Source organism: Staurois parvus, unplaced genomic scaffold (genome assembly GCF_062004578.1).
Source record: "Staurois parvus isolate SC_StPar_1 unplaced genomic scaffold, SC_StPar_1.0 ptg000254l, whole genome shotgun sequence".
Lineage (NCBI taxonomy): Eukaryota > Metazoa > Chordata > Amphibia > Anura > Ranidae > Staurois > Staurois parvus.
Genome location: NW_028318050.1, coordinates 1,879,793 through 2,023,971, shown reverse-complemented (window position 1 = coordinate 2,023,971; position 144,179 = coordinate 1,879,793). Strand labels below are relative to the sequence as shown.

The following is a 144,179-nucleotide window of genomic DNA, read 5'->3' as shown; positions in this document are numbered from 1 at the left end:
AATGTGCTCTGTATGTTTGCAACTTAGGCCACACAAGTAAAGTCAGACTTCTGCCTCATCACTACTACGCTTCTCGGCCTTTTGGCTAAGATCAAGTGTAGTATCGACCTTGCCTTTAGGGGTGTCCCTGCTTCCAGCTAGGACGTTGAGAACCACTTGCATCTATCCCAGCCATTTGGTCTGTGTGGGGTACCCTCTTCTCGGCCTTGTAGGATCGTCGATTAAATTCGGCTTCACCTGCTTGCTGCTATTGGGTTTGAGGCTTAGCCCCCACACAGAACGAGTTTGTGATCTTCCCCCCCCCTTGTTCACTCTGCGTTACTACCTCCGGGCAGTAGACGCTCAATAGCCTTTTCAAAGGCTAAGCGAGAGTGAAGCCGCCGAGGAAGAAGAAGGAGAAGGAATCCGATCAAGATCTCTGGGAAGCCCTCCTGAGAACTCCTCTGTGACAAGATGGGGAAGAAGCAAACTACGAAGAAGCCACAGAACGCCGCCCCCGCCAAGACCCCGGGAGAAGCCCCCTCCGCCTCCACCTCCACCTCAGATCGCTCCGGCCCTGCAGACGGTCTCCCTCCCCTGGAGCCCTGGATGAAGCAGACAGTCGTGCTGCAGCTGAAAGAAGTGGAAGGCAGGATCCCGGACATGACCCTGGAAGTCTTTGGGAAGAAAATGATCCTTGAACAAGGATTTAGCAAGGCAGAGACCCTGTCGGTGCAGTCCTTCATGAAAGGTATTTTCTTCGTCACTTTTGTTTCCCTACAGGTATGCAGAAGGTACTGGGAGGCAGTGAAGACCTCTGGACCCGACTCCCTCTTCCGAAAGTTCATTGCGAACTCTCCCATCCAAAGGGACGAAAGGCGGATCACGGTGTCCATGAGAAACCCTCACGTCCCTGGTAGAGACATCGCCACCTACCTCCAAAGGTTTTGCGTCGTGTTGAAGGACCCAGTCCGGATACTAGACGCCAACGGCTTCTGGACAGGTAAGTGGGCTGTGTTTTGCAGGCTACTAAGAGAAAGTCCCGCTGGAGATCTCCAACACCTGCAACAGTGCTTCTCCCTGGGATCGTCAACAGGAGTCCTACACTACCCGGACCAACCCCAGTCATGCCGCAGGTGCGGCCAGCCGGGGCACGAGGGTAAGGAATGCAATGTGCTTTCTTGTAGGTTCTGTAGGTCTGCAGGTCACGAGACCAAGGATTGCCCGAGGTCCAGAACCTGCAACCTCTGTGGACGGTCAGAGCACGTCTACAGAGACTGCCCAGAAAGAAGCAGGACGTACGCTGGGGCCCTGAGCAAGGGCCCTGCCACCAAACCAGTGCCACAGAAACCTCCAAAGGACCTGGGTAAGAGGAACCCCCCCCAGGCCCCAGGTCCCCCTGCCCCTGGTCCCCCTGCCCCTGGTCCCCCTGCCCCTGGTCCCCCTGGCCCCCCCTGCCCCTGGTCCCCCTGGCCCCCCTGGTCCCCCTGCCCCTGGCCCCCCCGCCCCTGTTCCCCCTGGGCCCCCTGCCCCTGGTCCCCCTGCCCCGGGCCCGGTTCCACCCCCCCCTGACCTGTCCTCACAGGAGGACTTCCCGCCCCTTCCCCCTGTCACCCCTGTCAGCAACTCTGCGGCGGGGTACAGGAAGCGGAAGAAGGAGCAGGCCAGCCCGGGGTACAGGAAGAAGAGGCGGAAGAAGAGATGGCTCTGACCCAGTCGGAACCAGATCTCTCCACCGACTTCGATGAGGTCCTCAACGAGGTCCTCAATCAGATTGGTCTGGGCCAGGACATTTGTCAGGCTGCAGAGGTCACAGAGGTCGCCCCCCCTCTCCAGGGGAGGTAAGCACAGCCCCTGCCGACTAACCCCTTCATCTCTTTCCCATGATGGCTGAGATATCTATCTTTTCCATTAATGTGAGGAGCATCAAGGACGCGTCTAGGAGGCAGACTGTGCTGACCTTTCTTTCCACACAGCAGAGTGATGTGTACATGCTTCAGGAGTGCGCCCTTCCCCCTCTGAGGAGGTACACTCATTTGTCCTCCCAGTGGACCCACGGTCCCTCCTACTGGTCTGGGGGTGGCGATTGCAAGTCCGCAGGGGTAGCGGTTCTTATCAGGGGTGGACGTTTCACTGTTGACTCTGTCCACGAGCTCGTCTGTGGCCGCCTTTTGGTCATAGACGGCTCGTTGGCGGGGGAGCCCGTTAGGCTCATCAACGTGTACGCCTCCCCGGAGAAGAACGCGCGGCTGGAGCTTTTCCAAACCCTGTGGACGCAACTCGTCACAACGAGAACAGTAGTAATCGGCGGTGATTTTAACTGTCCAATAGAGGAGGATGGGCGCAGCTCCAGCATGTACGCAAAACTCGACTCCACCTCGAAGCTGCTCCGAGAGGTGATTGCGGAGGCTTCCCTGCAGGACGCCGTGGGATCTGTGGGGCGCGGTTCCGTGAACTACTCATGGAGCCGCCCCGACGGATCTGTGCGTTCCAGGATTGACTTTGTGCTCACCTCCAGGGCAGTCAGGCACCGCGGGTTCTCCATGGTTCCCTGCTTTTTCTCTGACCACAGGGCCATTCACTTTCGAGGTGACCTGGGAGAGGGCTTTGCCCCGGGCCCAGGCTCCTGGAAGCTGAATTGCACCCTGCTGGGCGATGAGGAACTGCTAGCGGAGCTCAGGGAAATCTACGGTGCCTGCGAGAGGAGAAGTCTTTCTTTCCTAAGGTAAGCGACTGGTGGGAGTTCGTGAAAGTCAAGCTGCGCAGCTTCTTTCAGGCCAGGGGACGCCAGCAAGTGTGTGCCAGGAGGAAGGAACTCAGGAGGCTGCAGCGTCAGCTGCAGTCCCTGCAGGACCTTCATCACTGTGGCTGGGACGTGAGGCAAGACCTGGAGGACTCCAAGAAGTGCTTGAAAAAGCACTTTGAGGAAGAATCCAGGCACATTGTCTTCCGTGCCAAGGTGGAGCATCTCGAGAAAGGTGAGAAGTGTAACTCTTTCTTTTTCAGGAAACTCCACTCAGGACACACACCCCTGTCGGAGCTGCGCGACAAGACTGGAACACTCCAGAAGGGGAAGGAGGCCGTGATGGAAGTGGTCAGCGACTACTACTCCGACCTCTACTCCCCCAAAGAAACAAACTCGGAAGCGGCCGACAGGTTCTTGTCAGGTATCTCTAACGCTATTGATCCTGCAGGTTTGTCGGCCACCAACGCCCCCTTGACGTTGGAGGAACTGCACTCTGCCGCTAAATCCTTTAGGCAAGGCAGGACCCCGGGCTGCGACGGTCTCCCAGCGGAGCTCTATGTAGCGCTGTGGGATCTCGTGGGCCCGGACCTGCTCGAGCTGTACGAGGAGATGGTGGTGGAGGGCAAGATGCCTCCTTCGTTGAGGGAGGGGATGATCACGATCCTGTACAAGCGTAAGGGGGAGAGATGTGACTTGAAAAATTGGCGTCCCATCTCTCTCCTGAACGTGGACTACAAGATCCTCGCCAAAGTCATGGCGAACAGGCTGAAGGCTGTCATCGGACAGATCATCAACCCGGATCAGACTTGTGGCATTCCTGGCCGCAGGATTGCGGACAGCCTAGCGCTTGTCCGGGACACGGTCCAATACATCAAGGACCGCCGTGTGCACGCGGCCCTGGTCAGTCTTGATCAGGAAAAGGCCTTTGACCGTGTCTCCCATGGGTTTATGTGCAGAGCCCTGCGCCGGTTTGGTCTCGGGGAAATGTTTTGTTCATATGTTGACATCATGTATAATGACATTTGTAGTTCCGTGCAGGTGAACGGCTGGAAGACTGACCCCTTCCCGGTCCTCTCCGGGATCAGACAAGGCTGTCCTCTCTCACCTCTGCTTTTTGTTTGCTGTAGAGCTCTTCGCCGAATGCATCAGACGGAATCCAGAGATCGGGGGAATCACCGCACCGGGACCAGACAGACGGGAAGTGAAGTGCTCGCTCTACATGGACGACGTGACGGTGTTCTGTGCCAACCAGCGCTCCATCGACCTGCTCGTCCAGACCTGCGAGGACTTCGGCCAAGCTTCGGGGGCAAAGGTCAACTGTGGGAAGTCAGAAGTCATGCTCTTCGGAAAGTGGTTCCTGCCTTCTTCTGCATCCATGCCCTTTGGCATCAAGACAGACTTCATGAAAATTTTGGGAGTTTGGTTTGGTGCCGAGGGCGCAGCCCTGAAGTCTTGGGAGGAGAGACTGGCCAAGATGCGTCAAAAGTTTGGACTCTGGAGCCTCAGAGACCTCTCCATCGAAGGGAAGACACTGGTACTCCGCAGCGAGATTCTCCCTGTGTTGCAGTACCTCGCCCAGGCCTGGCCCCCACGGGTCAACACCTGTAAGGCCATCACCAGGGCGGTGTTTCACTTCATCTGGGGCTCCAAGATGGACAGAGTGAAGCGGGCAGTCATGTTCAAGGAACCCCTCAAGGGCGGTAAGGGCGTGCCCGACATCGCCACCCAGCTGAGGGTGTTCTTTGCTTGCAACTGCATCCGCAGAACTTTGCCCAAACGGATTATGGACTCTGGCGGGAACGCAATGTCTCGCTTCTTCCTGTTGCCTCTCTGGAGGTCCCTGGGGTGGGACACCTGGGATAGTTCCATCCCCTACAACTGGGACACTCCTTGGTTCTACTTGGATACCTTCAAGTTCATCAGGGAGCAGGGGCTGCAGGGAGTCAAGCCTGACTTGTGGAAGCCAAAGACCATTTACAAGTTGATCAGAGCAAGCGACATTTTGGAGTCGGATCCAGGCCTGCCTTCAGACACCTGCAAGGTGGTCTGGAGGAATGTTTCTTCCAACATTCTCACCAACAGGCATAAAGACCTGGCATGGATGGCTATCCAGGGGGGATTGCCTCTCAGGACATTTATGCATGCCAGGAACCTGAGCAGATACAGACACTGCCCCTTCTGCATCATCCACGAGGAAACGTCTTACCACGTTTTCTGGGAGTGCTCATTTGCTCAGGCCCTGTTGGGGGCCCTGGAACCTGAACTCAAAGACTTTGTACCACAGACAGCCATCACTCACTTTGGGGTGTTGAATGGACTGTTCTGTGGAACTTTCTCTCTGGAGGACATTGACAGCGCCTGGAGGGTGCTGTGTTGCTTTAAGGACGCTTTATGGTGCGCCAGGAAGCGCCTCATCCACCAGCGGGAGAGGATGTCCATTGAGGACTGCCGCAGACTGATCCTCAGTCTGCTCAGAGACTATTCCTTGATGGACTTTAAGGAGGAAGAGGACGTCTGAAGATTTCCCCTTCCCCCTACTCCCCCTTGTGTGTCTTTGTCCCTTCAATAAAGCTTCGGGCCTGTGTTTCCCCCTTTCTTCCCCTCCCCCCCCACACACCTGTTGCTTATTGTAGATTGTGAATTTCCGTTTTTCGTTTTTCTGCATGACACAGTGACTAGGAAATGTATATTGTATTAGGATGCTACAGTTTTTGGGGTAAGCGGCGTCATGCAGGACGTGGTGGTCCGGGGGATTCATCCTCCGCGCACATCACGTCAGGCATCATACCGCTGAGCGAATGTATTTATTTCTGAATGTATTTATCGTATGCTTGGAACTGTATTGCAATGTGGTGCGCTGCGTCGCAGTACAGGGTGAGATGTACCCCGATTACAAGTAACATGTTGTTTTTGATGCTTCTGCAATAAAAGTATCTTTTCAATCAAAAAATCTGTTCTTATCAGTGTCCAGTGGGGGTGCTCCCGACCATTCTAGCTTTGCGGGGATGGTTGTTGTATAATACCCTCACTGGTATGATGGGGGTTCGGAAATCTGGACCGGAGGGACAGAAACCAGGGAGCGCCACGATTCGCTCTGGGGCCTTGGGAGTAATTCCTCTGGGAAAGCTGGAAAGACCCAGTACCTCCTGATTCGGACGGATCTACCTTGGTCTGGCCAGGGGCTGGGGACGCAAAAAGTCCGCAAACTCAGTGCCCCCTGGGGAAGACGCTCTCAGGGGTGTCACTAGTAACACTTGGGTGTGGGACCCCACGGTGTGAAGATGACACATGGCCACTGTTTTTCACCTCTTTTTGCACAGCGCCCTAAGGACCAGGTCTTTTGGCTAAGTCCAGGGCAATTTTTGCTACGGGCCTCAGGGCCTGGTCTGTGCACAATTCGGCACGGTACCACTTTTTTATTTTCTTTACTATTCTATTTATTTATTATGCACTCCCACGTTTTGTCACTTTTTACTTTACTTATGTGTGTGTTTTTCACGGATGGAGGGTGTGGGTCCTCGGGCCTACCCTGAAGTCTAGGGGGAGGATGTGTGGCCTTTTGGTTCCTTCCTCCCCTGATCCCTAGGGGGCTTTCTCTTCGGGAGAGCCCCCTTGCCTAGTACTGGATGTCCGGCTTCGGCTGGGCATAAGGAACGGTGGTCCACCAGGCCTTTTGGCCAGGAGGACCAAATGGGAACCTTGTCCCTGTCAGGAGCTTCGTGCCCCGGGGGATCAGGGTAACGGTTCAACCCCTCCGGGGGTAGGACAAACACACCCCTAAGTGCACTTTTTCGTGTGGTGTTCGCACTTGCACATTTTTTGTGATCACTTACGGGTTTTTCGTTGTAGTTTGCACGTTTGCGGACTTAAAAAAAAAAAAAAAAAAAAAATCACTACCAGTGTCTTCTCTAACACATAACCAACAAATTATACCTATAGAACTTTTCACATCAGGCAGACAGTCTGTCTGCTGTCCTAGGCTCCAAACCTGTTTTCCCAGAAAGTGATAACCTGATTGCCACACAAAAGATGTCACATCCAGGAACCTGGCTTTAGACTAATTAATGCTAATTAATGATTGAGTCTGTAAGGCCTATTGAGTAGTTGTATATACATACACATCTGTATCCCAGATCAATTGATGACCATTGTTTGTACCATCTATTCATTTCCCTACTGCCCAGGGGCTCAATATACATCCTTAATTACCAGACTGTTCCTTGTTCAAACAATTTTATTAACAATAAACCAGAATGACACAAACAAGGAGACATTGTTAATGTATACTAGGCGTTAAAGTGGCAGTAGGACATAATAAAATGAATGAGGGTCAAGGTATTAATGCCTATACATATCTAACGGAAACAGGTAGATAAAAGTTAACAACAGATCACAATATGGTATCAGCCAATCATAGCAATGTCTCCCAAGTGCATTAAAGAAATAGGGGGAAGTTTGGAGGGGGTCACACAGGGGTGAAAGGGGGGGAAGAGGAACAACAACCATGACTCCATGAACATTCATCAGGTTTACAACAGCCCCTACGTGCTACGTACGAAGGGCTATTGACAATATCCTTGGCGCACAGTACAGAACTCAAGGGAGAAGGAGTGATTTGTCAAAATTAGGGGGGAGGAAGCGCTCTACCCATGGGCTCCATATGCGCAGGAATTTAGGGATCATGTCAAGAATTGTGGCTTCCACCTTTGCATGTATCATGGCTTGTGTTATTCTGGTTTTGACGGCCGCGACACTTAGGGTGGGGGATTTCCAAGATTTCGCTATAACCTGCTTAGCCGCTGTCGTAACTTACATAAGGAGCTTGAACTGCGAATTGGAGATGCCAGGAGGGCATTGATTGAGTAGGGCTGTTGTTGGGTCGGGCCGTATAGTGATAGTGCTAAATGTAGATATCATAGTGAAAATTTAATCCCAAAAGACTCGTGCCACTGGGCATTCCCACCACATATGAAAGTGTGTTCCTGAATCTGTACAGCCTCTAAAACAGTTGGGCGAGTAATTAGGGGTAAATTTTGCGATTCTCGCTGGGACCAAGTACTAGCGGGGTAAAACTTTATAATTTGTTTCCAAAGCTACAATGTTCTGCGAAGATGATTTTGTGTTGGCCCAAATGTGATCCCAATCAGACGGGTCAAGTTTCTTACCTAAATCCACTTCCCACTTATGAGTATACCAAGGGGGGGACGTGGTAATCGAAGTAGTGAAGAGTGAATATAAGCAGGAGATAAGCCCACGTCTATGAGGGTCTTTGCAGCACGCTCGTTCAAAGAGAGACATGGCGTCTGGCCGATTGGTTGTTGTAGCGTATGGGGCGTAAAAGTGTTGTAGCTGCAAGTATCGGAATATCTCGGAGGCCGGGAGGCTATGTGTTTCCCGCAGCGAGGCAAAGGATTTAAACTTATTCCTCTGTAGGAAGTGATGCGTGCGGAGCAAATTAGCAGATGACCAGGCTTTGAACAAAAGGGGTGTCTGCCAGGCCGGGGGAAAAGCCGGGTTTCGTAGAAACGAGAGCATAGGATTATGCAGTGATTGGAGGAGGTAACGGGTTTTCAGTTTATCCCATAAGGATAAAAAGTGAGAAGTGATGGGGTTGGTTATAGAGCGGCGGTCTATGGGCCTCAACCAGAGTAGGTTAGCTGTGGATAAGGGATCACATTCTATCGATTCAAGTGCAACCCATTGAGGGATTTCAAAGGTTGCATGATATTTAGGTAATTGGGCTAAATGCGCTGCTTGATAGTATTTGCTGATGTCAGGTAGGCCTAGACCACCATTGAGCTTAGGGCGGTATAGGGTGGAGCGAGGTATACGAGGACAAGTATCGCCCCATACATAGGAAGAAATGCAACGCTGCAGTGTGCGGAGGTAGTGAGGGGGGACTGGGACTGGGAGGACTCTAAATAGATATAGAATTTTTGGGAGGATTGACATCTTGATAACTGCTATTCTGCCTAGCCATGCGAGGGGGAGGGAAGACCATTTGGTCAAAAGGGCAGAAAGATGGTTTAGCATCGGAAGATAGTTAGCTGCGTAAAGGTCTGGTAACTTAGGGGTCAGTTTGATTCCCAAAAGAGGGATATGACACTGTGACCAAGGGAATGGTAGAATCTGCTTTAGATGCGTCAACTCTAAAGGGGGGAGAGAGATGTTGAGTGCTGTCGATTTATTAGGGTTTATTTTTAAACCAGAGAGCGAGCCAAACGCCTCGAGAAGCCGGAGTAGGGAAGGAGAGGATGTCAATGGAGATGTGAGAAAGAGTAAGACGTCATCCGCAAAGAGACATAACTTATGATGCGTGCCCCCTATCTCGAGTCCCCTGATATTTGGGTTAGCTCTGATTAAGAGGGCCAGAGGCTCTATAGCAGGGCAAAGAACAGTGTTCATATTCTTCATGGTGGTTTCTATGTATTATTATGGACCGAATTTTCATGATGGTTGTTTTAGAATCCATTGCAAAAAACTTTTCAACTTTTTTGTTTTTCTTTACATATTTTGGGTGATGTTAAAAATTCCTCCCTTTTTCTGCTAGTTCTTTAATGGTCCATATTTGGGATGTGGCGAGTGGTGTGTTTAGGATTTGTGCTGTACTAGGTAATACAAAAATCTACTAGTAAAAAACAAACTACATAGAGTGTATTACTTTATTTTATCATGCTGTAAAAGGTCAAAGAAGCTTCATATAGATAGTGTCTCCCTATACAACACAAGTGTCAAACACAAGGCCGGGGGCCAAATCTAGCCCGCCAGGCCATTTCATACGGCTCACACCCCTCCTGCAGTTGCAGGACTCTTCCTGGTCTCCACCCCCAACTTTTTTCAGCAATCGGTGGCAGCAGAGAGGAGGGCAGACCTCCCACACCAGGACCTGTGCTTCTCTGTGCAGATGTGGAATGGCTGTGTAATGTAAAGGGGTCCAAAGGTGCAGGGGCTGTGTAATGTAAAGAGGTCCAAAGGTGCAGGGGCTGTGTAATGTAAAGGGGTTCAGAGATGCAGGGGGTGTGTAATGTAAAGGGGTCCAAAGGTGCAGGGGGCTGTGTAATGTAAAGGGGTCCAAAGGTGCAGGGGCTGTGTAATGTAAAGGGGTCCAAAGGTGCAGGGGGCTGTGTAATGTAAAGGGGTCCAAAGGTGCAGGGTGCTGTGTAATGTAAAGGGGTCCAAAGGTGCAGGGGGCTGTGTAATGTAAAGGGGTCCAAAGGTGCAGGGGCTGTGTAATGTAAAGGGGTCCAGAGGTGCAGCGGCTGTGTAATGTGTAGGGGCTGTGTAATGTAACAGGGTCCAGAGGAGCAGAGGCTGTAGAATGTAAAGGGGTCCAGAGGAGCAGGGGCTGTGTAATTTTATAGGGGTCCAGAGGAGCAGGGGCTGTGTAGTGTAACAGGGTCCAGAGGAGCAGGGGCTGTAGAATGTAAAGGGGTCCAGAGGAGCAGGGGCTGTGTAATGTAAAGGGGTTCAGAGGAGCAGGGGCTGTAGAATGTAAAGGGGTCCAGAGGAGCAGGGGTTGTAGAATGTAAAGGGGTCCAGAGGAGCAAGGGGCTGTGTAATGTAAAGGGGTCCAGAGGAGCAGGGGCTGTAGAATGTAAAGGGGTCCAGAGGAGCAGGGGTTGTAGAATGTAAAGGGGTCCAGGGGAGCAGGGGCTGTAGAATGTAAAGGGGTCCAGAGGAGCAGGGGCTGTAGAATGTAAAGGGGTCCAGAGGAGCAGGGGCTGTGTAATGTAATGGGTTTTCTTGCATTTTACCCACAGGTATAGCTGCTTTTGATTTTTATTAGGCTGTGCATTTTTTTTCCTGATTATTGTGAAAGCGCACCAAAAGTCCCGTGTTCTGCATCTTTGTCGCACTTTCAGAAAGTGGGAATAAATATTTTGGTGTTGAGGGTGACACCAACCCTAGTGACACCACTGTGTCCAGGCAGTGTCAATGCGGAGGAGGTGTGGGACTCACATACTGTATATTTAATGTTATTCAGACCAACCTGGAAAGTAAATAAATGATCTTATCTGTGTGCCAATATTTTAAATTCAGGAAATCTCTACTCTAACCCAAAAATCAAATCTGGAACAGAAAACCTGTAACATTGCCAGGAAAAGTGACTTTTAGGTGAATATGACAACAACAAGTGAGCTTGTAGTAACGTGTTGCAGTTCCTCTTCAGTATACATTGTGGCGGAGGACCAGAAACGATGGAAGAAATAACAGATGTTGTCCTTTCTCTTGTTAGAGGCGAACTCCAACCACCGGGACAGCGCTTGCTTTGCCTACATCCTCCTGAGCCACGGTGAGGAGGGTCAGATCTACGGCAAAGATGGGCTGATACCTATAAAAACTCTGACAACACTTTTCCGAGGAGATAAATGTGAAAGTCTGGTCGGGAAACCAAAACTCTTCTTTATCCAGGTAAGATGGGCACTGAGCTGATATATATATCTTAGTGATTTCCTGCTAGAATGTTACCTTCTTTCCACCACTGTAGATGAATGGCTAGGTGGGACAAGCATCATTCTGGGAGGATGTGAGGGTGCATCCTCCTGCTTGCTTGTCTTGTGCGCAGCCCTGTACCATATGATTACTGTGACCAATCACATTACCAGTAGTGAGGGCTGTCATTCATATAGATGTTGTGTGCAGTGTCACAATTGCAGTGTCACAATTTTTTTTTTCATATTGTCATTAGAGCAAGTGCAGTGTCATGGATAGAGTAGGACAGAGTTAAGATCCTTGTTTTTTCACTTCCTGTCCCAGAGACATAACAGGAAGTGGGAGTAAATCTTTTCAAAGTGGAGAGAACCGTTGGCACCGGAACAGGAGTCCTTCTTGGAAGATTTCCCCTCTATTCCTCCCTCCATCCAAAAACAATTTGGGCTTTCGATATATGTAGCACTATCCCCATAGGAGTCGCTGAGATTTGGGTCCCCCTAAGCTATGCATGGCCAGGCAACACACATTTTCTTCACATTTCCACTTGCACAGTCAACTGAAAAACTAAAACCAGCTCAAGGACTATTTTACTAAGGAGTTAACAACTTGGATGGGATCCAAAGGTATATGGGATGCCCAAGGAACTGTAGGGGGTGTAGAAGTACTCACTGTCCAGTCCTGTTTGCCTGCCGGGTAAAACTGCTTTCAGGCCTTTTTCGCTGGGCTGGCTTCTTCCCGACATACAGGTCATCCACCCTAGGAGACAGAGGGACAGTGGAGACCCTTCTGTCCCAGCAACCAGCCTGTAGCTTGGCTCCCCTCCCAGGGGCTCCCTCCCAGGTTCCACATGCCAGCCTTTCTCTCAGTCTGTCTTTCACCCAACACTGCCTTGCTGCACAGACTCTGCCACATTTATGTGTCGCCCTTGGTCACCATGCCCGACCTGTTCCCAGGGGTTTGACCAAAGTCCCCTAAACATGCAGATCTGGGCCTCCACCCGTTTTAGACAGTTTTCTAAGCTTTTGGAAAGGTGGGAGGGCACCAGAAGCCCTGACCTGTTAGAGCCTCCCAGCCTGTCCTGAGGTGACCTCACTACCTCACTCTCAGTTCGACTCATCCTAAGCTGCTACCCAGCCTCTAACTAAAAAAACAACAAAGCCTATCTACCTAGAGGGCACTACATATTCCCTAAGACATTGCATGCTGTGCCAGTGTTGGTGGAGGAAGGGAAAAGGAAGTAATTTTGGATTTGGTGTTACTTTGATTTGCATTGCCAGCCCATGAATTCCCAATCTCCTGCCAGAATTCGCTGCCTTCCGTATCCAATACAATTAAAAGAGAAGTGTGGTTTTTGGCTTTTTATTTTACTCACCTAGGTGGATGCAGCATCTGTCCCCTGCCATCTCCAAGACTGGGAACTGATCGATCAAAGATCGTTGATCGCTCAGTTCTCAGTGTTCTGTGAACAGTCTGTCAGTGACTGTTGTTTTGTTTTGCCCTAACCAGTGCTGACTGGAGTTGCAGGCTGTGGAGAGGCAGGAGCATCTGGCTCAGCATCTTGCTGAGAGGTTGAGTGAGCCATCTACTGGTCCAGGCAACTGGGTGGATCACGACTTGAAAGTCAGGATCTTTCCCCAGCTTGGACTAGTCAATCGACACTAGCCAACAGTACGAGAAAGCAGTCCTGTAATCCACAGGAGAAGCTGCAAATTAATGTCATGAATTGAATGTCTATTTCAGGCTTGCCAAGGTCCAAAGCATGACAAGGGGGTGCAGACAGACGATGGACCAGCCAACAGCTCCCTGGAGGTGGATGCCCATTCTGGAGACAGGATCCCAGTGGAGGCGGACTTCCTTTGTTTCTACTCCACCGTACCAGGTAGAGTCCTCTAATACGACAGAGATACTTATAGTAGAATTCCAGGTTTACTCTGAATTTAAATAGTCATACTGGCCCAAGCGAACAATTTCCATTACAGAATGATGAGGCCGCTGTGTGTGCTGTACTAGAGAGTAGTGGCAACAGCTACAAACCTTAAGCAGCAGTACAGGTAACTGGCCATCTGCTACCACAACTAAATTCAGTCAGCCTCAGTGTTTCTCCACCATTCAGGAGATGTCTTCTACTTTTATCATTCAATAAAAGACTGTCTTGAACCATCCGGCAGTATCTCTAGCAACCCACAGAATGGGATTCCCCAGGGCGCGGGGTCTAAGCCCCAGTCTGCTTATTCACCAGGGCCCCTGATGGTGGGGATGGACTTGGAGCAGACTGAGACCAGGTCGCGACCCCTGAGTGCACCCGACTGTGGTAGAGGGAACCGCCGGAGGTATGTATCGGAAGAGAGCCTGATGTGAAGAGGCTGGCAGACCTGGGCAGTGGTGACTGGATCCGTGCAGGATGGATGGATGACAGAGTACGTGTAGCGTAGTCAAGCAGGCCGGGTCGGTAACAGCAGAGGCAGAACGGTACAGAGCAGCAGACAGAGAGTAGTCGGGTCACAAGCCAGGTTTCAGCAACAGGAGGTCAGGTAATCAGGAGTAAGCAAAGGAATAGTCAGACGAGCCAGGGATCAGAGCAGGAGATGGTCAGCAGAGGTCAGGATCAAGCAGGGTCGGCAACAAGGTATCTCACGCAGGAACAGATGAGCAGGGAATGAAGACCATACGGCAATGTGAGCATTGCACGAGCTGGTTTAAATAGCCCGGCGCCAACAGGCGCGCCTGGGTCCTAGTGCCTGCCCGACCATCATTGGTGACAGGCGCGCCTGGGTCCTAGTGCCCGCCTGCCTGTATGTCTTGTTGGGATCCTATGACTGTGCAGATTCGTGCGCCATGGTGATCTCTGGGATTCCTGACAAAGACTTTCTGTAATAGGCAGAGTTCGAAATGGTGACCCCATCCACCTTCCTCTCCACCTAAGCAAATCAGTTTTGTATGGTGGAGAGTCCTGGATGGTTGAGGAACCTTCAGACCATCTGTCTAATTCCAGCAGCAGACAGGAAGTCACCCAAGTTACTGCTGGAGCACAGCGCCACTCGCTGTATGTAGCTGATCCTACAACAGTATAGTACAGAGCGGCTGCATCTGTTAGTGATGGAAATTGTTTTGGCCAACTTGACCCAATCTAACTAAAGTCAAAGTAAACCTGGAATTCTGCTTTAAAATTGGTCTTTCTTAGATCTTTTTTGAAAAGCGGGGCTTACGTAACCCTTTCACTGCTGAAGCTAATATTTTTCATTTTGCGCACACATACTAAAATGTACATTAACAAGTTCCAGACTTTTGGTGCCCAAAATAAAACTCCTCATTGTACACCGGACGTGTGTAGCATGTCCAGTCTCTCTGCCCTGCTTCTGGGACCCCATTCCCAGCATTCGGTAATTGTCAGCTTTGATTATGCAAAGCTGGGACGGTTGTATAAGAAGGTGTCGGCAGCTTCAGCTGTCAGCCTCATTTCTACTTCTGAGAACCCCTTTTTTCTTGCAATTGCCAGTGCAACTTTCTTGCCACTTTCATACAATATTAGTCCAAGGGACTCTTAAGTTGCATTCAAGTGGCATCAAGTTGGTGCAGGAATCTTTTAAAAAGTTGATTGGAACAGCTGCCATTGAAATGAATGTGTTTTCACTTGTCGTGCGACTCTGCATGTCATAAGTAACATGCCAAGTAGCACCAGTGTGAAGCGGGGTTTAAAAAAGCATTTGTGAATCTGTGTTTATAAATAACGCTTACACAGATACAAAATCTAAAAAGATGCAATGTAACATTGTTACTTTTTTAGATCTTTCTGTTCATACATCAGCAGGTCAAAGGGATGAACTTCGATCTGCAGATGATGTCATTTAAAGCAAAGTAAAAAAAAAGTTAAAATGCTCCTCTGCTTCACCCTTTATTAACCCTTAGCTTACTTTAATCAGCCTAATTAACTCTTTATTCTTCTCTCTTCAACTATTATTTTCCTGCTAATTTTTTTACTATTCTAACTATTAATATTTAAACTTTTTTTTGTTATTTTTACACATTTCCCTTTTTTTTTTTTTAAATAAAAAAATAAAAAAAAAATAAAACATTTTAGGTGTACATACCTTTTGCATTGCTTTATACAATAATCATAATTTAAACAGGACAAATTCCGGAATAAAATGTGCAGCAACACTATTTATATTAAAATGAAAACTTCTCTAAAAGATGTAAAAATTGCTCTGGTCATACATTGGAGGTGAACAGGTGTGGGAGGTGAAGTGGTTTAACCCCAAAATATTAAATCTTTTCTGAAAACAGAGACTCTGGAGCATAAAATGGTTGTAGCTGCAGTTTTTATGCAACATGCCATTTGCCTTACTGCTAGTCAAATCTAGATTCTAAGCAAAAAACTTTTTGCTCCAATTCCTTTTAAACAATATCATTCGAGCCGGCTTCATTAGTAGAATACATCACTCGCCGTGATTGGCCCAGTGCAGGGGCGGACTGGCAACTCATGAGGCCCCCGGGCAATAGGGGATCATGGGGCCCCTGTGTCCTTGCCCAAACTCAAAAAAGCCTATGAAAAAGGTACCAGGGGCATCTCATGGGGCCCCCTACTGACCCTGGGCCCTCGGGCAGTGCCCGAATTTCCAAATGGTCAGTCCGCCCCTGGCCCAGTGTATACTGTATGTAGCCGCAGCTACTGTACATACATGCATCCAGTGGGCTGATTACAGTCGGGACGTACCGGTATGTTTTGAAACCGCTTGGCTCAGCGCAGTATACTGTATATACCGCACATCCAGCGGGCTGACAGATTAATCTCTCATAGGGACATTTGTTTTGAGCCAGCTTGGCTCAGCGCGGTACACTGTATGTACATTACTGCACATCCAGCCAGCTTGACCCAAACAAACTCAAGGTTCACATTTTATATCCGGCGTATAAGACGACCCCCAATTTTTGGGGTATATTTTTAAGTATAAAAAGTAGTCCTATACGCCAGAAAATACTGTGTGTGCGTGTGTGTGTGTGTATATATGTGTGTGTGTGCGTGTATATATGTGTGTGTGTGTGCGTGTATATATGTGTGTGTGTGTGCGTGTATATATGTGTGTGTGTCTGTATGTATGTATGTATATATATATATTCCACAATTTTACAGTTGTCACAAGAATGGGAATGGATGGGAAATTGTTCCATGGAACAAAAGGACTGTTCCAGTGTCACCTGTCCAAAAGGAGAATCCCCCCCCCCCCCCACATACACTTTGAAAGGTGTTGAGTAGCAACCTCTACACTCACTGTAAGAGAATGTGAAGGGAAATTTCTCCAATTGGATACACTGACCGGGTTTTAATCACTCCATCTAAAGCCAAAACTTTTTTTTTGTTTTGGGTACACTATAGGTCTGCTTAGATGTACATTTTGGTGAAAGTGAAGTGGTGGCGTGAATTATGAACCGCTGCTAGGTACCACTCTTTAGAGGAATAGGAAGGTTCACTTTAAAGGCTTGTCCACCTTTGAAATGGCAAGCATTGTAATACGCTCCTGTGTCTTTCTGCATAGGCTACGTTTGCTGGAGGAATACAGACGAGGGCAGCTGGTTCATACAGGCCCTCTGTGATGTTCTTAACCAATATGGGAAGCAGCTGGAGATGAATCATATCCTGCTTCGGGTCAACAACCTGGTGGCCACCAAATACGAGGGGAAGTTCGGCCAGAAGCAGATTCCCTGTATGGTCTCTATGTTAACCAAGGAACTTTATTTCTAGACCTCTTACATTGTGGCTTCTCAGTGCTCCTCCGTGGTCTTACGCCTGAGGGCCCGGGGTCAGTAGGGGGCCCCATGAGATGCCCCTGATACCTTTTTCATAGGCTTTTATGAGTTTGGGCAAGGACACAGGGGCCCCATGATCCCCTATTGCCCGGTGGCCCCATGAGTTGTCAGACCGCCCCTGATTTGAGGGTATAGTCACCCTAAAGATGTGTAGTTACCTGTACAGAGGTATAGAAGCCCATACAAAGGTAGAGTTCCCCTAGAAAGCTGTAGTCACACTTAGAGGTGCAGGAGTCCATACAGTGGTGTTGGAGCCCACCCAAGGGTGCAGTCATACAAGAGGTACAATCCCTGATACAAAAATTTGGTAGCCCATAACTGAGACGTAATAGTCCATAGAGAGGCATAGTTGCCCAAACAACTACATAGTAGCCTATTCATAGGTGTAACCACCAATATAAATTAAATAACTCAAGCGCTTACTATGGTGAATAAAAAACAAAAATATAAATATCAGTAACATATGAATACTGTAGCCGTGCACACAACCCATGTCTCAGTGGGGCAAATAATAATAAGAATAAAAGGTGAAGAAAAAAATGCTGTGCCACATCAACATTGCACAATGCCTATAAATCAAGAAATGTGAACATTTAGAATATAATACGAAAACCAAAAATCACAAAAACAAGAAATAATTATTGAATCAACCAAAAAGTCATTATAAACTCAAGTCCAATCAAAGTAGTGTTCTTCTGTGAACCCTCCTGTGGATAACGAAAAATATGTGCAGCTGTCACAGATTCCAGGGAGAATACATCCTCCACCATGAATCTGCACCTCACACAGTGTGACTTCACATTGTACAATGTTACGGTCTAACTGCACTTTTGGTCCCAATTGGACTCAGAAGATCAGCTTGTTGAATGAAGACTGCAAAGTGAGCTCCCTCCTGATAAACGTCTTGGTGTCATCCGTATTCCTCATTAAAAAGATCTCAACACAGCGCTTTATCCTTTTAAACGTTTATTAAGCAATAAAACATACGAAATGCTCTCACGTTCTGGAGGTGCATGTCAAAAAAAACGTCACCATACGGACCCTGCATTCACTATATCCGCTCTCCCCGGACCCTGCATTCACTATATCCGCTGTCCCTGGACCCTGCATTCACTATATCCGCTCTCCCCGGACCCTGCATTCACTATATCCGCTCTCCCCGGACCCTGCATTTACTATATCCACTCACCCCGGACTCTGCATTTACTATATCCACTCACCCCGGACCCTGCATTCACTATATCCGCTGTCCCTGGACCCTGCATTCACTATATCCGCTCTCCCCGGACCCTGCGTTCACTATATCCGCTCTCCCCGGACCCTGCATTCACTATATCCGCTCTCCCCGGACCCTGCATTCACTATATCCGCTGTCCCTGGACCCTGCATTCACTATATCCGCTCTCCCCGGACCCTGCATTTACTATATCCACTCACCCCGGACTCTGCATTCACTATATCCTGTCTCCCCGAACCCCGCATTCACTGTATCCACTCTCCCTGAACCCTGCATTCACTATATCCGCTCTCCCCGGACCCTGCATTCACTATGTCTGCTCTCCCCGGACCCTGCATTCACTATATCCGCTCTCCCCGGACCCTGCATTCACTATATCTGCTCTCCCCTGACCCTGCATTCACTATATCCGCTCTCCCCGGACCCTGCATTCACTATATCTGGTCTCCCCTGACCCTGCATTCACTATATCCGCTCTCCCCGGACCCTGCATTCACTATATCCACTCTCCCCAGACCCCGCATTCACTATATCTGGTCTCCCCTGACCCTGCATTCACTATATCCGCTCTCCCCGGACCCTGCATTCACTATATCCACTCTCCCCAGACCCCGCATTCACTATATCTGGTCTCCCCTGACCCTGCATTCACTATATCCGCTCTCCCCGGACCCTGCATTCACTATATCCGCTCTCCCCAGACCCTGTATTCACTATGTTTGGTCTCCCAGGACCCTTCACTCACTATATCCGCTCTCCCCGGACCCTTCATTCACTATATCCGCTCTCCCCGGACCCTGCATTCACTATATCCGCTCTCCCCGGACCCTTCACTCACTATATCCGCTCTCCCCGGACCCTGCATTCACTATATCCGCTGTCCCTGGACCCTGCATTCACTATATCCGCTCTCCCCGGACCCCGCATTCACTGTATCCACTCTCCCTGAACCCTGCATTCACTATGTCTGCTCTCCCCGGACCCTGCATTCACTATATCTGCTCTCCCCGAACCCTGCATTCACTATATCTGGTCTCCCCTGACCCTGCATTCACTATATCCGCTCTCCCCGGACCCTGCATTCACTATATCTGGTCTCCCCTGACCCTGCATTCACTATATCCGCTCTCCCCGGACCCTGCATTCACTATATCCACTCTCCCCAGACCCTGTATTCACTATGTTTGGTCTCCCAGGACCCTTCACTCACTATATCCGCTCTCCCCGGACCCTTCACTCACTATATCCGCTCTCCCTGGACCCTGCATTCACTATATCCGCTCTCCCCGGACCCTTCACTCACTATATCCGCTCTCCCCGGACCCTGCATTCACTATATCTGATCTCCCCAGACCCTGCATTCACTATATCAGCTCTCCCCGGACCCTGCATTCACTATATCCGCTCTTTCCGGACCCCGCATTCACTATATCCGCTCTCCCCAGACCCCGCATTCACTAGATCTGGTCTCCCCGAACTCTGCATTCACTATATCTGCTCTCCCTGGACCCCGCATTCACTATATCCGCTCTCCCCGGACCCTGCATTCACTATATCCGTTCTCCCCGGACCCCGCATTCACTATATCCGCTCTCCCCAGACCCTGCATTCACTAGATCTGGTCTCCCCGAACCCCGCATTCACTATATCCGCTCTCCCCGGACCCCGCATTCACTATATCCGCTCTCCCCGGACCCCGCATTCACTATATCCGCTCTCCCCGGACCCCGCATTCACTAGATCTGGTCTCCCCGGACCCCGCATTCACTATATCCGCTCTCCCCGGACCCCGCATTCACTATATTCGCTCTCCCCAGACCCCGCATTCACTAGATCTGGTCTCCCCGGACCCCGCATTCACTATATCCGCCCTCCCCGGACCCCGCATTCACTATATCCGCTCTCCCCGGACCCCGCATTCACTAGATCTGGTCTCCCCGGACCCCGCATTCACTATATCCGCTCTCCCCGGACCCCGCATTCACTATATCCGCTCTCCCCAGACCCCGCATTCACTATATCTGGTCTCCCACAGTACACACAACATGGAAATGCAATTATGCGCAGCTTGCCACCAAGGCTCTATTCTATCGGGAGATGAACTGTGGAAAAGGGAAGGATCAGAAGTCACTATCAACCAGCTTTTTACCCAATGCAGAGGATTAACCCCTTAGGTCCCACAGTGAGTATAACAAGGACGCTTTACTGCATCTACAGACTGATTGTACTGTTGGGGGTTTAGTAACACTGTAAAGGTCTTACCATGGATGACTCCTAAAAAATACATTACCTGTAAGGTTGATTTGATGCATCAAAGTGTGTACCATCCTCACAGCTCACGTTTCCATGGTGCTCTCCTTTTCACAATTCTGTCCTCCCTTCTCTTGTCTTTGGTCAAATTGTAAAATTCTATAATAATTTGCACATTGTATTCCAATGATTTCTACTCTGCTCCTATTATTCTGAACCATCTTGACGTTTGCGTTTATTTGGTGAAGATCCCACACATTTACTTGAATTCTGTGACACGTAGTCTCTATGCCCCGTGAGTAGGCTGTGTCACACAATTCACAGAGCCTGCCTTCTGAACTACAGAGGTAATAAGTTCAGGAGGCGGAGTCCATAGAGGAATCATTTCTTACAGGCAGCAATGTACCATGGGATATGTAGTCTTTAGAAATGGAAGAGAAACGCAAAGCATGCTGGGAATCCAAAAAGATTTTGCAAAAGACGACCAGCGCACAGGCCGCACTCACAACGTGAAAGGAGGTTTTTATTGGATTGTCAGATATAACTATTATTTGTATTACTATCACAATGCCGATGGTATAAAATGGAAGTTGTCACCAGGGAGCGCCTTCCAGTGCTGCTTTCCTATAATAAAACCTCGATGATAAATATTGTGCATTGTCCTCAATCATTTGTCTTCTCTATCTTTTTGTTACCTTTTCTATCGCACCCATGGAAATGTATGTACAGGTGTTCCTCGGTTTATGAACGCCTCAGTTAACGTACTTTTCGGTTTATGAATGAAAATCCATTGAAAATAACGCCTCGGTTTATGAATTTGTTTTCGCAGTATGAAGTGTATGTCGGTGCCGATTTTTAAATGCAATTGCCGGCTTTTTTTTTCTTCACTATAGCTCACAGAATTAGCTGTCACTGTCCCTGGAGGTAAAAGAAATATTGTTTCTTTTAACTCAGGGAAATAAACTAAAAACACTTTCTTTTAGCTGGGGGGAAAGTGACAGCTGAATCTCTGAGCTATAGTGAAGAAAAAAAAAAGCGGTAATTACATTTAAAAACCGGCACCATAATAAATAAAACAACAACGTGGGGTCCCCCCTCCATTCATACCAAGAACTTCGGGTCTAATATGGGTTTTGAGAGGAACCCCCACGCCAAAATTTAAAAAAAATGGTGTGCCCCCCCAAGATGCATATCAGACCCTTATCTGAGCATGCAGCCCGGCAGGTCAGCAAAGGGGAGAGGAAGAGCGAGCGCCCCCTTCCCTCCTGAACCATACCAGGCCACATGCCCTCAACATGGGGGGGTGCTTTGGGGCAGGGGGCCCCATGGGGAAAGGGCATCTTCACCACAACCCTGGCCTGTGGTTGTACGGATCTGCAGGCAGGGGGCTTATCAGAATCTGGAAGCCCTCTTTAGCAAGGGGGCCCCCAGATCCCAGCCCCCCATGTGAATGAGTATGGGGTACATGGTACCGTTACCCATTCACAAAAAAATGTGTATTGTGAAATAAGACAGGAGACAGTCTAATAAGTCCTTTATTAAATGAAGAAAAATAAAAGAATGTCCCCCGAAGTAGATCCAATCACTATGCCAGCCGCTGCCGCCAATACCCAGAAGAAATAAAAAGGCTCCGGTCCCGACGCTGGCTCCCAGCCGTCTGCCTGCTCCGCTGGCTTGACAGTTCTTAAATATGTAAGGGACGGGGCCACCCAGTGACATCACACGTGTGGCCCCACCTCCTTGTGGCATCAACCGGGGCATGCTGGGTCAATGATATCACAAGGAGGTGTGGCCACACGCGTGATGTCACTGGGTGGCCCCACCCCTTACATATTTAAGAACTGTTAAGCCAGTTCAGAGGCAGACAGCTGGGAGCCATCGTTGAGAACGGAACCTTTCTGTAAAATTATGATTTCCGGTCAGCGGCAGACATCATGACTGACGTTGGGTCTACTGCAGGGACATTCTTTTAGTTTTTTCTTTCAATAAAGGACTTCTCAAAGACCCTGTCCTGTCTTTTTTCACACTATACGTTTTGTGTTTTGTGAATGAGTAGGGGGACCATACTCATTCACATGGGGGGGCATGATCTTAGGTCCCCCTTGTTAAAGGGGGCTTCCAGATTCTGATAAGCCCCCCGCCCGCAGACCCCCACAATCACAGGCCAGGGTTGTGGGGAAGAGGCCCTTGTGCCCATCAACATGGGGACAGGGTGCTTTGGTAGGGGGAGTCCCCCTGCCCAATAACACCCCCCATGTTGAGGGTGAGGGCATGTGGCCTGGTATGGTTTAGAGGGGGGGGGGCGCTCGCTTGTCCTGCCGGACTGCATAAGGGTCCAGGATGAATTTTGGGGGGGACCCCCACGCCCTTTTTATTTTTTACATTTTGACGTGGGAGTTCCCCTGAAAATCCATACCAGACCCAAAGTGCTTGGTATGGATGGGAGCAGCCAGAGAATTAGAACCACTTGCAGAATTGAGTGATAATGATTTGTGGGGGAAATTCCTCATCAGACACTGAAAACGATTCTGCGACTTTGCTCAGCGATGTGCGAACTTGGCGCTATATTTCACATTTCAGTGTTTTTGGTTTGATTATATCATTGAATTACATTTATTATTATTATATTGGGCAGCACAATGGATTAGTGGTTAGCACATCTGCCGTGCAGTAAATGGGTCATGGGTTTGATTCCTGACCATGGCGCCTCCTGCATGGAGTTTGCGTGTTCTCCCTGTGCTTGCCTGGGTTTCCTCTGGGTACTCTGGTTTCCTCCCACACTCCAAAGACATGCTGGAAGGTTAATTGGCTCCTGTCTAAATTGTCCTAGTTTCCTCCCTGGCCATGTGGGATCTCCTGCATGGTGGGGGTTGGGGAAAGACCTGGCAACCTACCCTGTAAAATAATTGCTAAGAGAATTCATGGAAAAAGTTGCTTACGAGTGACGGTCCGTGCAATCGCCAAGGGTTGGATACCACTGAATGGATAGATAGATTATTATTATTTATTATATTATAAGTTATGATTTTGTGTTTTAAACTTTATCCTCCCCGGGATGTTTACTAGACTCTTGTTCGACAGATTTCAGTGAGTTATTCCTAAGAATTACAGGCCTACAATATGGAAAAAATAAAATTTCCATGTAAAAAAATGTACGGCTTTGACATTCAAAAATATTGATCAGTTAGACCGCCAGGCAGGTTAATGAAAAAAAAATCAACTTTCATTAAAGCCAGGAGACGGATGGTGGGAAGCAGAAGCTGCATGTCTCCACAGTGTGATCCTAGCGGTCATCTCCCAGGCAGCAGCAGCAGCGGGGTGCAGGCGGCACAGAGGTAATGCAGAGGAAACCATCATGGGCATCCTCACTGAAGCAGCAGAGGATCGGCCTGTCAATCAGCTCCAGCTGCCATTTCCAGATACTACCTTCTACACTGACAACAGGCGATGCATTTCCAGGGTCCCATCCTCTTTCCCAAGCCTGACATGCACCTTCACTGTACTGGGCTCACAAGGAGCTGTCTAGATCCACAGAAAGGGGAGAATCTGGATGGATGCATCTGCCACGAATGTGGATATCAAAAACATAACCAAGGGGCAAATACATGGCAACAATCAAATAGCTCATTAACAAACGTAAAAGTAAAACAAAACCAACTGGGTACAATAAATAAATCACCCGGGTAATATTGTAAAATCTTTCTTTTCCTGATATTACCTTGCAACAATAAATCTTTTCACAATCCTTGGACCAAAAAAAAAAACCAAAAACCTTTATTTTTTAATTAAAAAACTAAATTAATTTAAAACTAAATATTGTTACTTCAGATAAAAAGTATATTTTATTCTGTAATTTGTCCTGTTTAACCCCTCACCTACCGGGCACTTTCACCCCCTTCCTGCCCAGGCCAGCTTTCAGCGCTCTCACACTTTGAATGACAATTGTGCGGTCATGCAGCATTGTACCCAAATTACATTTTTAGCATTTTTTTACACAAATAGAGCTTTCTTTTGGTGGTATTTAATTGCCAATGGAATTTTTATTTTTTTGCACTACAAACAAAAAAATAACAAAAAGTTTGAAAAAAAAAAAAAGTTTTTCTTTGTTTCTTTGTGTACTTCCTCCAGATCTGTGCCGTCATCCAGGGGGAGACTTCCCGGAATAAAGACCGCTCACTGCTACTCCCTCTCCTTGTGCAGGGGGACTGGTCTTGTCTCCGCCCCCTCTTGTACATCTCTTCAGGCAGCCTGTTTGGCCCCTCCCACAACTCTGCTTGCTGCACAAGCTATATACACAAAGTGGACATATCAAGATATATTTTTTGTTGCTACTAAGAAATATATATATATTGAAACTTGTTCCTGGAGCTCAGCTGGAAGACATTAGTACAGTATTGAGGTAATATTCCATCTTTCCTAATGAATGGACAAATACATTTACAACAACAGTGTATGTGCGCGCTGTGTGTTATGTCCTCTGTGTTACTTTACAATGGGCATTGTTCTGTTTTGTTTTTCAACTTCTTTGAATAGAAAGAGATCCTTGGCCAACATTCTAATACTGGGCTGTGCCTCCAGGATCCGGGCCTTCTCCTTACTACTGGTGTCCTCCAGATCATCAACAACCACAATCACCTTCTTCTTCCCTGTGTATAAAGACATCACGTTACATCCAATACATACATCCATGGAAGAATATTTACAGTTAGTAGTAGGTGTAGGAATAGTAGTAATTGAGGTAGTAGGAGGTGTAGTAGGAATAATAGTAGTTGGGGTAGTAGGAGGTGTAGTAGGAGATATAGTAGGAATAGTAGTAGTTGGGGAAGTAGGAGGTGTAATAGGAATAGTAGTAGTTGGAGTAGTAGGAGGTGTAGTAGTTGGGGTAGTAGGAGGTGTAGTAGGAATAGTAGTAGTTGGGTTAGTAAGAGGTGTAGTAGGAATAGTAGTAGTTGGGGTAGTAGGATGTGTAGTAGTTGGGGTAGTAGGAGGTGTAGTAGTTGGGGTAGTAGGAGGTTTAGTAGGAATAGTAGTAGTTGGGGTAGTAGGAGGTGTAGTAGGAATAGTAGTAGTTGGGTTAGTAAGAGGTGTAGTAGGAATAGTAGTAGCTGGAGTAGTAGGAGGTGTAGTAGGAGGTGTAGTAGGAATAATAGTAGTTGGGGTAGTAGGAGGTGTAGTAGGAGGAAATGAACACCAGAATGCCGGAACATTTGTCATTGCAGCAATTTTCTGGGTGAAGTGGGGCATTATCTGACAAATGCCGGGGGGACAAGATGTTTGGCCATGATTGTGTGTGGGGGATGGGCAGTGATGAACCCTACTACCCGAATCATACATGATGGAACATCAGCCCATGTAGCCGTCTGTGTTATGAATCAGCCACATATATGATGACTAGAGATGAGCGAAGTATTCAAAAATTCGATTCGACTGATTCGGCGAATTCGTAGAAAAAATTCGATTCGAGTCGAATATATTCGCTGTGAATTTAACTTAAAAAAGGGTGTTTCTAGGCTTCAGAGAGACTTAATATTAGTGCTGAACACTGTACCTTTAATTTAAATGCCCTTGGAGTCTGCTGGGGAAGAGAAATAATACTGTCAGGCAGTATGACATGCAGATGAGTGCCGTCGATCTTAGAATCACCGCAAACTTCACTCATTTGGCCAGTCACGGGGCCAAAACCAGAGTGTGGAGCCACAGTGTGGCGGTGGAGGCAGCAGCAATGGGAGGCCATGCAGCACCCTATGACAAAAATGGAAACCACCAGCAGTGTGAGGAGACCTGAAAGTGGCACATGGCAGAGTGTGGCGATAGAGACAGCAGCAATGGGAGGCCGTACAGGGACCCATGACACACTCTGGACCTGGCAGCAGCATGAGGAGGCGGTACAGGGGCCCATGGCAGATTACGGGCCTGGCAGCAGCATGAGGAGTCGGTAGGGGGGCCCATGGCAGATTACAGGCCTGGCAGCAGCAATGGGAGGCCGTACAGGGACCCATGACACAATCTGGACCTGGCAGCAGCATGGGGAGGTGGTACAGGGGCCCATGACAGATTACGGGCCTGGCAGCAGCATTTGGAGTCGGTACGGGGGCCCATGACACACTCTGGACCTGGCAGCAGCATGAGGAGGCGGTACAGGGGCGCATGACAGATTACAAGCCTGGCAGCAGCAACTTGGACAGGAGGACGTTCAGTTTCTGCACCGTCTGGTGCGTGCTCGCAAACTGTTGTCTCTTGGAAACGGATTCCAAGAAAGACTGCTGACGGAATCCGTGAAGAGGAGTAGCAGGAGAAGGAGCATCTGAACGAGCGGAATATGCCAACAAGCGACAACAGGGGCCCATGACAGATTACGGGCCTGGCAGCAGCATGAGGAGTCGGTACGGGGGCCCATGGCAGATTAGGGGCCTGGCAGCAGCTATGGGAGGCCCGTAATCTGCCAGCACCCTATGACAAAAAATGGAACCCACCAGCAGTGTGAGGAGACCTGAAAGTGGCACATGGCAGAGTGTGGCGATGGAGACAGCAGCAATGGGAGGCCGTACAGGGACCCATGACACACTCTGGACCTGGCAGCAGCATGAGGAGGCGGTATAGGGGCCCATGGCAGATTAGGGGCCTGGCAGCAGCTATGGGAGGCCCGTAATCTGCCAGCACCCTATGACAAAAAATGGAATACACCAGCAGTGTGAGGAGACCTGAAAGTGGCACATGGCAGGGTGTGGCGATGGAGACAGCAGCAATGGGAGGCCGTACAGGGACCCATGAGAGACTCTGGACTTGGCAGCAGCATGAGGAGGCGGTATAGGGGCCCATGGCAGATTAGGGGCCTGGCAGCAGCTATGGGAGGCCCGTAATCTGCCAGCACCCTATGACAAAAAATGGAACACACCAGCAGTGTGAGGAGACCTGAAAGTGGCACATGTTTGGGGCATGATTCATGGCGGATTTAGTCAGTTGTGTCAGGAACTGGTGGTTTGAAATCCAGACTAATCCACGCCTGATTCATTTTCACAAACGTCAGTCTCTCCACACTTTGGGTGGACAGTCGTGTCCTCCGCGGAGTTGCAATACCTCCTGCCGCACTAAACACGCGCTCCGATGCCACGCTACTGGCCGGGCATGACAGCCTTTCAAGGGCAAATTCAGCTAGTTGGGGCCAAAGGTCAAGTTTCGTTGCCCAGTAGTCAAGGGGATTGTCTACCTCGGTTGGCAGGGTGCTGTCCAAGTAGGCCTAAGCCTGTTGTTTGAGGTCCTGCTCCAGGTCCACCTGATGCTGCTGCTGCTGCTGCTGCTGCGGCTGGTTAGTAGTTTCCTTACTGCGCTGGTGAAGAAAGCTACTCATCATCGACTGCAGACTGAGGCAGCCGCTGCTGGTGGAGCTGCCACTGCTCCTACCACCCCACCCCTCCCCTGCTGCCATGGCAGCGGAACGCGAGCGCACAGGGCCCACAGTGTCTGAGGATGGACGTTGGCGCAGACAGGCAGAGACCAGCTGACTACATAGGTGGTTTTTATAGTACGTTATTTTGGCCTCCCTCTCAGCAGGTGTGAAAAAGGCCACCATTTTGGAACGGTAGCGAGGGTCCAACAAGGTGGACAGCCAAAAGTCATCCCTCTGTCTGATGGTTATTATTCGGCTGTCGCTACGCAAGCAACCGAGCATGCTATGGGCCATTTGTGCCAAGGAATGCGAGGGACTCCCTGCCTCCATCTCCACAGCATACTGCCACGGTGCGTCTGGGTCCTCTGTCTCCTCCTCCTCCTCCTCCTCTACCAGATGCTCCTGCTCCTCCACTCCTGTCCGCTGAGTGGAAAAACCACCCATTTCACTCAATAATTCCTGAGCACCAATGTCCTCCTCTACCTCCTCCTCTTCTTCCTGTCCTGCCCCCACAGGGGTCATGTGGCGTTGAGATCTGTGCGCCACGTCTACCGCACCCTGACCAGCCATTGTTAACAGCATTTGTTCCAGGACGTGCAACAGAGGAATGACGTCGTTCATCCCATAGTCCTGCCGACTCACGAATAGCGTGGCCTCCTCAAAGGGCCTGAGCAAGCGCAGGTGTCACGCATAAGCTGCCAATGGCTGACATCTAAGTTACACAGGGAATACCTTTATCCGCTTTTAACATCAGGAAATCTGTGATGGCCTTTTGCTGTTCGTAAAGGCGGTCTAACATATGTAGGGTTGAATTCCACCTTGTTGCAACGTCACAGCATGAGGAGTCGGTATAGGGGCCCATGGCAGATTAGGGGCCTGGCAGCAGCTATGGGAGGCCCGTAATCTGCCAGCACCCTATGTCAAAAAATTATACACACCAGCAGTGTGTGAGGAGACCTGAAAGTGGCACATGGCAGAGTGTGGCGATGGAGACAGCAGCAATGGGAGGCCGTACAGGGACCCATGACAGACTCTGGACCTGGCAGCAGCATGAGGAGGCGGTATATAGGGGCCTATGGCAGATTAGGGGCCTGGCAGCAGCTATAGGAGGCCCATAATCTGCCAGCACCCTATGTCAAAAAATTCAACACACCAGCAGTGTGTGAGGAGACCTGAAAGTGGCACATGGCAGAGTGTGGCGATGGAGACAGCAGCAATGGGAGGCCGTACAGGGACCCATGACAGACTCTGGACCTGGCAGCAGCATGAGGAGGCGGTATATAGGGGCCTATGGCAGATTAGGGGCCTGGCAGCAGCTATGGGAGGCCCTTAATCTGCCAGCACCCTATGTCAAAAAATTCTACACACCAGCAGTGTGAGGAGACCTGAAAGTGGCACATGGCATGAGAGACTCTGGACCTGGCAGCAGCATGAGGAAGCGGTATATAGGGGCCTATGGCAGATTAGGGGCCTGGCAGCAGCAATGGGAGGCCCATAATCTGCCAGCACCCTATGTCAAAAAATTCTACACACCAGCAGTGTGTGAGGAGACCTGAAAGTGGCACATGGCAGAGTGTGGCGATGGAGACAGCAGCAATGGGAGGCCGTACAGGGACCCATGACAGACTCTGGACCTGGCAGCAGCATGAGGAGGCGGTATATAGGGGCCCATGGCAGATTAGGGGCCTGGCAGCAGCTATAGGAGGCCCATAATCTGCCAGCACCCTATGTCAAAAAATTCAACACACCAGCAGTGTGTGAGGAGACCTGAAAGTGGCACATGGCAGAGTGTGGCGATGGAGACAGCAGCAATGGGAGGCCGTACAGGGACCCATGACAGACTCTGGACCTGGCAGCAGCATGAGGAGGCGGTATATAGGGGCCTATGGCAGATTAGGGGCCTGGCAGCAGCTATGGGAGGCCCTTAATCTGCCAGCACCCTATGTCAAAAAATTCTACACACCAGCAGTGTGAGGAGACCTGAAAGTGGCACATGGCATGAGAGACTCTGGACCTGGCAGCAGCATGAGGAAGCGGTATATAGGGGCCTATGGCAGATTAGGGGCCTGGCAGCAGCAATGGGAGGCCCTTAATCTGCCAGCACCCTATGTCAAAAAAATTCTACACACCAGCAGTGTGAGGAGACCTGAAAGTGGCACATGGCATGAGAGACTCTGGACCTGGCAGCAGCATGAGGAAGCGGTATATAGGGGCCTATGGCAGATTAGGGGCCTGGCAGCAGCTATAGGAGGCCCATAATCTGCCAGCACCCTATGTCAAAAAATTCAACACACCAGCAGTGTGAGGAGACCTGAAAGTGGCACATGGCATGAGAGACTCTGGACCTGGCAGCAGCATGAGGAAGCGGTATATAGGGGCCTATGGCAGATTAGGGGCCTGGCAGCAGCTATAGGAGGCCCATAATCTGCCAGCACCCTATGTCAAAAAATTCAACACACCAGCAGTGTGTGAGGAGACCTGAAAGTGGCACATGGCAGAGTGTGGCGATGGAGACAGCAGCAATGGGAGGCCGTACAGGGACCCATGACAGACTCTGGACCTGGCAGCAGCATGAGGAGGCGGTATATAGGGGCCTATGGCAGATTAGGGGCCTGGCAGCAGCTATGGGAGGCCCTTAATCTGCCAGCACCCTATGTCAAAAAATTCTACACACCAGCAGTGTGTGAGGAGACCTGAAAGTGGCACATGGCAGAGTGTGGCGATGGAGACAGCAGCAATGGGAGGCCGTACAGGGACCCATGACAGACTCTGGACCTGGCAGCAGCATGAGGAGGCGGTATATAGGGGCCCATGGCAGATTAGGGGCCTGGCAGCAGCTATAGGAGGCCCATAATCTGCCAGCACCCTATGTCAAAAAATTCAACACACCAGCAGTGTGTGAGGAGACCTGAAAGTGGCACATGGCAGAGTGTGGCGATGGAGACAGCAGCAATGGGAGGCCGTACAGGGACCCATGACAGACTCTGGACCTGGCAGCAGCATGAGGAGGCGGTATATAGGGGCCTATGGCAGATTAGGGGCCTGGCAGCAGCTATGGGAGGCCCTTAATCTGCCAGCACCCTATGTCAAAAAATTATACACACCAGCAGTGTGAGGAGACCTGAAAGTGGCACATGGCATGAGAGACTCTGGACCTGGCAGCAGCATGAGGAAGCGGTATATAGGGGCCTATGGCAGATTAGGGGCCTGGCAGCAGCAATGGGAGGCCCTTAATCTGCCAGCACCCTATGTCAAAAAAATTCTACACACCAGCAGTGTGAGGAGACCTGAAAGTGGCACATGGCATGAGAGACTCTGGACCTGGCAGCAGCATGAGGAAGCGGTATATAGGGGCCTATGGCAGATTAGGGGCCTGGCAGCAGCTATAGGAGGCCCATAATCTGCCAGCACCCTATGTCAAAAAATTCAACACACCAGCAGTGTGAGGAGACCTGAAAGTGGCACATGGCAGAGTGTGGCGATGGAGACAGCAGCAATGGGAGGCCGTACAGGGACCCATGACAGACTCTGGACCTGGCAGCAGCATGAGGAGGCGGTATATAGGGGCCCATGGCAGATTAGAGGCCTGGCAGCAGCTATGGGAGGCCCTTAATCTGCCAGCACCCTATGTCAAAAAAATTCTACACACCAGCAGTGTGAGGAGACCTGAAAGTGGCACATGGCATGAGAGACTCTGGACCTGGCAGCAGCATGAGGAAGCGGTATATAGGGGCCTATGGCAGATTAGGGGCCTGGCAGCAGCTATAGGAGGCCCATAATCTGCCAGCACCCTATGTCAAAAAATTCAACACACCAGCAGTGTGAGGAGACCTGAAAGTGGCACATGGCAGAGTGTGGCGATGGAGACAGCAGCAATGGGAGGCCGTACAGGGACCCATGACAGACTCTGGACCTGGCAGCAGCATGAGGAGGCGGTATATAGGGGCCCATGGCAGATTAGGGGCCTGGCAGCAGCTATGGGAGGCCCTTAATCTGCCAGCACCCTATGTCAAAAAATTCTACACACCAGCAGTGTGAGGAGACCTGAAAGTGGCACATGGCATGAGAGACTCTGGACCTGGCAGCAGCATGAGGAAGCGGTATATAGGGGCCTATGGCAGATTAGGGGCCTGGCAGCAGCAATGGGAGGCCCATAATCTGCCAGCACCCTATGTCAAAAAATTCTACACACCAGCAGTGTGTGAGGAGACCTGAAAGTGGCACATGGCAGAGTGTGGCGATGGAGACAGCAGCAATGGGAGGCCGTACAGGGACCCATGACAGACTCTGGACCTGGCAGCAGCATGAGGAGGCGGTATATAGGGGCCCATGGCAGATTAGGGGCCTGGCAGCAGCTATGGGAGGCCCTTAATCTGCCAGCACCCTATGTCAAAAAAATTCTACACACCAGCAGTGTGAGGAGACCTGAAAGTGGCACATGGCATGAGAGACTCTGGACCTGGCAGCAGCATGAGGAAGCGGTATATAGGGGCCTATGGCAGATTAGGGGCCTGGCAGCAGCTATAGGAGGCCCATAATCTGCCAGCACCCTATGTCAAAAAATTCAACACACCAGCAGTGTGAGGAGACCTGAAAGTGGCACATGGCAGAGTGTGGCGATGGAGACAGCAGCAATGGGAGGCCGTACAGGGACCCATGACAGACTCTGGACCTGGCAGCAGCATGAGGAGGCGGTATATAGGGGCCCATGGCAGATTAGGGGCCTGGCAGCAGCTATGGGAGGCCCTTAATCTGCCAGCACCCTATGTCAAAAAATTCTACACACCAGCAGTGTGAGGAGACCTGAAAGTGGCACATGGCATGAGAGACTCTGGACCTGGCAGCAGCATGAGGAAGCGGTATATAGGGGCCTATGGCAGATTAGGGGCCTGGCAGCAGCAATGGGAGGCCCATAATCTGCCAGCACCCTATGTCAAAAAATTCTACACACCAGCAGTGTGTGAGGAGACCTGAAAGTGGCACATGGCAGAGTGTGGCGATGGAGACAGCAGCAATGGGAGGCCGTACAGGGACCCATGACAGACTCTGGACCTGGCAGCAGCATGAGGAGGCGGTATATAGGGGCCCATGGCAGATTAGGGGCCTGGCAGCAGCTATGGGAGGCCCTTAATCTGCCAGCACCCTATGTCAAAAAAATTCTACACACCAGCAGTGTGAGGAGACCTGAAAGTGGCACATGGCATGAGAGACTCTGGACCTGGCAGCAGCATGAGGAAGCGGTATATAGGGGCCTATGGCAGATTAGGGGCCTGGCAGCAGCTATAGGAGGCCCATAATCTGCCAGCACCCTATGTCAAAAAATTCAACACACCAGCAGTGTGAGGAGACCTGAAAGTGGCACATGGCAGAGTGTGGCGATGGAGACAGCAGCAATGGGAGGCCGTACAGGGACCCATGACAGACTCTGGACCTGGCAGCAGCATGAGGAGGCGGTATATAGGGGCCCATGGCAGATTAGGGGCCTGGCAGCAGCTATGGGAGGCCCTTAATCTGCCAGCACCCTATGTCAAAAAATTCTACACACCAGCAGTGTGAGGAGACCTGAAAGTGGCACATGGCATGAGAGACTCTGGACCTGGCAGCAGCATGAGGAAGCGGTATATAGGGGCCTATGGCAGATTAGGGGCCTGGCAGCAGCAATGGGAGGCCCATAATCTGCCAGCACCCTATGTCAAAAAATTCTACACACCAGCAGTGTGTGAGGAGACCTGAAAGTGGCACATGGCAGAGTGTGGCGATGGAGACAGCAGCAATGGGAGGCCGTACAGGGACCCATGACAGACTCTGGACCTGGCAGCAGCATGAGGAGGCGGTATATAGGGGCCCATGGCAGATTAGGGGCCTGGCAGCAGCTATGGGAGGCCCTTAATCTGCCAGCACCCTATGTCAAAAAAATTCTACACACCAGCAGTGTGAGGAGACCTGAAAGTGGCACATGGCATGAGAGACTCTGGACCTGGCAGCAGCATGAGGAAGCGGTATATAGGGGCCTATGGCAGATTAGGGGCCTGGCAGCAGCTATAGGAGGCCCATAATCTGCCAGCACCCTATGTCAAAAAATTCAACACACCAGCAGTGTGAGGAGACCTGAAAGTGGCACATGGCAGAGTGTGGCGATGGAGACAGCAGCAATGGGAGGCCGTACAGGGACCCATGACAGACTCTGGACCTGGCAGCAGCATGAGGAGGCGGTATATAGGGGCCCATGGCAGATTAGGGGCCTGGCAGCAGCTATGGGAGGCCCTTAATCTGCCAGCACCCTATGTCAAAAAATTCTACACACCAGCAGTGTGTGAGGAGACCTGAAAGTGGCACATGGCAGAGTGTGGCGATGGAGACAGCAGCAATGGGAGGCCGTACAGGGACCCATGACAGACTCTGGACCTGGCAGCAGCATGAGGAGGCGGTATATAGGGGCCTATGGCAGATTAGGGGCCTGGCAGCAGCAATGGGAGGCCCATAATCTGCCAGCACCCTATGTCAAAAAATTCTACACACCAGCAGTGTGTGAGGAGACCTGAAAGTGGCACATGGCAGAGTGTGGCGATGGAGACAGCAGCAATGGGAGGCCGTACAGGGACCCATGACAGACTCTGGACCTGGCAGCAGCATGAGGAGGCGGTATATAGGGGCCTATGGCAGATTAGGGGCCTGGCAGCAGCTATGGGAGGCCCTTAATCTGCCAGCACCCTATGTCAAAAAAATTCTACACACCAGCAGTGTGAGGAGACCTGAAAGTGGCACATGGCATGAGAGACTCTGGACCTGGCAGCAGCATGAGGAAGCGGTATATAGGGGCCTATGGCAGATTAGGGGCCTGGCAGCAGCTATAGGAGGCCCATAATCTGCCAGCACCCTATGTCAAAAAATTCTACACACCAGCAGTGTGTGAGGAGACCTCAAAGTGGCACATGTTTGAGGCATGATTCATGGCGGATTTAGTCAGTTGTGTCAGGAACTGGTGGTTTGAAATCCAGACTAATCCACGCCTGATTCATTTTCACAAACGTGAGTCTCTCCACACTTTGGGTGGACAGTCGTGTCCTCCGCGGAGTTACAATACCTCCTGCCGCACTAAACACGCGCTCCGATGCCACGCTACTGGCTGGGCATGACAGCCTTTCAAGGGCAAATTCAGCTAGTTGGGGCCAAAGGTCAAGTTTCGTTGCCCAGTAGTCAAGGGGATTGTCTACCTCGGTTGGCAGGGTGCTGTCCAAGTAGGCCCAAGCCTGTTGTTTGAGGTCCTGCTCCAGGTCCACCTGATGCTGCTGCTGCTGCTGCGGCTGGTTAGTAGTTTCCTCACTGCGCTGGTGAAGAAAGCTACTCATCATCGACTGCAGACTGAGGCAGCTGCTGCTGGTGGAGCTGCCACTGCTCCTACCACCCCACCCCTCCCCTGCTGCCATGGCAGCGGAACGCGAGCGCACAGGGCCCACAGTGTCTGAGGATGGACGTTGGCGCACAAAGGCAGAGACCAACTGACTACATAGGTGGTTTTTATAGTACGTTATTTTGGCCTCCCTCTCAGCAGGTGTGAAAAAGGCCACCATTTTGGAACGGTAGCGAGGGTCCAACAAGGTGGACAGCCAAAAGTCATCCCTCTGTCTGATGGTTATTATTCGGCTGTCGCTACGCAAGCAACCGAGCATGCTATGGGCCATTTGTGCCAAGGAATGCGAGGGACTCCCTGCCTCCATCTCCACAGCATACTGCCACGGTGCGTCTGGGTCCTCTGTCTCCTCCTCCTCCTCCTCTACCAGATGCTCCTGCTCCTCCACTCCTGTCCGCTGAGTGGAAAAACCACCCATTTCACTCAATAATTCCTGAGCACAAATGTCCTCCTCTACCTCCTCCTCTTCTTCCTGTCCTGCCCCCACAGGGGTCATGTGGCGTTGAGATCTGTGCGCCACGTCTACCGCACCCTGACCAGCCATTGTTAACAGCATTTGTTCAAGGACGTGCAACAGAGGAATGACGTCGTTCATCCCATAGTCCTGCCGACTCACGAATAGCGTGGCCTCCTCAAAGGGCCTGAGCAAGTGGCAGGTGTCACGCATGAGCTGCCAATGGCTGACATCTAAGTTACACAGGGGAGTACCTTTATCCGCTTGTAACATCAGGAAATCGGTGATGGCCTTTCGCTGTTCGTAAAGGCGGTCTAACATGTGTAGGGTTGAATTCCACCTTGTTGCAACGTCGCAGATCAGGCGATGCTGTGGAATTCCGTTCTGCCGCTGCAGCTCAAGGAGGGTGTGCTTTGCGGTGTAGGAATGGCTGAAATGCATGCAAAGTTTACGTGACATTTTAAGGATGTCTTGCAGTGGGATGGTGGATTTTAAGAACCGCTTGACAACCAGATTGAACACGTGAGCCATGCATGGCGCATGGCACAACCTTCCTTGACGCAGAGCAGACACCATGTTCTTTCCGTTGTCGGTCAACATGGTTCCGATTTTCAGTTTGCGCGGAGACAGCCATCTGTCGATTTCTCTGTTCATTACACTCAGAAGTTCCTCCCCTGTGTGACTACGTTCGCCAAGGCATACCAGGTGCAGAACAGCGTGACACCGTTGCGCCCTGCACATGTGATATGCCGGTCGGGTAATGGGACTTGGCACGGGGGTGGCGGCTGAGGACACGGCGGAAGAAGAGGTGGTAGAGGCGGACATCTTTGCCGGACCAAGGACGTGCAAACGTGGAGGCAAAAGCGGCGTGACCTGTCCAAGTTGCTGGTGCGGCTGTGACGGCACCACGTTCACCCAGTGGGCCGTAAATGACATGTACTGTCCCTGACCGTAGTTACAGCTCCACACGTCGGCGCTGCCGTGCACTTTGGCAGAGACCGACATGCTCAAAGACTGGCCCACCATGTCTTCTACATGTGAATGCAGGGCTGGCACTGCCTTTTTGGCGAAGAAATGACGGCTTGGCACTCTCCACCGCGGCGCGGCACAAGCCATCATTTCTCTGAAAGGTGCTGAGTCCACCACTTGGAAAGGGAGGGACTGCAGCACCAGCAACTTGGACAGGAGGACGTTCAGCTTTTGCACCGTCGGGTGCGTGCTCGCAAACTGTTGTCTCTTGGAAACGGATTCCAAGAAAGACTGCTGACGGAATCCGTGAAGAGGAGTAGCAGGAGAAGGAGCATCTGAACGAGCGGAAGATGCCAACGAGCGACAACTCCCCTCAGCAGAGGTGTTGGAGCCTTGACTGGCTGATGGAGGGCGATTGACGTCGGGTGACGGAGCAAGTAACGGAGCGGGTGATGGAGCGGGGGCTGGGGCGGGCAGAACCGCCGTATCTTTATCACGGTTTTCCCAGGCCACCAAATGGCGACGCTGCATATGCTGCCGCAACGCTGTAGTCCCAACATGGGCCCCCTGGCCACGCTTGACTTTCTGGCCACATAGTCGACATACGGCTACGTTTACTTCCTCGGGCGGCTTGACGAAAAATTGCCACACCGCCGAGTAGGAAACTTTGCCCCCGATACTCCTCACTGGCTGACTGCTGCTTCCTCCGTGCACACCGGCACCACTACTGGCCGTGGTGGTAGGCTGCAGTGGAGCTGGTGCTCTACTCCGTGGCTGTTTGGCTCCACTGACACTGCTGCGACCCTGCTGCTGTCTCCTGGGCAACCCACCGACTGTTTTGCTCGCTGCCAAGCTGCCACCCTCTTCTCCTGATGATGCGGAAGAAATTGCCTGATGACGACGAGGCTGCCAAGTGCGATCAACCTCCTCATCATCAAGTAGGGTCTCCGCCTCACTACTAGCCCCCTCGGCTGCGTCTGGGTCAGGAGACAGACCTGTCTCTAGACCGGCTACCGAGCCACTCTCCTCGCCACTACTTCTTCGCCTGGCTGCTGAAAAGGCGGATGTCTCCCCCCGTTCCTGACCGCCCTCTGTTAGCTCTTCCTCACTGTACAGTGGGGCTGAGCCCACAGCATGCGATACTTCGCTTGGTGAGGGAACACCAAAGGACAGGGGCAGGTAGAGGACACGTGATTTCAGTGGGCTTGGTCCCGGGCCATGCCAACTAACGGTTGTGTCTGACGTACCCACCGACCGTTGGCTGTAGGTGTCAGAGGTGACCTGGGAAGAGGAAGACGACCGAGCCAACCAATCGACGACGGCAGGGTTGTCGGTGGAGACACGACCGCTGGATGACACCGGGAGCACTGGCCTCTGGCTGCGAATAGTGCTGCCTCGACCCCTTCCTCTGCTGCCACGTCTGCTCGCTCCTAAAACATTGCCTCCTCTGCCACTCCTCTGCATGTTGTCTGACATACTCTTTAATTAAACGATTATGTGTCCCTGAGTAACAATTCTGTGTCCCTGAGTAACAATTCTGTGTCTGTGCGAGTAACAATTCTGTGGCCCTAAGTAACAGTTCTGTGGCCCTCAGTAACAATTCTGTGTCCCTGATTAACGTTTCTGTGGCCCCAAGTAACAGTTCTGTGGCCCTCAGTAACAATTCTGTGTCTGTGCGAGTAACAATTCTGTGTCTGTGCGAGAAACAATTCTGTGGCCCTAAGTAAAGTTTCTGTGGCCCTAAGTAACAATTCTCTGGCACTCAGTAACAATTCTGTCTGTCCCTGAGTAACAATTCTCTGGCACTCAGTAACAATTCTGTCTGTCCCTGAGTAAAAATTCTGTGGCCCTAAGTAAAGTTTCTGGGGCCCTGAGTAACAATTATCTGGCACTCCGTAACAATTCTGTCTGTCCCTGAGTAACAATTCTCTGGCACTCAGTAACAATTCTGTCTGTCCCTGAGTAAAAATTCTCTGGCCCTAAGTAAAGTTTCTGTGGCCCTGAGTAACAATTCTCTGGCACTCCGTAACAATTCTGTCTGTCCCTGAGTAACAATTCTCTGGCACTCAGTAACAATTCTGTCTGTCCCTGAGTAAAAATTCTGTGGCCCTAATTAAAGTTTCTGTGGCCCTAAGTAACAATTCTCTGGCACTCAGTAACAATTCTGTCTGTCCCTGAGTAACAATTCTCTGGCACTCGGTAACAATTCTGTCTGTCCCTGAGTAACAATTCTCTGGCACTCAGTAACAATTCTGTCTGTCCCTGAGTAAAAATTCTGTGGCCCTAATTAAAGTTTCTGTGGCCCTAAGTAACAATTCTCTGGCACTCAGTAACAATTCTGTCTGTCCCTGAGTAACAATTCTCTGGCACTCCGTAACAATTCTGTCTGTCCCTGAGTAACAATTCTCTGGCACTCAGTAACAATTCTGTCTGTCCCTGAGTAAAAATTCTGTGGCCCTAAGTAAAGTTTCTGTGGCCCTGAGTAACAATTCTCTGGCACTCCGTAACAATTCTGTCTGTCCCTGAGTAACAATTCTCTGGCACTCCGTAACAATTCTGTCTGTCCCTGAGTAAAAATTCTGTGGCCCTAATTAAAGTTTCTGTGGCCCTAAGTAACAATTCTCTGGCACTCAGTAACAATTCTGTCTGTCCCTGAGTAACAATTCTCTGGCACTCGGTAACAATTCTGTCTGTCCCTGAGTAACAATTCTCTGGCACTCAGTAACAATTCTGTCTGTCCCTGAGTAAAAATTCTGTGGCCCTAATTAAAGTTTCTGTGGCCCTAAGTAACAATTCTCTGGCACTCAGTAACAATTCTGTCTGTCCCTGAGTAACAATTCTCTGGCACTCCGTAACAATTCTGTCTGTCCCTGAGTAACAATTCTCTGGCACTCAGTAACAATTCTGTCTGTCCCTGAGTAAAAATTCTGTGGCCCTAAGTAAAGTTTCTGGGGCCCTGAGTAACAATTATCTGGCACTCCGTAACAATTCTGTCTGTCCCTGAGTAACAATTCTCTGGCACTCAGTAACAATTCTGTCTGTCCCTGAGTAAAAATTCTCTGGCCCTAAGTAAAGTTTCTGTGGCCCTGAGTAACAATTCTCTGGCACTCCGTAACAATTCTGTCTGTCCCTGAGTAACAATTCTCTGGCACTCAGTAACAATTCTGTCTGTCCCTGAGTAAAAATTCTGTGGCCCTAATTAAAGTTTCTGTGGCCCTAAGTAACAATTCTCTGGCACTCAGTAACAATTCTGTCTGTCCCTGAGTAACAATTCTCTGGCACTCGGTAACAATTCTGTCTGTCCCTGAGTAACAATTCTCTGGCACTCAGTAACAATTCTGTCTGTCCCTGAGTAAAAATTCTGTGGCCCTAATTAAAGTTTCTGTGGCCCTAAGTAACAATTCTCTGGCACTCAGTAACAATTCTGTCTGTCCCTGAGTAACAATTCTCTGGCACTCCGTAACAATTCTGTCTGTCCCTGAGTAACAATTCTCTGGCACTCAGTAACAATTCTGTCTGTCCCTGAGTAAAAATTCTGTGGCCCTAAGTAAAGTTTCTGTGGCCCTGAGTAACAATTCTCTGGCACTCCGTAACAATTCTGTCTGTCCCTGAGTAACAATTCTCTGGCACTCGGTAACAATTCTGTCTGTCCCTGAGTAACAATTCTCTGGCACTCAGTAACAATTCTGTCTGTCCCTGAGTAAAAATTCTGTGGCCCTAATTAAAGTTTCTGTGGCCCTAAGTAACAATTCTCTGGCACTCAGTAACAATTCTGTCTGTCCCTGAGTAAAAATTCTGTGGCCCTAAGTAAAGTTTCTGTGGCCCTGAGTAACAATTCTCTGGCACTCCGTAACAATTCTGTCTGTCCCTGAGTATGAATTCTGTGGCCCTAACTAGCGTTTCTTTGTCCCTAAGTAACAGTTCTGTGGCCCTCAGTAACAGTTCTGTGTCTGTGCGAGTAACAATTCTGTGTCTGTGCGAGTAACAATTCTGTGGCCCTAAGTAACAGTTCTGTGGCCTTCAGTAACAATTCTGTGTCTGTGCGAGTAACAATTCTGTGTCTGTGCGAGTAACAATTCTGTGGCCCTAAGTAAAGTTTCTGTGGCCCTAAGTAACAATTCTCTGGCACTCAGTAACAATTCTGTCTGTCCCTGAGTAACAATTCTCTGGCACTCAGTAACAATTCTGTCTGTCCCTGAGTAAAAATTCTGTGGCCCTAAGTAAAGTTTCTGTGGCCCTGAGTAACAATTCTCTGGCACTCAGTAACAATTCTGTCTGTCCCTGAGTAACAATTCTCTGGCACTGAGTAACAATTCTGTCTGTCCCTGAGTAAAAATTCTGTGGCCCTAATTAAAGTTTCTGTGGCCCTAAGTAACAATTCTCTGGCACTCAGTAACAATTCTGTCTGTCCCTGAGTAACAATTCTCTGGCACTCAGTAACAATTCTGTCTGTCCCTGAGTAACAATTCTGTGGCCCTAATAACGTTTCTGTGGCCCTAAGTAACAATTCTCTGGCACTGAGTAACAATTCTGTCTGTCCCTGATTATGAATTCTGTGGCCCTAACTAGCGTTTCTTTGTCCCTAAATAACGATTCTGTGGCCCTCATTAACAAGTCTGTGTCCCTGAGTAATGGTTCTCTGTCCCTAAGTAACTTTTCTCTGTCCCCAATTATCGTTTCTGTGGCCCTAACTCTGTCCCTGTCCCTAGTACAGAGCGGTCTGCCTCTGTTCAATAACTGCAGGCAAATGAAGAATTCCAAAATGGCCGCTATTTATAGCTCGACCATTACACAGTGCTGGCTGGCTGGCTGCTGATAGGCTGATGCGATCACATGTAGTTGAGGCATGCATTATGGGTCAGCGCGCCTTGTCTGCGCGCCTTCCCAGACATCCCCGCTCCGTCGCCGCACATGTCAGCCGCCATTTTCTGAAAAATTTCGATTCGCGCGTCCGAATTAGGCTATTTTTCGGATTCGGCACGAATCGAAATTTTTCAGATATTCGACTCGAATTCCACTTCGGATACTTCGATTCGCTCATCTCTAATGATGACCTCTTACCTAGGTGATCACACAGATATCTCAGCTCCTCATCATATACAGAGCCATTGATGTCCACAATGTTGATTCGTCCTCTTTTCTTGGTGTGATACAAAATACCGAACGTGCACCGAGAGACGGCCTCCCTGAACTGCTGCCATCCATTGTTGGAGATGTAGTGAGGAAGGACGGTGGAAACTGTGTTATGGAAGGGCTGTGATTTTAGTCGGTTGATAAGCCATTCATAGTCACTCTCTGATGACCTTGAAAAGATCCCAACTGTGTGATATACTGAGAGAGGCCACTATATAATGAAAGATACAAAACAATAATCATTAGATAACAGCAACAAGAGAAATGATTGTACATTACACTAAATCCATGACTACAAATCTCACAATGCGGCGGGTTCCAGCAATCCTGGGATCACTATTAGGGGTCGGTCTATATTGACAAAAAGAAAACTGCTTTGCAGATGTTTCATCATTCACACAAAAGTAACGAATAACACCCGGAATGTTTATACCGCTTGAGGACCAAACATGTTTCGGGACGTTTTGTTTAAATTGGTATTTCTTGCTAGAAAATTACTTATAATCCCCAAACATTAGATATTTCTTAGCAAAGACCCCAGAGAACGAAATGACGATCGTTGCATTTTTTTATGTCACATGGTATTTGCGCAGCGCTGTTTAACCTCTTCCCAACCACGCTATAGCTGCAAGATGGCTACAGCGCGGTTGTCTGCTTCTGGGAGGGTGTCCATGTACGCCCTCCCAGAACACGCTCCCTGTGCGCCCTCAGCGGCATGCACCTGGTGCCGTTGATGATCGCTGTGTCCTACGGACACAGCTGATCAGATGATACAGTAAAAGGCCAATCACAGCGGTCTTTTACCACATGAACAACTGTGTCCAATGACAATGAAGATCACAATGTAAATACTGTTGCCGGTTATCGGCTGCACTTTTGTCACAGCATGAGGAAAGTGTCGTCCAGCAGTGTCACCCATAAGTGCCCAGCAGTCCCACCCATCAGTGCCCAGCAGTGTCACCCATCAGTGCCCAGCAGTGTCACCCTTCAGTGCTGCCCAGCAGTGTCACCCAGAAGTGTCACTTGTCAATGCCAAACAGTGTTGCCCATCAGTGCTGGCCAGCAGTGTTGCTCATCAGTGCTACCCAGCAGTGCTGCCCATCAGTGCAAAGCAGGGCTGCCCATCAATGCTCAGCAGCGTCACCCATCAGTGCTCAGCAGTCCCACCCATCAGTGCCCAGTAGTGTCACCCATCAGTGCCCAGAAGTCCTACCCATCAGTGCCCAGCAGTCCCACCCATCAGTGCACAGCAGTGTCGCCCAGCAGTGTCGCCCATCAATGCCAAGCAGTGTCGCCCATCAGTGCTACCCAGCAGTGCTGCCCGTCAGTGCCCAGCAGCACCGCCCAGCAGTGCTGCCAGTTAGTGCTGTCTGTCAGTGCCTCCAGTCTGTGCTATCAGTCAGTGCCCCCCCTCAGTGCCCATCAGTGCTGCAGATCAGTACATCATCAGTGCCTACTCATCAATGCTCACCAGTGCCGCCTCATCAGCCCCGCCTCATCACTGCTACCTATCAGTGCCGCCTCTATCAGTGCCCATCAGTGCTGTCTATCAGTGCAGACTCATCAACGCACATCAGTGAAGGAGAAAAATTACTTGTTTCTAAAATGTTATGATAGAAACAAAGAAAAACTTTTTTTTAAAATTTTTTGCTCGTTTTTCATTTATAGTGCAAAAAATACCCCCCCCCCCGTAGCAATTAAATACCATCAAAAGAAATTTGTGTAAAAAAATGTTAATAATTTCCTATGGGTGCAGTGTTTCATGACCGCGCAATTGTCAATCAAACTGTGACAGCGCTGAAAGCTGAAAATTGGCCTGGGCAGGAAGGAGCTAGAACTGCCCAGTAGGAAAGTGGTTAAAACACTATTTTTGGGGAAAGATACGCTTTAATGAATTAAAGAAACCAAAATACAATATTTACCCCAATTTTTTTGTAAAATATAAAAGAGGATGTTACGGTGAGAAAATAAACAGCTAACATGTGACGCTTTACAATTGCGCACAATTGTGGAATGGCAACAAACTACGGTACAATCTCCATAGGTACAGGGTACCAGTTCAGAGTTACAGAGAAGGTCTAGCGCTGGATTTATTGCTCTCACTCTATCGATTGTGGCGATTCCTCACATGTGCGCTGCAAACACCATTTACAAATACAATTGACGTATGGGTTCACTTCTGCACGTCAGCACAGTGGGATGGGTGGGATGGGGGCACTTTAAGTTTTTATTTTTTTTTACTGTCCCTTTAATTTTTTTTATCATTTTTATTCCTAATACAAGAAATGTAAACATCCCTTGTAATAGAAATATACATGACAGGTGGTGGGGGGCTTTAGATACTCATTATTGGAGAACAGACCAAACACACAACCCATGAAAGGAACAGAGGCTGTAAAAGTGAGATCTAATCAGTCTCATCATATATTTCTATAAATCTATCAGGTCTTTGATCATCTCAATAACTGCTAAATGTGTTCTGTTAACATTAACCGGTTCCCCGCCGCCCTATATCAGAACTACAGCTACAAGGCAGCAGGGCTGCGTAAAATCCAGTATATATACCACCATTTGTAGACGCAATAACTTTTATGTAAACCAATTAAATTACACGTATTGGGAAGTTCTTTTAGCAAAGACATGGAGCAGAATACATTTTGGCCTAAATTTATAATGAAATTTGATTTTTACATTTTTTTTTACAGAACATGTTTTATAGCAAAAAGTAAAAAATATATAAAATTTATTTTCAAAATTGTCGATCTTTTTTGTTTATAGCGCAAAAAATAAAAACCAGAGAAACGATCAAATACCACCGAAAGAAAGTTCTATTTGTGGGAAAAAAGGACATCAATTCATTTGGGTGCAGCATTGTAGGACCGCGCAATTGTCAGTTAACATAACACAGTGTCGTATCACAAAAAATGGCCTGGTCGGGGGGGGGGGTTGGGAATCCTCTGGAGGGAGAGGGGTTAATATAACCATAATTTTAATGTCTTCCAGTTGATTTGAGTGGAGAATCTCCTATTACATATGGAGAAGGCTGGTATTTTATACTCAACTGGTTATTGTAAATATTCTTACCATATATCTGTTGCGGGGACCTAAGTGAAGTAAAAGAATAAAGTCACAATAAGGTCCAAAGCAATGTAAAGAGCCGATCACAACTGAAAACACAGACTACTTACTGCGTATGATTTTTCTGATCTTCTTTATTTTTTTTTCAAAAGAAGCTAAAACAAATGGAAATAGAACAAACAACACCATTACTACAGACAGAGGTTTTTTTTATAGGGAACATCTTCTAGTTTGAGAATCTGTGTAATATGAGTGTGATCAGAGGAACAATAACATGGCAATGGAGGGCAATAGGGATCAACTTCCACACGGGCCAAATGTTTGTACAGTATTTTGTTCCATGATGGATTTTGATCCATGTGTAGCCATTCCTGTTTGGCAGTGTATTCCGATCAGTCTCCTGAATGTAGATATGTAATGTATTAAAGTCCTGGTTATGCCTGATAACAGCCCATTTGATGACTTATGCCGGGTCCAGGGCCCTGATACTTGTTAAGGGAATTTAGTTTTTAGACTGCTTGATATATAAATTAACATAAACTATATGGCTTTATTATGATTTATTGAGTCATATAGATGTTCCGGTTTGAAGAGCTATTTAAATGTTTTTCTCTGTTCTCATTATGGCCTTGAGGTTCAATCCTTGGCTGATATATGAATATAGTAATGCATTAGTCTTTGCATGTGAACACCTTTGAGGGTATTTGGATATAAAATGATAGCATTTTCAGCTGTCAAGGGTTCTAATCCCTCTCCACTTTATCCAAAATAAAAATGTTTTACTTTCAGTTTAAATTGAGGAACATAAATGTGCAAATAAGTGTCATGGCACTCCTGCAGTATGGGAGGACTCCATGTAATAAACCATCACAGAGCACCATGTTTGAGTCTCTTGTCTCCTTCCCCGGGTGTTAGCATTTGAAGGGCACACTAGGTCTGAGATGTCCCGCTCACCACTTGTTCCCTGACCAGCTCACAGAACATTTCATACATCCCATGGTTATTGTAAAGTAAAAGCTCAGGAACACAGAGGACTCCCTATAGCATGCCAGATCCACAAGTGCCGCTATCACTTTCCATACTGTAAGAGTGGCAGTTGCTGTCAACAGCACATGTCCACAGGTGAGGGGATCCATCCTACACTGCCTGTATAGTCCCAGCAGGGATCCACGTCACTTATCCCTGGTACTGGAAGCAGTGGCTGAGAGAAAGTGGATGGAATGAAGGAAGAATGTAAGTTGTAGGTGCAAAAATGGCCAAGATTTTATAGAACTTTTATTATTAAAACACATTTATCTCTATTCCTTGCAGTGTACAAGGCAGCTAATGTTTTGTCTGTTTCCTGACACCCTTGAAAAGTAGGTGTTTGTGCTCTCCTCCAATACATCACATTTTGCTTTTTATTATCTGCAATACCCGAATTTAGTCAAGAAGAAAGAAAGAAAGAAAGAAAGAAAGAAAGAAAGAAAGAAAGAAAGAAAGAAAGAGAGGAGAGAAATGAGAGATGGAGAGATAGAGGAAATGAGGGATGGGGCACTGGAGGAGAAGAGGGAGGGGACTGCTGCAGATGAGGCGGGGGGGGCGCTGGAGGAGATGAGGGAGGAGGAGCATACAGGAGCCGACTGCATGCAGGAGATGGATAGGAGAGGCAGCTGGGTGGCACATAGAGAAACCAAGAAATGCACGGTGTGATGCCTGGCTGCCTCTCCTATCCAGGCAGACCCCGGCCCACCGGGAAAATGCCCCGTGTGCCCTATGGCCATTCCGGGCCTGTACTGGTCACACATCAGGTGTCAGCACCAAGAATCGCAGCCTTACTATGTGTGGGAGGTACCACCTGCAGCCAGCGCAGAATCGCCGGACGTGGTGGCGGCACTGCCAGGTGTGTTGGAGGCTTGGTAGTGTTTGTCTTCGAATGTAAAGCGCCCTTGAATGTAATGCGCACACCGAGTTTAGAGCCTCTTTTTGGCCAGAAAAGGTGTGCTTTACATTCGAGTAAATACGGTAATATCTGTTATTTTCTGAAGACATGAACTTCTGCACTCTATGCCACTACATTACCATACTTTTCTGCACTCACTCTTTTGATAGTCAGCATGTAGGGCCTCCTTCATGTGGACATTCCGATCAGGCCTGCCTGGCCGTTTGTCTGGCGGACCCGTTACGGACCTCTATTCTTCTCTATGGAGCAGTGGGTGTAAATGGACATGAATCTGTTTACACCCAAAAACATCCAGTCTGATTCACCAAAAACAGACGGATGGGGATCTGTTCCCCTTCCATGAATTGGATTGGATGGCAGTGGGAAGGAAATGGCCAGGCGGTCCATTTCCATCCAACTGTCCATACATTACATAGAGTACAGTGAGCTGTGTCTGTGTCCACTCTGCAGCAGCGGAGCGGACACGGACCTGTCATCCGCTTGTTACCTTCTGCAGCCGCTTGTTGTAGACGTTTATTGATCTCCATAAGAGATAAGAACAATGTCTGATAATTTGACTGTTTTTCCTGATGACTAAATAAAAATAGATTGCGGTACATTTCTCCTATGCTGGGATGACGTTCCAATATCCGGATCTTCTCCTGATCACTGCTGTCCTCCACATCATCCATTACTATGATCACATGATCCTTCCCTGTAAACACACAAAGTATTCATAATAAGAATTACATTCTCCCTCCTGTATGTACAGATCATCATCATCATCATCATCACCACCATCATCATCATCATTTATTAGTCACATTTTTCTTGAAGATACAATTGTCATTTGTTTCCTCCCATTTCTGGTGATGTTAATGGGGCCTCTATGGTAGCAGAGCACTTTCCCCACAGGAGCCGCTTAGTAGATTGCATGGAGTTCTCTCCCCAGTAGTTGCCTCGCAGCCAGGCACACGGTCACAGTCACTCTTTGGCTCAATGAACAGTCCAGGGGTGTTCTTTTTGGTGTTTTTACTTTAGGGTAACTTGGATAGAGTTAGGGAATTGAGTGGGATACTCCAAAAACTATGAGCCTGTAGAAACTTGAGGAGATTGATCTTCCTCTGGTGAACAGTCCAAGCAAAGTCCTTTCGTTAGGAATCAAATAGACTGAGCTCTTCAGGACAATGGACACTATGTTCCCTTTACACACACAGCTGACTCTAACACACGAGGGATGGCAGCAGCCCACGGTCTCCAGGTTCTCTCTTTCCAGTCCTTGGAAAACGGGTTGCCTTTTTCCAATATCCTCCAGACACATCCACCCTGTGATACCAGAATAGATCCTCAGGTGATAGTCCCTCAGTCAGCTCTCTGCAGCTTCCAGCAAAACAAGCCTCCAATTAGCCCTGCAAAGGCCTTAGCACCCTGCAGGCACATGGAAGGATGGCCTAAGGGGGCAAGAATTACCCCTTAAGCTGTGATTTCCTTGTAGAGAAAAATACCTCACTGCTCTCTGTCTCATTGTATTTATACAGACTCTCAGCTACCATCTGGGTGACCGTCCCCAGGGATTGGCCAAGGCTGTATGAATATTTAGCTGCTGATTAGACTCTTCCTGCCCACTAGCTTCCAGAGCTTTTTGGACTATTCAGGGGGAAGCAATCAATCCTGCAACTACTGGAACACAGAACAGAACAAACAATCTACACACTCACACCGGTTACAATGAGCCAAACTAAATTTTCCCAACAACAAACCGCAGCTCCACTGGATACAGTGAGCCAGAACCAGATTTACCTAATCCTAACACCTACCTAGGAGGGTGTACAGTAACATTCCAAGTGTCTGTAGTCACAATAAAGTCATTGGACGGCACAGTGGCTTAGTGGTTAGCACGTTTGCCTTGCAGTAAATGGGTCATGGGTTCAATTCCTGACCATGGTGCCTCCTGCATGGAGTTTGCATGTTCTCACTGTGCTTGTGTGGGTTTCCTCCAGGTGCTCCAGTTTCCTCCCACACTCCAAAGACATGCTGGGAGGTTAATTGGCTCCTGTCTACACTGGCCCTAGTATGTGTATGTATGAATGTGAGTTAGGGACCTTAGATTGTACACCCCTTGAGGGTTAGGGACTGATGTGAATGTACAATATATGTGTAAAGTGCTGCGTAAATTGACAGCGCTATATAAGTACCTGAAATAAATAAAATTGGGAGGCACAAGTAGGTTTGGAATTAATTTGCATATTGTACTTCTTTCCTAATCTTCCAGTGATGGGGATCTAGTATTTTTCCAAATTCTCTTTTTTTTACTGTCATGTGATCTGTAGGGAGCAGTGGACTGCAGTCATCCTTTATATTTTTGTAAGGTTTCTCCAAACACAGATTGTTATTCTTCCTTCTGCCAGAGACTGTTGTCTGTGTATAGAGGGTTATCAGTCGGTGTAATGAATTGACAACCCAATCAATCGCCAGGATTCAGGGTCTGGTAAGGTGTGCTGGGTAGGTGATAAATATTTGACAGACTTCTTGCTGTAACCAGAATCACTGTTACTGGATTATGCAGAGTCTGAAACGTATTATTGTTAAATTGCCTGATTGCTGTTCATTTTTGCTGTCACAGGATGGAGCGTCTATAGACCCTAAGCTACTTATTCTCAAACATTTCCCCCCAATTGTGCTCCTGTGACGTCACCCTGTTACAGGAAGTGCCTAAACAAGCACCTCCATGGCAGGATCATCAGGGATTATTGGAATGAAAGCTGCAGATTTAGAAATAATGAAAACGACTTTTGAAATGACATTACCATGTTAAACCTATATGAGATTTTACCGATTGGGTTGCATCAATGTAAAGTGGCAGTAAACTCTTCTTTAGTACTTTCACCTGCAGGTGAGATTATAATAAAGCTTCCCTGTAGGTAAAATGAGTATTTACTAAACGTGAACCGTTTAGGAGATATTCCCTCTTTTTAAGAGCCAGCGCATGTGCTCTGAAGGAACGACATACCCGTACCAGTCCTTCAGAGCACTGTGCCGTGGCCCTGGACTCCCACGTGCATGCGTGGAAGTGACGTCATCGTGGCTCGACCTGTCAGATGGCCGGAGCTCATGAACCCAAAAGGAAGACCGGTGAAGATGCAAGTCCTGTCAGCGGTGACAGCGTGCCATTGGAGGGCTTCCTTTCAAGATAAGTCCTTCATAATGTGCTAGAGGATTTTGTTCCCTGGATGCGGTTTCCTATGGCTTTAATAAATACGGGTATTATAATGTCTCTTACCAAGACGCCTTGTGTGCTTCTGTATCAGCTGAACATCTTCAGAATCTGTCTCATTGATTTGTCCTCTCTTGGTGAAGTAGAAGATACCAAAGGTGCACCTCTCAGTGTTGATTGGGTCAACGGTGATTTCAAAATGATTGACATCTGATACATGATCCTTGAAATGATCTGAATGAAGCAGATCTGTTATCCAGGAATAATCATCATTCCTTGATCTGGAGAAGATTGCATGTCTGCCCTTAAATAAAATGAAAAAAATGAACATACAAATATTTCCATGCATGCAAAGTTGGTACCACTGTATGAAAGATAATTAAATCAGGGGGAATGAGCTTTGCCGATTGGAGAGCTCTAGTTCCGAATCAGCAGGGGGCGTGTCAGACCTCCGCAGAGAGACCACGGCTTTCAAACAGAAATCAAAGGTCCCTCTCTATTGCATGCTGCAGGGGACAGGCTTTTCTACTAAGGCTGGGGTTGCCACCTGTCCAGGATTCACCCACACAGTCCAGGATTTGAATCATGTGTCTAGGTTTCAGTCCACCAGATTATACCAATGGTGGGCGTGCAATGTACAGTGCAGAGTACGGAATGAGTCGGTGTAGAATAAGGAATGTACAGCGGAGGGTACAGAATGAGTCGGTGTAGAATAGGGAATGTACAGCGCAGAGTACGGAATGAGTCGGTGTAGAATAGGGAATGTACAGTGCAGAGTACGGAATGAGTCGGTGTAGAATAGGGAATGTACAGTGCAGAATACGGAATGAGTCGGTGTAGAATAGGGAATGTACAGTGCACAGTACAGAATGAGTCGGTGTAGAATAGGGAATGTACAGTGCAGAGTACGGAATGAGTCGGTGTAGAATAGGGAATGTACAGTGCAGAGTATGGAATGAGTTGGTGCAGAATAGGGAATGTACAGTGCAGAATACGGAATGAGTCGGTGTAGAATAGGGAATGTACAGTGCAGAGTATGGAATGAGTTGGTGCAGAATAGGGAATGTACAGTGCAGAGTACGGAATGAGTCGGTGTAGAATAGGGAATGTACAGTGCAGAGTACGGAATGAGTTGGTGCAGAATAGGGAATGTACAGCGCAGAGTACGGAATGAGTCGGTGTAGAATAGGGAATGTACAGCGCAGAGTACGGAATGAGTCGGTGTAGAATAGGGAATGTACAGTGCAGAGTATGGAATGAGTCAGTGTAGAATAGGGAATGTACAGTGCCGAGTATGGAATGAGTTGGTGTAGAATAGGGAATGTACAGCGCAGAGTATGGAATGAGTTGGTGCAGAATAGGGAATGTACAGTGCAGAGTACACAATGAGTCGGTGTAGAATAGGGAATGTACAGTGCAGAGTATGGAATGAGTTGGTGCAGAATAGGGAATGTACAGTGCAGAGTACGGAATGAGTCGGTGTAGAATAGGGAATGTACAGTGCAGAGTATGGAATGAGTCGGTGCAGAATAGGGAATGTACAGTGCAGAGTACGGAATGAGTCGGTGTAGAATAGGGAATGTACAGTGCAGAGTATGGAATGAGTCTGTGCAGAATAGGGAATGTACAGTGCAGAGTACGGAATGAGTCGGTGTAGAATAGGGAATGTACAGTGCAGAGTACGGAATGAGTCGGTGTAGAATAGGGAATGTACTGTGCAGAGTACGGAATGAGTCGGTGCAGAATAGGGAATGTACAGCGCAGAGTACAGAATGAGTCGGTGTAGAATAGGGAATGTACAGTGCAGAGTACGGAATGAGTCAGTGTAGAATAGGGAATGTACAGTGCAGAGTACGGAATGAGTTGGTGCAGAATAGGGAATGTACTGTGCAGAGTACGGAATGAGTTGGTGCAGAATAGGGAATGTACAGCGCAGAGTACGGAATGAGTCGGTGTAGAATAGGGAATGTACAGTGCAGAGTACGGAATGAGTCGGTGTAGAATAGAGAATGTACAGCGCAGAGTACGGAATGAGTCGATGCAGAATAGGGAATGTACAGTGCAGAGTACGGAATGGGTCGGTGTAGAATAGGGAATGTACAGTGCAGAGTACGGAATGAGTCGGTGTAGAATAGGGAATGTACAGTGCAGAGTATGGAATGAGTTGGTGCAGAATAGGGAATGTACAGCGCAGAGTACGGAATGAGTCGGTGTAGAATAGGGAATGTACAGTGCAGAGTACGGAATGAGTCGGTGTAGAATAGGGAATGTACAGTGCAGAGTACGGAATGAGTCGGTGTAGAATAGGGAATGTACAGTGCAGAGTACGGAATGAGTTGGTGCAGAATAGGGAATGTACAGCGCAGAGTACGGAATGAGTTGGTGCAGAATAGGGAATGTACAGCGCAGAGTACGGAATGAGTCGGTGTAGAATAGGGAATGTACAGCGCAGAGTACGGAATGAGTCGGTGTAGAATAGGGAATGTACAGTGCAGAGTATGGAATGAGTCAGTGTAGAATAGGGAATGTACAGTGCCGAGTATGGAATGAGTTGGTGTAGAATAGGGAATGTACAGCGCAGAGTATGGAATGAGTTGGTGCAGAATAGGGAATGTACAGTGCAGAGTACACAATGAGTCGGTGTAGAATAGGGAATGTACAGTGCAGAGTATGGAATGAGTTGGTGCAGAATAGGGAATGTACAGTGCAGAGTACGGAATGAGTCGGTGTAGAATAGGGAATGTACAGTGCAGAGTATGGAATGAGTCGGTGCAGAATAGGGAATGTACAGTGCAGAGTACGGAATGAGTCGGTGTAGAATAGGGAATGTACAGTGCAGAGTATGGAATGAGTCTGTGCAGAATAGGGAATGTACAGTGCAGAGTACGGAATGAGTCGGTGTAGAATAGGGAATGTACAGTGCAGAGTACGGAATGAGTCGGTGTAGAATAGGGAATGTACTGTGCAGAGTACGGAATGAGTCGGTGCAGAATAGGGAATGTACAGCGCAGAGTACAGAATGAGTCGGTGTAGAATAGGGAATGTACAGTGCAGAGTACGGAATGAGTCAGTGTAGAATAGGGAATGTACAGTGCAGAGTACGGAATGAGTTGGTGCAGAATAGGGAATGTACTGTGCAGAGTACGGAATGAGTTGGTGCAGAATAGGGAATGTACAGCGCAGAGTACGGAATGAGTCGGTGTAGAATAGGGAATGTACAGTGCAGAGTACGGAATGAGTCGGTGTAGAATAGAGAATGTACAGCGCAGAGTACGGAATGAGTCGATGCAGAATAGGGAATGTACAGTGCAGAGTACGGAATGGGTCGGTGTAGAATAGGGAATGTACAGTGCAGAGTACGGAATGAGTCGGTGTAGAATAGGGAATGTACAGTGCAGAGTATGGAATGAGTTGGTGCAGAATAGGGAATGTACAGCGCAGAGTACGGAATGAGTCGGTGTAGAATAGGGAATGTACAGTGCAGAGTACGGAATGAGTCGGTGTAGAATAGGGAATGTACAGCGCAGAGTACGGAATGAGTCGATGCAGAATAGGGAATGTACAGTGCAGAGTACGGAATGGGTCGGTGTAGAATAGGGAATGTACAGTGCAGAGTACGGAATGAGTCGGTGTAGAATAGGGAATGTACAGTGCAGAGTATGGAATGAGTTGGTGCAGAATAAGGAATGTACAGTGCAGAGTACGGAATGAGTCGGTGTAGAATAGGGAATGTACAGTGCAGAGTACGGAATGAGTCGGTGTAGAATAGGGAATGTACAGTGCAGAGTACGGAATGAGTCGGTGTAGAATAGGGAATGTACAGTGCAGAGTACAGAATGAGTCGGTGTAGAATAGGGAATGTACAGTGCAGAGTACGGAATGATTTGGTGCAGAATAGGGAATGTACAGTGCAGAGTACTGTGCTCTTTTCCAACCTTAGCTTCCCAGTTCCCCAAATGAATTTGTGAACAGCAAGAAAGAGAACTCTCATAGACTGATACCATCCACACAATTTTTTTGAACAAGATAAAAATAGACTCACATATGATTAAAAAACATTAGCGGACATGTAACCAACAACTGCAACATTTCTAATGAGCTCTGAGGTCGCACCAAGATGAAACGATCTTCCGGCCACTGCACCCTCCACTGCTCCCTCATCTCCAGCATAAATATGGAAGCCATCCAGAACTCCTTTCGGTGGTATTTTGTGCCATCCATGAAAGGGCCACATGGTCTGATGTGATGGGTCGGCCCAACAAGTAGTAGCAGATTGTCTATAGTGCCCATTTTATTGCCAGACACGCTCTTTTCACAATGGAAATTGTTTTCAGCCAGTCTGATCTTCCGTCTCAGGTACATGCCAGTGTACTCTCCCCCCCCACAATCACCTGAGACAAGACTGCACCCAGACCCAGCTTTGAAGCATCTGTCTTGATGTGGGTTTTGTATTATCTGGAAGTCATGATGTTCATTTGCAAGGCTTTCCTCTCAAATGAGAGACTTTTTTTGCTTTTTTTTTCTGACTTTTTTTTGTTAAGCCTTCATTTTCTACCATGCAGACTGACACATACAGTAACTCTTGTAATGGATACATACATCTGACTTTTCTGTTGAGATAAGCTTTCCTCTGTGCCTACTGTATGTAATGCCATTAACTTATCTTGTGACAGTTCAAATGTCCTACTTTGCATAGCAAGAAGTCTCCGGAAAGGGGAAGAGTCCATCATGGATTCTCTGAACCAAGAACACTTTCCGAAAGTCTGAGGTTGAAGACCTGTTCCTGGCACCCGGCCTGTTTCAGATGGAAGAAAGTTGCTTCTCCCTCAGGACTCCAATGAATAACAGTGAAGGTTCTCCCCTTCATGAGGTCTGTCAGAGGTGCTGCCAGGCTGGCAAAGTTGGGAATAAACCTTTAATGTGAGTGGATGGGGCTACTTTTTGGATGTCCTTCACCTTGTTCAGCTGTGGTTTGGTTATGCCTCTGCCTATAACATACCCCAAATGGTGGGCCTCCTCTAACCCAATTTTGCTTTTTTCTAGGTTCACAATGAACCCTGCCTTTTGGAAGGCAACTAGCACTAACTGAACCTTTTTTAAACAACATCCCAGTCGTGGCTAAAGATGACAGCTCCCGTGTAATGACCTTGGATGAGATATTTTTTAAAAGGTATTGCCTCCGGGTACCTGGTGGCACAGACGTGGACCAATAATATTTACTGTTGTCACCTAGATGGTTTAACTAAGGTGCCAATCAGGTCCATGGCAATACAATCATGCAAAAATGTTTATTGGACAGATCAGGACCCACAAAGTCCTTAATTTCCTGGTATACTTGGGGCCAATAAAACCATTCCAAAACCAGTTCCTGCATTTAGCCACCTGAAAGGATCCCCAAGCACATGACCATTAGCCAAACGTAAAACACTTTGAGCCTGAAAGCCTGGGTCATCACAAGTTGTTCAATCATTTCATTGCTCTCTTTGATTAATATGTACAGGAAATCAGATTCACAGCAAAATGAGGGAACTGCATAGCTGCTCCAGGTTTCTGTGGTTCACCATTTAAATCTGTGACCTGTTCCCTGGCATATATCAAAGTGGAGTCTTTCAAACGAGCACTAAGAAAGTCCTCTTCAGAACCCTCGACAGGTCTGGCTGAGAAGAAGGAGCCTCAGCTTCTAATGCCACACATACCTGCAGAAAACCTGGGTCAGTTTCTGCAGATTCACACATCTCTTGACATCTATCATCCTTATTTTTTAATTTTCTAATTCCCTCCTCGGAGGCTTCCTCCTTTTTAGTGCAGGCCTCAAGACCATTCAATTTCTTCTCATAGAAGTCCTAAAACAGGAGGCAGTCTCACCCAATCAGCAAGTCATTTGGCAATCCTAAGATCACCCAAACTCGATGCAGTTTCTGCTAGAGTGGATAAGGTTATAGTGGCCACTGGATAGTCATTGAGGTCCACTCAGATGACACCCACCTGTTCTCAAGGGATCAGTTTTCCCTGCAAACTATTTGATTGGAGCATTTGCGAAGACCAAGATACAGGAACCTCTTATTCATTGACTCATTTCACACACTCAATGTGCATTCAGACTTTTCACAGCACATATTACATAAGTATACATGAAGCGTTGATGGCTCATGCCGCATTCCATCAACTCATCCTGCTTTGGCACTGGGCTGCCATATGACTCAGTTGGTGGCAGGACCAGCACCGAACATTGTGGGGTTCTCTTTCCCCTGACAGTTCTTTGAAAGGATTAGATGCTTGACTTCTGGTGGGAGTGTTATGCATCAAGGCACACACAATGTGGTCAACATGCAGCATCGTGACACTGGGACACATCTTCTTGATCCAGATCAGCTCTCAGGTTGCAGAATGCCCCCAGCTGTGATGTTCAACTTGGCCACCCAACAGTGAAGCTCCTTAGAAACCCCTGGTAGAAGCAGGTCCAGGGCAACTTGCTCCACAATCTTGGTGGGGGTCATCTCCTCAGGCTTCATCCAGTCTTGGAGTAGGTGCACGGACCCAGCTCTCCAAGCCAGCCAAGATAAGAGTCACTTCCAGCCTGGCTAGTATTTGTACCTTTAGCAAATTATAATCTCTTGCATATTCTGGGGAAACTCCTCCTACAAGCTCTAACCAGTGCTCTGCTGGACACTGATAGAAGTCACAAGACTGCTATATATTACTGATGAGAAAAGGTATTTAGCAGTTTATATAAAAGTTTACTAAAATAATTGCATTTCCATGTTCTGTCTACTGTGGGAGAGCGGATATAGGGAAAGAAGGATCCGGGGAGAGCGGATATAGTGAGTGAAGGATCCGGGGAGAGCGGATATAGTGAATGCAGGGTCTGGGGTTTAGTAACACTTCAAGTCCTGCTAGATCCCTGCAGGCCAGCCCCTTTTGCAGGTATAGCTATGTAAAACATTCAAAATAAGTGTCTATACTGTTTAAAACCCAGAAATACACTGTCTCACCCTGATCTGCACATGCTCAGTTGCTCTCTATTTTTTGACACTGTGCTGAAAAATCAGAGCCACTAGAGACTATCTGCTGACAGCGTAAAGATTTATTGCTGTTCAGGGGCTCTGAGCTTCAGCAAAATGGCCATCTCCAGCAAGAAGAAACAGGAGAAATGGTGGAGGCAATTTACAACGCACACTGATTTTGTTGGCATAATTATTAATGTGGATGTATGTTCCTTACTAAAGAACATTATTTTTGATCACGTTGTTATGGGTAAAGTTCCACTTTTAGCCCAACTCCCGTAAACTTTAAAATGGTCCCTTGCAGTTGCACTAGAAAAGTTAATTGCTTGATTAGGTCTTGGGACACTAAAAGAGTTACTTACCTGCTCCTCCATGCCACTAGACCAGTCCCCACAGCGTCTTCTCCTCAATGTTCCACCCGTCTAAGGTCCTTACAGTATGTCATCAAGACCAGTGCAAGGTCCATAGCCCAACACCGGACAAGACGATGCTGAGGAACAGTCCACTGCCAGATCATGGGGGGGAACTCTATCCACCAGGGAGTGAAGGATCAACTAAGTAAAAAAAGTGCTTTTTCTTTCCCTTAGTTTAAGCGAGCAATTAACACTTGTACTGCAGGTGCATCCCCACATTTTAAAATTTCCTGGATGTGTGCTGTAAACTATGTTTTTGGAGAATCACACCCTTGGTCACAAATTATCATCGCATATCTATTCCTTACCTTCATTAAGTACTTTTTGCGGTTTTTCTCTGAAAGAATAAAAGACAAATATGAGACATTGTGGGAAGACATCTTCAGAAGCAGAGTTCAGCCAAGGCAGTCTCTCTACATCTCTGACAGGGGCCTTTAGGTGTTTGGTGGAAATGTGAGGATAACCCCCTCCATTGGTACATACTCCCTATACAAAGACCACACCTGGTTCTTTCCCAAAAGGTACCAAGGCCGCCAGCAACCCAAGCAACAGTCCAATCACTCCGGCTCCAATAAACAGTCAAGGGGCTGTCTTTTTGTGATTTAGCGCTTGTAGAACTTGTAATAGGGAGAGGGGTTGGGGACAGGGGATACTTCATAACTTTCAGCACATAGCAAATGGAAAAAAATCTCTTCCCTAAGTCTTTCTGAACAGGTTAAAGTGGTTGTAAAGTCTCAAGGCTTTTTACCTTCATGTATTCTATGTATGAAGGTAAAAAACCTGTGTGCATTAGTGCCCCCACCCCCCTCCCAATACTTACCTGAACCCCATTGCTATCCATCGATGTGCATGACAGCCTTGGCTGTCCCGGGTCTCTGCTTCCTCATTGGCTGAGACAGCAATGAATGGACACACGGAGCAGTGGCTTGAAAACACACCTGCTCTGGTGCCCCCCATAGTAAGTTGCTTGCTATGAGAGCACCCGACAGAAAAGAGGAGCCAGGAGCTCCGGCAGGGGACCCAAGAAGAGGAGGATTGGGGTTCATCTGTACAAAACCACTGCACAGAGTAGGTAAGTATAGACATGGTTTTTATATTTTAAAAATAAAAATTATACCTTTACAATCACTTTAAGGCCTCACAGCTGGGGACCATGAGGTAAGTCTCTTTGGCATTCAGTCTTCTCCTTTGTAATTGTGAATATTGAACAGTCTAAGGCCTCACATCTGGGGACCACAAAACAAGTTTTGGCCATCTGGTTACCTTTCACCCGTGCACAGTTACTGGTACCCAGTGCATCATCCAGTACATAGTCTCAAAGATGAATTTAGGGTCACTACTCGCAAGACATATGCCACCTCCCAGCTTCCTCCAGGCACAACCCAGTGAAAGAGATAGCACCTCTCAGGACCAGATCCCTTAATAGTGTGGTTCTGGAGGTAGTTCTAAGCAAAGCCAATTTAATCATTTAATCCTGGCACCACCAAGGCCTCCTAGAGCAGCTGTATAGTCCACAGATTATCTGGCAGCAGAAGTTCCTGCACCTCTGGAACCCTCCTGGGGAGAAGGAACCTTGCTCTCCAATGTCTCAGACTATTTATCTTAATTCCAGCCCTTAATGGGCACTCCTCCCCAGGGATTGGCTAAAACACAATAGTTATTCAGACTAGTCAATTTGAATCTCCCAACCTAAGCTCTGTAAACTCCTTTCAGAGGCAGGAGGAAGCAATCATACTCCCAGCCTGTGAGACCCTGAATAGGACAGAACAAACGATTACTGGTTCCTTGATTGCAGAAGGAGCCAAAAACTAAATTTACCCAGCATCCTGCGCTAGGAGGGTGCTACATAATATTCATAAAAACCCCAATGTATTTATAGGAGTATAATAGAGGAATAAATGACTGAAATGTCTCCATTACCTGAAGCCTCCTTTAGGATGTGGTGGATGTGTCGGAGTTTATTGGCCATTCTTCTCTCCACTGATAGAGGGTTTATTTTATGTTTAGTCAGATATTCCATTTCTTCTTTGCTCAGGGTCAGGAGTTCACAGTCCGGGTATCCCTCCTCCATCCATCCAGCTATAATCTGTTTCTCCGAATTTATATCTTTCACATCTCTTATCACAACGTTTATGTTTCCTGGACCTACAGAGCAGACAAGACTATAAACTAGACAATACATGTAAGAACCTTCCAAGCATACTGTAGCTCTAAGGAGATGGTCAACAAAACACAATTCCTACATTCAACTGTTATAGTAAAAACATAGTAGATTGTACAATCAGACTGAAGTGTGTGTGTCTGGCTGTACTCTCCATTCACAAATGTGTTTTTTTATTATTCCTCAGCACAATGCCGTGAATACATTATTAAATATTCTCCCCTTTGACATCCTGAAGGTGACACTTTGCATGGCTGGTGGCTCTCAATCCCAGCAGTCAGGGTCTCCACTGATGATCAGGAGCCAATTAGAGTGGCTCCTGATCATGTGACCACTATATCAGCTGTGACTTAGTCATTACATGCAGGTTGGAGACCCCAATGATAAATATAAAGCTTTCAAGCAGCAGATGCCACCTTTAGGCTGAACTATTTGTATGCAGTGGCATATATTCAATAGTGTAACTGTCAGGTACAATTGCATTATTAAAATGAATAATAAACTCATTTAAAGATAGGGAAAGATTTAAGCCTTTTTTTTTACAACCAAGCACGTTTTTTTATTATGTGTACCAAATACCAAGTCATATACAAAATATCTTATATACAGTGAACAGCTCTCAATAGTAGGCAGTTGCACCCAGGGATGTCCCCCAATGAGGAGTTAAACAGTAAAACAAAAAAGAGGGGAGCCCCTCTAAGAGTAGCAACTAAAACCAGCTATAGGATCAAGGATGAAATCTTCTCACGGGTTCAGGTGGCTGTTACCACACAGTAAGTTGTTGCCAAGTCGGGTTGTAAGACCGACTGCAGTATGGCTGTTCTCTGTGTACAGTCTGCCTGTGGAAGAGTTTTATGTGCAGCAGCTGCAGCGCTTGATTAGCCGAGTTCCCTCTAATGTTCTCCTAGTTATAAGTAAAAGGGGACGACTTAGGACCAAGAAGTACAGTTCTAGAAAAACTGGAAGTTTACTATATTCCAAGGGAGAGCGATTCATTTTTCCAAGGGGCCACATGAGAAACTGAGACTGTTGTGGAGGGCCGAACCAAAGTTTAATGTATAGTAGAAAAATATTTTGAATAAACTGGCAGCTTTAAGTGAACAACATTGGACTGGGAAGGTCCATAAGTATGTAACCATTATAGAAAACAAAGACCTGGTATGAGGAATAATAGGCACAACTGCTCATGGAAAGGTGTGCACACTCACCATTATTAGAAGCAGCTGTGAGATGGGGAAACAGCTTTCATTGTTTTAACACTGATTGAAGTAAATTAAAAACGTTCTGACTGACATTCTGCAGTTTAGCCACAAGATGTCACTGTTTTTTCTAACACAGCCTCAGACTGCATAGAGATTTCTATATTCATGAAGGGGTGGGGTTTTATACTTGGAGAGTGAACAGGAAAAGGAGAGGAGAGCAGCCATGCTTGAGAGAGAGAAGGGGGGGGCTGTGTGATCTGAGAATCTGATGCCATCCAGATGTGAGGACAGCCCTCCGTGATCAGAAATTCAGTTGAGTGAAGCTGATGGTGTTCAAGACGCTAACCATGTTCAAAGAAAGGAAGATTGCTTCCAGGAAGCTGATGGGAAGCTGTTCAGAGTCACCAGCGGATGCAAAGCAGACCCGGGTCAGTAAGATCGTGCATGCACCTCATTTCAGTGTTGGCGCTTATAGACTGAGACCAGGCCTATAGTTAGTTAGTTAGGGTCTCTGTTTGTGTCAGGCCACAAGTGTTGTTACTGATCATTGGAAGGACTCCACAACTTAAAGTGACATTTCACATTGGAGAGCTGATAAAATCCTACAAACTCAAGCCAGACTGGCATTTTTCTCAGAAGGAATACTCAGGCACGTGCTACAGGACCAGTTATGGGAGGGGGAATACTGTAGATTTGTGTAAGATTGTAAGCTGTTGTGCTGCACCGCAGGCTAGCCCATACCATACACCCATACACTGATTCCTGCTCTGTAGGGTAATAACAGGTAAGGTGTGGCAGCTTAGTTGTGCCCCCCAGTAGGTAAATTACTACACTTTCTACCTTCATCCATCAGAAGGCGCCGTGCTGTGCAGCACAAGGGTCTCAGCCTTTGGGCTGGGTGTATGTAAATTTATTGTATGTTCCCAGCATTTGTGGTTGTGTTTATTTGCCACATCTAAGTAAAATTCTGTTGTGACAAAAGCTGGTGTTGGGGTTGCTTTCCTCGTTTGTGACTTCACTGTATCCTGGGGAGCCCACCCCAGTACACGGCTTACACAGCAGAGGAGAAATGTCCTCTGCTGGTCACAATATTGGTGTAAGGCAGGCTGGTAAAAGCAGGGAGCTGACAGGCACAGGGGTTCATTAACTGACCTTCCCTTCTGTGTGACTGACAAGCTCAGGGAGATATCTGGCAGAGATGAGAGGACTGGAAGGAGAGAAGATGAGATCAGTACAGGGGGGGGGGGGATTTCTGGAGAAAAATGACACAGGAAATAGACGGAGGGCATGGCAGGGGTTAAAGCGGCTTGGGCTAGGTGGTTGATTGAAGAATTTAAAAGTAAAGTGGGTGGCAAAAAAAATCTGATTGGGTCAAAGTCAAGGATGGGTGGAGCTGCAGGGGCTTGTCTGGCAGTTGGTCTGGGGTGGTCTTTAGTTGTGGAGGTCTGCTGTGTTGGGGAAAACTCTCCACCCTCCCACCCTACATTGGATCTTTGGGTGCTGGGTTATGCTGGTGGTTGTGGTTTGCTTTGGCATGTGGCATGCGGGGTACAAGGTAATTTTGGGTTAGGATGGGTAAAAAAGGTAAATTGTAGGGACCCGTCTGAGGTACGGCTCCCAGTTGTTGGGATGTGTATCTGTGTGTTGTCTCCAAGTCAGTGGTCTTGTGGCTGGAGGCCTGGTTAAGTGACCACAGCTTGATACCTAATAGGACCTTGGGGCTCCATAATTTTCTGTTACACTGTGTGATTATGTTATTTATCGGTAATTCTTCTGTTCTTTATATTTTGGTTAATAAAAGGCTGCTATGGCCATTCAACTCCAAATTGTTGTGTTGTCTTTATTTGCAAGCAGTAAGATGGGTTTGTGGTCAGAGCAGTATAGACAAGGCATATTTACCGTATTTTTCGCTCCATAAGACGCACTTTTTTCCCCCCAAAAAGGGGGGGAAAATGTCAGTGAGTCTTATGGAGCGAATATGGATCGGCCGGTCCGGTATTTCCACTGCCACCGTGTCAGAATACCGGGCCGGCCGCTCAGCTCTGCAGTGGGACCTTACCTGTTCCTCTATCTAGCGGCGCGCTGTCTTCCCGGCTTCTGTAGTGTGGGCGCTCGGTGGACAGCCGGGTGCCAAGTGCGCATGCGCAAGAAGCGGTGCTCTTTGTGAATGGTAAGGCGGTACCTGGGACACATGACAGATCCCAGAAGCTGCCGGACCAATCACAAAGCGCAGCGCTTCTTGCTCATGCGCACTGGGCATCCGGCTGTCCGCCGAGCGCCCACACTACAGAAGCCGGGAAGACAGCGTGCGGCTGGATAGAGGAACAGGTAAGATCAAAGAAAAACTCTGTGGAAGTAAGAGCGGGTACCTGTCAAATTCAGGTAGCCACTCCCCCCCCCTTCCCAAAGGTCAGCAGTCATCTCCTGTACTGTCCGCAGTCTCTGGTCATCTCCTGTACTATGTCCGCAGTCTCTGGTCATCTCCTGTACTATGTCCGCAGTCTCTGGTCATCTCCTGTACTGTCCGCAGTCTCTGGTCATCTCCTGTACTGTCCTCAGTCTCTGGTCATCTCCTGTACTATGTCCGCAGTCTCTGGTCATCTCCTCTACGATGTCCACAGTCTCTGGTCATCTCCTGTACTGTGTCCGCAGTCTCTGGTCATCTCCTGTACTGTGTCTGCAGTCTCTGGTCATCCCCTGTACTGTGTCTGCAGTCTCTGGTCATCTCCTGTACTATGTCTGCAGTCTCTGGTCATCCCCTGTACTATGTCCGCAGTCTCTGGTCATCTCCTGTACTATGTCTGCAGTCCATTAGTTCAGAATTTTTTTTTCCTGTTTTCTGCCTCTAAAACCTAGGTGCATCTTATGGTCAGGTGCGTCTTATGGAGCGAAAAATATGGTAATACCCTAGTCATGACCTGGAGAGAAGAACGAAGGCATGGCTACTGGGGTTTACTGTATGCAGGCACTAACACAGGAGGAACTTAGCCGGGTAGCAGAGTGGTGGGAGAGCAAAATAACAATGTGGTAAGCTGTTAAGTCCAATTCACAAACACAACAGAAACTAAACAAGGTGCGATATTTATCACCAGGGTCTGTGCCCACTCCTCTTATGCAAAGCAGACCTACTCTCCTTTATAACCGGTCAGATGTAAATGGACCGCCTGTGTGTTCACATCTGACTGTCATCTAATCTGACCCACTGGATGGATGAGGAAGGGATCCCCATCTGTCTGGTTTTAGTGGATCTGATGAGATACAGGCAGGTGTAAGTGGACACAAGTATGTTTATATCCGCAGCTACATAGAGAGCAATGGATGGTCTGGTCAGGTCTGCCTAAAAAACAGACATGCGGGCCCCTTGGCCTGCCTATGTGAAAGGGGCCTTGCTTGTTGCAGAGGCCAATCAGAGGCACCAAATGTATAAACAAGAAATATTGGATCTCCCCTACTCCACGCTCAGGATATGGAGACAATGTAATCCACAAGGTAACATGTCTAACCGCAAAATAAAAGCCCAATTCCATCACTACTACAAATAATAAAACCTAAAACACTACGGGGTTACCACATGCGATAACATGGTCACGTGATTCATTTGCAAAAATTTCCCAATTCACAAAAAAAAAACAATTCTGCGGTATTTAACGCAAAATTTAAAATGTGTCGATAGATACCGCAAATAAACGGTGCTGTAAGTCTAATTCACAAGCACAACAGAAACTAAAAAAGGTGCGATATTTATCACCAGGGTTTTGCTGGCGGTATCACATGCAGTATATTTTCAGATGCAGTGAGGCGTCCCCCCAACCCCTAGGGGTCTGGTATGGATATTAAGGGTAACCGTTTATTTTTGGCGTGGGGTCTCCCCCAGATCCACACCAGACCCAAAATCCCTTAGGATTGTGAGGGGACCCATACGCCTTTTTTTTCTACTTTTTTTTTGGTGTGGGGTTCCCCCAAAATCCATACCAGACCTAAGGGCCTTTTTTTTTTAATTTTGGTGTGTGGTTTTCCTTAAAATCCATAGCAGACCCAAAGCACTACTGACCCCTCGGGCAATAGGGGATCGTGGAGCCCCTGTATCCTTGCCCAAACTCAAAAAAGCCTATGAAAAAGGTACCAGAGGCATCTCATGGGGCCCCCTACTGACCTCGGGCCCTCGGGCAGTGCCCGAGTTTCCAAATGGTCAGTCCACCCCTGGTCGCTATTTAACTCTTAATTGGCCCTAATAACACAAACAAATTAGAATTGTTTGCAGCACTGAGCCAGAAATAATTAGCACTCCAAAACATCAAAACCCATAATCCATAAACCCCACAATCATAAAGTGCCCACTTAATAATTTACATGAAAGGAAAAAAAAAGTTTATGTCAACATAATAAATAACCTCCAATCTCTCACATGTTCTCATGCACTATAATTGTGCAATCATTTAAATTAAATCAATAATCCAAAATTCATAGACTCCATTTATATTCCCGAAGTGTTCCAATGTGAAATCTTCAAGTGCAGTCTTCACATAATAATGTTCCCCAAGTGCACTGTGACCCACAGCCTTTAGGCAGCCTTTACCAGATCTACTGTATACTGTATTGTACAGCGCTGAGCAAACTGTTGGCGCCATAAATCCTGTATAATAATAATAATAATAAATCACAATGAAGTTTCCTCACACATACATGTCATACAATCCGGGATCTCTGATGTGAAAGGAGACTCTGCATATCACAATATTTATACATCAGCTATCATATGATCCTACAATGGGCTCTGATCTGTGGAGCCGTTCAGAGTGGATCCAGAATCCAGGAGATCCTTTCTCATCTGGGACTCTGTATGACTCACTTACCATGTTTACTTCTGTAGTAATCCAGGAAACCCTTCATTTCAGACAGATGCGGCAGAGGGGTCCCTGCAGAGTATGGGTGATAGAGAACAATGACTCTATCAAGGAAACATTCCCAGATTTCTTCTTTGAGATAAGATCCGTAGCACACAGCCCCACACTGAAAGGATGAAGTTTCTGATAGAAGCGATACTATCTGTGACACATCGGTGTTGGGGTTCTGTGTGAAGACAGTCAGCCACTTTCTGCTCTCCTCCCCACTCGTCATATCACTGAAACAACACAGAGGAGAAGAAGAAGTGAGAAGATCGATGTGATTTGTTATATACAGTATACATATAAAAGTGATATAAAGAAATGCTGTATACAGATCCTGGGTGACATTCAGGACGGACCTCTTTCTGTAACCGTCATGATGTCTATTTATGGGACTGAGGACCGCCAGTCCTGAATGTGCTATAGGGGCACTCATGGGCCACTGTCTAGGGCAGCAGGTTAGAGAACATGAAAAAGTGTATATGCAAATATATATGAGCACATTGCCGTTAGCCTTGTATCCCAACTATTCCTATCCATTGTGCTCTAATGGTCTGTCTGTGTCTCCTTGGGCAAATGTGATGTCATTCTGACCACACACTAACCCCACAATAATTACACAGACTTAAATTTTCATAACCTAACTGTACACTAGAGGGTGCTACAATCCGTCACAAGTTGTACATGTTTATCTGCAGTCTTCTAGTCTCTACAGCCATTCAAAGTGCTGAAATTTAAAGATTCTTCTGAAGCTCAGAATAAAGGGGGCAGAGAGTTGAAATTCCACTCTGCAGAGCTCAGTGAGGAGAGCTTTGAGAGCTCATTGGAGGAAAGGGACACACCCCCCTCAACACAGCACACAGGAAACGAGCTGTGGCTGTGCTCTTAATTGAGACAACTACACACTATAGAGGGATATGCTTTGTTCATGTGTCATGTCCGAGATTTACAACCACTTTAAGAAAGGATTCTTCGCAGTAGCAGTTACCCTTCTCCAGAGAGGTCTCTAGAGCAGAAAATGTAGACATACATCTTCAGGGAGATCCACTATTGGAAACAGCCCGGAGCCAGCAATCTGGAACAGTCCCTCGAAGAAGAGGAAAAGCAGCGTTAGTCTCTCCAGGTTCTCTCACTCTCAGGCCTCTTCTGACTGTGCCCCTGTGTACATAGACACACCTTCCAGTATCAGACAGAACCTGCCCCATGAGTCTACAGGCCAGATCCTCAACAGACTTTCTCTTGACTGTTCTCCACACTTTAGCAGTAGGCCCCCCAGTTCTCCCTGAGCTGGGACCTCGATGAACCTTCTGCAGGCCTCAGCAGCTAGTCCAGGAGGGCAGACAGCCCCTCCAGGCTTTGTCTCTACACCAGGGCAAAGGAACCTGCTGTTCTAAAAGGAACCTGCTGTTCTAGGCTCCAGACTATTTATGCACATATCAGCCTCCTGCTGGTTACTCTCACGACTAGATATTGGCTGAAGGAATATTCAGCCCAGGGTGTGCCTCTGTTTTTCGGACCATTGTCTGTAAACCCTAGAGATGTTGTACGTGAAAATCCCAGGAGATCGGCAGTTTTTAAATCCTCAGACCAGCCCGTCTGGCACCAACAACCATGCCACGTTCAAAGTCGCTTAAATCCCCTTTCGTCCCCATTCTGATGCAGAACTTCAGCAAGTCGTCTTCATCACATCTAGATGCCTAAATGCATTGAGTTGCTGCCATGTGATTGGCTGATTAGCAATTTGTGTTTACCAAACAATTGAACCAGTGAGTGTATATCTAAACTCCAAAACAGAAATGTCATATATTGCAGATTACCTGCCCTTGGATCAGGGGCGGACTGACCATTTGGAAACTCGGGCACTGCCCGAGGGCCCGGTGTCAGTAGGGGGCCCCATGAGATGCCCCTGGTACCTTTTTCATAGGCTTTTTTGAGTTTGGGCAAGGACACAGGGGCCCCATGATCCCCTATTGCCCGGGGGCCCCATGAGTTGTCAGTCTGCCCCTGCCTTGGATGAGGTGTCTGCATTAGTTTTCTTTCTCCTTTATTATCACCTGGTGATCCTGCCAGTAACACACTTCCTGCCCTAGGGTGACAACACTCACTGTACTGTAATAGAAACTGGACACGACTACAAATCACCTTCATCTCTCTTTGTTTTCAAAATGTAGAAGTAGGTGTTCTGTAGTCCTCAGAAACAGCTGGAAACAATGTAACTGATAACAGACAACACAGGATTTCTGGCAGAACACTTTTAATTGTAAATTTAAAGTCCAACTTGAGGCAAAACATGAACCCTTCCCATCCCCCTCTAACTAATTGGTATGAAAGAAAAAAAGTTAAATGGCCTAAAGGCATGGTCATGTGACCACCCAGTGCTGAGTCTTCACTCCTCTCCTATTTACAGGAGGCAGGGTCCTTATTCTGGTGTCCAGGTCAATGTCTGTGTACATGGACAGCGGGGTTCTCTCAGGATCCAGAAGAGGAGTGATGTCAGTGGGGACTGTCAGGGACCGGTCAGTATGGGCATATATACAGCACTGGATTAGCGTTCCACATATGAAGAAATGGTTTTGGCGAGGGACCCCAATAGGGGACTTTGGTGAGTATACATTCCTTCACAAGGTGAGAAAACCTACATACAGGTTAGAGGGGGGTGGGGGAGTGGTTCGTTCTTTGCCCGGAGTTGGGCTGAAACAAAAAAGAAAAATTCACTTTAAAATGAGAGAGAAAAAAAGAAAGAAGAAGGAAGGAAGGAAGGAAGGAAGGGAGGGAGGGAGGGAGGAAGGGAGGAAGGATCGATGGATCATGCTGTCTCAAAGGGAGAACACAAAACAAACTAAGAGCCCTTCCTTTACATGAAACAAATGCACTCTTGATGAATCCCACAGCTACACATACCTCCATCCTACACATACCTCCATCCTACACATACCTCCGCTTAGAAATTAACCAATCAGGAAGCCAGCCAGTCATAGAGGTTCTGAAAGACAAGGCATGCAGAGCCTTCTAAACCATCTGGAGACAGCTGGACCACTTAACACCTTCTCCCCATCTACAAAACAGCAGTCCTACCTCATACCACCATAAGGCCCTACTAACCAATAAGGACCAGTCAAAGCCATGTGGCCTGCAACAACTCATCAGCGCCTTGTGTATCCCAAACGCCCAACAATCTGGCAAGACAAAATCTCAAATAAAAAACATAATGAATGATTCCCAAGAAAAATATGTTGAGAAATAGAGAACTGAAACAGCAAACTCAAAGAAACTAACCAATTACTGCAGAGAGACTACAAACTGGCCCTGTACCCGGAGGTGCTACAAGACCCCAAAGACAGACAGACAGACCCTGAGATGGTACAGACTGAGTGCCCACAGCCTGGATATCGAATCAGGATTGCACAGACAGACCTATACACCCAGGGAGAGTAGACTGTGCCAGCAATGTGACCAGGGGGTCCTGGAGGATGAGGACCACTTCCTGATACTGTGCCACAAGTACTCATCAGTGAGGGACACTCACTTCCAGAGATTCTCCGCTCTCATCCCAGACTTCATATCTATAGAAGAGAGGAGGAAACTCTAAATTCTACTTAGAGAAGAGGAGCCAATGGTGAAAATAGAGGGACATGAAACACTGAGGACATAAAAATCCTTTACATGGACTCTTCCCCTATATCCCCCATTATATTACCCCTTATCCCCTCCCCTTTTCCCATACAAACTGCTTTGGCAATGCTAAAATGTTATTTGGTCTTGCCAATAAAGCTGATTTAAATCTGAATTTGAGAGAGAGGGGGAGAGAGAGAGAAGAGGAGGAGAGATGGAGAGAAAGAGAGAAGGAGAGGGAGAGGGGGGAGAGAGAGAGAAAGAGAGAGTGAGCAAGAGAGAGAGAGAGAGGGAGAGATAGGGGGTTAGAAAGGGGGTGGAGAGAGGGGGGTAGAAAGAGAGGCAGGGGAGAGGGAGAGAGAGAGAGATGGGGGGAGGGAGAGAGAGGGAGGAGATAGAGACGAAGAGAGGGAGAGGAAGAGAGGAGAGGGGGGTAGAGAGAGAGAAAGACGGAGGGGGGGGGGAACAGAGAAGGAGAGGGAAAGAGAGAAGGAGGTGAGAAGAGAGAGAGAGGGGGGAGAAGTAGATGGTAGAGAGAGAGAAGGATGGGGAGAGAGAGGGAGAGAAAGAGAGGAGAGAGAGAGAAAGAGAGGGGAGAGGGAGGGAGAGATTGGGAGAGAGAGAGAGAGGGGGGTAGGGTGGTCTTAAAGTGGTTAATGTCCAGGAGGCAGAACCCTTCTCTATTATGTAATTGGCTCTTGATCGTGAGACCATCCTGCAGACTCCTGATCGAAAGTTGTGGCTGAGAGCCATTGGTAACTGATTGACCAGTGTGCTGGAATTGTGCTGTCAGCACACAAAGATGGCGGACACATGAAGGGTGAGCTCCGCCGACCCTCAGCCTTCACAGACCTCCTGCTGCAGCCACAGATTTGGGAGAGCCCTCCCCTAAGTCAGGATACCCACAGGCACCTTCATGGGTAAAAATCAAGCTTTGGAAGCTGCCCACGCCGCCTCCTCTCCTCCTCCTCTTCCATGCTGGATCACTTCTTTACTAGGCCTGCATCCCCGGCCTTGAATAATTGCGGCGGTCCGAGTGCGTGCTCCGCAGGATCCGCTGAAATTTAAGGGACAGACACAGATGCCCCTGCTGCTTTGCATCCCATCCCAGTTGTCCCCTCTCTGATGGTGGATATCCTGGAGGACAAACTGCAAGTATTCATACACAATATCTCTGCTGAAATTGGGAAACTGGCTCAGGAGCTTAGGGGGGAGATTACCCAGTTGATAGACTGCACAGACCGCCTTGAGTAAAAGTTTGATGAAATGGTGCAATATGTCCATGTCCGGGAAGAGGATAATGTGAACCTGAAACACTCCGTGTCTCAATTACAGCTCCAGCAGGAAGACCTGGAAAACAGGGAATGCCGCCAGAATATTCGTGTTCGTGGCATCTCTGAAATGGTCCCTGACTCCCAACTTCAGCTGTCTCTGTTTACCACACAGGCCCCCAAAGGTTCCAGATGTTGATTGGCGCATGAACCGGGCCCATACGTCATTAGACCCAAAACCTCCTGAGGGCACTAGGCTCAGAGATGTTATCATTCGTTTTCACTACTTTGACAGCAAAGAAGCCCTGGTCTCCTCTACTCGCAACAAGTCCTCCCTGGAATTCAAAGGACACAAGATTCAAATTTTCAGTGATTTATCCTCAATCACCTTGGCAAAAAGCCAGTCACCACTCATCTCTAGCAGCATTGTATAGCTTATACTCCTTGACCTGCATGAAGCGGACTCCTTCTTTAAACAGCTAGGACTCCCTCCCCTATCGGAAGAGACCTTTCTACAACCGCCTACACCCTCCAGGCTTTCTGCTACTCCACACAAGACCTGGACAGCCGCTAAACCTGGGAAGAAGAGATTTCCTCGAACTCCTCAACGTCCCCGCCTTCCTGGTTCGGTGGGCCCCACCACCTGACTCTTTAATGTATCAGGTTCCCCACTCTTTTAATTGAGATTCTATATCCCCATGTGTGCATTAGCAATTTTCCTTGTTGATGTGTCCTGATTACAACTGCCATGTGAATTACTGAGGTAGGCACCTGCCGGTTAGGGTCAGTTGCCCCCTGGTGCGTCAGGCCTTTGGCCCTGACAACTCGGGATATCTCCAATATCCCGGGTACACATCTTTGATGATATCTTTGTTTCAATCCATAATCCCTATGGCCTCTGTTCTGAGTGATACATTTGTTTGTGATAGGCTTGTTGCCATGCTAATAACCTGGTTCTCTATTTCTGTTGTTTTCTGTTTTGCCTCATTGAAGATACTTTTTCTGTATACTCTGGTCACGCAGCTGCTACACTCATTACTGTTTCATGATGGCTTTATGGCTGTTGTCATATGATGTCAAAGGTCTTAATACAGTTCAAAAATGGTGGATGGCTCTGAAGGAGTTCAGATCCTCGGGAACAGATATTATGTTCATTCAGGAAACCCATTTCAAACAGGATGGCTTTCGCTTTACCTCCAAGAGATTTCCACACTCCTATTCGGCTTTTGATCCCTCCGGGAAAGCCAGTGTGACTATTTTGATCCGGAAAAACTGCTCCCTGCGGGTTTCCTCTCGGGTTGACCCACTTGGTCGTTATGTTCTGTTGGAATGTATGTACCAGGGCTCCCCATTTGTGCTTTTGAATTTGTATGCACCCAACTCTGGTCAGCTGTTATTTCTCTCTCAACCCTGGATAAATTGTGTTCACTATCTAATCCATGCATGATTGTTGGGTGGATTTTAACCTGGTTATGTCTCCTCATAAGGATAGGAAGGTCCTTTTTGCATCTACTCTGTCGAAGAGGCTATGCTCCTCCTCGACGGCTTTCCGTTAACTGGTCCGGGGGCATCGCCTCTTTGACGCCCGGCGGGTCAAACACCCTCTCCATAGGCAATTTACATTTTATTCTACTCCACATCGCATGTTTCCTCGATTGGATCATTTTTTTGTTACCGCCCCCTTGATCCCCTTTTTGTTCTCCTCTGAGATCAACCCGATGACTTGGTCAAATCATGCCTCATTGTTGCTTAACCGCTTGCCACCCTGCCACTGTGTATATACGTGTGCAGGGCGGCAGTGGAGCGCAAAAGCACGTTTTAAAACGGGCTCCGCGCTCCCGACACTTTCACAGATAGGGGGCGCGCGTGCGCGCTCCCGACGACCCGCGGGTGACACGATTTGATCCAGGAGGGATCAATCATTAGATTTCAGCCAGTGATTTCTGGCTGAAATCAGATGATTGGTCCCTGTCCTATCCTGTCCTGTGTTGACATTTACACAGGGCAGGATATGATGTCATTCTTCTCTGTCTGGACACATTCCGTTCCAGACAGAGAAGAAGAAACAGTAAAAGTGAGTAAAACAGCACACTGACAGAACACTCTAGAGGACACATTTAACCCCCTGATCGCCCCCCCCCTCAGTTAACCCCTTCACTGCCCTGTCACCAGTGTCACTGATCAGTGAAGCGATTTTTACTGATCACTGTATCAGTGTCGCTGGCGACTTCCGATAGAGTTAGCGCCCCTCCCAGATAGCGCCAGTTTGCCCGCCAGTACACCAGTAATCCCGTTTAACCCCTTGATCGCCCCCCCAGTTAACCCCTTCACTGCCCTGTCACCAGTGTCACTGATCAGTGAACCGATTTTTACTGATCACTGTATCGGTGTCGCTGGCGACTTCCAATAGTGTTAGCGCCCCTCCCAGATAGCGCCAGATTGCCCGCTAATACACCAATAATCCCGTCTAACCCCTTGATCGCCCCCCCCCCCGAGTTGACCCCTTCACTGCCCTGTCACCAGTGTCATTGATTACAGTGAACAGATTTTTACTGATCACTGTATTAGTGTCACTGGTGACTTCCGATAGTGTTAGCGCCCCTCCTAGATAGCGCCATTTTGCCCGCTAATGCATGGGATTTTTTTTACCAAAAACATGTAGCAGAATACATTTTGGCTTACATTTATGACTAACTTTGAGTTTACAATATATTTTTTATAGCTGAAAATAGAAAATATTGTTTTTTTTCAAAATTTTCGTGTTTTTCTTGTTTATAGCGCAAAAAATAAAAAGCACACAGGTGATCAAATACCACCAAAAGAAAGCTCTATTTGTGTGAAAAAAAGGACGTAAATTTTGTTTGGGTGCAGCATTGCATGACCGCGCAATTATCATTTGAATTAGTGCAGCGCCAAACAGCAAAAAAAGGCGTGGTCATTAAGGGGGGTAAATCCTCTGGAGCTCAAGTGGTTAATCTCCTTCTTCCTAACTCCTCCCCTAAGGTCTGCCACTGGTGCCTCAATGAGAGTTTTCTGAGCTCTGAACAACTTCGAAAGGAGCTATCTCGGGCTCTGGATGCCTATTTTCAACATAACGTTGGCTTGGAATCTTCATCCTGTACCCTCTGGGAGGCCCATAAGGCTGTTTTCAGAGGCCTTTGTATTTCCATGGGCGCTCGTTTAACTGCTTGCCGCCCAGCCGCAGTGTTTTTACTGCGGCAGGGCGGCACCTGTGTGCAAAGCGCCATTTTTAAACGGCGCTGTGTAAAACAGGTAGGGGGCGCGCAAGGCGCATGCCTGCTATACCTGTCCCGCTGATTGAGGCAGTGGGAGTCGATCATCGGATCCCGGCAATTACCGGTAAACACTGACAGATAGCACAGCTGCAATGTTTACATTGCATCCCTGCTATCTGTCAGTTCAGAACAGGCTGAACCAGAGAGAAGACGTTATCTCTTGGGATCAGCCTGTCCCTGTGAAGTACACACCCCCGCCCCCTAGTAAAACACTTCCCTAACACAGTTAACCCTTTCCATGAATAAAAAAGGTTAACTCCTTCCTCCCCAGCGCCATTAGTACAGTGTCAGTGGTTTTTTTTTGCACTGATCACTGTATTGGTGTAACTGAGGATGTCAGTGACCCCAAGTCTTTTCCCCCCCAGTGTCAAAATGTCCGCCGCAGTCCCGCCATAAGTCGCTGATCACTGTCATAAATCGCTGATCACAGCCATATGTCGCTGATCGCCGCCATTATTAGTATTATAAAAAAAAAAAAATCCCAGTATCTTTTCCGCCATTTGTAGACGCTATAACTTTCACGTAAACCAATTCATTTACACGTATTGGGGTTTTTTTTTAGCAAAGACATGGAGCAGAATGCATTTTGGCAGAAATTTATGACTAAATTTGATTTTTAAATTTTTTTTTACTGGACATGTTTTATAGCAAAAAGTCCAAAATATTGTTTGTTTTTTTTCAAAATTGTCACCCTTTTTTTTATAGCGCAAAAAATAAAAAACGCACAGGTGATCAAATACCACCGAAAGAAAGTTCTATTTGTGTGAAAAAAAGGACATAAATTTCATTTATGTACCGTATTGCATGACCGCGCAATTGTCCGTTAAACTAGCGCAGCGCTGTATAGCAAACAAATGTCTTAAATTGCAGTATCTATACCATAGTTTGTAGACGCTATAACTTCCACACAAAGCAATCAATATACACTTATTGGGATTTGTTTTACCAAAAACATGTAGCAGAATACATTTTTGGCCAAATTTATAACTAACTTTGATTTTACTATATATTTTTTATAGCTGAAAGTAAAAAATATTGTTTTTCTTCAAAATTTTTGGTCTTTTTTTGTTTATAGCGTGAAAAATAAAAAGCGCACAGGTGATCAAATACCACCGAAAGAAAGCTCTATTTGTGTGAAAAAAAGGATGTAAATTTCCTTTGGGTGCAGCATTGCATGACCGCGCAATTATCAGTTGGATTAGTGCAGTGCCAAGTAGCAAAAAGAGGCGTGGTCATTAAGGGGGGTAAATCCTCTGGAGGTCAAGTGGTTAAAGAAGACCTCGGTTTGTGCCAGACAGGCCCTCTTACGTCAATTATCCTTAGCCAAACGTCAATTGTTAGATAACCCATCTTCAGAAAGTTTCCTACATACTGGATTAAATTAGGGCTCTTGACCTGCATAAAACTGCCCAGTTTCTCACCTGGGCTAGGCAAACATTTTATGAGTTTTCTAATAAACTGCATCGCATGCTCATAATATAGACTTACATCTCAAACATCCCCCTCACTACCAGGCCACCTACTCCAGTCTGATGGAAAACCCACATATGACCCGCATGTTATGGCTACAATATTTGGGGAATACTGTGAGAAGCTTTATAACTGCCTAGCCCCTGATACTCCCCCTCCCCTTCAGATGGCTGCTTTTGATGCTTTTTGGACTCTTTACAATTGCCATGTTTGACACCTTCTGATGTTTATAGCTTTGAATGCGGACATCTCCATTGAGGAATTGTTGGATGTTGTCAAGCATCTTCCTACTCACAAGTCCCCAGGGCCAGACGGTCTTCCTTACTCATATTACAAGTCCTTTATTGGCATCTTAGCACCCCATCTTTTGTCCTTGTTTTGGGATCTTCTGAAGGAGTCACATCCACACAATGATTTTACATGCACATATATTTCTGTGATCCCCAAGCTGGATAAGGACCATTCCTTTCCAGATAATTATCGTCCAATAGCCTTATTAAATTCTGACTACAAGATTTTTCTGAAAATATTAACTAACAGACTGGCCAAATGTATCTCCAAGCTTATACACAGAGACCAGGTGGGCTTTGTCCCGGCTAGACATGCCACAGACAACACCAGGAGGACCATTGACCTGATTGATCTTGTTAATAAGTCCCAGACTCCTGCCCTCTTGTTGATCTTGGATGCCCAAAAAGCATTTGACCGATTAAGTTGGTCATACATGTTTCTGGTCCTGGAGAGGTTTGGGTTTAGTGGTCCATTTGTAGCTGCTTAAAAGCCCTTTACTCCACTCCCTCTTCCCACGTCAAATTAGCATTGTTCTTATCCCCTTCCTTCCGGATGTCCAATGGTACATGCCAGAGATGCCCGCTTTCCCCTTTGTTGTTTATCCTCTGTTTGGAACCCCTGGCTATAGCTATTAGATCCAATCCGGATATCCATGGAATACGCACTCACAATACTGACTTTAAACTGTCTTTGTTCACTGATGATATCTTGCTGACACTGACGGAGCCCCACGTTACTCTGCCAGTCTTACATCGCACTTTACAGCTTTTTGGTGCCCTGTCAAGTTATAAGGTTAACGCATCTAAAACTGAAGCATTACCACTCCACATACCATCTACCATTTTATCTTCCCTTCAGTTAAACTATCCTTATCGATGGTGCCCCCACGCCTTGAGGTATTTAGGTATTAGCCTTACCTCCTCTTACCATTCCCTTTATGAAGCTAATTTCTCCTGTTTCATGCAATTTCTCAATCCTTAAAATCTTTGGACAATCTCGCCATCTCTTTCCTTGGAAGGATTAATGTGCTAAAAATGACCATACTGCCCAAACTTCTGTATCTGTTTGAGACGCTTCTTATTCCTATTCCCATGTCCAAGTTGCACTCCCTTCAGAGATCCTTCCTCCACTTCATCTGGCATAATAAATCTCACCGAAATGCCCGTATGGTCCTTCTTTCTCCTCGATCTAGGGGAGGTCTGGGGGCCCCAGACATTGTGTCGTATTATTTGGCTACTCACCTTCATTCTCTTGTCTCCTGGTCCTCCCAGCATCCCAATAATAAATGGGCTGAGATTCAATGGCTACAATTACATCCGATGCACACTTGTTCCCTACTCTGGTTTATTACCAACATTGAATCCACCTCTCACAAACATCTCCTGCTTGGGCCCATGCATTTTACGTTATTTATATGGAGACGGTGTGGGGTTAAATTTGCCCTGTTTTTGTGTTTCCCCCTGACCAATGTCATACTTAATCCCAGTCTCCCAGATAGTTTGGCTTTGGCTCGCGTGAGTCCCTGGGCCGAGGCCAATCTATTTCAATTGCGACATTTGGTCCACCCATTGACTCGTAAGCTTAAGTCCTTTTCTGAGATTCAAAAAAGCTACTTGTATGTCACCTCACCAGTATTATGTTTATCTACAGATACGTCACTTTTTCTCCTCCAAAGCCCCTTCTCTAACTCTTGAGAAGCCTACTCCCTTTGTACACATCTGCATTCAGGGTCCATAACAACAGGCAATCATTTCCTCTACTTATAAGCTGCTTCATGACGCCTGCCCCTTACTATTGATACACACCTTTATATGCCCAAATGGCCCCGAATCCTCCAACGTGATATTGCCTTGGATCAATGGAGTAGGATTTGGGAGGCTGCCTCCAGATCTTCTATTTGTGTAGTATACAAAGAAAACACTTACAAAATACTGATGTTTTGGTATAAGACCCCTGAGGTTCTCCATGCTCGTAATCTGAGTGTTTCTCCTGTCTGCTGGTGATGTGGCGAGGAAACTGGCACTCTTTCACATTTTCTGGACTTGCACACATTGTACCCTTCTGGAGAGAGGTCCTTAACCTTTTGCAGCTACTTTTACAGGCTCCTATTTCATTTGAGCCTATCCACTTTTTGCTGGGCCTACCTTTTTCAGGCCTCTCCAAATTTGCCAGGAAACTATCTTTTCATGTTTTAACAGTAGCCAGGAGAACTATTCCCATGCATTGGCTTTCTACTACGCCTCCTACACAATCGGAATCAGTGAAGGATATAGCAGAGATTAGAAGAATGGAGTACCTCACTGCCTTGCATGCTAACTCTGTCCCCATCTTTGAGGCAGGTTGGGAACCGTTGGATCTTTCCGTTTCCGATTTACGTACTCAATTGTCTGAAAATGATGGCTAATTCACTGTTATGTGCTGAACTTGTATGTACCTATATGTCTCTCATCGATGAGACTTTTTTTGTTCTTTCATTGCCTTGTGCATGTTTTTTTTTTTTTTTTTTTTTTAATTTAAATATTTATTAATTTTTCACATTATTACAAAAATTCCATTAGAAGAGACACTATACATATAAAATATCCATACATTTCTACTCTGTCCCTTCTATTTACCTCTTTTCTTTCCCTTCCCTCCCGACCCACACCTTCCTCCCCCCCCCCCCTCTCTCCCTCCCCTCTGCAAGATCTCCACTCTCTCTAGGCCCAGTAACTTCAAATAACTTCCTAGTTTAGAGTTTTCTATATTTCTCTTTCAATCCGGATTTTTCCCATTTTTCCCATCGTGAATAGTATATTTTCATCCTGTCTTCCTGAATATGATAAGATTTTTCCATTCTGCTAATCTGGTTGATCCTATTGATCCAATCCTCCTCCGTTGGAACCTCTGTCTTCCGCCAAAACTTGGGGATCAACCCTTTTGCAGCACTTAAGTAGTACCATACACCTGATTCTTTATATTTATTTACTGTTGTCTCAACACTATGTAGGAGACATATAGTTGGGTTTAATCCTATGTCATTTCCAGTTATTATTTCTATTAATTTAACTATTGTCTTCCAGAAAACCTGAATTTTTGGACATTGCCACCATATGTGAAACACCGTGCCCTCTTCCCCACATCCTCTCCAACACATTTTTGAATTCTCCCCCCTCATCCTGTGCTCAGTGCTCGGTGTAATATGCCATCGTGTCAAACATTTATAATTAATCTCAACGTCTCTCATACTAACACTCTCGTGAACTAATCTAAATATCTTATTCTGTTGATCTTCATCTATCCCCACCCCCATATCTCTTTCCCAGTTTGTTATAAAAATTAACTTTGTGTCTGTGTCTAGTTCTGTAAGTATTCTATACATTTTTGTAACTCCGTGTTTCCCATCTCTACGTGTTTCTAATAGCCTTTCGAACATATTCCACTCCTTTTTTAATCTCAAAGGTTTTGGGAGAGTTCCTATAAAACATTTTAATTGATGATATTTCCACTCATCTATTTTAGTAAACAAGTCTCCTCCCATCTCTTTTAATTCTTTAAATGTTCTCAATTCTCCCTCTACCAATAGGTCTCTCAATTGGATATCTTCCTTTTTAAACCATCTCCCTGATATCTCATCTTTTCCTGGAGGGAAAAATTCCGTGTTTGCAAGAGGCATTAATATAGAGTTAAATTCCCATTTCATGTGTTTATGTAAATTATCCCATATCCTTAAAACAATTAAAGTGTAAGTGCTTGTGCCCTCTTTAATTCTTCTATAATGTGCTGGAACCCATATCATCTTACTCAAATTAATTCCACTCAGATCATTCTCTATTTTTACCCAACTTTTCCCCTTATGATTAAAAGTCCAATCATAAATTCTTGCTAACATTACTGCTTTGTAATATCTCTTGACATCAGGTAGTCCCATCCCCCCTTTCTCTTTAGTCCTACTCAGTGTTTCATATGATACTCTTGGTTTTTTATTCCTCCATATATATCTTGTTAACATTTTTCTCATTATCTTAAAAAAGACCTCTGGGAGTTTGATCGGGATCATTTGAAATCTATAGAGTATTTTAGGTATAATTACCATTTTAATTAGGTTTATTCGTCCTAACCATGATGGATTCCCTCCTTCTAATCTTTTTAGTTCGTCCTTAATCTCATTTATCAGAGAAATATAGTTTAATCTATACAGTTGTTTATATGAGGTAGCAAGTTTTATTCCTAGGTATTTTATATCTTTTTCTCTCCAGATAAAGGGGAATTCTTTTTGTAGCCTTTCTTTTTCGCTCTTTGGTATATTAATGTTCAAAATCTCCGTTTTTGTTGGGTTAATTTTTAGATTAGATAGTTCACCGTATTCCTTCAGGATCTTCATTATATTTGGTAGTGTTATTCGGGGGTTGCCTACATAAAACAGTAGGTCGTCCGCAAAGGCCGCTACTTTGTGTTCTATATTTTCTATCTGGATTCCCTTTACCGCTCCACTATTCCTTATTATTGATAGGAGGGGTTCCAATGTCAATACATACAGCAAAGGGGACAATGGGCATCCTTGCCTTGTTCCATTGGACATCCCAATGGATTCCGACCTCTCCCCATTTACCGTGATGATTGCGGTGGGCTCCTTATATAGTTTACCTATCCATTCACGCATTCTCTGTCCCATCCCCAACATTTCCAAGTTGTCCATCATAAAGCCCCAGTCCACTCTATCAAACGCCTTTTCGGCATCAATTGACAAGAGCACCACCGGGGCTTTCCCTTTTCTACTTTTCTGGATAAGCATCAGAGTTCTCAAACCATTATCTCTACCCTCTCTCCCCTGGACAAAGCCCACCTGGTCTCCATGGATCCATTCGGGCATTAAATCTTTCAGCCTGTTTGCTAGAACCTTTGCGTACAGCTTAGTATCAGTGTTTAATAATGAAATTGGTCTGTAACTAGAGCACTGAGAGGGATCTTTTCCCTCCTTATGGATGAGAACTACATGGGCCTGAAGGGATTCCCTCCTCCCCTCCATCCCACCTCCCAAATCATTCATATATTTCTTTAACTTTGGTAACAGTACTTCACTAAATTTTTTATAGTACTTAACAGTATAACCATCCGGACCTGGGCTTTTCCCTCCCTCTGTACTTCTTAGTGCTACTTCTATTTCTTCCTGAGAAATTTCTGCATCCAAAGAGTTCAGTTGTGTTTCACTAAGCTTTGGCATTCCCGCATTTTTTAAATATATCCTCCTTTTTTCGTTAATACCTTCTCTAATTTCTTTTGGTGTTCCTTGGTGGCTGATGTTATACAACTTTCTATAATACTCCGTAAATACTTTAATGATTTCTTTAGTTGAGTGGACCATCTCCCCCTTAGGGCTTTTTATCTTTTCTATATAATTCCTGTTCTTCTTCTTATTCAGGGCTCTCATTAAGTATTTTCCTGGCCTATCACCCCATCTATATCTTTCACTTAATACTTTATTATATACTCTTCTCCTCTCCTCTTCCATCAATCTCTCTAATTCATCTTTTTTATCCCTTAACTTCTGTCTTGTTTCTATTGTTATTTTTTTCTTATGTGTCTGCTCCAATTCCAGGATTTTCTTTAAGAGTCCACTAACCCTCTCTCTTCTTTCTTTTTTCTTCCTTGCTCCCATCGCAATCAGGATTCCTCTTATATATACCTTATGACTTTCCCATACTGTAGCTGTCGATACTTCCTCTGTTTCATTCTCCTGGAAATATACCTTAATCTCTTCACTGATCTTCTGCACAATATCCTCATCCAATAGAAGAGCCTCATTTAACCTCCATCCTAAACCTCCCATCCACCTTTTTCCCCATCCCATTTTCATTATGACTGGGGCATGGTCCGAAAAAGTTCTTGTCTCTATTTCTATTTTAACCAGCATTTCAATGAGTTGATGATCTATTAAAATGTAATCCAGTCTCGAGTATATCTCATGTGCATTAGAGAAGAAGGTATAGTCTCTGTCCTTCATATGCATTATTCTCCAGGTGTCCACCAGCTGGTACTCGTGGATCACCTTCCTCAAAGCTCTCAGGGACCTACCCCCCTCTCTCTGCACAAGGGAGGTTGCATCCATTTGTGGGTCCATACAGAGATTCAAATCTCCTGCTATTATCAAGCGCCCTTTTTTAAAGTCTATCAATTTTTTTAGCAAACCCTTTAGAAAGATCTCCGGTTTCTTATTGGGGCAATATATGTTGGCTAGTGTACATTCAATTCCCTGTAGTTTACCTTTCAAAAACAGGAATCTCCCTTCTGGGTCTGTCTTTCTATCTTCCAACTCAAATCTCATATTCTTTGCCAATCCTATTGCCACCCCTTTTGCTCTTTTAATTGGAGAGTCAGCATAAAACCATGTTGGATAGTATTTAGATTTTAATTTCACATTTGATTCTATCTCAAAATGTGTCTCCTGCAAAAATACCACTGACGTTGCCCTGTGATGTAACTCCTTAAACAACTTAAATCTTTTCCCAGGACAATTCAACCCATTCACGTTATATGTTATAAACTGTATCTCTTCCATCCTTCTTGATTTTATCTTTCTCTCTTCTAGTCCATCTCCTTCTATTAGGCCCGGATATCTTGCAGAACATTAACCCCACACTCCCCCCCCCTCTCTCTGCCCTCCCCATCTCCCCCCCCCCCGTAACTCCCCCCCGACCGCCCCCCCCCCCCCCCCCCCAAGGCCTCCTTTGCCTTTGGATCATAATCCACCTCTGATCCCTACCTTGGAGGTTCGGCTCCGCTCATGACCGCACCCCTTCCCCCCCCCTCCCCGAGGTCCCTTTATCTAATAACTCTCTATTTACTCTTCCAACCAGCTGCCACTTTCCTTCCCTACTGGTGTATAAATCTCCCTCCTCCACTTCCCAACCCGGTATCTCTAGTCTCTGCAGTCCGAATTTATCACAAAAATCTTCCATATCTTCCGGAAATCTTAAAGTTGCCGAAATTCCATCTCTCCAACCGACCAAACTCGCTACTTGTCCCCATCTATATTTCACTTTATGTCTTTTCATCTCTTCTAATAAAGGTTTCAACATTTTCTTTCTTCTCAAAGTCTCTGCTGTTAAATCCGCAAAAATTTGGATATTTTTCTCACCATATGGAATACTTGTTCTTCCTTTGATCTTTTTCCATATCTCCTCTTTATCTCCATAATTATGGAATTTGACTATTATGTCTCTTGGTTTTTCCAATCTTTTTTCTCGTTGGAACTTCCCTATCCTATACACTCCATCTAGTTTAAACATCACCACCTCCGCTTTATCCACTATGGAGTTCAAAATTTTGCCGATTAACTCTTTTAAATCCTCCCCCTGGGTCATCTCTGGGACTCCTCTGACTCTTAAGTTATTTCTCCTGTCTCTATTTTCTTGTTCTTCCATCATAAAAAAAAGTCTTTTTTGTTCTTTTCTATTGTCTATTATCCATCTCTCTAATTTTAGGATAGCTTGAGCATGACCCTGAACTTTTTCCTCAGTTTCCTCCATCCTAGTTAGCAGTTGTTCCAGTTCTTCCCGAATTATCCCCATCTCTTGCTTTATTGATAATTCCAATTTTTTAAACATCTCAGCCATTTCCTTTTTATTTGGTAATTGCAGATCTCTTTCAGATTCTCACGGCCCTATACCTTCCGATGGTTGTTGACTACTATATACCGGTCCCAGGGAAAGTCTCGGACTATTATCCAAACTTATTTCCAGTTCACTTTTTTCACTCACTCCTTGAGATCTTTCTGGGGTCCAATTTCCTTGTGGTATATACTTCTTAATCGAACCAGTTTGAGGGTTCTTAGACCCACTCCCTTTTGTGTTTTTACCTTTCATGTCTTCACCTCCTCCAAACCTTCAGACCCCCCCGGGGAATCCCCAAATTCCTTCTCTCAATTTAGAAAATATAATGTCCTAGTGCAAGCACAATGAAAGCCTTGCTTAAAAACTGGTATACAAAAAAGGAAAATCCAGTACATGAGTCCAGGATATAGGGAATATATAGGGAGTATATGACAGCCCCTGCAGTGTGCACGTTGTTATCACTCACCCTCCACGCTGGAATATCTTTCAGAATGCAGTCCTCTGCTATAGTTGTCTTTCCTTGGGGGATTCCTTTGGGTCTCTTTAAGCCTTTATCCTTCTTTCCATATTCTTCTGGGTTGGAGGAGGTATGAAAGTTTGAGGGGTAGAAGTAGTATAGAAGTGTGTGGCAACGTACCACCTTACCCCTCTTTACATTGCTCGCTCTTCTCCCTTGAACTGCTGGACGCCGAAAAGCCGGCTGTTTCTTCTACTCCCAGAGCTCCTCCGCGGCTGCCCACGTGTGAGAGCCGCTATGCCGCTATGCTCGTCTCCCTGACAACCCCAGTCCTGCTCCGGAGCTACCACGAGAGACGCCAAGTGAGAGAGGGACTCAGCAGTCTCCCTTCTGGGCTCGCCGCCACGCCGTCTCCGGGACGCCCTCTTCGGGCGGGTAAGGCTCCAGTATGCTCCACTACTGCTCCAGTACAGCTAGGTTTGGGACCGGGACCTCACAGGGGAGATGAACGGGGAAGGGAGCGAGGAGTGCTTACTCCACGCTCTCCCGAGCCGCCATGATCAGGCTCCACCCCCACCCCACTTCAAATAAAAACATGTTGATAGGAGAAAAGAAGTCATTGCCTTGTGCATGTTATTCCACGATTTTGTGCTACTATGTTGGTTGTAAGCTTTTTAAAAATCAATAAAAAATTAATTATATAAAAAAAAAAAATAAAGCCAAGTTTTCATGGTTCTGCATATATGCATTAAAAGAGGAGGTGAAAAACAAGCTGAACTCAGTCACATGATAGCAGGCCGGAGGCCCAGTCAGCTGCAGCCATGGAATTCCCTGAAGTCAGTCCTAGAAAAGGAGCGAGGAGGCTGGTGATATCATCAACCTAAAAAGGCCACATGGTTAGACTTGGTCCAGGATATTCTCCAAATGTGACCACGGGGCCACATAGGATCAATGATGTCACCAGTATCCCCCCCCCCAGCCACATAAAACAAAGTTTAATGGCTGCAGCTGATTGGGCCGCTGACAGTTTCTGGCTGATCTTATCTCATCCTTAAAGAGACTCTTCTGCACTCCTCAGTACATATAGAAATGATTGCTGGGCCTTTATGTTACAAAGTATAGACAGATGTTTAGAATGACTTGGATCATCTTACCGTTCTGCTCCCCGACCACTCGCTTCTGCTTTCTGATCATTCGATGCCGCTCCATGCACATTCAGTCCCGCTTCCCAATCATTCGCTGCCGCTTCCTGATCATTCGATGCTGCTCCCCAATCAATCAGTGCCGCTTCCTGATCATTCAGTGTTGCCCCCTCTTCCCCTGATGCTGCCATTTCCTTCTCTGTCTGATCACAGCCGGTCTCTGGTCAGTAATGGTTGTATTCTCGTCTTCTCCTCTCCCTGGGATAATGTCTGTATACAGGGGAGGGGGTGGAAATGTCGCTCCACCTTACAGAAATATGTGCGATTGCTTTCACTTTCACATCAAGCAAACCTATTCCTTCATGTTGTTTAGAAGCAGGGAGGGACTGACCATTTGGAAACTCGGGCGCTGCCCGAGGGCACGGGGTCAGTAGGGGGCCCATGGGATGCCCCTGGTACCTTTTTCATAGGCTTTTTTGAGTTTGGGCAAGAACACAGGGGCCCCATGATCCCCTATTGCCTGGGGGCCCCATGAGTTGTCAGTCCGCCCCTGTTTAGAAGAGACGCAGATGTTCCTTTTTTGTCAGAGGAAACCGGACAGTCATGTTAAATACAAATGTGAAAAACTTGTAAAAAGTAAAGTGGACCTGTCAGTAACTGCACCAGACTGTATGAATAATTCCTGATATGTCACAATGTACAGCGACAGGGTCATTGTTCAGAAAAGCTCCACCTTTTATCACTATAAATACAGCCGTGATCTCCAGTCAGTGACTTTGCCTAGGCAGAGATGATGTCTTTAGTCTGCTGCAGTCAGGAGGGAGCATTCCCCTAGTCTCCTCTCCCCGCCTTGATCAGATTGCAACATTGTAACTTTGTAGCAAATCACAAGGTGTGATGCTGCAGCAAGGGGCTGATCTGTGTCAAACATTTGTGAACACAACCAAGAACTGCATAGGCAACAGGATTTCCATGAATGTGTCATCTGTGAGCTGGCATCTCAGTCCAGGAAGTGGATGGTGACCCTGGATTATGCCTGAATAAAGATGGTGCTGCCAACCTAGAGACAAAACAGATGGCAATATTGTCAGGGAGAGTTCTGTGAGCTCTGTGAGAGGTTTACCATACCTAGAAGTACTACTGATCGCTCCTATATCCATTGATAACTGGCATAGTAAACTGTATTTACTATGCCAGTTTATGAATGAAAATGAGTCTCTATACAGACTCCTCAATCATTCATGTAATGTGCAGCTTAGCCTGGTCTGCCTTCAATTCTTTTCTCTGTCTTAAAAAAGAAACATCAGGGGGTCTGTTTCCACTGTTTCCAGATCAGCAGCAGTTGCTAAGGACAATGGTTATCAGCAGCAGCTGAAGTCAGTGGCAACTGTGATCATTGGTACCGGTCACCCGCCATAGTAGTTACCGACAGCAACGACATCTCCCACCGCAGAGAGAGGCCAGAGTGTTGGAAATCGCAGAGGAGGCGTGTGACCATCCCAGGTGAGAAACCTCAGAGATTGTGCAGCACCGACAATTGACAACAGGAAACTAGCCAGAGAGGGAGAGCCCCAGTCATCATCCCTTCAAGGAGACTGTTCTTCTTGGATGTGGTGAGCAACTGCTAACCTGTGACATGTTAGTCCTTAGGAGCGCTCCACCGATTCACTAACACAGACCTGTGCAACACATAGACTCACACAGTGTTACATCCCACAGTATACAAGGGAATTTGGGACTGAGCCTAAAGAGATGTCAGTTTAGCTGGGGACATATTGCTGCTGTAGTTGCAGGGGGGTAATACTGATCTATATCTATACCGGTATATACATGAATATTGTGTTTATTGATGTGATTGTGACAATTCTAGAAGGTGTGTATTCAGTGCATTTACCTGCTATTTTCCAAGTTAATTTGCAGTCTATTTGCAGAGTTTTACCCGACTTATTAAACCTGTTATACAACTTCCCACAAGGTGTCCTGCTGTGCCGTGGATCCAATATATATAGATGGTTCATCACTGATGTAAGGACAGAAGTGCCCATTAATTCCAGCGGCTCCTTCGGGGGTGAGCGCTACACATGAATCACACCGCATTTCTGTTCATACCACATGCCATTCTTTGCAGTGTGATTTGCGCTCAGTCATTTTGTATGGATGTAAATTGTACCACAAAGTATCAGTTTCGGGTATCAGGAGTATTTTTACGATCACTCAATACTCGGTATCAGCACTGTTCCCAATCCCGGTATTGGTGCTTCCCTAATAGTAAGGTCTTGTTCACACACGGCATGCACAGCGTATCCCCCTGCAAGGCTGGGTTTACCTGCACAGGGGTGTACAGGTGTTCCATGCATCCCTGTGCAGGGAGTCCCATTCATGTCATTTGGGATGTAGTGACTGCGAGAACACAGCTGTTGCTCCCAATTTGACTTTCATGTAGGTCTGGTTCCATGTCCCTGAGCTCATGCTGCCTGCGGTCGGGGTCCTACACCCAAACCCACACACAGATGTCAGATTGGGAGCAGCAGCTATGTATCCCAATAGACATGAATGGGACTGCCTGCATGGGGATGCATGGAACACATGGGCACCCCCTTGAGGGTATACATGGCCCTCTACCACCATACACATTAGTACGCCCCATGTGAACAAGACCTTCAGAGCAATATAGCAGGAATGTTGTGTTTGTGTGCACTAATGATTTTACTGTATTTGTGGTAAAAAAGCGATTTGATGAATATTTGTGTAACTACTGCTGGGCCTAAAAAATCATTAGCACTTTATTTCTACAGGCCATGTGCTTTCAGAAAATACAAGACTCAAACAAATGAGAGGAAGACTCTTTAATCAGAGTAAAGCAAGAAGTCAATGAAACTCCTGGGAGATGGATCTGGTCAGGTAAGTCGCAGAGGGGGTGGTAATCAGTTTCAGCTGCTTTGGTGTTCATGAAATTAACAACAGGTGCACTAGATGGGCAACAATGAGACAACCCCCAAAACAGGAATGATTTTGCAGGTGGAGGCCACTGACATTTTTTCCCTGCTCATCTTTTCTGACTGTTTTTCACTAGTTTTGCATTTGTCTAGGGTCAGTGTCACTACTGGAAGCATGAGGCCATACCTGGACCCTACAGAGGTTGCACAGGCAGTCCAACTCCTCCAGGATAGCACATCAATACGTACCATTGCCAGAAGGTTTGCTGTGTCTCCCAGCACAGTCTCAAGAGCATGGGGGAGGTTCCAGGAGACAGGCAGTTACTCTAGGAGAGCTGGACAGGGTCGTAGAAGGTTCTTAACCCATCAGCAGGACCGGTATCTGCTCCTTTGTGCAAGGAGGAACAGGATGAGCCCTGCCAGAGCCCTACAAAATGACCTCCAGCAGGCCCCTTGTGTGAATGTCTCTGACCAAACAATCAGAAAACAGAATGTGGCCTGAGGGCCCAACATCCTCTAGTGGGCTCTGTGCTCACTGCCCAGTACCATAGAGCTGGATTGGCATTTGCCATTGAACACAAGAATTGGCAGGTCCACCACTGGCACCCTGTGCTTTTCACAGATGAGAGCAGGTTCCCCCTGAGCACATGTGACAGACATGAAAGGGTCTGGAGAAGCCGTGGAGAATGTTCTGCTGCCTTTAACATGGTTCAGCATGACCGTTTTGGTGGTGGGTCAGTGATGGTTTGAGGAGGCATGTCAATGGAGGGACACACAGACCTCTACAGGCTAGACAATGGCACCCTGAGTGCCATTCAGTATCTGGATGAAATCCTTGGATCCATTGTCAGACCCTACACTGATGCAGTGGGTCCTGGGTTCCTCCTGGCACAGTGGGTCCTGGTTTCCTCCTGGTGCACGACAATGCCCGGCCTCATGTGGTGAGAGTATGCAGACAGTTCCTGGAGGATGAAGGAATTGATACCATAGAATGGCCCTCATGGCCCGCACTCTCGTCTGACCTAAATCCAATAGAACACTTCTGGGACATCATGTTTCGGACCATCTGACACAACCAGGTTGCACCTCAGACTGTCCAGAAGCTCAGTGATGCCCTGGTCAAGATCTGGGAGGAAATCCCCCAGGACACCGGTCTCATTAGGAGAACGCCCCGATGTTGTCAGGCATGCATACAAGCACGTGGGGGGCATACAAACCACTGAGGACCATTCTGAGTTGCTGCATCATTTTTTCACTTTGATTTTCGGGGTGTCTTTGAATTCAGTCCTCTGTAGGTTGATAACTTTCATTTCCATCAAACAATGGGGCGTCCTTATGTTCCTAACACATTACCCCATCCATATCTATATAGAGATCCAGCAGGAGATTTGTCCCCATTGAGATCTGGTGGGTTTTCATAGTCTTCCTTTCATTTTTTTGAGCAGATTAGAGAAAATCAAAGGTGGTTTGGGAGTGAAGTCTCTTCCAGTAGAACAGTGCCTGAGTGTTCTTGATTCTTCCTAAATGACCAATTGTTGCTTTCAAATGGAACATTATCATGTCAGACCCCAGCCAGAAAGGTTGGGGGATGCATTTCCAAGGGCAGACTACTCAAGCTCATGAGATGTTCAGCTTACGCAGCATAGTATTAAATGCTCTCAAACTGAGAACAGTGTTCAAAGCCCTTCTGGCATTCACTCCTTTTGTTGGAGTTGTACTGTACCTAGACAGCAGTAGAAGGGTAGAATTCTTAGGCTGCCAGTGGAACTTCCAGTTTTGATCATTTAAATGATACCATTTTGGCTGAGGAGGCTCTGGTATCTGTCTCTCCTACAGTTGAGCATTGAGTCGCCACTGTCTCTGCCTGTAATGATGGATTTGCTCTCTCTTGGCCAGTTTTGCCATCCAACCTCAAGAGACTACATTTGATAGCATGGAAGTTGAGAGGCTGAGGTTACCAAATCAAGGGTGCTCATTGGAGGTAGTGGCTACCTTGTGTCAAGCCAGAGAGGTCTCCATGAACAAGCCTTTATGGGTAAAATATGCAGATATCACAGATCAAAAGCCTGGAGTCCTTTATTACCATGAGGAGCCAAGGTTCCACAGTTCTTACAACTGGGGCTGGACAAAGGCCTAGGTTCAACTGCATTTAGCATTCAAAGTTCATCCTTGTCCACACCTTCAAGGGTTTAAGGAACCCTTAACCCTTTAGTGGTACAATATTTGCATGAAGGTAAAGACCTGCCAGGTAACCTTTATTCCCTAAGTGGGATTTGCTTATGGTCCGCGAAGCTCTATCAAGGCCTCATTTCTATCCTACAGAATTGTCTCTGCAATCTAACCCTGAAGACCATATTTCTGGTTGCTATAACCTCTGTGAAAGAGTGTCAGGCTCAGCTAACATTCTACCCTGACAGAATAATCCTAAAATCCCCTGCCTGCTTTTATCCATAAGGTGTCTTTCTCCTTCCACTTTAACCATGAACTACATTTACCATCTTTCTTTGGTGAACCAGAAGAACCACATCCCCTGGATGTTAGGCTAACTCTGATAGTTTGCTTGGCAGCTACTTTTGCATTCAGGAAATCTGAGCCTGGTCCTTAAGGCAGGGTCAGTCAGCATCAACATGTACAGTCGCCTTCTGGATTAAGACAATTAAAAGAGCCTACTATTCACACGACCTTTCTATTCCGTAAGAGTTAAGAGCACATTCTGCCGGGGCAGTGCCAGTTCCATGGACAGCACAATGCTGAGTATCTCCTGAGGCAAGTCAGCAATATGGTCCTCCCAGAACACCTTCATTGCGCTTTATTAGGTGAATCCAGCTCAGCTTACGACAGTAAAATTTGGAAAATGTGTTGTGCAGGAGCATACTTGCGCTACTGACCATTACAATTTTTTTTCATGTGCCCTCCCTTATGGTGAGTTAGTTCCCATTGTATGCTGCCATGATGCTCCAGGAAGATGGAAAATTGTATACTTACTGTGCCTGGAGTCACTTTGGGGGGGGGGGGCATGGAACACAGCTGTCTCAGCTCCCCATATCCCTCTTATGTGTAAGTCACCCTGTGTCTCTTAGGTGTCCGTGGATCTGTGTTCAGACAGGGAAGCGGGAGTCTAACGGAAATACCCTAGTGCAGTCAGGGTCCGGTTCCGTTACACTTAGCTTTCCGTAATTTTACTTTCCTGATGCAACTTCATGGCAGCATACATATTCCCACCCAAATGGTTAGTTACCGGGAATGCTGCGAGCCGGTTGTGTCTTCAGTTTATAGTTAAACAGTCCTATCAGGCTGCGGGACGGGGCCACAACCCATTGTATGCTGCCATGAAGATGCACCAGGAAAGGAAAATTATGGAAAGGTAAGTATACAATTTTCTGTTATTTCTATATGTGTATTTATTGTATTGTCAGTTTAGGTGTGGTATTATTTATATCCTGAAGAAGCCTAATAATCTCAGCTTCCTGCACTAACATTTTAGTTTCACTTTCACTATTACTCAGTAAACTAAATATTAGATAATAAGGTTCCAGCACAATTTCCTGTTATATTTTTTTAAGTATGGGGCTTAGAGAATGAAATTGTTGCAAGTTTTTATGTCACACAGTATTTGCGCAATGGTTTTTCAAATGCTATTTTTATACAAATACGCTTTGATTTTAATAAACAGACAAACATGAAATACCCAATTGCTTGGTAAAATATAAAAGATAATATTACATAAAGTAAATAGATACCCAACGTATCATGCTTTACAATTGAAGAATGGTGACAAACTACGGTAATTAAAAATCTCCATAGGTGACGCTTTAAAAGCCTTTACGGGTTACCAGTTTGGAGTTACACAGGAGGTCTGATGCTAGAATTATTGCTCTCACTCTATGTTTACATATGCTAGCAGGACCAACTTTGTACTTTGTAGAACCATCTTTTGCTGCAATTCCAGCTGTGAGGCTTTTTGGGGATGTCTTTACCAGAGAGGGATATTCTTCTACTTTGCAGAATCTCTCAAGCTCTCAAGCATTGGATGGAGAGCATCTGTGAACAGCAATTTTCAAGTCTTGCCACAGATTCTCAATTGGATTTAGGTCTGGACTTTGGGCCATTCCAACACATGAAGATGCTTTGATCTACACCATTCCATTGTAGCTCTGGCTGGATGTTTCGGGTTGTTGTCCTGCTGGAAGGGGAACCTCCGCCCCAGTCTCAAGTCTTTTGCAGACTCTAACAGGTTTTCCTATAAGATTGCCCTGTATTTGGCTCCATCTGTCTTCTCATCAACTCTGACCAGCATCCCTGTCCCTGCTGAAGAAAAGCATCCCCACCACATGATACTGCCACCACCATGTTTCACGGTGGGGATGGTGTGTTCAGGGTGATGTGCAGCGTTAGTTTTCCACCACACATAGTGTTTTGCTTTTAGGCCAAAACGTTTCATTTTGGTCTCCTCTGACCAGAGCCCCTTCTTCCACATGTTTGCTGTGTCCCAAACATGGCTTCTCGTAAACTGAAAACGGGACTTCTTATGGCTTTCTTTCAACAATGGCTTTCTTCTTGCCACTCTTCCATAAAGGCCATATTTATGGAGTGTACGACTAATAGTTGTCCTGTGGACAGATTCTCCGACCTGAGCTGTGGATCTCTGTAGCTCCTCCAGAGTTATCATGGGCCTCTTGGCTGCTTCTCTGATGAATGCTATCCTTGCCTAGCCGGTCAGTTTAGGTGGACGGCCATGTCTTGGTAGGTTTGCAGTTGTGCCATACTCTTTCCATTTTCGGATGATGGATTGAACAGTGCCCCCTGAGATGTTCAAAGCTTGGGATATTTATTTATAACCTAACCCTGCTTTAAGCATCTTCACAACTTTATCCCTGACCTGTCTGGTGTGTTCCTTGGTCTTCATGATGCTGTTTGTTCTCTAATGTTCTCTAACAAACCTCTGAGGGCTTCACAGAACAGCTGGATTTATACTGGGATCACACGACACACAGGGGGACTCTATTTACAAATTAGGTGACTTCTGAAAGATATATATCTGAAAATCGATCAATCCTGATGTATTGACGGGCGATCTCATTTCATGACATTCAAAAAAATGCCATGACAGTACAAACATCACCCAAAATGACCCCTTTTTGGAAAGTAGACGGTCCAAGGTATTTAGTAAGTGGCATGGCGAGTTTTTTTGAAGCTGTATATTTTTGTCACTTTTCTTTTGGAATATAAAGAAATTCAATACATTTGTTTCACAATTCGTTTACATCCTGTCACAAGTGCAGTACAGCGTCATCCTATGACTGGTGTGGTGGTGATCAGGGACACTGACTGGTGAGAGTATATAAAATAATTAAAGAAATATTTTTTTCCAATTTTTAAAAAATGTTTTCTTTTTTTTTTCAACATTTTAATGTTTTGCAAATCCACACATATGTGCGATTATTGTTATACAGGATTTATATAGCGCCAACAGTTTACGCTGCACTTTACAATGCTTATACATTCTATTGGCCAGAATATTCTGAGTAGGAGGTCTTTAACCCTTAAAAAATGGGAAAGTGGTGTCAGCAAAGGCAATCAAATGTGATAGAGAAGATGAGAAATGGATTCTTCATTGATGTGATATTTATTGTTCACAGAATAGTAATAAACACAGTCAACGCGTTTTGTGGCACCGCACATTGACAGTGTTTTATACAGGAATATTCTGTGAGCAATAATCCACTTCTCAGATTCTCCTACACAACCAGGTGCCTCTGCAGACACCCCTTTCCCATATTAGAGGACTCAGAGACCTCACACTGTGAACACAGAGGAATCCTGAGACCGCAGAGTGTAGGATCGTCCAGATCTCCATACCGATCATCGACTGCAACCTTACTCTGCACAGGGACAGCCGTATTCCCTTCAGGCTTTCACTCCAGGCTGTCGGATCCCCCATTAGGGAGCTCAGCAACCCCACAGATGTCAGAGGGTCACCTCTGCATTTTACCTTCTCCTATATTTTATCCAGTTACATGTTGAACCCCTACACCAGAAGGAACTCTCCCGCGGCTGTCTCTTTTTTCTTTTTTTTTTCGCGGAGGCATCCACGTTTTTAATTCATTCTGGCCATTAGAATGCATTAACGAGCAAATGTGGGAATGCACCTAAATGTATCTAGCGTTGTGTGTGTTTGTGTGCATTCCATGTGTTTTCTGCCCAAAAGCTCCTCTCCTGAATGTTCCTCATTCTCTGCCTGTAAACGTTCTCTGCCTGTAAACGTTCTCTGCCTGTAAACATTCTCTGCCTGTAAACGCTCCTTTTCTAATATGCCTGTAAACAACTGTGTATTCAAAGACATATATGGTGCTGTGAAAAAGTATTTGCCCCCTTCCTGATTTTTTTTTTTTGCATATTTGTCACACTTAAATGATTCAGAACATCAAACACATTTTAATATGACACGACAATGACCCAAGTAAATACAGAAATGCACATTTTTCAATGATGATTTAATAAGGAAAAAAAAAAAGTTGTTCAAACCTACCTGGCCCTATGTGAAAGAGTACACCCCCCCCCCCCTTGAACTGTGATTAGCCACATTATTTGGAAAGTTGAGTTAAATTTCACTTGCCACACCCAGGCCTGATTACTGCCAGAGCTGTTGAATCAAGAAATCACTTATATAGAAGCTGTCTGACATAGTGAAGCAAGATCTCAAAAAGCAACACATCATGCCGCGATCTAAAGAAATAAAAAAACAGATGAGATACAAACTAAATGACATGTATCCATCTGGCAAGGGTTACAAGGCCATTTCTAAGAGTGTGGGACTCCACCGAACCATGGAGACATCCATTATCCACAAAATTGGAACAGTGGTGCTGGCCTACCAAAATTCCTTCATGAGCACAACTACTTATCCAGCAGGTCAAAAAAGAACCCAGAACATCATCTAAATAAATGCAGGTCTCACTTGCCTCAGGGGAGTGCTCATGATTCAGCAATAAGAAAGAGACCAAGCAAACATGGCCACCATGGGAAAGTTCCAAGACCACAGCCATCGCCGCCGACCAAAAGCACAAAGGCTCATCTCACATTTGCCAAAACACATCTTGATTATCCCCAAAACGTTAGTGAAAATATTAAGTGGACTGATGAGACAAAAGTTGGACTATTTGACTTTTTGGAAGGTGTGCGTCCCGTTACATCTGGTATAAAACTAACACAACATTTCATATAAAGAACATCATCCCAACAGTCAGACATGGTGGTGATAGTGTGATGGTCTGGTGCTGCTTTGCAGCTTCAGGACCTGGAGGACTTGCCACTCGGGTTATGCAGCAGGAGGTTTAGGGAGTAATTACTTTTTCACGTGCAGCCAGGCAGGTTTGGACAGCTTTTTTTCCCTCAATAAATGAAATCATTTAAAAAAAACAGCATTTTTTGTGTTCACGACTTACCTTTGTGTAATGTTAAAATTTGTTTAATCACTTGCCCTCCTGAGGATTTACTCCCCTTCCTGACCAGGCCAAATTGTGCTATTCAGCTCTGCGCTATTGGAACTGGTAATTGGGCGGTCATGCAACGCTGCACCCAAACAAAATGTACATATGTGTTTTTTTCACACAAATAGAGCTTTCTTTTGGTGGTATTTGATCACCACTGGGATTTTTATTATTTGCGATATAAATTAAACATTGTCTACTTTCTGATATAAAAAATATCTAATAAACTTGAATTTAGTCATAAATTTAGGCCAAAATGTATTCCGCTGCATGTCTTTGGTAAAAATAAAATCCCAATAAGTGTATATTAACTGGTTTGTGTGGAATTTATAGCATCTACAAACTATGGTATAGTTACTGGAATTTACACAGCTTTTACTTTGACTGTCCATCACATTTCTTGAGGTGCTAAAATGCCAGGGCAGCACAAACACACTTTTTGGAAAGTAGACACCACAAGTAATTTGCTGAGAGGAATGTTGAGTCCATGGAAGATTTTATTTTTTGCCAAACTTTTTTGGAAAATGACAAAACATTATTTTTTTTATAAACAAAGTTGTCACTCTAAATGATATATTGCTCTTGCATGTCATGGCTATATGTGGAGTTACACCCCAAAACACATTCTGCTACTTCTCCCAAGTATGGGGATACCACATGTGAGAGACTTGTTGGCAGCCTAGCCACATACAGACCCCCAATGACCACCATCACGATTTCAAAGGGTATATTTTCTCATATCACTTCCTCACTACCTATCACAGTTTCGGAGGCCCTAAAATGCCAGGATAGTACAAACACCCCACAAATGACCACTTTTTGGAAAGTAGACACCCCAAGGAATTTGATAAGAGGCATGGTGAGTATTTTTTAGATCTAATTTTTTTGTCACAGTGTTTTGAAAAAGAAAAATACATTTTAATTTCTTTTCTTCATTTCCCAAAGGAAAATCCTGGCATTTCAGGGCTAACATTACAAGCTTCTGCCACAGATCACCCAATCTTCTAACCACTTGAAGACCACTGACACTTTTTTCCATACACAAAAAACAACTTTTTTGTTGCTAGAAAATGACTTTGAAACCTCACACATTATATAGAGAATAAAACGGTGGGTGTTTACATTTTTTATGTCACACAGTGATTTTTCAAACACAATTACAAAAATAATATTTTTTTATTTTTATGCACAAAAATACAATGTATTTCCCAATTTTTTGATAAAATATAAAAGAGAATGTTATGCCGAGTAAACAGAAACCAAACATGACATGCTTTAAAATTGCACACGCACGGGGCGCATGCGCGGCCGGCTCTGATGGTGGACGTGCTTTGAGAGCAGCGCCGTCCACCCGCCAGTAACCGAGCGGCTCACACCGGCCCTGGGACTGCACACAGGCTCCACAGCACTGACATACAGTGCCGGCACCTCTTCAGCTATGCCACGGAGGAAAAAATCCTCCGATCAGCCCGGGAAGCTCACACAATTCTTCCCGGCCGTCGGGCCGAGATCCCAAGATGGCGGCCGCGGCTGCACGCAGGGGGACATCACAAGCGCCCAGCAGGAGGACTACATGACCCAGCAACGCGATTCCAGGCTGCAACACTCTCTCTACCCTGGGGACCCTGGTGAGTTGTCACCCCCACTGTCCCCTACATCACTCAGCCCAGTTAAATCCAGGCCACGGCTAGATCAGGACCCCAGTACAGCATCTCAGGCCGCAAACCCTCTATTGCAACCCTCTCATGCTGCCATGCCTGACTTAGACGCATTCCCTGCGTCTGACATGCCCTTGACAGAGATATGCATGAAAAGTATGCTTGCATCATTGCGCCAATCTCTACACAATGATATTTTTGCGACACTCAACCAACTATCAACTATAGTACAGCAACAAGAACGCAGAATAGGCCACATTGAAAATAACATGGGAGACGTAATCTCGGTGCACAACAGCTTGATTGACGCACATGCGGATCACTCAACCGATATTGAGCAAATCAACCTAAAACTAGCCGACTTGGAAGACAGGTCACGCCGCAACAATATTAAGTTCAGATGCATCCCTGAATCTATCACTAATGGCGACCTATTACCATACATACAGCACTACATCAAAATCCTCCTTCCATCAGTCTCTGACATTGAGATCGCAATTGACCGTGCACACCGCCTACCGAAACCCTCCTTCTTACCGGCTACCATCCCTAGAGATGTATTAGCCCGCATCCATTTCTACCATGTAAAAGACAAAATTATGTCGGCGGCCCGGAATCCGCCGCCACTGCCGCCATCTCATGCAAATCTCCGCCTATATGCTGATTTATCTAAAGCTACCCTCCTCAACAGAAAAAGAATGATATCCATCACCAAGGCCCTCAGAAACCACGGCATAGCCTACCAATGGGGCTTTCCCACCAAATTAACGGTGCGGCAGCACGGTAGGATTTTTACTATTAAAACACTAGAGGCAGGCCTGGATTTACTTAAAACCTGGAATATCCTCCCTGCGGAATCACAAGATCCCGTGCATAGCTCTATGGAAGCAACATAATCCTTACAAGACAAATTTTCTAATGTAACATGCTCACGTTTTCTCCCAGGAGCCACTTCTTAACTTGCTATTTCTGGCGTTCGGCCTAGACCCTTTGAAGTTCGTACTACGTGCTATAATAGGCTTGACTCCCTCTGGCGGTCAAGTCCATTCGCATCCCCCAATTTTTTTCTTCTAAGTAGCAATGTTGGCTACTGGTCATATTTGCATTTTTTGCAAATGGTTTTTTACTGTTCTCTCTACCCTTCCATTTCCTTTCCCTTGGCACCACTGGACACCCACTCAAGACCCAAGTATTAATTACCTCAACTCCTCATGGAAAACCCCCCTCAATGCTCTGATTGAGCGAACGTCCTACCACCCCCACCTGAATACCTATTTTTTTGGAAAACACAACATCATGCACTCCTTCCAAATAACACACCAGATTACGGAAAAACTGGAACCCACGCCTACCAATGCTTAATCTTACATCCTTAAATGTACGTGGCCTAAATTCACCATATAAACGATCGCTACTATCCAAAGAAGCAAGGAAATTACGAGCGGACATACTCTTTATACAGGAAACACACTTCGCTACCCAAAAGACACCCAAATTATACATTCATCGTTTCTCCCAACTGTTCATGGCAAATAACCCCAAAAAGAAAAATGGAGTGATTACGGCCATTAATGACTCTCTCTCATTCCATGTACTATCACAGACGTCGGACCCACAAGGCCGCTACCATATATTGGTGTGTAAAATAAACGACAAGACCTATACTTTAGTGAATGTCTATGGCCCGAACTGCAAACAGCTACGTTTCTACCGTAAACTCTACAAAGTCATCTCTCCACTTAAACAAGGGAAACTCATCCTCGGTGGAGACTTCAACATTGTAGGTAACTCGGACATAGACTCATCTTCCACCTTGAAATCCACAAAACCGTCCCTTAACCAATTTCTTCATGACAATGACTTATATGACATCTGGAGATGTCAGCACGGTTCTGAAAGAGATTATACCTACTACTCTCCCCCACATCTTTCGTACTCACGAATAGACATGTTCATAACGGACAAATGGACATTACAACATGTGACGTCATCCAAAATAGAAACTATAACCTGGTCCGATCATGCCCCAATCCAAATAACATTAAATGATGATCAAAATATGGCGATCCCACCGATTTGGAGACTCAATTCTTCACTTCTAACGTCACCGGACAATCGGAAGCATATTCAGGAAGCTCACAAACTCTTTTTTGATACCAATGTCACCCCTGATATATCCATCACCACACTTTGGCCGGCTTACAAGGCCTACATGAGAGGTATCCTCATACAATTAAATTCCCGCACTAAGAGACAACGTTCTCAACAAATCGACCAACTCATGACCTCCATTCGCCTAAAAGAACGACTCAATAAACAACATCCAACTCCTTCTACAACCGCAACACTAAACGCGGATAGAAATAAATTACGCACCATTTTACTACACACATACGATGCCAATCTGCAAAGATCGAAAGCTAAATTCTATGCACTCGGTAACAAAGCAAACTCACTTCTTAGCAAGATCATTAAACAAAAACGACTTAAAACCAAAATACCCATAATTCGACACCCTACTTCGCACGTTCCCCTGACAAATCCCCGAGATATAGCCAATGCCTTCGCGACTTACTATCAGACATTATATAACTTAAAAGATGACACTAATACGACCCAACCGACAACGCAATTAATAGAACAATTTTTACATAACACTAATCTCCCACACATAACTCCCTCTCAACTCGAATCTATATCCGTGCCGATTTCTCCTGATGAGGTTGGGAAAATCATACGTACCCTTCCTTTAAACAAATCACCAGGGAATGATGGTTTTACGAATGAATATTACAAAACATTCGCCACCAATCTTAACTCACACCTATCGGTCCTATATAACCATGTCGCATCCTCCGGGGAATTCCCCCAAGAAATGTTACAGTCCATAATCACTACCATTCCGAAACCAGGTAAAGACCCCCAACTAGTACAAAATTACAGACCAATTTCGCTTCTTAACACGGATATAAAAATATATGCTAAGATAATCGCCCTCAGACTACTCCCCTACCTACCGACCTTAATTCACCCAGATCAAGTGGGATTTATCCCTGGTAGACAGGCGCCTGACGCCACTAGACGTATCATATCTTTACTACACCACCTTGAATCAGACACCCAACCCTCGCTCCTGCTATCGCTTGATGCAGAAAAAGCATTTGACCGAATACATTGGCAGTTTATGTCGTACACACTCCAAAAATTTGGAATATCTGATTGGATGTTATCAGCCATTCTGTCCCTTTACTCTAAGCCTTCAGCAAGAGTTCTGACCAATGGCACACTATCTCAACCCTTCTACATATCCAACGGAACTAGGCAAGGATGCCCACTATCCCCTATAATTTTTGCCCTACTCATTGAACCACTAGCAACCAACCTTAGGAATGACCCTAATTTCACGGGAATTAAATTCTTAACTTCAGAACACAAGATTAGCCTATTTGCTGATGACATTATCCTAATGGTCACTAACCCGTATAAATCCCTCCAGTCGATAAGAATGCATATACAAAATTACGCATCCATATCTTACTACAAGCTCAATGAGCCCAAATCATCTATATTGAACTTACACACGCCTGAGAACACCCAAAAACTACTTTCTAAACACTTCCCTTTTACCTGGGAAAAACTTAGCATCCCATATCTGGGAATTAAACTTACGGCAAGAACAAACCAACTCTATAATACTAATTTTAAACCATTACTTGAATCTATCCCCCAAGAGATTAAAGGATTACGCACCACTACCCTCTCGACATTAGGTAGAATGGCGACAGTTAAAATGTCCATACTACCCAGGATACTCTACATCTTTCGCACTCTCCCTATCCCAGCCCCTCACACTTTCTTCACGAAACTCCAGGCAATATTGAACAAATTCTTCTGGAACTCGAAAAAGCCCAGATGTGCCACAAACCTTCTAATCCGTCCTCCATCCAGAGGGGGTGCGGGTCTCCCACATGTGAAATCGTACTACCATGCCGCTCTACTTGATCAGCTCTTTTTTTGGAGACAGCCCACAATAAACAAAACCTGGACTATGATGGAAACTTCCCTGTTACTACCGCACACCTTGTCAGATTTATTGTTCATACCCCGTGGAGCACACTCTACTAATTTACTCAACCACCCTTGCATACAAGCTTCCTTATTAGCTTGGTATGACTTCATTGCCCATAGTCACTTACGCAAAGATAACCTTCAAATTCCCACTCCGCTCACATCCCTACATTTCCTTTCCCCCCATTTAAACCTAACTCTATGGATAAACCATGGAATACTAAATATACAAGACTTATATACTAAAAATACATTAGATTCATTTCAGAATATTCAAGGGAAATACCAAATCCCGGCTACTGAACATTTCACATATATACGTATAGCCCATATCCTGTACAAGGTACCTGTGCCACTTAGCGTAAAAATACCAGCAACAGCACAACAATTCTTCCAAAGGACAACTTATCCAAAAAAAGGTATATCAACCTTTTACACACTTCTTGTGGAAGCACAATTTACCACATACACCTCATCCCTTGCGAACTGGGAGAAAATAATCTCCCAGCCCATTTCTCCCAGTACGTGGGAGAAAACCTTCACTACCACTTTCAAGGCTTCAAAGTGCAGCTCACACTGGGAAGCATATCTGAAAATAATTCACCAATGGTACTTAACTCCCGTTAAGCTGTCCTTATTCTATCCTCAGCACTCCCAAAGTTGTTGGAGACATTGTGGTGAACTAGGCTCACTTTTCCACTTAATGTGGGCGTGTAAATCCCTCACCTCCTACTGGAAACAAGTTTTCCGGATAATCTCCTCCATTGCTAAGACGTCAGTTACTCCAAACCCTGCTCTAGCGCTCCTCCATATTGGCATAGATAAAATACCACTGTCTTCACGCATTATTACCATACACATCTTGTCAGCTGCAAAGCTCAATATCACCAGGTTGTGGCGATCTATCACCACTCCCTCTTTACACCGCTTAATAACTGACCTTAACTTTCTATGCGAGATGGAGAGAAGAACAGCCCTCCATAATTCTTCGTACCACAAATTTGAGACTTACTGGACTCGCTGGCTACAAAATCCCAACTGCATAATAAAATGATTTTATGCTACTCAAATTACACGATTTAGATTATCTAGGTCAGTGTTTTTCAACTTTTTTTGTGCAAAGGCACACTTTTTTCATGAAAAAAATCACGAGGCACACCACCATTAGAAAATGTTAAAAAAATTTACCTCTGTGCCTATATTGACTTAGCTGCTTCAGGTCCGAGCATCTCCTCTACAATAGCTTTGCAGGCGGGAAGTATTAATGTCTCTGCCACAGTGTGCGACTTTTTTGACTTGGCTATAAGTTCAGCAACTTGATAGCTAGCTTTAAGAGCTCTTTCATTTACCTTTGTGGTTTTTCTCATGAAAGTTGCCTGTTTCTCCGTGTTTTCATGCAGGTGAACAAAAAAGTCCGCATTCTTGTTTTGAAGCGAAGGGTGTTTCGTTTGGAGATGGCGTTTAAGTTTACTTGGGACCATAGCACTGTTAGATAGCTTTTCACCACACACCACACACAGTGGAGTTGGTTTCTTTGCATCTCCGGTGAAAGTAAATCCAAATGAAATATAGCTTTCGCTATATTGCCTTGTGCCAGAGAATTTCCTTGAGCTAACCATCTTTGCTTTCTTTTGATCCCCACTCATACTTGGGCTCTTATCTGGCTCCGAATTTTGTTCAGAGTCCAGTTCTTTCCTTTTCAAAAATTTGTCCATCACTGCAGTATCTGTTCCTGTCTCACTGTCACTCAGTACTTACTGCGCTTGTCTCCTCCAGATAGCCGCTGTCCGTCACACTCCATCCAGATCCATCAGTCAGCGCTCTTCTGCTCCTGTCTCCTCCAGATCCATCACTCAGCGCTCTTCTGTGCTGAGTCCGCGATAATCCTCCAGAGTCCAGATCCTTCGGTGCTCTTCTGCGCATCGGCGATCTACTGCGATGTCTTCTCCTGTCAGTGTAACAGTGACACCGGAGCTATTTATAGTCCGTAACATGCGCTTCGGCTCACAAATAGACCAATCATTAGATTCTAACGATTGGTCTATTTGTGAGCCGAGGCCACATGTTGCGGATGAAATTGGAATTTTTCCCACGGCACACCAGACAATATCTCACGGCACACTAGTGTGCCGCGGCACAGTGGTTGAAAAACGCTGATCTAGGTGCCTCACATCCCCCCCCCTCTTTCCCCCCTCTTGTCCTCTCCAATTTCCCTATACAAACACCTACCAAAATCTCAACAAGGTTCACAAAACTAGAGCATACCTCTCATGTAACCAAGACGAGAATTTAATATCTACCCCGGCCGGTTGGCGGGGTACCTCCACTTCACCCTTTTCAATCTAGAATGTATATACCTACAGTGAACCTTATATACCGTTGTTCTTTTTTTTTTTTGTTCTCTGTTATGTCGTATGCTGTATGTTTCGAAATATTTCAATAAAAACATTTGAATATAAAAAAAAAAAAAAAAATTGCACACGCACTACGTAAATCTTTAATATCCATGGGTGATGTTTAAAAGAATTAATAGGTATCATATTAGATTTAAACAGGATGTCTAGTGCTGGAATTACTGCCCTCCATCTGATGTTTGCGAGGATACCTCCCATACATGGTGCAATCTCTGTTTACATGCCGACAATGGGCCAACGCTTCTGTTTGTTTTCAAGCACGAAAGGGATGAAATTTGAATCAAATTCAACTCAAATATGAATAGGAAAATAATAGAATGGAAAATAATAGAATAGAAAATGAAACACTAGAATAGAATAGAAAAGAATAGAATTTAAAAGAATAGAAAAATTAGAATAGAAGCAAACAATATAATACAATAAAATAGAAAGAATATACCAATCTTCAGAAAGTTTAACTTTGAATAGAATAAATTCAAATTTGACTGCAATAGATTTGAATAGAGTAGAATAGAATAGAAAAAACCTAATAGAATAGAAAGAATATAAATGTCTTTCAAAATTTTAAATTTGAATTGAAAAAAATTGAAGTAGAATCAAATAGAATCAACAATGGAATAGAATGCATTAGAATAGAATAAAATGAAATAGAATATAACATCTTCTGAAATTCAAATTTCAAATAGAATAAATTCAAGTTTGAATAGATTAGAATAGAATACAAAAGAAAATAATAGATTAGAAAAAAACAATAAACTAGAATAGAATGAAATATAATATAACTGTCTGAAAATAAGAGAATTGAAAAGAAAAAAATTAGAATAGAAACAAAATAGAATAACATAGAAAAAATATAACTGTCTTTCAAAATTTAAATGTTGAATTGAATAAACGTGAATTAGAATAGAAGATACAATAGAATAGAATTCAATAGAATAGAGTAGAATAGAATATAACCATCTTTGAAATATTCAAATTTCAAATAGAAAAAAATTAAATTTGAATAGATTAGAATAGAGTAGAAAATAAGAGAATAGAATAGAAAAAAAACCAAACTGGAATATAATAAAATACAAAAAAAATAACTGTCTTTGGAAATTCAAATTTCATATAGAATAAATTAAAACTTGAATGCTGATTTCAATTTTTTGAATTCAGTCAAATTAAATTTGAATATAATTTGAAAAGGAAATGAAGTCTGAAAATGAATTAAACAAATTTAACAAAACAAAACAATTTGAATAACGAATTGAAAGGAAACCAAACCCGATTGTTCTGCACACGTCTGGTAGGTATTTGGACCCCTGGCAGACCTGACTCCTCTCTGGAGGTTTATAATGTGACATGTTCATGTACTGTCCGCAGTGAAAGCTGAATTTCAGGATCAGCAAATCTCCATCCATTCCTCGTGTCTTCTTCCTGAATCTCGGGGATCTTTGTGTACTTCCTCCAGATCTGTGCCGTCATCCAGGGGGAGACTTCCTGGAATAAAGACCGCTCACTGCTGCTCCCCCTCCTTGTGCAGGGGACTGGTCTTGTCTCCGCCCCCTCCTGTACTTTTCTTCAGTCAGCCTGCTTGGCCCCTCCCACAACTCTGCTTGCTGCACAAGCTATATACAGCGCAGTGATGATGTCACTGCTACGTTTACAAGATAATATCCGGGTTTGTAAAGGCATTTGGTGCCCTTAAAGTGGATATATCAAGATATATTTTGTTGCTACTGAGGAATATATATAAATTGGAACGTGTTGTCCCTGGAGCTCAGCTGGAAGACATTAGTATAGGGATGGGCTACATGTGTGAGTCGAACATGAACAAGAACATGAGCCGTTCGGTGATATGTTCGCCCGCCGCACCCCACAATGCACTGCGCCCTGACTGTGCATTGTGATTGGTCAAAGCAATGTATCCGACCATAGGATAGGTGCAATGCTTTGGCCAATCACAAAATAGGATAATATCACAAGGGGGCGGGGGTGATACTGCCTCCTTGTGATGTATATAAGAACTGTCATCGGGGGCGCAGTTGTCAGATGGCTGGGAGCCAGCGCTGCGAGGGGAGCGGGGGGGTGTTTTTTTCTTTTTTCGGGTAGCGGCGGTGGGCATCATGATTGATGTTGGAACTACTTCAGGGGACATTTTAAATTTTTATTTTTAATAAAGGACTTGTCAAAGAGTGTCTGTCTTTTCTTACTGCATACTTATTCACATTTGGGGGGGGGGGGCGGGATCTGGGGGCACCATTGTTAAAGGGGTCTTCCAGATTCTGATAAGCCTCGAGTGTTCGGTTCGTGTTCAAAGCTCGCAGTCGACCATTTTGTAGGTTCGGATGTTCGAACGGAACAGGGGGGTGTTCAGACCATCACTAATTAGTACAGTATTGAGGTAATATTCCATCTTTCCTAATGAATGGACAAATACATTTCCAACAACAGTGTATGTGTGCTGTGTGTTATATCCTCTGTGTTACTTTACAATGGGCTATATTTTATTTTGTTTTTCAACTTCTTTGAATAGAAAGAGATCCTTGGCCAACATTCCAATACTGGGCTGTGCCTCCAGGATCCGGGCCTTCTCCTTACTACTAGTGTCCTCCAGATCATCAACAACCACAATCACATTCTCCTTCCCTGTGTATAAAGACATCACGTTACATCCAATACATACATACATGGAAGAATATTTACATGGGATGAGTGCGGCAGCAGAGATAGTAGGAGGTGTAGTAGGAATAGTAGTAGTTGGGGTAGTAGGAGGTGTAGTAGGAATAATAGCAGTTGGGTCAGTAGGAGGTGTAGTAGGAGGTGTAGTAGTTTGGGTAGTAGGAGGTGTAGTAGTTGGGGTAGTAGGAATAGTAGTAGTTGGGGTAGTAGGAGGTGTAGTAGTTGGGGTAGTAGGAATAGTAGTAGTTGGGGTAGTAGAAGGTGTAGTAAGAATAATAGTAGTTGGGCCAGTAGGAGGTGTAGTAGTTGGGGAAGTAGGAGGTGTAGTAGTTGGAGTAGTAGGAGGTGTAGTAGTTGGGGTAGTAGGAGGTATAGTAGGAGGTGTAGTAGTTGGGGTAGTAGGAGGTGTAGTAGGAGGTATAGTAGGAGGTGTAGTAGTTGGGGTAGTAGGAGGTGTAGTAGGAGGTATAGTAGGAGGTGTAGTAGTTGGGGTAGTAGGAGGTGTAGTAGTTGGGGTAGTAGGAGGTATAGTAGGAGGTGTAGTAGTTGGGGTAGTAGGAGGTGTAGTAGTTGGGGTAGTAGGATGTTTGGGGTCCATTTTTGTAGTTTTGGGTGGAAGGTGTCAGATTTGGCTTGTTGTTTCTCCACTTTTTGGTGTCATACAATACAAACACAAGAAATGACACCAGAATGCCGGAACATTTGTCATTGCAGCAATTTTCTGGGTGAAGTGGGGCGTTATCTGACAAATGCCGGGGGGGGGGGGCAAGATGTTTGGCCATGATGGTGTGTGGGGGATGGACAGTGATGAACCCTACTACCCGAATCATACATGATGGAACATCAGCCCATGTAGCCGTCTGTGTTATGAATCAGCCACATAAAGTGAGGAACAGAAGTATTTGAACCCCCTACGATTTTGCAAGTTCTCCCACTTAGAAATCATGGAGGGGTCTGACATTCACATTGTAGGACATTCCCACTCTGAGAGACAGAATTTAAAAAAAAATTCAGGAAATCCCATTGTATGATTTGTAAAGAATGTATTTGTCTTGCACTGCTGAACAGAAGTATTTGAACACCTAAGAAACAGCAAGAATTCTGGCTCTCAAAGACCTGTTACTGCGCCTTTAAAAAGTCCACCTCTACTCCACTCATTATTCTAACTTAGTAGCACCTGTCTGAGCTCTTTAAAGACACCTGTCCACCCCACAGTCAGTCAGACGCCAACTACTACCATGGGCAAGACCAAAGAGCTGTCAAAGGACACCAGAGACAAAATTGTGGACCTCCACAAGGCTGGAAAGGGCTACGGGGCAATTGCCAAGCAGCTTGGTGAAAATAGATCAACTGTTGGAGCAATTGTTAGAAAATGGAAGAGGCTAAAGACGACTGTCAGTCTCCCTCGGACTGGGGCTCCATGCAAGATGTCACCTCGTGGGGTATCACTGATGATAAGAAAGGTGAGGAATCAGCCCAGAACTACAAGGGAGGAGCTGGTCAATGACATGAAGAGAGCTGGGACCACAGTTTCAAAGGTCACTGTCGGTAGAACACTACGCCGTCATGGTTTCCAATCATGCATTGCACGGAAGGTTCCCCTGCTCAAGTCATCACATGTCCAGGCCCGTCTGAAGGTTCCCCTGCTCCAGTCATCACATGTCCAGGCCCGTCTGAAGGTTGCCAATGACCATCAGGATGATCCAGAGGAGGCATGGGAGAAAGTCATGTGGTCAGGTGAGACCAAAGTAGAACGTTTTGGTCTAAACTTCACTCGTCGTGTTTGGAGGAAAAAGAAGGATGAGTTGCATCCCAAGAACACCATCCCTACTGTGAAGCATGGGGGGTGTTAACATCATGCTTTGGGGGTGCTTTTCTGCGAAGGGGACAGGATGACTGCACTGTATTAAGGAGAGGATGAATGGGGCCATTTATTGTGAGATTTTGAGCAACAACCTCCTTCCCTCAGTCAGAGCATTGAAGATGGGTCGTGGCTGGGTCTTCCAACATGACAACGACCCGAAGCACACAGCCAGGAGAACCAAGGAGTGGCTCCGTAAGAAGCATATCAAGGTTCTGGAGTGGCCTAGCCAGTCTCCAGACCTAAATCCAATAGAACATCTTTGGAGGGAGCTGAAACTCCGTGTTGCTCAGCGACAGCCCCGAAACCTGACCGATCTAGAGGAGATCGGTGTGGAGGAGTCGGCCAAAATCCCTGTTGCAGTGCAAACCTGGTCAAGGACTACAGGAAACGTCTGACCTCTGTAATTGCAGACAAAGGCTTCTGTACCAAATATTAACACGGATCTTCTCAGGGGTTCAAATACTTCTGTTCAGCAGTGCGAGACAAATACATTCTTTACAAATCATACAATGTGATTTCCTAAATTTTTTTTTTTAAATTCTGTCTGTCAGAGTGGGAATGTCCTACAATGTGAATGTCAGACCCTCCATGATTTCTAAGTGGGAGAACTTGCAAAATCGCAGGGGGTTCAAATACTTCTGTTCCTCACTGTATATGATGACCTCTTACCTAGGCGCTCACACAGATATTTCAGCTCCTCATCATATACAGAGCCGGTGACGTCCACAATGTTGATTCGTCCTCTTTTCTTGGTGTGATACAAAATACCGAACGTGCACCGAGAGACGGCCTCCCTGAACTGCCGCCATCCATTGTTGGAGATGTAGTGAGGAAGGACGGTTACTTTTGTGATATAGAAGGGCTCCGATTTTAGTCGGTTGATAAGCCATTCATAGTCACTCTCTGATGACCTTGAAAAGATCCCAACTGGCTGATATCCTGGAAGATACCACTATATAATGAAAGATACAAAACAATAATCATTAGATAACAGCAACAAGAGAAATGATTGTACATTACACTAAATCCATGACTACAAATCTCACAATGCGGCGGGTTCCAGCAATCCTGGGGTCACTATTAGGGGTCGGTCTATATTGACAAAAAGAAAACAAAAACTGCTTTGCAGATGTTTCCTGATTCACACAAAAGTAACGAATAACACCCGGAATGTTTATATCGCTTGAGGACCAAATATTTTCCGGGACGTTTTATTTAAATTGATATTTCTTGCTAGAAAATTACTTATAATCCCCAAACATTAGATATTTCTTAGCAAACACCCTAGAGAATGAAATGGCGATCGTTGCAATTTTGTATGTCACATGGTATTTGAACAGTGCTTTTTAACCTCTTCCCAACCGCGCTATAGCTGAAAGATGATTTTCAGTGTCGCCCATCAGTGCCCAGCAGTCCCACTTATCAGTGCCCAGGCAGTGTCACCCATCAGTGCCCAGCAGTATTGCCCATCAGTGCTATCCAGCAGTGCCACACATCAGTGCTGCCTATCAGTGCAGCCTCATCAACGCACATTAACGAAGGAGAAAAATTACCTGTTTGCAAAATGTTATATTAGAAACAAAGGGAACCTTTTTTTTTAATTTTTTGCTCTTTTTTCATTTATACTGCAAAAAATAAAAAAAAAACCCCAGTGGCCATTAAATACCACCAAAAGAAAGCTCTATTTGTGTGAAAAAAATACAGATTTCATATGGGTACAGTGATGCATGACCGCGTAATTGTCATTCAAACTGCGACAGCACTGAAAGCTGAAAAGTGGCCTGGGCAGGAAGGGGGTAGAAGTGCCCAGTAGGCAAGTAGTTGAAATACTATTTTTTGGAAAAAAAGACACTTTAATGAATTAACCACATGCCGCCCAGCCACTGCAGAAATACGGAGGCAGGGCGGCACGGCTGGGCAAAACCATGTTTTAAAACGTGCATTTTGTAAACAGGTAGGGGGGTACGCGATGCGCGCCACCGCCCTACCTGTCCCGCCGATCACAGCCGTGGATGTCAGTCGCCGAGTCACAGCCGGTCGTTACCGGCTATGTCCCGGCGATCGGCGGCAATTGCTGACAGAGAGCACAGCTGCAGTAGCTGTGCTTTCTGTCAGTTCCCTGACAATTCCAGGACAAGCTGATCGGGACAGAAGAGTTTCTCTCTCCCGATCAGCGGTGTTCCCTGCAGTACACACCCCCGCCCCCTAGTAAAACACTCCCCCTCACACAGATAACCCTTCCCTGCTAAATAAAGTTAACCCCTTCCCCCCCAGTGCCATTAGTACAGTGTCAGTGTTTTTTTTTTTTGCACTGATCACTGTATTGGTGTCACTGGGGATGTCAGCGACCCCAAGTCAGTACCCCCCAATGTCAGAATGTCCGCCGCAGTCCCGCCATAAGTCGCTGATCGCCACCATAAGTCGCTGATCGCCGCCATTATTAGTATAAAAAAAAAACTAAAAATCCCAGTATCTTTCCCGCCATTTGTAAACGCTATAACTTTCACGTAAACCAATTAATTTACACGTATTGGTTTTTTTTTTTAGCAAAGACATGTCGCAGAATGCATTTTGGCAGAAATTTATGACTAAATTTGATTATTGCATTTTTTTTTACCGGACATGTTTTATAGCAAAAAGTCCAAAATATTGCTTTTTTTCCTCAAAATTGTCAGCCTTTTTTTTATAGCGCAAAAAATAAAAACTGCACAGGCGATCAAATACCACCAAAAGAAAGCTCAATTTGTGGGAAAAAAAGGATGTAAATTTCATTTATGTACCGTATTGCATGACCGCGCAATTGTCCGTTAAACTAGCGCAGTGCTGTATAGCAGAAAAATGGTGTAAATTGCAGTATCTATACCATAGTTTGTAGACGCTATAACTTCCACACAAAGCAATCAATATACACTTATTGGGATTTTTTACCAAAAACATGGAGCAGAATACATTTTGGCCTAAATTTATAACTAACTTTGAGATTACTATATATTTTTTATAGCTGAAAGTAAAAAATATTGTTTTTCTTCAAAATTTTTGGCCTTTTGTTTTTATAGCGTGAAAAATAAAAAGCGCACAGGTGATCAAATTACACCGAAAGAAAGCTCTATTTGTGTGAAAAAAAGGACGTAAATTTAGTTTGGGTGCAGCATTGCATGACCGCGCAATTATCAGTTGAATTAGTGCAGCGCCGAGTAGCAAAAAGAGGCGTGGTCATTAAGGGGGGTAAATCCTCTGGAGGGCAAGTGGTTAAAGAAACCAAAACACAATATTTACCCCATTTTTTTGCAAAATATAAAAGTGGATGTTACAGCGAGAAAATGGCTAACATGTCACACTTTCAAATTGCGCACAATTGTGGAATGGCGACAAACTACGGTACAATCTCCATAGGTACGGGGTACCAGTTCAGATCGCTGGGGATCGCTGGGTGCGCGCCGAGAGCGCGTTCTGGAAGGGCGTCTTATGACACCCTCCCAGAACTGGCCGGCCGCAGTGCAGCTGTCATTCGGCTATCTGCGGTCGGCAACTGGTTAATATTGGTGCTGGTGGCATCTTATGGCACTTTTTTTGCAAATTAAAAGAAATTTAGCAGTTTTGTGTTTTGTAGATTTAATTGAGTTCTACTTTTTTTTAAAACAAATTGTATCTTGTTTTTTTTTGGGGGGGGGGGGGCGCAAGTAGCTGATCTTGATTAATAGTCTAGCACCGGCCCTGCGTATACGTACTGTATACAAACGTATTAGTAGTTACTTCTGTGAGATGATGGGACATTTGCATAGCAAATTTTTACAAATAAATCCCTAACGTCCTATACACACGATGAGACTATCGGACGAATGATTGCCTGTTTTTTTTTGCATGCTAGCCTCATATCGAAAGATAATTCGGAAGTGATAAATTGTATTTCTATTGTATTTTTGAACGAAAACTGTATGGATTGAATGAAAACCATATGATCTGGTACTTTTTGTAAGATTTTCTGATCATGTATATGGGGCTTAACACTCCGTCCACCCCTCGCTGCTTACATCTCTTAGAAATTCCCATTGTGAGATCTCTCCGGCAGCATTCATATTCTTGTCCACCATGGGATATTTTTGCTTTCACTATATTCTACAACAGTGTTTCCCAACCTTTTTCAGTCAAGGCACCCTTTAAAATGATGGACAGTCCCGAGGCACCCTTTAAAATGATGGACAGTCTTGAGGCCCCCCAGTCTAAAATGTGAAAACCTATTCTAATAGTTTTATATAACGCAGCAACATCCACACATGTAGGACACCCAACATTAGAGGTGATTTATTCTTCCAAAGCAAATACACTTTTGCACACTGGTACTGACTAGTATTCCAGTGTTTCCCTTCTCCCTCAGTTTTTCTCCATCACTGAGCTAATGTCACCCCAGCACTGATGGAGAGGGGCAGGGGGAGGCTCAAACTAGGATGCTGTACAGGGCTGGAAGGTTGTAATGGCGCACAATGAAAACCTGGGCCTTTGTGTAACTAAAAGGCCAGCTTGTTCCACCCGCTGGCTTGTATACGAGTTTTGGGCAGTTTTTAGACATTTTGTCAGGGCACGCCTGAAGAAACCTCAAGGCACCCCGGATGAGAAAGGCTGTTCTAGATTGAACCACAAATCCAACAGGGTGATCAGGACCCCCTCATCTTGTAAAGGAAAAAAGAAGACAAACCACCCCAGTACACAAATCCCAGATTCCAATGTCCAAAAAAAGCACACTTACAGCTAGGTAACTGTGTGGGGACCGGGATATCACGTCAGTGAGACCATACACAGGTTTGAGGTTTGATAGTGAGCGCTACACTGTTTTATATAATTTTGAAAATAAATTTATATATTTTTGAGTTTTTGCTATAAAACATATCCAGTAAAAAAAATTGTAAAAATCAAATGTCATTATAAATTTATGCCAAAATGTTTTCTACTCCGTGTCTTTGCTAAAAAAACTTCCCAATACGTGTAAATTAATTGGTTTACATAAAAGTTATTGCATCTACAAATGGCGGTATATACAGTTATGCTCAAAAGTTTCCATCCCCTGGCAGAAATTGTGAAATTTTGGCATTGATATTGAAAATATGACTGATCATGCCACAAAATGCTCTTTTATTGAAGGATGATGATGATATGAAGCCATTTATTATCAAATAGTTGTTTGGCTCCTTTTTAAATCATAATGATAACAGAAATCACCCAAATGGCCCAGATCAGAAGTCTCCACCCCTGGATCAGAACTCCCCGCCCCCTGGAATGTTTGGCCTTGGTACAGACACACAAGGTGACACACACAGGTTAAAATGCCAATTAGAGCTTAATGTCCCACATCTGTGGCTTTTTAAATTGCAATTAGGGTCTGTGTATAAATAGTCAATGAGTTTGTTAGCTCTTACATGGAAGCACTGACTAGGCTAGATACTGAGCCATGGGGATCAGAAAAGAACTGTCAAAAGTCCCGCGTAACAAGGTAATGGAACTTTATAAAGATGGAAAAGGATGTCCAAGGATGTCCAAAGCCTTGAATATGCCAGTCATCACTTCCACTAAGAAGTAGAAAGTTCAGGGACCTCTTGATACCAAGCCAAGCACAGGTAGACCAAGTAAGATTGCAGCTCCAATTGCCAGAAGAATTGTTTGGGATACAAAGGGATTTGCCTAAGGCAATTCCGGTGGGAATGTCCCATCCATATTCACGAATTTCCACACCAGCTGTTCAGATGCAAATTTATGGAGCCAGCAGCCATCCATGTCTTGAACAATAGCTGGTTGCTAAGGAGCGGACCGGGAAGCCGTCCGCCGCATCTTTAACAACCGATGACTCATCAGCTGTCAGCGGGTTCCCAATTAAAATTCACAATAGCATTTTATTAAAATGATAAAACACACTTACATCTACAGTAGGTAACTGTACATCAGCAGGAAGTGTAGAGATCGGGATTTCACATCAGTGAGGCCGTACACACCGGCGGCGGCTCACAACCCCAATGCCAACCTAGAGGGACCGCTGAGTGCATAGCCAGTTGTCAGCCACATGCAGCGTCCAACACCACCGTACGTAAATCAGAAGGGGTGATAATGTGTTTCAAGGGAGTTTCCTTCTTTGTCAAACCTCAAACCTGTGTATGGTCTCACTGATGTGACATCCCCGTCCCCACACTTCATGCCGATGTACAGTTACCTAGCTGTAAGTGTGCTTTTTAACATTTTTATTTAAAAAAATTGAGAATTGTAATTGGGATCCCGTGCTCCTGTCCTTGCTGTCTTTGAGCTTTGGTCAGATCGTCCCGCATCTTAAAAAGGAAGCTACAGGACTTCAAACAACCTGGTTACCCCCCCCCTCTTTACAAGATGAGGGGGTCCTGATCACCCTGTTGGATTTGTGGTTCAATCTAGAACAGCCTTTCTCATCCAAGGTGCCCAGGCACCCTGGGGTGCCTTGAGGTTTCTTCAGGGGTGCCCTGACAAAATGTCTAAAAACTGCCCAAAACTCGTATACAAGCCAGCGGGTGGAACAAGACGGCCTTTTAGTTACACAAAGCCCCAGGTTTTCATTGTGCGCCATTATGACCTTCCAGCCCTGCACAGCATCCTTGTTTGACCCTCCCCCTGCCCCTCTCCATCAGTGCTGGGGTGACATTAGCTCAGTGATGGAGAAAAACTGAGGGAGAAGGGAAACACTGGAATACTAGTCAGTACCAGTGTGCAAAAGTGTATTTGATTTGGAAGAATAAATACCCTCTAATGTTGGGTGTCCTACATGTGTGGATGTTGCTGCGTTATATAAAACTATTAGAATAGGTTTTCACATTTTAGACTGGGGGGCCTCAAGACTGTCCATCATTTTAAAGGGTGCCTTGACTGAAAAAAGGTTCAGAAACACTGTTGTAGAATATAGTGAAAGCAAAAATATCCCATGGTGGACGAGAATATGAATGCTGCCGGAGAGATCTCGCAATGGGAATTTCTAAGAGCTGTAAGCAGCGAGGGGTGGATGGAGTGTTAAGCCCCATATACATGATCAGAAAATCTTACAAAAAGTTCTAGATCGTACAATTTTCATTCAATCCATACAGTTTTCATTCAAAAGTACAATACAAATACAGTTTATCACTTCCAAATTATCCTTCGATGTGAGACTAGCATGCAAAAAAAAAAAACGGACGATCATTCGTCCGATAGTCTCATTGTGTGTATGGGATGTTAGGGATTTATTTGTAAAAATTTGCTATACAAATGTCCCATCATCCCACAAAAGTAACTACTAATACATTTGTATACAGTACGTATACGCAGGGCCGGTGCTAGACTAATAGGCAAGACCAGCTACTTGCGCCCCCACCCGCCCCAAAAAAAACAAGATACAATTTGTTTAAAAAAAAAGTAGAAATCAATTAAATCTGCAAAACACAAAACTGCTAAATTTCTTTTAATTTGCAAAAAAAGTGCCATAAGATGCCACCAGCACCAATATTAAAGACAACATCGGTGTCACGGATGGACCGTATTTGTGGCTGGCACAAAGATTCGGGCTTGTACATATCAAATGTGTACAAGCCCGAATCTTTTTTTCAGTACAATCCCACACTGCTCTGCTAACATCCCAAGTTCCCTTTGACACTCAATACCGTCTACCCGGAAAATCCTGATTTCTCACCTTGGTTTGGGACAGAAGCTTTGTCCGCCCAACTGTGATGGTGGGAGAACTTTTCATACTGCAGAATTCCCATGACTAGGATCTCTGATGGATTCTGCCGGGGCTTCGAAAAGGTGCTTCAGACTGAACAGCATAATGGGCTTCTTTTAAGGGATACTGCTGACAGGGCTGCGTATGGAAGGATCGGAGTACGTGGGAGTGGATTTGAAAAGTATCCTGTTGCCATCCAGAGTGGTTTAACACTCAGGGTGAGCTGACCCTGCAGGGTCGATTTAAGGAGGTGAGGGGGCACTTTGGCCACTAAGGATTTGCACGGAGTGAACACATAGCAGCACCTGCATGAATATCTTAATTTAAGCTCTTTGGACATTTATTTAATTTATTGTGTTGTATTCATCATCGTGGTGATTTTTGTATGTATTACGTTTTACTAGTTTTCACGAGTGTCAGTTAGGACACTGGTCACTTTTACACTGTTATTCCCGCTGGGAATTCACGTGTTGCACTGTGTAATAGTTTAACCCCTGTGGTTTTTTTGCAATATCAATTGATGTGTTATTTATATTGATTTATTCTGAGCGCTGCACTGCTTTATATATTTATCATTCCACTCATTTAGGTAAGAGGTTAGTGTCAGAAGCTTGAGTGTTAGGGCCCCATTTTTAGCGCAGGAGGATTTTCTGTAATTTCTTATTTTCAAAATTGTTGATCTTTTCTTGTTTATAGCGCAAAAAATAAAAACCGGAGAAACGATCAAATACCCCCGTAAGAAAGTTCTATTTGTGGGGAAAAAAGGACATCAATTTCATTTGGGTGCAGCGTTGCATCGCAATTGTCTGTTAAAATAACGCAGTGTCGTATCGCAAAAAATGGCCTGGTCGTGGGGGGGGGGGGGGCGGAATCCTCTGGAGGGAGAGGGGTTAATATAACCATAATTTTAATGTCTTGCAGTTGATTTGAGTGGAGAATCTCCTATTACATATGGAGAAGGCTGGTATTTTATACTCAATTGGTTATTGTAAATATTCTTACCATATATATGTCGCGGAGACCTAAGTGAAGTAAAAGAATAAAGTCACAATAAGGTCCAAAAAAATGTAAAGAGCCGATCACAACTGAACACACAGACTACTTACTGAATATGATTTTTCTGATCTTGTCTATTTTTTCTTCAAATGGAGGATCCGCTGAAGTGGAGGGGACAGACATAGCCGCCCCTGCTGCTCTGCATCCCATCCCAGTGGTCCCCTCTCTGATGGCGGATATCCTGGAGGACAAACTGCAAGTATTCATACACAATATCACCCGCATTATCTCTGCCGAAATTGGGAAACTGGCTCAGGAACGGGACAGACTAAAACATTTAATGTGAAAATGGCTTAATGTAGCTTAACGTGTAATAAACTGCCTAAACCTCAATCTATTGACTTGAAACTTTGCACAACCCAAGCTCTCAACCTCCCAAACATGTCCTAGAAGTTTCATGGATTTCAGCCTTCCACAAAGAAAATGGGGGACATTAAGCTTGTTTTTTGGGGAGCTTAATGTGGCTTAACGTACAATAAAGAGCTTAGATGTTGACCAATCTCCCCCAAACTTTACAAATTAGAAGACTCTATCTATGTCAACATATTCTAAAAATTTCAGGTCATTTGGTAAATCACACCAAACGTTATTCACATTAAGCTATATTTTACAGTGCTAAAACATTTAATGTGAACAGTAGAGATGAGCGAAGTATTCAAAAATTCGATTCGACTGATTCGGCGAATTCGTGGACAATATTCGATTCGAGTCGAATATATTAGCTGTGAATTTAACTTAAAAAAGGGTGTTTCTAGGCTTCAGAGAGACTTAATATTAGTGCAGAACACTGTACCTTTAATTTAAATGCCCTTGGAGTCTGCTGGGGAAGAGAAATAATACTGTCAGTCAGTATGACATGCAGATGAGTGCCGTCGATCTTAGAATCACCGCACATTTCACTCATTTGGCCAGTCACGGGGCCAAAACCAGAGTGTGGAGCCACAGTGTGGCGGTGGAGGCAGCAGCAATGGGAGGCCATACAGCAACCTATGACAAAATGGAAACCAGCAGGAGTGTGAGGGGACCTGAAAGTGGCACATGGCAGAGTGGGAGCAATGGGAGGCGGTACAGGGACCCAGGTCACACTGTGGGCCCAGCAGCGTGACCAGGTGGTACGGGGGCCCATGGCAGATTACAGGCCTGGCGGCACCTATGGGAGGCCCGTAATCTGTCAGCACCCTATGACAAAAAATGGAACACACCAGCAGTGTGTGAGGAGACCTGAAAGTGGCACATGGCAGAGTGTGGCGATGGAGACAGCAGCAATGGGAGGCCGTATGTAGGGTTGAATTCCACCTTGTTGCAACGTCACAGCATGAGGAGTCGTTACAGGGGCCCATGGCAGATTAGGGGCCTGGCCGCAGCAATGTGAGGCCCGTAATCTGCCAGCACCCTATGACAAAATGGAACCCAGCAGCAGTGTGAGGACACCTGAAAGTGGCACATGGCAGAGTGTGGCGATGGAGACAGCAGCAATGGGAGGCCGTACAGGGACCCATGAGACACTGTGGACCTGGCAGCAGCGTGAGGAGGCGGTACAGGGGCCCATGGCAGATTACAGGCCTGGCGGCACCAATGGGAGGCCCGTAATCTGTCAGCACCCTATGACAAAAAATGGAACACACCAGCAGTGTGTGAGGAGACCTGAAAGTGGCAAATGGCAGAGTGTGGCGATGGAGACAGCAGCAATGGGAGGCCGTACAGGGACCCATGAGAGACTCTGGACCTGGCAGCAGCATGAGGAGGCGGTATAGGGGCCCATGGCAGATTAAGGCCTGGCAGCAGCAATGGGATGCCCGTAATCTGCCAGCACCCTATGACAAAATGGAACCCTGGGCTGGGGCAGGCAGAACCGCCGTATCTTTATCACGGTTTTCCCAGGCCACCGAATGGCGACGCTGCATATGCTGACGCAACGCTGTAGTCCCAACATGGGCCCCCTGGCCACGCTTGACTTTCTGGCCACATAGTCGACATACGGCTACGTTTACTTCCTCGGGCGGCTTGACGAAAAATTGCCACACCGCCGAGTAGGAAACTTTGCCCCCGCTACTCCTCACTGGCTGACTGCTACTTCCTCCGTGCACACCGGCACCACTACTGGCCGTGGTGGTAGGCTGCAGTAGAGCTGGTGCTCTACTCCGTGGCCGTGTGCCTCCACTGACACTGCTGCGACCCTGCTGCCTCCTGGCAGCAGCAATGGGAGGCCGTACAGGGACCCATGACACACTCTGGACCTGGCAGCAGCATGAAGAGGCGGTACAGGGGCCCATGGCAGATTACGGGCCTGGCGGCACCTATGGGAGGCCTTTAATCTGCCAGCAACCTATGACAAAATGGAAAACCGCAGGAGTGTGAGGAGACCTCAAAGTGGCACATGGTAGAGTGGGAGCAATGGGAGGCGGTACAGGGACCCAGGTCACACTGTGGGCCCAGCAGCAGCGTGACCAGGCGGTACGGGGGCCCATTGGCGATTTGGGGCCTGGCGGCACCTATGGGAGGCCTTTAATCTGCCAGCAACCTATGACAAAATGGAAAAACGCAGGAGTGTGAGGAAACCTCAAAGTGGCACATGGTAGAGTGGGAGCAATGGGAGGCGGTACAGGGACCCAGGTCACACTGTGGGCCCAGCAGCAGCGTGACCAGGCGGTACGGGGGCCCATGGCCGATTTGGGGCCTGGCGGCACCTATGGGAGGCCTTAATCTGCCAGCAACCTATGACAAAATGGAAAACCGCAGGAGTGTGAGGAGACCTCAAAGTGGCACATGGTAGAGTGGGAGCAATGGGAGGCGGTACAGGGACCCAGGTCACACTGTGGGCCCAGCAGCAGCGTGACCAGGCGGTACGGGGGCCCATGGCCGATTTGGGGCCTGGCGGCACCTATGGGAGGCCTTAATCTGCCAGCAACCTATGACAAAATGGAAAACCGCAGGAGTGTGAGGAGACCTCAAAGTGGCACATAGTAGAGTGGGAGCAATGGGAGGCGGTACAGGGACCCAGGTCACACTGTGGGCTCAGCAGCAGCGTGACCAGGCGGTACGGGGGCCCATGGCCGATTTGGGGCCTGGCGGCACCTATGGGAGGCCTTTAATCTGCCAGCAACCTATGACAAAATGGAAAACCGCAGGAGTGTGAGGAGACCTCAAAGTGGCACATGGTAGAGTGGGAGCAATGGGAGGCGGTACAGGGACCCAGGTCACACTGTGGGCTCAGCAGCAGCGTGACCAGGCGGTACGGGGGCCCATGGCCGATTTGGGGCCTGGCGGCACCTATGGGAGGCCTGTAACCTGCCAGCAACCTATGACAAAATGGAAAACTGCAGGAGTGTGAGGAGACCTCAAAGTGGCACATGGTAGAGTGGGAGCAATGGGAGGCGGTACAGGGACCCAGGTCACACTGTGGGCTCAGCAGCAGCGTGACCAGGCGGTACGGGGGCCCATGGCCGATTTGGGGCCTGGCGGCACCTATGGGAGGCCTTTAATCTGCCAGCAACCTATGACAAAATGGAAAACCGCAGGAGTGTGAGGAGACCTCAAAGTGGCACATGGTAGAGTGGGAGCAATGGGAGGCGGTACAGGGACCCAGGTCACACTGTGGGCCCAGCAGCAGTGTGACCAGGCGGTACGGGGGCCCATGGCCGATTTGGGGCCTGGCGGCACCTATGGGAGGCCTTTAATCTGCCAGCAACCTATGACAAAATGGAAAACCGCAGGAGTGTGAGGAGACCTCAAAGTGGCACATGGTAGAGTGGGAGCAATGGGAGGCGGTACAGGGACCCAGGTCACACTGTGGGCTCAGCAGCAGCGTGACCAGGCGGTACGGGGGCCCATGGCCGATTTGGGGCCTGGCGGCACCTATGGGAGGCCTGTAACCTGCCAGCAACCTATGACAAAATGGAAAACCGCAGGAGTGTGAGGAGACCTCAAAGTGGCACATGGTAGAGTGGGAGCAATGGGAGGCGGTACAGGGACCCAGGTCACACTGTGGGCTCAGCAGCAGCGTGACCAGGCGGTACGGGGGCCCATGGCCGATTTGGGGCCTGGCGGCACCTATGGGAGGCCTTTAATCTGCCAGCAACCTATGACAAAATGGAAAACCGCAGGAGTGTGAGGAGACCTCAAAGTGGCACATGGTAGAGTGGGAGCAATGGGAGGCGGTACAGGGACCCAGGTCACACTGTGGGCTCAGCAGCAGCGTGACCAGGCGGTACGGGGGCCCATGGCCGATTTGGGGCCTGGCGGCACCTATGGGAGGCCTTTAATCTGCCAGCAACCTATGACAAAATGGAAAACCGCAGGAGTGTGAGGAGACCTCAAAGTGGCACATGGTAGAGTGGGAGCAATGGGAGGCCGTACAGGGACCCAGGTCACACTGTGGGCTCAGCAGCAGCGTGACCAGGCGGTACGGGGGCCCATGGCCGATTTGGGGCCTGGCGGCACCTATGGGAGGCCTTTAATCTGCCAGCAACCTATGACAAAATGGAAAACCGCAGGAGTGTGAGGAGACCTCAAAGTGGCACATGGTAGAGTGGGAGCAATGGGAGGCGGTACAGGGACCCAGGTCACACTGTGGGCTCAGCAGCAGCGTGACCAGGCGGTACGGGGGCCCATGGCCGATTTGGGGCCTGGCGGCACCTATGGGAGGCCTGTAACCTGCCAGCAACCTATGACAAAATAGAAAACCGCAGGAGTGTGAGGAGACCTCAAAGTGGCACATGGTAGAGTGGGAGCAATGGGAGGCGGTACAGGGACCCAGGTCACACTGTGGGCTCAGCAGCAGCGTGACCAGGCGGTACGGGGGCCCATGGCCGATTTGGGGCCTGGCGGCACCTATGGGAGGCCTTTAATCTGCCAGCAACCTATGACAAAATGGAAAACCGCAGGAGTGTGAGGAGACCTCAAAGTGGCACATGGTAGAGTGGGAGCAATGGGAGGCGGTACAGGGACCCAGGTCACACTGTGGGCTCAGCAGCAGCGTGACCAGGCGGTACGGGGGCCCATGGCCGATTTGGGGCCTGGCGGCACCTATGGGAGGCCTTTAATCTGCCAGCAACCTATGACAAAATGGAAAACCGCAGGAGTGTGAGGAGACCTCAAAGTGGCACATGGTAGAGTGGGAGCAATGGGAGGCGGTACAGGGACCCAGGTCACACTGTGGGCCCAGCAGCAGCGTGACCAGGCGGTACGGGGGCCCATTGGCGATTTGGGGCCTGGCGGCACCTATGGGAGGCCTTTAATCTGCCAGCAACCTATGACAAAATGGAAAACCGCAGGAGTGTGAGGAGACCTCAAAGTGGCACATGGTAGAGTGGGAGCAATGGGAGGCGGTACAGGGACCCAGGTCACACTGTGGGCCCAGCAGCAGCGTGACCAGGCGGTACGGGGGCCCATGGCCGATTTGGGGCCTGGCGGCACCTATGGGAGGCCTTTAATCTGCCAGCAACCTATGACAAAATGGAAAACCGCAGGAGTGTGAGGAGACCTCAAAGTGGCACATGGTAGAGTGGGAGCAATGGGAGGCGGTACAGGGACCCAGGTCACACTGTGGGCTCAGCAGCAGCGTGACCAGGCGGTACGGGGGGCCCATGGCAGATTACAGGCCTGGCGGCACCTATGGGAGGCCCGTAATCTGTCAGCACCCTATGACAAAAAATGGAACACACCAGCAGTGTGTGAGGAGACCTGAAAGTGGCACATGGCAGAGTGTGGCGATGGAGACAGCAGCAATGGGAGGCCGTACAGGGACCCATGAGAGACTCTGGACCTGGCAGCAGCATGAGGAGGCGGTATAGGGGCCCATGGCAGATTAAGGCCTGGCAGCAGCAATGGGATGCCCCTAATCTGCCAGCACCCTATGACAAAATGGAACCCTGGGCTGGGGCAGGCAGAACCGCCGTATCTTTATCACGGTTTTCCCAGGCCACCGAATGGTGACGCTGCATATGCTGACGCAACGCTGTAGTCCCAACATGGGCCCCCTGGCCACGCTTGACTTTCTGGCCACATAGTCGACCTACGGCTACGTTTACTTCCTCGGGCGGCTGGACGAAAAATTGCCACACCGCAGAGTAGGAAACTTTGCCCCCGCTACTCCTCACTGGCTGACTGCTACTTCCTCCGTGCACACCGGCACCACTACTGGCCGTGGTGGTAGGCTGCAGTGGAGCTGGTGCTCTACTCCGTGGCCGTGTGCCTCCACTGACACTGCTGCGACCCTGCTGCCTCCTGGCAGCAGCAATGGGAGGCCGTACAGGGACCCATGACACACTCTGGACCTGGCAGCAGCATGAAGAGGCGGTACAGGGGCCCATGGCAGATTACGGGCCTGGCAGCAGCAATGGGAGGCCCGTAATCTGCCAGCACCCTATGACAAAAAATGGAACACACCAGCAGTGTGAGGAGACCTGAAAGTGGCACATGGCATGAGAGACTGTGGACCTGGCAGCAGCATGAGGAGGCGGTACAGGGGCCCATGGCAGATTAGGGGCCTGGCAGCAGCTATGGGAGGCCCGTAATCTGCCAGCACCATATGTCAAAAAATTCAACACACCAGCAGTGTGAAGAGACCTGAATGTGGCACATGGCAGAGTGTGGCGATGGAGACAGCAGCAATGGGAGGCCGTACAGGGACCCATGACAGACTCTGGACTTGGCAGCAGCATGAGGAGGCGTTATAGGGGCCCATGGCAGATTAGGGGCCTGGCAGCAGCTATGGGAGGCCCGTAATCTGCCAGCACCCTATGTCAAAAAATTCAACACACCAGCAGTGTGAGGAGACCTGAAAGTGGCACATGGCATGAGAGACTGTGGACCTGGCAGCAGCATGAGGAGGCGGTACAGGGGCCCATGGCAGATTAGGGGCCTGGCAGCAGCTATGGGAGGCCCGTAATCTGCCAGCACCCTATGTCAAAAAATTCAACACACCAGCAGTGTGAGGAGACCTGAAAGTGGCACATGGCATGAGAGACTGTGGACCTGGCAGCAGCATGAGGAGGCGGTACAGGGGCCCATGGCAGATTAGGGGCCTGGCAGCAGCTATAGGAGGCCCGTAATCTGCCAGCACCCTATGTCAAAAAATTGAACACAACAGCAGTGTGTGAGCAGACCTGAAAGTGGCACATGGCAGAGTGCGGCGATGGAGACAGCAGCAATGGGAGGCCGTAAAGGGACCCATGAGAGACTCTGGACTTGGCAGCAGCATGAGGAGGCAGTATATAGGGGCCCATGGCAGATTAGGGGCCTGGCAGCAGCTATGGGAGGCCCGTAATCTGCCAACACCCTATGTCAAAAAATTCAACACACCAGCAGTGTGAGGAGACCTGAAAGTGGCACATGGCATGAGAGACTGTGGACCTGGCAGCAGCATGAGGAGGCGGTACAGGGGCCCATGGCAGATTAGGGGCCTGGCAGCAGCTATGGGAGGCCCGTAATCTGCCAGCACCCTATGTCAAAAAATTCAACACACCAGCAGTGTGAGGAGACCTGAAAGTGGCACATGGCATGAGAGACTGTGGACCTGGCAGCAGCATGAGGAGGCGGTACAGGGGCCCATGGCAGATTAGGGGCCTGGCAGCAGCTATGGGAGGCCCGTAATCTGCCAGCACCCTATGTCAAAAAATTCAACACACCAGCAGTGTGAGGAGACCTGAAAGTGGCACATGGCATGAGAGACTGTGGACCTGGCAGCAGCATGAGGAGGCGGTACAGGGGCCCATGGCAGATTAGGGGCCTGGCAGCAGCTATAGGAGGCCCGTAATCTGCCAGCACCCTATGTCAAAAAATTGAACACAACAGCAGTGTGTGAGGAGACCTGAAAGTGGCACATGGCAGAGTGCGGCGATGGAGACAGCAGCAATGGGAGGCCGTAAAGGGACCCATGAGAGACTCTGGACTTGGCAGCAGCATGAGGAGGCAGTATATAGGGGCCCATGGCAGATTAGGGGCCTGGCAGCAGCTATGGGAGGCCCGTAATCTGCCAACACCCTATGTCAAAAAATTCAACACACCAGCATTGTGAGGAGACCTGAAAGTGGCACATGGCATGAGAGACTGTGGACCTGGCAGCAGCATGAGGAGGCGGTACAGGGGCCCATGGCAGATTAGGGGCCTGGCAGCAGCTATGGGAGGCCCGTAATCTGCCAGCACCCTATGTCAAAAAATTGAACACAACAGCAGTGTGTGAGGAGACCTGAAAGTGGCACATGGCAGAGTGTGGCGATGGAGACAGCAGCAATGGGAGGCCGTACAGGGACCCATGAGAGACTCTGGACTTGGCAGCAGCATGAGGAGGCGGTATATAGGGGCCCATGGCAGATTAGGGGCCTGGCAGCAGCTATGGGAGGCCCGTAATCTGCCAGCACCCTATGTCAAAAAATTCAACACACCAGCAGTGTGAGGAGACCTGAAAGTGGCACATGGCATGAGAGACTGTGGACCTGGCAGCAGCATGAGGAGGCGGTACAGGGGCCCATGGCAGATTAGGGGCCTGGCAGCAGCTATGGGAGGCCCGTAATCTGCCAGCACCCTATGTCAAAAAATTCAACACACCAGCAGTGTGAGGAGACCTGAAAGTGGCACATGGCATGAGAGACTGTGGACCTGGCAGCAGCATGAGGAGGCGGTACAGGGGCCCATGGCAGATTAGGGGCCTGGCAGCAGCTATGGGAGGCCCGTAATCTGCCAGCACCCTATGTCAAAAACTTCAACACACCAGCAGTGTGAAGAGACCTGAATGTGGCACATGGCAGAGTGTGGCGATGGAGACAGCAGCAATGGGAGGCCCGTAATCTGCCAGCACCCTATGACAAAAAATGGAACACACCAGCAGTGTGTGAGGAGACCTGAAAGTGGCACATGTTTGTGGCTTGATTCATGGCGGATTTAGTCAGTTGTGTCAGGAACTGGTGGTTTGAAATCCAGACTAATCCACGCCTGATTCATTTTCACAAACGTGAGTCTCTCCACACTTTGGGTGGACAGTCGTGTCCTCCGCGGAGTTACAATACCTCCTGCCGCACTAAACACGCGCTCCGATGCCACGCTACTGGCCGGGCATGACAGCCTTTCAAGGGCAAATTCAGCTAGTTGGGGCCAAAGGTCAAGTTTCGTTGCCCAGTAGTCAAGGGGATTGTCTACCTCGGTTGGCAGGGTGCTGTCCAAGTAGGCCCAAGCCTGTTGTTTGAGCTCCTGCTCCAGGTCCACCTGATGCTGCTGCTGCTGCTGCGGCTGGTTAGTAGTTTCCTCACTGCGCTGGTGAAGAAAGCTACTCATCATCGACTGCAGACTGAGGCAGCCGCTGCTGGTGGAGCTGCCACTGCTCCTACCACCCCACCCCTCCCCTGCTGCCATGGCAGCGGAACGCGAGCGCACAGGGCCCACAGTGTCTGAGGATGGGCGTTGGCGCACAAAGGCAGAGACCAACTGACTACATAGGTGGTTTTTATAGTACGTAATTTTGGCCTCCCTCTCAGCAGGTGTGAAAAAGGCCACCATTTTGGAACGATAGCGAGGGTCCAACAACGTGGACAGCCAAAAGTCATCCCTCTGTCTGATGGTTATTATTCGGCTGTAGCTACGCAAGCAACCGAGCATGCTATGGGCCATTTGCGCCAAGGAATGCGAGGGACTCCCTGCCTCCATCTCCACAGCATACTGCCACGGTGCGTCTGGGTCCTCTGTCTCCTCCTCCTCCTCCTCTACCAGATGCTCCTGCTCCTCCACTCCTGTCCGCTGAGTGGAAAAACCACCCATTTCACTCAATAATTCCTGAGCACAAATGTCCTCCTCTACCTCCTCCTCCTCTTCCTGTCCTGGCCCCACAGGGGTCATGTGGAGTTGAGATCTGTGCGCCACGTCTACCGCACCCTGACCAGCCATTGTTAACAGCATTTGTTCCAGGACGTGCAACAGAGGAATGACGTCGTTCATCCCATAGTCCTGCCGACTCACGAATAGCGTGGCCTCCTCAAAGGGCCTGAGCAAGCGGCAGGTGTCACGCATGAGCTGCCAATGGCTGACATCGAAGTTACACAGGGGAGTACCTTTATCCGCTTGTAACATCAGGAAATCGGTGATGGCCTTTCGCTGCTCGTAAAGGCGGTCTAACATGTGTAGGGTTGAATTCCACCTTGTTGCAACGTCGCAGATCAGGCGATGCTGTGGAATTCCGTTCTGCCGCTGCAGCTCAAGGAGGGTGTGCTTTGCGGTGTAGGAATGGCTGAAATGCTTGCAAAGTTTACGTGACATTTTAAGGATGTCTTGCAGTGGGATGGTGGATTTTAGGAACCGCTTGACAACCAGATTGAACACGTGAGCCACGCATGGCGCATGGCACAACCTTCCTTGATGCAGAGCAGACACCATGTTCTTTCCGTTGTCGGTCAACATGGTTCCGATTTTCAGTTTGCGCGGAGACAGCCATCTGTCGATTTCTCTGTTCATTACACTCAGAAGTTCCTCCCCTGTGTGACTACGTTCGCCAAGGCATACCAGGTGCAGCACAGCGTGACACCGTTGCGCCCTGCACATGTGATATGCCGGTCGGGTAATGGGACTTGGCACGGGGGTGGCGGCTGAGGACACGGCGGAAGAAGAGGTGGTAGAGGCGGACATGTTTGCTGGACCAAGGATGTGCAAACGTGGAGGCAAAAGCGTCGTGACCTGTCCAAGTTGCTGGTGCGGCTGTGCCGGCACCACGTTCACCCAGTGGGCTGTAAATGACATGTACTGTCCCTGACCGTAGTTACAGCTCCACACGTCGGCGCTGCCGTGCACTTTGGCAGAGACCGACATGCTCAAAGACTGGCCCACCATCTCTTCTACATGTGAATGCAGGGCTGGCACTGCCTTTTGGGCGAAGAAATGACGGCTTGGCACTCTCCACCGCGGCGCGGCACAAGCCATCATTGCTGAGTCCACCAGTTGGAAAGGGAGGGACTGCAGCACCAGCAACTTGGACAGGAGGACGTTCAGCTTTTGCACCGTCGGGTGCGTGCTCGCAAACTGTTGTCTCTTGGAAACGGATTCCAAGAAAGACTGCTGACGGAATCCGAGAAGATGAGTAGCAGGAGAAGGAGCATCTGAACGAGCGGAAGATGCCAACGAGCGACAACTCCCCTCAGCAGAGGTGTTGGAGCCTTGACTGGCTGATAGAGGGCGACTGACGTCGGGTGACGGAGCAAGTAACGGAGCGGGTGATGGAGCGGGGGCTGGGGCAGGCAGAACCGCCGTATCTTTATCACGGTTTTCCCAGGCCACCGAATGGTGACGCTGCATATGCTGACGCAACGCTGTAGTCCCAACATGGGCCCCCTGGCCACGCTTGCATTTCTGGCCACATAGTCGACATACGGCTACGTTTACTTCCTCGGGCGGCTTGACGAAAAATTGCCACACCACCGAGTAGGAAACTTTGCCCCCGCTACTCCTCACTGGCTGACTGCTACTTCCTCCGTGCGCACCGGCACCACTACTGGCCGTGGTGGTAGGCTGCAGTGGAGCTGCTGCTGTACTCCGTGGCCGTTTGGCTCCACTGACACTGCTGCGACCCTGCTGCCTCCTGGGCAACCCACCGACTGTTTTGCTCGCTGCCAAGCTGGCACCCTCTTCTCCTGATGATGCGGAAGAAATTACCTGATGACGACGAGGCTGCCAAGTGCGATCAACCTCCTCATCATCAAGTAGGGTCTCCGCCTCACTACTAGCCCCCTCGGCTGCGTCTGGGTCACGAGACAGACCTGTCTCTAGACCGGCTACCGAGCCACTCTCCTCGCCAGTACTTCTTCGCCTGGCTGCTGAAGAGGAGGATGTCTCCCCCCGTTCCTGACCGCCCTCTGTTAGCTCTTCCTCACTGTACAGTGGGGCTGAGCCCACAGCATGCGATACTTCGCTTGGTGAGGGAACACCAAAGGACAGGGGCAGGTAGAGGACACGTGATTTCAGTGGGCTTGCTCCCGGGCCATGCCAACTAACGGTTGTGTCTGATGTACACACCGACCGTTGGCTGTAGGTGTCAGAGGTGACCTGGGAAGAGGAAGACGACCTAGCCAACCAATCGATGACGGCAGGGTTGTCCGTGGAGACACGACCGCTGGATGACACCGGGAGCACTGGCCTCTGGCTGCGAATAGTGCTGCCTCGACCCCTTCCTCTGCTGCCACGTCTGCTCGCTCCTAAAACATTGCCTCCTCTGCCACTCCTCTGCATGTTGTCTGACATACTCTTTAATTCAACGATTCTGTGTCCCTGAGTAACAATTCTGTGTCCCTCAGTAACAATTCTGTGTCTGTCCCTGAGTAACAATTATGTGGCCCTAAGTAACGGTTCTGTGGCCCTCAGTAACAATTCTGTGTCCCTGAGTAACGTTTCTGTGGCCCTAAGTAACGGTTCTGTGGCCCTCAGTAACAATTCTGTGTCTGTCCCTGAGTAACAATTCTGTGGCCCTAACTAACGTTTCTGTGGCCCTAAGTAACAGTTCTGTGGCCCTCAGTAACAATTCTGTGTCCCTGAGTAACGTTTCTGTGGCCCTAAGTAACAATTCTGTGGCCCTCAGTAACAATTATGTGTCTGTCCCTGAGTAACAATTCTGTGGCCCTAAGTAACGGTTCTGTGGCCCTCAGTAACAATTCTGTGTCCCTGAGTAACGTTTCTGTGGCCCTAAGTAACGGTTCTGTGGCCCTCAGTAACAATTCTGTGTCCCTGAGTAACAATTCTGTGGCCCTAAGTAACGGTTCTGTGGCCCTCAGTAACAATTCTGTGTCCCTCAGTAACAATTCTGTGTCTGTCACTGAGTAACAATTCTGTGGCCCTAAGTAACGGTTCTGTGGCCCTCAGTAACAATTCTGTGTCCCTGAGTAACGTTTCTGTGGCCCTAAGTAACGGTTCTGTGGCCCTCAGTAACAATTCTGTGTCCCTGAGTAACAATTCTGTGTCTGTCCCTGAGTAACAATTCTGTGGCCCTAAGTAACGGTTCTGTGGCCCTCAGTAACAATTCTGTGTCCCTGAGTAACAATTCTGTGGCCCTAAGTAACGGTTCTGTGGCCCTCCGTAACAATTCTGTGTCCCTCAGTAACAATTCTGTGTCTGTCCCTGAGTAACAATTCTGTGGCCCTAACTAACGTTTCTGTGGCCCTAAGTAACAGTTCTGTGGCCCTCAGTAACAATTCTGTGTCCCTGATTAACGTTTCTGTGGCCCTAAGTAACAATTCTGTGGCCCTCAGTAACAATTCTGTGTCTGTCCCTGAGTAACAATTCTGTGGCCCTAAGTAACGGTTCTGTGGCCCTCAGTAACAATTCTGTGTCCCTGAGTAACAATTCTGTGTCTGTCCCTGAGTAACAATTCTGTGGCCCTAGGTAACGGTTCTGTGGCCCTCAGTAACAATTCTGTGTCCCTGAGTAACAATTATGTGGCCCTAAGTAACAGTTCTGTGGCCCTCAGTAACAATTCTGTGTCCCTCAGTAACAATTCTGTGTCTGTCCCTGAGTAACAATTCAGTGGCCCTAACTAACGTTTCTGTGGCCCTAAGTAACAGTTCTGTGGCCCTCAGTAACAATTCTGTGTCCCTGATTAACGTTTCTTTGGCCCTAAGTAACAATTCTGTGTCCCTCAGTAACAATTCTGTGTCTGTCCCTGAGTAACAATTCTGTGGCCCTAAGTAACGGTTCTGTGGCCCTCAGTAACAATTCTGTGTCCCTGAGTAACAATTCTGTGTCTGTCCCTGAGTAACAATTCTGTGGCCCTAGGTAACGGTTCTGTGGCCCTCAGTAACAATTCTGTGTCCCTGAGTAACAATTCTGTGGCCCTAAGTAACAGTTCTGTGGCCCTCAGTAACAATTCTGTGTCCCTCAGTAACAATTCTGTGTCTGTCCCTGAGTAACAATTCTGTGGCCCTAACTAATGTTTCTGTGGCCCTAAGTAACAGTTCTGTGGCCCTCAGTAACAATTCTGTGTCCCAGATTAACGTTTCTGTGGCCCTAAGTAACAATTCTGTGGCCCTCAGTAACAATTTTGTGTCTGTCCCTGAGTAACAATTCTGTGGCCCTAAGTAACGGTTCTGTGTCCCTCAGTAACAATTCTGTGGCCCTAAGTAACGGTTCTGTGGCCCTCAGTAACAATTCTGTGCCCCTGAGTAACAATTCTGTGTCTGTCCCTGAGTAACAATTCTGTGGCCCTAAGTAACGGTTCTGTGGCCCTCTGTAACAATTCTGTGTCCCTGAGTAACAATTCTGTGGCCCTAAGTAACGGTTCTGTGGCCCTCAGTAACAATTCTGTGTCCCTCAGTAACAATTCTGTGTCTGTCCCTGAGTAACAATTCTGTGGCCCTAACTAATGTTTCTGTGGCCCTAAGTAACAGTTCTGTGGCCCTCAGTAACAATTCTGTGTCCCTGATTAACGTTTCTGTGGCCCTAAGTAACAATTCTGTGGCCCTCAGTAACAATTCTGTGTCTGTCCCTGAGTAACAATTCTGTGGCCCTAAGTAACGGTTCTGTGGCCCTCAGTAACAATTCTGTGTCCCTGAGTAACAATTCTGTGTCTGTCCCTGAGTAACAATTCTGTGGCCCTAGGTAACGGTTCTGTGGCCCTCAGTAACAATTCTGTGTCCCTGAGTAACAATTCTGTGGCCCTAAGTAACAGTTCTGTGGCCCTCAGTAACAATTCTGTGTCCCTCAGTAACAATTCTGTGTCTGTCCCTGAGTAACAATTCTGTGGCCCTAACTAACAATTCTGTGGCCCTCAGTAACAATTCTGTGGCCCTAGGTAACGGTTCTGTGGCCCTCAGTAACAATTCTGTGTCCCTGAGTAACAATTCTGTGGCCCTAAGTAACAGTTCTGTGGCCCTCAGTAACAATTCTGTGTCCCTCAGTAACAATTCTGTGTCTGTCCCTGATTAACGTTTCTGTGGCCCTAAGTAACAATTCTGTGGCCCTCAGTAACAATTCTGTGTCTGTCCCTGAGTAACAATTCTGTGGCCCTAACTAACGGTTCTGTGGCCCTCAGTAACAATTCTGTGTCCCTGAGTAACAATTCTGTGGCCCTAAGTAACGGTTCTGTGGCCCTCAGTAACAATTCTGTGTCCCTGAGTAAGAATTCTGTGTCTGTCCCTGAGTAACAATTCTGTGGCCCTAGGTAACGGTTCTGTGGCCCTCAGTAACAATTCTGTGTCCCTGAGTAACAATTCTGTGGCCCTAAGTAACAGTTCTGTGGCCCTCAGTAACAATTCTGTGTCCCTCAGTAACAATTCTGTGTCTGTCCCTGAGTAACAATTCTGTGGCCCTAACTAACGTTTCTGTGGCCCTAAGTAACAGTTCTGTGGCCCTCAGTAACAATTCTGTGTCCCTGATTAACGTTTCTGTGGCCCTAAGTAACAATTCTGTGGCCCTCAGTAACAATTCTGTGTCTGTCCCTGAGTAACAATTCTGTGGCCCTAACTAACGGTTCTGTGGCCCTCAGTAACAATTCTGTGTCCCTCAGTAACAATTCTGTGGCCCTAAGTAACGGTTCTGTGGCCCTCAGTAACAATTCTGTGTCCCTGAGTAACAATTCTGTGTCTGTCCCTGAGTAACAATTCTGTGGCCCTAGGTAACGGTTCTGTGGCCCTCAGTAACAATTCTGTGTCCCTGAGTAACAATTCTGTGGCCCTAAGTAACAGTTCTGTGGCCCTCAGTAACAATTCTGTGTCCCTAAGTAACAATTCTGTGTCTGTCCCTGAGTAACAATTCTGTGGCCCTAGCTAACGTTTCTGTGGCCCTAAGTAACAGTTCTGTGGCCCTCAGTAACAATTCTGTGTCCCTGAGTAACGTTTCTGTGGCCCTAAGTAACAATTCTGTGGCCCTCAGTAACAATTCTGTGTCTGTCCCTGAGTAACAATTCTGTGGCCCTAACTAACGTTTCTGTGGCCCTAAGTAACAGTTCTGTGGCCCTCAGTAACAATTCTGTGGCCCTGAGTAACGTTTCTGTGGCCCTAAGTAACAATTCTGTGGCCCTAAGTAACAATTCTGTCTGTCCCTGAGTAACAATTCTGTGGCCCTAACTAATGTTTCTGTGGCCCTAAGTAACAGTTCTGTGGCCCTCAGTAACAATTCTGTGTCTCTGAGAAACGTTTCTGTGGCCCTAGGTAACGGTTCTGTGGCCCTCAGTAACAATTCTGTGTCCCTGAGTAACAATTCTGTGGCCCTAAGTAACAGTTCTGTGGCCCTCAGTAACAATTCTGTGTCCCTAAGTAACAATTCTGTGTCTGTCCCTGAGTAACAATTCTGTGGCCCTAGCTAACGTTTCTGTGGCCCTAAGTAACAGTTCTGTGGCCCTCAGTAACAATTCTGTGTCCCTGAGTAACGTTTCTGTGGCCCTAAGTAACAATTCTGTGGCCCTCAGTAACAATTCTGTGTCTGTCCCTGAGTAACAATTCTGTGGCCCTAACTAACGTTTCTGTGGCCCTAAGTAACAGTTCTGTGGCCCTAAGTAACAATTCTGTGGCCCTCAGTAACAATTCTGTGTCTGTCCCTGAGTAACAATTCTGTGGCCCTAACTAACGTTTCTGTGGCCCTAAGTAACAGTTCTGTGGCCCTCAGTAACAATTCTGTGGCCCTGAGTAACGTTTCTGTGGCCCTAAGTAACAATTCTGTGGCCCTAAGTAACAATTCTGTCTGTCCCTGAGTAACAATTCTGTGGCCCTAACTAATGTTTCTGTGGCCCTAAGTAACAGTTCTGTGGCCCTCAGTAACAATTCTGTGTCTCTGAGAAACGTTTCTGTGGCCCTAGGTAACGGTTCTGTGGCCCTCAGTACAATTCTGTGTCCCTGAGTAACAATTCTGTAGCCCTAAGTAACAGTTCTGTGGCCCTCAGTAACAATTCTGTGTCCCTCAGTAACAATTCTGTGTCTGTCCCTGAGTAACAATTCTGTGGCCCTAACTAACGTTTCTGTGGCCCTAAGTAACAGTTCTGTGGCCCTCAGTAACAATTCTGTGTCCCTGATTAACGATTCTGTGGCCCTAAGTAACAATTCTGTGGCCCTCAGTAACAATTCTGTGTCTGTCCCTGAGTAACAATTCTGTGGCCCTAACTAACGGTTCTGTGGCCCTCAGTAACAATTCTGTGTCCCTGAGTAACAATTCTGTGGCCCTAAGTAACGGTTCTGTGGCCCTCAGTAACAATTCTGTGTCCCTGAGTAACAATTCTGTGTCTGTCCCTGAGTAACAATTCTGTGGCCCTAGGTAACGGTTCTGTGGCCCTCAGTAACAATTCTGTGTCCCTGAGTAACAATTCTGTGGCCCTAAGTAACAGTTCTGTGGCCCTCAGTAACAATTCTGTGTCCCTCAGTAACAATTCTGTGTCTGTCCCTGAGTAACAATTCTGTGGCCCTAACTAACGTTTCTGTGGCCCTAAGTAACAGTTCTGTGGCCCTCAGTAACAATTCTGTGTCCCTGAGTATCGTTTCTGTGGCCCTAAGTAACAATTCTGTGGCCCTCAGTAACAATTCTGTGTCTGTCCCTGAGTAACAATTCTGTGGCCCTAACTAACGTTTCTGTGGCCCTAATTAACAGTTCTGTGGCCCTAAGTAACAATTCTGTGGCCCTCAGTAACAATTCTGTGTCTGTCCCTGAGTAACAATTCTGTGGCCCTAACTAACGTTTCTGTGGCCCTAAGTAACAGTTCTGTGGCCCTCAGTAACAATTCTGTGGCCCTGAGTAACGTTTCTGTGGCCCTAAGTAACAATTCTGTGGCCCTAAGTAACAATTCTGTCTGTCCCTGAGTAACAATTCTGTGGCCCTAACTAACGTTTCTGTGGCCCTCAGTAACAATTCTGTGTCTCTGAGAAACGTTTCTGTGGCCCTAAGTAACAATTCTGTGGCCCTCAGTAACAATTCTGTCTGTCCCTGAGTAACAATTCTGTGGCCCTAACTAGCGTTTCTGTGGCTCTAAGTAACGATTCTGTGGCCCTCACTAACAATTCTGTGTCCCTGAGTAATGTTTCTCTGTCCCTAAGTAACGTTTCTGTGGCCCTAACTCTGTCCCTAATACAGAGCGGTCTGCCTCTCTTGAGTGACTGGAGGCAAATGGAGAATTCTAAAATGGCCGCCATTTATAGCTCGACCATTACACAGTGCTGGCTGGCTGGCTGCTGATTGGCTAATGCGATCACATGTCCTTAAGGAATGCATTATGGGTCAGCGCGCCCTGTCTGCGCGCCTTCCCAGACATCCCCGCTCCGTCGCCGCACATGTCCGCCGCCATTTTAGGAAAAATTTCGATTCACGCGTCCGAAGTAGGCTATTTTTTGGATTCGGAATCGAAAATTTTCCAATATTCGACTCGAATTCCACTTCGCCTACTTCGATTCGCTCATCTCTAGTGAACAGCTTAATGTAAAAAGAGCTTAACGTACCATAATGTGCCTAAATATCAATCTATTGACTTGAAACTTTGCACAGCCCAAGTACCCAACATCCCAAACATGTCCTAGAAGTTTCATAGATTTCGGCCTTCCACAAAGATAATGGGGGACATTAAACTTTTTTTGGGGGAGCTTAATGTGGCTTAATGTACATAACAGATCTTAGATGTTCACCAATTTCCCCCAAACTTCACACACTACACATGTAGAAGACTCTACATCACGGGTACTGAATTAAAATTCACAAAAGTCCGGTTTTTAATACTTTCTTTCTGCAGAGGTCTGAATTTCATTTTTCTTCTATGACTCAGATCTTTAAATTCACAATTAATGTCCTCAGTTCCCCTTTTCCAATCACACCCCTCTTTACATCACAAACCCCTTTCACATCGGAGCCCCCAAACATTACAGCCCCGCTTACATCACACCCCCCTTGAAATCATAGACCCTTCTCTCACATCACAGTCGCCCTTGCAATCAAAACTCCCCACATCACAGCTCACCCCCTCTTGACATCACAGCCCTCCTCCTCACATCACAAACCCTTCATATCACAGCCCCCCTCTCACATTACAGCCCCCCCACATCATAGCCCTCATTTTACATCACTGGCACCCATATCACATCACAGCCCGCCCATATCACAGCTCCTCCATCTTACATCACAGCCCGCCTTATCACAGCTCCCCATCTCGCATCACAGCTCCCTCTTCTCTCATCACAGCCCGGCTTATCACAGCTCCCCCTCCTGCATCAGAGCTCCCCCTTCTCAAATCACGGCCCCCCATACCACAGCTTCTCCCTCTCATATTATTTACCCCCCTCACAAACCTTCATATTACAGATCCCCCCCATTCTCATCACAGCCCCTTATATCACAGCTCCCCATTCTCACATCACAGCCCCCTATATCACATCACAGCCCCCCCATATCACAGATTCTCCCTATCATATTACAGCTCCCCAAGTATTACAATTTCCCTCTCTCACAGCCACTCATATCACAGCTCACCCCACACAGCTCCCCCCTCTCAGTTTCCAGCCCCCCATATCACAGCTCCCTCTCTGACATCAAAGCCCCCCATAATCTCCCCCTAGCTTAACTCAGTGTTGTGGAGGGCGGGGAGAGTGGCAGGGTAAATTCCTCTTCGGGGTGCGCACAACTACATGTGTAGTGTGGGAAGTTTGGGGGAGATTGGTGAACATCTAAGATCTGTTATGTACGTTAAGCCACATTAAGCACCCCAAAAAAAGTGTAATGTCCCCCATTATCTTTGTGGAAGGTCGAAATCTAAGAAACTTCTAGGACCTGTTTGGGATGTTGAGAACTTGGGCTGTGCAAAGTTTCAAGTCAATAGATTGATATTTAGGCACATTATGGTACGTTAAGCTCTTTTTACATTAAGCTGTTCACATTAAATGTTTTAGCACTGTAAAATATAGCTTAATGTGAATAACTTTTGGTGTGATTTACCAAATGACCTGAAATTTTGAGAATATGTTGGTATAGATAGAGTCTTCTAATGTGTAAAGTTTGGGGGAGATTGGTCAACATCTAAGCTCTTTTTTGTACGTTAAGCCACATTAAGCTCCCCAAAAAACAAGGTTAATGTCCCCCATTTTCTTTGTGGAAGGCTGAAATCTATGAAACTTCTAGGACATGTTTGGGACATTGAGAACTTGCTCTGTGCAAAGTTTCAAGTCAATAGATTGAGATTTAGCGAGTTTATTACACGTTAAGCTACATTAAGCCATTTTCACATTAAATGTTTTAGTCTGTTCCCTCAGGAACTTAGGGGGGAGATTACCAAATTGGGAGACTGCACAGACCACCTTGAGTAAACGTTTGATGAATTGGTGCAATATGTACATGTCATGGAGGATAATGTGAACCTGTGTAGTATGTTATATTAACTCCCAAATAATAATAACTCCCCAGTCATTTTTATATATGTAATAATAACTCCTCTAGTTTTGAAGAAGCTAAATTACATAAAAGTTGAAAGTAAGAACTTAAATGAATATGCCTGATCTGTTAATATATACGTAAGAGTGTTAACAGGTTTTAATTATTGAAAGTTATCAATTATTTGGAGGATCAATTCTTTAAAGCGCCAAATTCTTTAAAACACCAAAATCCAAGTTATAAATGCACTCATTTGTTTAACAATAAACATTTAATTAAAAAATTGAATTTATTTTAGATAACTTACGCCTTTTTCTGTTTGGGAGTTATTATTATTTGGGAGTTAATATAACATACTGCACCTGAAACACTCCGTGTCTCAATTACAGCTCCAGGAGGAAGACCTGGAAAACAGGGAACGCTCCAGAACAGAATATTCGTGTTTGTGGCATCTCTGAAATGGTCTCTGACTTCAGTGTAACTTGCTGTCTCTGTTTACCACCCTGGCCCCCAAGGTTCCAGATGTTGATTGGCGCATGGGCCAGGCCCATAGGTCATTAGGCCTAAAACCTCCTGAAGGCACTAGTCCCAGAGATGTTATTCATTTTCACTACTTTGACAGCAAAGAAGCTCTGCTGTCCTCTACTCACAACAAGTCCTCCCTGAAATTCAAAGGAAACAAGCTTCAAATTTTCAGTAATTTATCTCCAATCGCCTTGGTAAAAAAGATGTGTCTTGAAGCCAGTCACCACTCATCTCCAGCAACAACGTATAGCTTACCAGTGGGAATTTCCTTTCAAGCTAGTTGTCTCCAAAGATGATGCCCAAGTCATACTCCTTGACCTGCATGAAGCAGACTCCTTCTTTAAACAGCTGGGACTCCCTCCCCTATCGGAAGAGACTTTTCTACAACCTCCTACACCATCCAGGCCTTCTGCTACTCCACGCAAGACCTGGACACCCTCTAAACCTGGGAAGAAGAGATTTCCTCGCACAGATCAACGTCCCCACCTTGCTGGTTCGGTGGGCCCCACCACCTGACTCTTTAATGTATCAGGTTCCCCACCCTTTTAATTGAGATTCTATATCCCCATGTGTGCCTTAGCAATTTTCCTTATTGATGTGTCCTGATTACAACTGCCATGTGAATTACTGAGGTAGGCACCTGCTGGTTAGGGTCAGCTGCCGTGTTGCCCCCTGGTGCATCAGGCCTTTGGCCCTGACGACTCGGGATATCTCCAATATCCTGGGTACATATCTTTGATGAGATCTTTGTTTCAATACATAATCCCTATGGCCTCTGTTCTGAGTGATACATTTGTTTGTGATAGGCCTGTTGCCATGATAATCACCTGGTTCTCTATTTCTGTTGTTTTCTGTTTTGCCTCATTGAAGATAATTTTTCTGTATACTCTGGTCACGCAGCTGCTACACTCATTACTGTTTCATGATGGCTTTAAGGCTGTTGTCATATTAATGTCAAAGGTCTTAATTCAGTTAAAAAATGATGGATGGCTCTGAAGGAGTTCTGATCCTCGGGAAAAGATATTATGTTCATTCAGGAAACCCATTTCAAACAGGATGGCTCTTTTCGCTTTACCTCCAAGAGATTTCCACACTCCTATCCGGCTTTTGATCCCTCTGGGAAAGCCGGAGTGGCTATTTTGATCCGGAAAAACTGCTCCCTGCGAGCTTCCTCCTCTCGGGATGACCAACTTGGTCGTTATGTTCTGTTGGAATGTATGTACGAGGGCTCCCCATTTGTGCTTTTGAATTTGTATGCACCCAATTCAGGTCAGCTGTTATTTCTCTCTCAAATTCTGGATAAATTGTGTTCACTATCTACTCCATGCATGATTGTTGGGTGGATTTTAACCTGGTTATGTCTCCTCATAAGGATAGGAAGGTCCTTTTTGCATCTACTCTGTCGAAGAGGCTATGCTCCTCCTCGACGGCTTTCCCTTAACTGGTCCGGGGGCATCGCCTCCTTGACGCCTGGTGGGTCAAACACCCTCTCCATAGGCAATTTACATTTTATTCTACTCCACATCGTATGTTTCCTCGATTGGATTATTTTCTTGTTACCGCCCCCTTGATCCCCTTTTTGACTTGGTCAGATCATGCCTCATTGTTGCTTAATCTCCTTCTTCCTAACTCCTCCCCTAAGGTCTGCCACTGGCGCCTCAATGAGAGTTTTCTGCGCTCTGAACAACTTCGAAAGGAGCTATCTCGGGCTCTGGATGCTTATTTTCAACATAACATTGGCTCAAAATCTTCATCCTCTACCCTCTGGGAGGTCCATAAGGCTGTTTTCAGAGGTCTTTGTATTTCCATGGGCGCTCGTTTAGAGAAGACTTCAGTTTGTGCCAGTCAGGCCCTCTTATGTTAATTATCTTTAGCCAAACGTCGATTGTTAGATAACCCATCTTCAGAAAGTTTCCTACATACGGGATCAAATTAGGGCTCTTGACCTGCATAAAACTGCCCAGTTTCTCACCTGGGCTAAGCAAAAATGTTATGAGTTTTCTAATAAACCGCATTGCATGACCATAAATAGACTGAAATCTCAAACATCCCCCTCACTACCAGGCCACCTACTCCAGTCTGATGGCAAACCCACATATGACCCGCATGTTATGGCTACAGTATTTGGGGAATACTGTGAGAAGCTTTATAATTGACTAGCCCCGGATACTCCCCCTCCCCTTCAGATGGCTGCTTTTGATGCTTTTTCTGACTCTTTACAATTGCCATGTTTGACACCTTCCGATGTTTATAGCTTTGAATGAGGACATCTCCATTGAGGAATTGTTGGATGTTGTCAAGCATCTTCCTACTCACAAGTCCCCAGGGCCAGACGGTCTTCCTTACTCATATTACAAGTCCTTTATGGGCATCTTAGCACCTCATCTTTTGTCCTTGTTTTGGGATCTCCTGAAGAGGTCGCATCCACACGGTTATTTTACATGCGTATACATTTCTGTGATGCCCAAGCTGGATAAGGAGCATTCCCTTCCAGATAATTGTCGTCCAATAGCCTTATTAAATTCTGACTACAAGATTTTTCCGAAAATAATAGCTAACAGACTGGCCAAATGTATCTCCAAGCTTATACACAGAGACCAGGTGGGCTTTGTCCCGGCTAGACATGCCACAGACAACACCAGGAGGACCATTGACCTGATTGATCTTGTTAATAAGTCCCAGACTCCTGCCCTCTTGTTGATCTTGGATGCCCAAAAAGCATTTGACCGATTAAGTTGGTCATACATGTTTCTGGTCCTGGAGAGGTTTGGGTTTAGTGGTCCATTTGGAGCTGCTTTAAAAGCCCTTTACTCCACTCCCTCTTCCCACGTCAAATTAGCATCGTTCTTATCCCCTTCCTTTCGGATGTCCAATGGTACATGCCAGAGATGCCCGCTTTCCCCTTTGTTGTTTATCCTCTGTTTGGAACCCCTGGCTATAGCTATTAGATCCAATCCGGATATCCATGGAATACGCACTCACAATACTGACTTTAAACTGTCTTTGTTCGCTGGTGATATCTTGCTGACACTGACGGAGCCCCACGTTACTCTGCCAGTCTTACATCGCACTTTACAGATTTTTGGTGCCCTGTCAAGTTATAAGGTTAACGCATCTAAAACTGAAGCATTACCACTCCACATACCATCTACCATTTTATCTTCCCTTCAGTTAAACTATCCTTATCAATGGTGCCCCCACGCCTTGAGGTATTTAGGTATTAGCCTTACCTCCTCTTACCATTCCCTTTATGAAGCTAATTTCTCCCGTTTCATTCAATTTCTCAATCCTTAAAATCTTTGGACAATCTTTCCATTTCATTCCTTGGAAGGATTAATATGCTAAAAATGACCATACTGCCCAAACCTCTGTATCTGTTTGAGACACTTCCTATTCCTATTCCCATGTCCAAGTTGCACTCCCTTCAGAGATCCTTCCTCCACTTCATCTGGCATAATAAATCTCACCGAATTGCCCGTATGGTCCTTCTTTCTCCTCGATCTAGGGGAGGTCTGGGGACCCCAGACATTGTGTCGTATTATTTGGCTACTCACCTTCATGCTCTTGTCTCCTGGTCCTCCCAGCATCCCAATAATAAATGGGCTGAGATTCAATGGCTACAATTACGTCCGACGCACCCTTGTTCCATACTCTGGTTTATGACCAACATTGAATCCACCTCCCATAAACATCTCCTGCTTGGGCCCATGCATTTTACGTTATCTATATGGAGACGGTGTGGGTTAAATTTGCCCTGTTTTTGTGTTTCCCCCTGACCAATGTCATACTTAATCCCAGTCTCCCAGATAGTTTGGCTTTGGCTCGCGTGAGTCCCTGGGCCGAGGCCAATCTATATCAATTGCGATATTTGGTCCACCCATTGACTCGTAAGCTTAAGTCCTTTTCTGAGATTCAAAAAGCTACTTGTATGTCACCTCACCAGTATTATGTTTATTTACAGGTACGTCACTTTTTCTCGTCCAAAGCCCCTTCTCTAACTCTTGAGAAGCCTATTCCCTTTGTACACATCTGCATTCAGGGTCCATACCAATAGGGCATCATTTCCTCTACTTATAAGCTGCTTCATGACGCCTGCTCCTTACTATTGATACACACCTTTATATGCCCAAATGGCCCCGAATCCTCCAACGTGATATTGCCTTGGATCAATGGAGTAGGATTTGGGAGGCTGCCTCCAGATCTTCTATTTGTGTAGTATACATAGAAAACACTTACAAAATACTGATGTTTTGGTATAAGACCCCTGAGGTTCTCCATGCTCGTAATCTGAGTGTTTCTCCTGTCTGCTGGTGATGTGACAAGGAAACTGGCACTCTCACATTTTCTGGACTTGCACACATTGTACCCTTCTGGAGAGAGGTCCTTAACCTTTTGCAGCTACTTTTACAGGCTCCTATTTCATTTGAGCCCATCCACTTTTTGCTGGACCTACCTTTTTCAGTCCTCTCCAAATTTGCCAGGAAACTGTCCTCCCATGTTTTAACAGCGGCCAGGAGAACTATTCCCATGCATTGGCTTTCTACTACGCCTCCTACACAATCGGAATTGGTGAAGGTTACAGCAGAGATTAGATGGAGTACCTCACTGCCTTGCATGCTAACTCTGTCCCCATCTTTGAGGCAGTTTGGGAACCGTTGGATCTTTCCGTTTCCGATTTACGTTCTCAATTGTATGAAAATGATGGCTAATTCACTGTTATGTGCTGAACTTGTATGTACCTATATGTCTCTCATCGATGAGCCTTTCTTTGTTCTTTCATTGTCTTGTGAATGTTATTCCATGACTTTGTGCAACTCTGTTGGTTGTAAGCTTTTTAAAAATCAATAAAAAGTAAATTAAAAAAAAAAAAGTTTTCATGGTGTTACATATATGCATTAAAAGAGGAGGTGAAAAACAAGCTGAACTCAGTCACATGATAGCAGACCGGAGGCCCAGTCAGCTGCAGCCATGGAATTCCCTGAAGTCAGTCCTAGAAAAGGAGCGGGGAGGCTGGTGATATCATCAACCTAAAAAGGCCACATGGTTAGACTTGGTCCAGGACATTCTCCAAATGTGACCATGGGGCCACATAGGATCAATGATGTCACCAGTATCCCCCCCCCCCCCAGCCACATAAAACAAAATTCAACGGCTGCAGCTGATTGGGCCGCTGACAGTTTCTGGCTGATCTTATCTCATCCTTAAAGAGGCTCTTCTGCACTCCTCAGTACATATAGAAATGATTGCTGGGCCTTTATGTTACAAAGTATAGACAGATGTTTAGAATGGACTTGGATCATCTTACCGTTCTGCTCCCTGATCATTCGCTGCCACTTCCAGATCATTTGATACTGTTTCATGATCATTCAGTGCTTCTTCCCAGCCATTTGGTGCTGCACACTCTTTATTCGGTGTTGCCTCCGCTCCCCGATCATTGGCTGCCACTCCCTGATCATTCAGTGTTGCCCCCTCTTCCCCTGGTGCTGCCATTTCCTTCTCTCTCCTTTTCTCTGATCACAGCCGGTCTCTGGTCAGTAATGGTTGTATTCTCGTCTTCTCCTCTCCCTGGGATAATGTCTGTATACAGGGGAGGGGGTGGAAATGTCGCCCCACCTTACAGAAATATGTGCGATTGCTTTCACTTTCACATCAAGCAAACCTATTCCTTCATGTTGTTTAGAAGAGACGCAGATGTTCCTTTTGTTTCAGAAGAAACCTGACAGTCATGTTTAAATCCAAATGTGAAAAACTTGTAAAAAGTAAAGTGGACCTGTCAGTAACTGCACCAGACTGTATGAATAATTCCTGATATGTCACAATGTACAGCAACAGGGTCATTGTTCAGAAAAGCTCCACCTCTTATCACTACAAATCCAGCCTTGATCTCCAGTCAGTGACTTTGCCTAGGCAGAGATGATGTCTTTAGTCTGCTGCAGTCAGGAGGAAGCTTTCCCCTAGTCTCCTCTCCCCCACTAATCAGATTGCAACATTGTAACTTTGTAGAAAATCACAAGCTGAAATGCTGCAGCAAGGGGCTGATCTGTGTCAAACATTTGTGAACACAACCAAGAACGACACAGGCAACAGAATTTCCATAAATGTGTCATCTGTAAACTGACATCTTAGTCCAGGAAGTGGATGGTGACCCTGGTTGATGCCTGAATAAAGATGGTGCCGCCCACGTAGAGAGAAAAGCAGATGGCAATATTGTCAGAGGGATTTCTGTGAGCTCTGTGAGAGGTTTACCATACCTAGAAGTACTACTGATCACTTCTATATCCATTGATAACTGAGCATAGTAAACTGTGTTTACTATGTCAGTTTATGAGTGAAAAGGAGTCTCTATACAGACTCCTCATTCACTCATGTAATGTGCAGCTTAGCCTGGTCTGCCTTCAATTCCTTTCTCTGTCTTAAAAAAGAGACATCAGGGGGTCTGTTTTGACACCTGATATCTCACCACGCCCCCCCCCCCCCAAAAAAAAGTACGAAATATTTAAAAATAAAATTGTAAAAAAAAATTCAATAAATAATTATAATTAAAAAACATAGTAAGTAGGGAAGCAGCGATCCGAGTATGAGTACCGATACTTTGCATCACGATTTGTGTCCATACAAAATGAATGGGTGTAAATGACACTGCAAAGAATGGCATGTGATTTGGACAGGTATGCGGTGCAGTTCCTGTCCAAA

At 46.7% G+C, this 144,179-nt stretch overlaps 2 protein-coding genes and 1 pseudogene across 4 annotated transcripts; 1 reads left to right on the top strand and 2 right to left on the bottom strand.

Annotated features, from left to right (window-relative positions):
- The first annotated feature begins 10,939 nt into the window (after positions 1–10,939).
- LOC149459580 (caspase-7 pseudogene) lies at positions 10,940–18,147 on the top strand (annotated as a pseudogene). The gene is made up of 3 exons (XR_016313258.1): positions 10,940–11,137; positions 12,899–13,037; positions 16,693–18,147. The product of XR_016313258.1 is annotated as a caspase-7 pseudogene (transcript).
- A 6,323-nt stretch (positions 18,148–24,470) lies between these two features.
- LOC149459579 (uncharacterized) lies at positions 24,471–85,068 on the bottom strand. 2 transcript variants are annotated; one of them, XM_089680937.1, is made up of 10 exons: positions 84,827–85,068; positions 65,651–65,919; positions 59,355–59,579; positions 57,743–57,771; positions 50,084–50,321; positions 47,312–47,518; positions 44,993–45,037; positions 44,889–44,908; positions 41,733–42,015; positions 24,471–25,096 (listed from the first exon to the last, which is right to left on the bottom strand). In XM_089680937.1, the coding sequence occupies exons 1-10, from the start codon at positions 85,003–85,005 to the stop codon at positions 24,933–24,935; spliced, it is 1,659 nt and encodes a 552-aa protein (XP_089537063.1). In that variant the 5' UTR covers positions 85,006–85,068; the 3' UTR covers positions 24,471–24,932. The 2 variants fall into 2 exon arrangements, with proteins under 2 accessions (XP_089537063.1, XP_089537064.1); XM_089680938.1 differs by lacking the exon at positions 41,733–42,015 and having other exon boundaries at positions 24,932–25,096.
- A 19,450-nt stretch (positions 85,069–104,518) lies between these two features.
- On the bottom strand, positions 104,519–143,060 carry LOC149459578 (uncharacterized). The gene is made up of 5 exons (XM_089680940.1): positions 142,792–143,060; positions 116,717–116,847; positions 116,613–116,632; positions 108,578–108,860; positions 104,519–106,011 (listed from the first exon to the last, which is right to left on the bottom strand). Exons 1-5 carry the CDS (start codon positions 142,974–142,976, stop codon positions 105,863–105,865), a joined length of 768 nt encoding a protein of 255 aa, XP_089537066.1. The 5' UTR covers positions 142,977–143,060; the 3' UTR covers positions 104,519–105,862.
- Between the last annotated feature and the right edge of the window lie 1,119 nt (positions 143,061–144,179).

Excerpts from the sequence above, each read along its gene's own strand:
- LOC149459579 (XM_089680937.1), bottom strand. The coding sequence starts at position 85,005 with ATGGCAGCATCAGGGGAAGAGGGGGCAACACTGAATGATCAGGAAGCG. Across the intron at positions 57,772-59,354 it reads CATCCTAAAGGAGGCTTCAG|AGAAAAACCGCAAAAAGTAC; the intron begins GTAATGGAGACA and ends TTATTCTTTCAG. Across the intron at positions 44,909-44,992 it reads GATCAGAAAAATCATACGCA|GTCCCCGCAACAGATATATG; the intron begins GTAAGTAGTCTG and ends TACTTCACTTAG.
- LOC149459578 (XM_089680940.1), bottom strand. The coding sequence starts at position 142,976 with ATGGCAGCACCAGGGGAAGAGGGGGCAACACTGAATGATCAGGGAGTG. Across the intron at positions 116,848-142,791 it reads AATGATCAGGGAGCAGAACG|GATATCCGCCATCAGAGAGG; the intron begins GTAAGATGATCC and ends TTTGTCCTCCAG. Across the intron at positions 116,633-116,716 it reads GATCAGAAAAATCATATTCA|GTCTCCGCGACATATATATG; the intron begins GTAAGTAGTCTG and ends TACTTCACTTAG.